At 37.9% G+C, this 144,179-nt stretch overlaps 4 protein-coding genes and 1 long non-coding RNA gene across 6 annotated transcripts in view; 3 read left to right on the forward strand and 2 right to left on the reverse strand.

Moving 5' to 3' along the window:
- Positions 1 to 5,540: 5,540 nt before the first annotated feature.
- On the reverse strand, positions 5,541 to 10,938 carry LOC132125800 (uncharacterized). The gene is made up of 3 exons (XR_009427189.1): positions 10,842 to 10,938; positions 10,514 to 10,592; positions 5,541 to 6,354 (listed from the first exon to the last, which is right to left on the reverse strand). It is a non-coding gene; the product is annotated as an uncharacterized LOC132125800 (long non-coding RNA).
- On the forward strand, positions 10,933 to 57,875 carry acsf3 (acyl-CoA synthetase family member 3). 2 transcript variants are annotated; one of them, XM_059537002.1, is made up of 11 exons: positions 10,933 to 10,993; positions 11,966 to 12,714; positions 15,339 to 15,494; positions 22,610 to 22,764; positions 23,075 to 23,220; positions 27,316 to 27,413; positions 28,271 to 28,397; positions 51,876 to 52,010; positions 52,089 to 52,200; positions 57,054 to 57,129; positions 57,649 to 57,875. In XM_059537002.1, the coding sequence occupies exons 2-11, from the start codon at positions 12,013 to 12,015 to the stop codon at positions 57,709 to 57,711; spliced, it is 1,770 nt and encodes a 589-aa protein (XP_059392985.1). In that variant the 5' UTR covers positions 10,933 to 10,993; positions 11,966 to 12,012; the 3' UTR covers positions 57,712 to 57,875. The 2 variants fall into 2 exon arrangements, with proteins under 2 accessions (XP_059392985.1, XP_059392986.1); XM_059537003.1 differs by lacking the exon at positions 57,649 to 57,875 and having other exon boundaries at positions 57,054 to 57,581.
- A 20,938-nt stretch (positions 57,876 to 78,813) lies between these two features.
- cdh15 (cadherin 15, type 1, M-cadherin (myotubule)) lies at positions 78,814 to 97,198 on the forward strand. The gene is made up of 14 exons (XM_059536985.1): positions 78,814 to 79,032; positions 86,649 to 86,813; positions 88,765 to 88,920; positions 89,288 to 89,432; positions 90,720 to 90,901; positions 91,001 to 91,129; positions 91,218 to 91,397; positions 92,170 to 92,408; positions 93,708 to 93,850; positions 93,930 to 94,163; positions 94,760 to 94,999; positions 95,080 to 95,225; positions 95,820 to 96,014; positions 96,371 to 97,198. The coding sequence occupies exons 1-14, from the start codon at positions 78,982 to 78,984 to the stop codon at positions 96,569 to 96,571; spliced, it is 2,406 nt and encodes an 801-aa protein (XP_059392968.1). The 5' UTR covers positions 78,814 to 78,981; the 3' UTR covers positions 96,572 to 97,198.
- Positions 97,199 to 97,801: 603 nt separating this feature from the next.
- Positions 97,802 to 107,515, reverse strand: spg7 (SPG7 matrix AAA peptidase subunit, paraplegin). Its single transcript, XM_059536994.1, has 17 exons — positions 106,998 to 107,515; positions 106,503 to 106,602; positions 106,263 to 106,346; positions 104,931 to 105,172; positions 104,706 to 104,845; positions 104,490 to 104,592; positions 104,276 to 104,401; positions 102,903 to 103,065; positions 102,643 to 102,816; positions 102,107 to 102,231; positions 101,215 to 101,317; positions 101,018 to 101,128; positions 100,784 to 100,899; positions 100,179 to 100,335; positions 99,643 to 99,806; positions 99,416 to 99,493; positions 97,802 to 98,569 (listed from the first exon to the last, which is right to left on the reverse strand). Exons 1-17 carry the CDS (start codon positions 107,169 to 107,171, stop codon positions 98,354 to 98,356), a joined length of 2,376 nt encoding a protein of 791 aa, XP_059392977.1. The 5' UTR covers positions 107,172 to 107,515; the 3' UTR covers positions 97,802 to 98,353.
- Positions 107,516 to 110,389: 2,874 nt separating this feature from the next.
- The window catches only part of ankrd11 (ankyrin repeat domain 11), a 151,232-nt gene continuing 117,442 nt past the window's right edge, over positions 110,390 to 144,179 (forward strand). The window contains exon 1 of the mRNA XM_059537014.1: positions 110,390 to 110,825. The gene's annotated coding sequence lies outside the window, so the exon portion shown is untranslated. The remainder of the gene's footprint in view (positions 110,826 to 144,179) is intronic.

The raw sequence follows: 144,179 nt of genomic DNA on the forward strand, positions 1-144,179 counted from the left end.
TTGTGGCCTCCTATAGCCATTAAGTTTGAATGGCCACAGCAATAATATCACATTAATGGATAAGCATGTGGATGAGAATACGAGGCCTGACAAGTGGACCCGATCAATAGATTTCAGGGTGAGTGGTGAGGTGCGGTCAACCTGAAAGTGAGTCTGAAAGCTCCAGAGCCGCTGGGCAGTAATCACACTGCTGGGGGCCCAACGCTCCAATGGACTCCACTGGAATGGGCTTCATAAAGAGAGGATGGGTAGGTGGAAGGAATCTGTTTAAGTGCACTTGGAGTTCCAGATGGAAGAGCTGTATAATGAAGAAAAGTAATCATTTACAACATGCTTTTTCTATCATTTTGAGTATGCATTCTCTGAGATGTATGTAATGAGATGTATGTATTCTGTGAAATGTAGGTATTACAACAATGTAGCATGCTGTTTAAAATGTTTGTTTCATATTGCATACTGTTTCAATACTCTATTTTAATTGTATATATTTACAGTATAGTGCTGTATGCAGCAAACAGTGTGCTAATATTTAATTCTGAACAAAGCTAGAGAAACAGAAGAAAGACAAGAAAATCCGAGGGATGCAGATCAAAAATTGTCGCATTAAGAAATAAAGAGAAGGTGCTTAAAACCTCCATCTCTATTGTTAGCTACTACTAGTAGTACATACTACTTCATGTTAGTTATTGCATTAACTATTGTTGACATACCTTGCTGTAAAGTGTTTGTAAAGATTCATGCTTCGTGAAAAAAACAGAATGGATTAAATGTGTATTAAATTGTGTTAAATTAATAAAATAACATACTTTTAAATCACATTATCATGACTAACATTCAGAGCTAGAAGATCAACAGATTGTTATTGTTGCTGTGTACAGTTTTTTGACTGTTGTTGAGTTACATGATACATTGACAATAAAAAAAAAAAAATCTGAGAGTTTCTAGTTCAAATTTAACACAAAGAACAACATTCCACCTGTACAATATCATTTATTATTTTTCTGCTTTTCGAATTAGATGGCTTCTAAAGCACTCCTGACCTCACAGGATAGCAAAGCCTCTGGCCCAGTTGGTTGTGTTAAGCATTTTGGACTTGCTTGATCAAAGCCAAAATGTTCATACTTATGCATATAAACAGCAAAACAATGAAACAAATGACACAGCAGGATGACATCTAGCATCAATGGACATGTTATGTTACAACATTGAAAACAAAGGATTCATATTGCTCAGATGGTTCAAATAATTCTTTATGCATATGCACACACATATGCCCTCATATAGAATAACACGTCTGCCCCTGGCCAGTCCTTTTGTCCTGCTATTTTATTGTCCTGGATCCCCCTTGAGTCTGGTTACCCCCGCAGCATCTGCCAAGGCTGAGCCCATTGTCCCCTACCGTGTCACACAAACAGAGCTCAATTAGGAAGCCGTACTCTCGACAGCAACACTACAGTTTAAGCCTGTAGCCTGTCATAGCACCTGCCACACACATGTCCATCACTTTGAAGGCTCTGCAACCAAACTCCTCTTCAATTACACTGCACTAAAAATAGCATATGTGGGTTTTACTGTGCCTGTAATGTTAGAAAGCTTGTGGCATTAATTGTTTAACAGTGTATTTGTGAATGTGCAGACCCCCTGAAGGCCGACGGCCACTTAAGACAGGGTTTTGATATTCAATATAGTGAATGAATGAGTCAGTAGTCATTGACGAAAAAGTGTGTGTGAGTTTGACTTACGGTGGAGCACCTAGACATTATCCGTATTAAGGCTGGAATACCAAACAATTTTATGATTATAAAATTCTGAACAAGTTAGTTTCTAGGAGACACACAACAAATGAAAACAAAATGTTCTAAAATTGGCTCAAAATATCACACGTTTAATTTCCTCCTACTGGAGATAAAACTGTTCCCATCAGTTTCTGTGATATCTGCCAGTTCCAATCTGCAGACTGGATCTGATGTTTAGCAATAAGCGTTGACTCCTCAAGACTATAAATTGGGGCAAAAATACGGGAAAAGCATGTGTGGTGTATTTCATCCTTTAGTGAATACTGCACCTCTGTTGATTTCACATGGAATGGTGGTTCCAAAAACTTCAAGGAAAATTTGAATGGAAATACTCAAACAAACACTATTATGTGGGCCCACTAATGTCCTCTATGAAATATTCTACTGACCCACAGGGAAGGAGGACCCATGCATGAAATATTTGTTGAGGTTATTTTAATGATGATTCTTGCTTGTTCCATCTAGACTAAACACTGTGACACAATAAATCTTTTCCATGTTAATCAAAGTTGTCATCCTAACCAGCCGCGACGGCAATATGCATCAGGAGATTCTATTTTAGAAACAGTTTCTATTCCTGCAAGAACATACAAATTATTAAAATGATAACTTTTGGGTTCCGATTATGTGATTTATTTAATGTTAAAAGTGTCTAAAGTGAGTTTGAACCTTTTGACTCACCATACTTGAAGCGTCAATGAATTATTTAACCTCTTTAGATCTTGAAAATAAAGAGACTAATGAAATGCAAAGGTTGAAACAGTGAACTCCATGTGAACAAACAATCATATTTCATGACAAAGATTGATTCATTTACTCAGTATTTGTAATAATGTTAAAATACAGGTGGTTTAATATTTATGAATGTTTATGAAGTAGATTAGAGCAGTGTGCTTACAGAGAGACTTCTGACTGGATGTGATATTTGAATGATTTTGTCATGTCTTGTAGCAGTGTCGTGTCTGATGTGGACAGATAAATTACTTGTCGCTGTAATCTTTCAGCATTGTGTCAGGTTAGGACACAGTTTTAGAGTAGATCTTATTGTGCTCACTATGTTGTTGATTTCCTGAAGAACCAGAAATCTAGAAACGACATGGAAAATTGGTTTGCATTGGGTATGATCAGACTACTAACAACTAAAAAGATCTGATACTGCAAAGCATTTCCAATTCAGATTTCTATTTGAAGTCTAAGATCTCAAACATGCATATTATTATTTATCAAAGAAAAATGTGGACACAAAATACGAACTGTGTCATAAACACAGAGTCATTCATACACAACATCTTTTATAAAGAAAGAGAAAAGGAGATGCATGCATTGCACTGCCATTCACTCCTCTTGTCATTAAAATCTTGTCAAGGTGCATTTACATGCAAGGCCAAATACTTGCAGTAAACCACAGTACATATAGGCCCTCGATGCTGACCTCTGACCTCCAGCTACTCTCATGTGTCAGGGTGTTTTGAATAGTGCAGTTAATGGGTAAACGGGGTCGCCCTGAGTTTCAATGAAACTACTGACCTCATTAACTGGCACCATCAAATATCTATTTAAGCTTGTTTCACTGGGCCTTTTCAAATGCAACATTAACAATGAGAGACAAGGACGTTAGCAAAAGATTTGCTCCAATATGTTAAGGCAATTTCAGTGGGTGAGTGAATGGAAAAATGAAAGTGACATCAAAAAGCTGCAAGCATCCACATCAAAGAGTAAGAGACTTTGAAGCATCAAGGGTTATGTCATATCTTTATAAAGCTATTAAACATTTCAGCTCATAATGTCCACATAAAAACACAATATTGAGTTGAATTGTCTTAAATTAATTAATCTAAAACGTGGATTTTGGAATACACCTTAAAATGTAGTTGTTGTATTTGTATTTGTGTTTATAATCACCAACACATGGAACAGCAAAACTCAATGTTATATTCAAAGTTTTGGATGCCAAAGTTTGTTAAATTAGCATTGAACAAATAGTGGCATAGATGCAGTTTTTTTTCTGCAGTTTTGCAGAAAGCAAATTTTCTAATTCTTTGTTCACTGCATGGACAATGATGAAGTGACTATTAGCTTGAAAAAAAATGTTAAGGTTACAATTATGCAGATAAGGAACTGAAATAATCTATAACTATAATCATTAATTTTCCAGAAAATGCTGCTGCCTCCAAAGTCAGCAGAAATTAGTATGGGGAGTGTGTCCCAAGTCTTCCCCACAAAAAATATAAATATACTGTTTTTGAGTTAATGGTGAACCTGTTCCTCCAGAATGATTAAGACACCCTTGCTGAGCACTATTCAAATGCTAACTAACTAACTAACTAAATGAATGCAACTTATAAAATGCAACATCAGATTGTGATTTTAACCAAGTCATAAGTATAGACACTTGTGAAATAGCAATTATCTTATCACTGACAGCGTTGCCTTTAATCTGCTCACAAAAATCTTGGCTTAAGTACTGCAGCTAATTAACCACACACACAAAAACAAGAATGCATTTAAATATTGATTATCGCACACACATACATTCTGCTCAACCACCAAGCTTGAGTATTATGTGTGTTTGCGAGTATTATTATGAATATTTTAAGAGCACATTTAACACGGTGAAGCCACACAGCCTCGGAGAGGGATTTGAGCCCACTCATCAGCTAATGACCCTGGGCGCTTCCAGCAAACCTCTTCATATTTTAAAGAAAGTCGATAACACAAGCAGCCCAGTCAGCAGCATTAAGATTCATACAGACGCCACGGGACCAGAAAAAAAAAATTAATAACACGCGTGCCTAACAATCCATCCTATGATTTAGAGCAGGACTGAACCCCTCTGCTCAAGATGCAAAGTGGTAATGAAAACACATCCAAGATGAATTCTGAACACGCATGCTTTTAGCGCTTTACCTTCACACATGGAGAAAAACAAACTCTGTAGTCTCTTTTCTCAACTATGCTAGTCAGTTGCAAATAGCTTTTGAATTTTTTTTTTTTTTATCTCTCTGTGATTTGTTTTAAGTTTAATAAATTACCTTTTTATAAAAACTATGTCTAGGGTTTAATGGCTTGCTCACCAATGTTTTTTTTTGTTTGTTTGTTTGTTTGTTTGTTTTTTTGTGAAAATACAAGATTTGTATGCTTGTCCTGATAAAAACAAGCTAACAAAAATCTGCATTAGTTGGAAGAGGTACTCAAGCTATATCTACCACTCGCATTTTATATTTATGAGGACATCACTAAATCCATTTAACAAATGAATAATAAACAGAACAACAGTCTGTTAAAGTCTGTTATCAAGCTAGTCACCAATGTGCAAGAAGTAAATGCTAAAGAAAGTGCAAACCCTGAGACAAAAACACAAAAACCCAAGGAAAATGAAAAAAAGATGGAGATTTCTTTCATTTTTTCTAGCTTATCTCCTATTCAAAGTTTGCCCTCAGCCACATGCAGTCACAGCATCATCTCTACGGCAAAGCTGGGCCGCCCTCCCAGAGAGGCTAGACAACATATGGTGCTGTCTCTCAACACAGTGGTGTGACAGTCTCACACAAAGAGAGACAGAGAGAACCAGAGGAAAGAAAAGACAGAAGTGGCTGCGAGAAGGTTAGAGAAGAGGAAATAAGAACCTGCTGTAGAAGTTAATGCAACATTCATCTCACAGAGTAAGACTTTTGACTATTGGCATAAAGTATGGTCCACGCTGCATATTATTCTGCCAAAAAAAAAAAAAAAAAGGTAACAATATTGATCATGATAACTATAAATCTTTAATAATTGAGAAGTCCAAAAACCATAAAGGGACAATATATCTGGAAGCACTTTCGGAATAAAACACCAAATCAACCATTTACAGTTTTCACTTTACCACAGTTCCACAGAGAGTCTAACTTGCACATGAAACTTTTTTTTTTACAAGTTCCTGATTTTGCTGTACACATTTTATGATATCATTGCATTGTATTCCAAAGAAAAGAAAAACGCGTTTGTAATCTTACATGTTTCCCCTTTGAAGTGGCTTTTTTCTTTTTTGGGTGACAATGCTTACAATCTTTCAACAACAAAAAATTGAAAAGTACTAAATTACTAAAAAGTCATATATTCATTTAATCCATAAAATTAGTCAAGAACTCTGGAAACTCACTGAGAATTATGTTTTAATCAGCCACCTTCTTTATCCACATGCTATTTGATTGGTTGTGAATAAAATCACCTCTGACTGATCAGTGACACATGGTAGCCATGAAAAGATGGTAGCCAAATCTACAGTCTAGTGACTGTGCATTGATTTTCATGCACAAGCTTGGCATGTGGGGCCGGGATCAGATTTCCCTGTGTTCTTCCATCTCTCTCCAAATTCAAATGAAGTATGAACATCTGATTACTACGTGAAGTGCAAAAACAGCCCCAAAACACTGTCCTTGAAACTTTTCCAAACAAACCTCCAGCAGCTTTTTTGGGGATGACCTGCAGAACTAGTTCAGGTCTAAAGAGGACATGCTGCCTGGAAGTTGGATTGGGAAAGCCCTGATTGTCTCTCCTGTGCAGTCATTTCCGTTGCCTTGAAAGAAAGCAAAGAGAAAACAGAGTGGATCAATAACTCATTAGAGGGAGACTATCAGTAAACTAGAGTGCCATGAGGACGGTAATGGCCAGCAGAGACTGACTGTGAAATACCACTGCAAGGCAGAGCAAACAGCCCAATCTGTATTTCAATCATCAGTCCATAGGAAAACAGACATTTGTGAAGACTGATGACTATGATTAGTGGCTCCGTATGAGGTTCCTTATACTTAGGTCAGATCCTTAAACTTTAGCACAAAATATAATTTTTCTCACACCATTTATCATACAGACATTACTCCTCAAGTTATGTGGTTTATTGAAAAAAAATATGATGTAATGTTTCTAAGCAGTTGGACCACCAGAGACTTTCAAACTAGAACTTTTGGTGTTGACCAGTAAAGTTTTTCAGATGTGCTCCAGTATCAAGTCCACCTAAGTCCAGCTGGTCTGGTACAGTTTATGTGAACTCTGTTACTTATTCCAGTCGATATAAACAAAATCTGTTCTAAATCACAGAAGTGAACCCCTTTTGATAACAAATAATTTGCATCTTTGCACACTCCTGACCATACTTTAATAATAGTGTTACTGTAACAGTTGCAAGTCTCCAAAACAAATTGCCTTTGCATTTCATCATGAGGCGTTAACTAGTGGCAGTGGTAAACAGCTGCTGGTAGAACATACAGTGGTATTAACATGGATGATATAAATGTGTTAGAACTCAAACCCAGATGTCCTCTGAGCAAAGAAACCAAGGGGACAGAGCAAGGAGGTTGGAATCAAACTTGTAATGGGACAAATTGTTAAAACAGCTACTTAAGCAAAGACTTGGAGCTTGGAACACAATATTTTAGGGGTTAGCAAAGAAAATAATTGCAACTGCATAGTAAGAATCACTCGGCAGCACCCTAGGATTGCAGCAGCAGCAGTTTTGCACAGGCAAGCACCACTCATATTTTGGTTAGTAAATGTGTTTCAAAGTACTGAAATTTCTTTTTTTTAAATATGTATTGAAATCAAGTGAGAAGTGAGAGCTGTTTCTGTAATGCTATCTTGCTGCATCAGCTGAACACCAGCATGGGGCCCCATATGTGCATCTCACACTCTGCTCCCAGTGGGCACAAGCTTTGGGCACCGATACTGTCCACACATCTGCTTGGCTGCCAACAGTGCCAGCTTCCACTTCCATTGCCATGGTTATTTGGGAAGCCCTGCTCCTTCCTCTCTGTATGGGCTAGCTAATGCAAATAATATTAGACGTCTGCTACAGGACCTGAGCCCATCAGGAATGAAAAACTGTTTTGTTTCAGTCAGTTTTCATGTATATCTTCAGGTTTTTGATTAATGAAATAAAAAAGAGATAGAAAAAAAAAGATAATTCTATATAATACTCAGATCACAGAGCCTTGTTTATGGTCTAGGTTTGGGCTTAATTTTAGCTTTAAATTACACTCCTGACAAAATAAGAGTAAACAAGATTGATATATAATATACATTATTATTTTCACACAGTGCCCCAACCAGACACAGTGAGACATGCTTCTAGTGCAATTAACATTTCATCTTTCCACACCAAAAATGAATCTGGATCGCAATGTGACTCAATTGCAGCCAATCAGAATATATTTCATGTTCACTGTACAGTTTTAAGGTGCAAGATTTTAGACTAATGCGATTTCATTGGGGGACTACCCCATAAAATGCTATTAAAAATGAATATTGCTGTTGATTTATTGTGTTATTTATGGTTAGTGTTACTCTGTCCCTCTCTCTCTTTCAAATTAACATGCACTTGTAATCTACAATAACACAATTGCCTCCAAAGCTCATACACCCAAAGAACCAAAATATCAAACCATGCCAGCACAGTTTCACTGTTTTCAAAGCAGAATAACTCCAGTGTATGAGTCCTGAAGGCCAGCCCTGTTCCTGACATATGCTCTGGGAAGAGAGTCAGGTCCAGTGTCATGTCTGCAGCATACTTTTCCCTGTCCCGTGTGGAGGATCGCTTATCCCCCTGCAACTGCACATATGCTCGGGACATGGAACAGTTGGACGTGGCCGTGGGCTAAACTGGGTCAGGCTGGCACAGATGGAGCCAAACTCCCAGTGGGTCACCAAAAGCTGAACAAAAAAGAAAACTGCTGTCTTTGAATCTTGACAGATATAATCTGTCTCCATTGAAAAATACCTAAAAACAAAACCTGTAAATAATATTTAATCCAATCTAGGTCACGTGGCTCTATGGATGTCAGGGCTTAGAACATAACGGATATCTACTTCACTTAAAAACAAAGCCTGACATGTTTTTTGTCAAAAGTGCTGCTTGATGTTGCCTTAGCTGCTCCACTCTGATGTAAGTACACCGCCCCTGTCCCTCTTAAATGGAGCAGAGTTTGTTGTTTTATTAAAAGGCTCCGATGTCTTAGATCCTCTGGAGGTTTTGCAACTTTTGCAAAATTTAAAGAACATGACAGTTAGCCCTGGAGATACCAAATGATGCTTTCCAAATAAGGAAAGCTTGTAGCTGCTTTAAACCGCTGATATGTGCTGAACCACAGTCATGGGGAAAATCCTACCAAATCAGACATGGGAAGACCTCATGTTACAGGTTTAAAGTATCAGTCCAGTGTAAACCACCCATTTTGGCACAGATGGAGAGCAGCATTAGTGAAGCTCGACACAATAAATTCTGTATTTCATACTAAATATAACAAATGTTACAGAATAAACATGGAACATAAGCGGGCCCAGCAGAGAACCTTGGGGTATGGAATAATCCAGTAAAGGGTCTTTCTTTCATATATTATTGTCAACAAATTCCTTGAAGCTTTTTAAGTAATACAAAAAAAGGTTTCTTCCCACTCTTTCATGGCATGTTGACAAAGATGTGCAAAAAACTGTTTCCTGAAGTTACCTATATAATAGAGTACAAAGGTTTCCATGTGATAATGTTGTGAACTTCCTCCCGAGACTAGATGTCAACATTGAACAATGTAAGCCCAGATGCAGACTTGTCCTCCTGTATACAAATTGTCCAAGTATGCAAAGTATTTGTTTGTGTGCCATGAGTCTAGCATGTGTTTACACAACTGTATCTCTTGGAAAGAAATCAAGTTTGCAGCTGCAGCACCAAATAATTCATCGCCCGCTCCGCGCCCAGGAGAAGCCACAGGTAGTTGATGATGTGGCAGTGCCAAACATCCCAACTGGCATAGACAAAGCACAGCTGCTGAGAGTCAGTGCAGCCAGATGCCGCCGTCAACGTGCCATGTGTTCTAAGAGGGGCAAGAGGGGGAGAGTGAGGAGCTTGCCAAGGCATTCTCATCTGGTGCCAACCTGACACATGTTTTTGGAACACCCCTTGATTTCTGTTCCCCACTAACTCTCCAAATCTTTAAAAAAAAATAGGGGGCGTCTCTCTTCTCCTACAGTTTTCAGCGAATCCTGGGCCAACCAAATGGGGAGCTGGCGCCCACTGCCGGACGTGTTACCTGCTAACACCGTGACTGAGAAGATACCGGGGTGGCGGACAGCCATTGTAGCTACGCGTCAAATATATGCTCACCAGGTTGCCTTCTGCTAGCCGGTCACCCCTTCGGTCTTCTTTCCAAACCAATCAGATTGATGATGAGCGAATATGTTTGAAGAGCAGCTGGAATTTCAAAATTCAAACCAAGAGCATGCTGGGATCCAAGCCTGATTCCGTTAAAAAGAAAATCATTGAATTCCTCACGAAAGAAGAAGGACGTCCGTCAAAACACCTACCTCACATGCAATACAAAGCGCCAATAATCAATGATCTGTTTAAGGCATTTAAAGCCTTAAGGACTGTGTTCTCGCTTCCAGCTCTTTCTGTGGTGGTGAATGGATCCTTCGTTGACGATACTACTTCTCAAACTGGAGGGGAGATTCTCAGACAAAGCTTTCAGTTTGCAGGAACATGCCATCCCTATTTACCACGGAGGGGTTTAGGGAAGTGAGAACTTTTTGAATGAGTGCCATGTCTGAACAATTCTTATTTGAGGCCCGCGACTGCCAGCTGGTGGCTAAGTGTGCCCGTGCTGTGAGCTGATGCCAAAACCAGTTGGCATGATGAAGCTTGGGTGAGAACAGTGTGATGGCAAAATACATGCTTAGATGTCAATACTCACCAACTTCAGTCCATCTGTCTGTCTGCCTCATCCTATTTTCATACTAGTTTTCCTATGTGTATCAAGTGGTTTACTTTTTCTGAAAAAAAAAAGAGACTGTATTTTTGTAATTGCATTGTATTGTTATCATTTCTAATATATCTAAATGTTGCATGAAAGCTAAGGCCAACATTTGTAACTGATGACATCCATATCACTAAAACAATATATAGCCTACTTCATGTCTATTTTGACCACGAAGATAATGTAGTTAAAGTATTTTCCCTTATTTATAATCACACCTAAGTAAAAAGGTAAAATAAGATCTAAAGATATTGTTGTGGCTTACAAAATGCAAAGCAATTTGATAACACGCAAGAAAAGGTTCCAAGCATAGACTGTATAAAAACAAGTCAAGAGCGTGGTAAATAAAGGTTCCGCTTTGCTTCGATTTTCACACGGATGCATTTTAACGGCGCACTGCATCCAGTATGACTTTCGGTAAGAAACATATTATTGTGCATTCCTGGTTGAGGAAGGTCTTATACTTCTGTTAAGATTTTATGCATAGCGAGCTCAGAAAACGTTATAAACACTAACCTTTCGAGCTGTCCACAACAGGGCGTCTTTAGAAGTTTAAGAAATTTAGGATATTGTATGGAGACTACTTGAATTGAACTGTTGTTTTAAGATTTCCTTTTATTATGTTCGGGTCTCAGAAAACAGCATTGTAAATTCAGTTGTTAAAAAATTACAAGAATTTCTCTAAGAAAGATTTTGTACTGCTAAAAAAAGGCTTGGAAAATAAATTTGCATCAGTCTCAATGAATTACAAAAAAAAAAATATTATTTTGTATTATGAGGCTTGGGATTTCTGACACCCCCATAAAAAAAAAAAAAAACCCTATAAATAGTGGTGGAATCTTTGCATTCTGTTAATAAGTACATGCATATACTGTGTGTGTTTTGTGCTGAAGTTTAAGGATTTGACCACCTAAGAAAGTGACAAGTGACATGACATTCAGCCAAGTATGGTGAGCTGCATTTAACCCATCCAAAGTGCACACACACAGCAGTGAACACACACACTGAAAAAGGGATATTTGAAAGTCTGCAGAATGAATTCTTGTAATTTGGAAGCATCAATCAGAACAGGATAAAAACAAACATAAATTCAGTAATGGTTCAGAAAAAATGCAACCTTTATTGTACTTGTTTTTACAAACTTTAATGAAGAAAACTAAGTTTAATAAAAAAAAAAATAATAATAATAAAGTAGCTATTGTATTCATGAAAAGTCAAGCGAAAATGCTGACGGGTAAAAAATCTTTAATGTTGAGACTTATGTCGTAAACAATGCATTTTAATTGTCTTCTTGAAAAACTGGGTATTTTTTATTTTTATTTTTATTTTATATACAGTCAGTGCATATCAATATTAATAATTACTTTTGTTTTATTTTATATTCCCAAGCTTAGACAGATGACAGACTGTGGGCAGCTCCTGTTCAATCCTACACTATGTTGTCCTTACACACCATGTCCATCTGGAGCTGCTCTTCAAGTTGGTCTCACTGTAAAGGAGGCAGAAGACTCCTGAAGTGGCTGCTGGGAAATGTTGAGCAGAGAACATTTGCATCATCCTATCTTAAAATCTCATCAGCTGTAGGAAGAGTTGCTCCTGTTTTCTCCAGAGCTTCTGCGTATGGAGACAGTGTGGCCATTACGGATCACAGCGGGAGCCACACCTACCGCTCCCTCTACAAAAACAGCAAAAGCCTGGCGGGGCTCATTACTAAAGCACTCACCTGTCAATCAGGAGACCTGCAGGGTAAGCGTATCTCATTCCTGTGTGCCAATGACGCATCCTACACTGTGGCGCAGTGGGCGGCCTGGATGTGTGGTGGCATAGCTGTGCCCCTCTACAGGAAGCATCCTCCAAGTGAACTGGAATATGTCATCTCAGACTCCCAGAGCTCGCTGCTGGTAGCCGGACAACCTTTCGTGGATACCCTTGAGCCCTTGGCCCAGAAACTAGGGCTGCCCTGCCTACAGCTTCCCACCACGTCTAGCCTAGATACTCTACAGTCTGAGGACGCACAGATGCTGCCAGAGGAGAACATCTCAGACTGGGCAGAGAGGCCAGCCATGCTCATCTACACCAGCGGCACCACGGGCAGACCAAAAGGAGTGCTTCACACTCACACCAGCCTGCAGGCCATGGTAAATGAGTTTGTGTGTGTATATATATATATATATGTATATACAGATACAAACACACACACACACACACACACACACACGTATTATCACAAATAGGACACATGAAAATTGTATCAACCTTAAAAATCTTAAAAAATCGTAAAAACCTTAAATGAAGATGACCATGTTCTGTTTTAGCAAAAACTTTATTATTAAATTATTTTTAGATGTAAAATCAGATTGGATGAGCCACTTTTGAAGCTGTTTGGAAATATATTTTGCTAACAATTTTCACTTGCTAAAAATAAATAAATAAATAAAAATCATATTAAATCTATAAAATAGCCATATCAAGGCCAAACTTTACTGTTACATGCCTGATTTGGCTCTGTTATTTACAAAAAAAAGATGAAAAGGAAGTTAAGCCTCTGTACAAATTCAATATAACATAATTATTTATTCATTAATTAATTAACTCATTCAGTCATTCATTCATTATTTACTTATTTATCCAGTGTTAAGGGTGTTTTAGACATCCTGCTTCACAGCATGCCTACAATAAAACATTAAAACCCCTTAAAGAGATTTGGGTGCACCCAAAAATGAAATTCTGTCATTATTTAGTCACCCTCATGTTGTTCCAAAACTTGTATTTCATATTTTATTGGCAAAACACTTAATGGAAGTCAATAGGAAGCCTCTGTCTTGTCTCTCTGTCTAATCTTTCTTTCTTTCTCTTGTAAAGATTTATTTTTGGCATTTTTGCCTTTTTGAAAGAAAGTTTCAGGTTTGGATTGACATGAAGCTGAGTGAATGATTACAAAAATGTACTCTTAAGGATTAATGTGTCTCAACATAAGTGTAATGCAAAGCCTATAATGGCTTTTTGAATTTCTTCCAATAATATAATCTACACCAAAATCATGCTGCACAACATTGGATATATTCATGATATATTCATGGCACAATGTAATCAAATGAGAAGATCAGGAGTTTCACCTACTCTGATTTCGGAAGAATTGTTACATTAGGATTATTTAGCCGACAACTCTTCTAGTTTGAGATGAATAACAGAAGCTGAATTTGGTTTGATGAGAACTGTAGCTGTGGAATGAGAACCCCTCCCTCCCCTGTTGTCTTTGCATTCTTTTACCTTTGTTCCACTTCGCCTCTCTAAATAATCATTTGGATTGTTTAATTTCATGGGCCACTCAAGGCAGTGGGATTTTTTACCGGCAAAAATTGACCTGCATTTCCAACAGGGTGGAAAATTAGCTCACTATCAATTAAGGGGTAGCCTCTTCGGACAAGCTCAAGTGCCTGTGTTTCACAAAGACTGGACAGAGCTTCCACTGGTCAACTTACATTTTACATTTACATTTATTTACATTTATTCATTTAGCTGACGCTTTTATCCAAAGCGACTTACAATTGCTATATATGTTAGAGGTCGCACGCCTCTGGAGCAACTAGGGGTTAAGTGTCTTGCTCAGAGACACATTGGTGTCTCACAGTGGATTTGAACCTGTCAACTGTTTATCATTCTCACTACTGCCCACTGTTAGGCACAGTGCTGAATAGTCTACTTTTTAAACTCTTTAAGATACTAATATAGTTTTGTTTTTTAATTTTGTTATATACAAATATATATAATTGATTAATGTGGTTTCAAAATCCTTCCCTGTTATAGAGTATGTGTACATCTCTAAATGTGTTTTTTGTAACATTTACAATTGTGGTGAACTGCATTGTTTTGTTTGTGTGCATATGAGGAATGACTGGAGTATGTTTACCAAATCAAAGATAATTTTTCATTTTAAAATAATAGTTGTATTAGTAATTAATGAAAAGAATGGTTAATTTGATAGAAAACAGTACTATCCATAGTAGGGGTGCACGATAAATATCGTACGATAATTAATGCGCATCTCGTCAGTAAAGCCGGTTCTCTAATCAGCGGTAAATTCCATCAGGTGTGTGATTTCACATAGAGCAGCTGTTACTACACAGAGCCATTGTTAACTGAGAAGATGCGCAAATCCACGTTCATTTTCAACGTTTATTTGCGGATCTTCTCAGTTAACAATGGCTGTGTGTAGTAACAGCTGCTCTATGTGAAATCACGCACCTGACGGAATCTACTGCTGATTAGAGAACCGGCTTTACTGACGAGATGCGCATTAATTATTAGACGATATTTATCGCACACCCCTAGTCCATAGATATCAGAGAAATTGGGAAAGAAAAGTAATCCAAGTGTTTTTTTTTTTTTTGGTGATCAATCTGTGACACAAAGATAACCTGATGAATAACACCCAAAGCAATAGGGCACTGGGCTCGAGTGTAAACGTTTCAACCTAATTCAGGACTGTGTGATTGTGTATGCATGCACCAGCCCAGCTGCACGTGGTAAATAATCATGTTCATGCCACAGCACAATGAGAACTGAAGTGTTGCTTGTGAGCATCATTCAGTCCATTTTAATTCAACGGTTAATACTAATTCACATTGTTGATTTAAAGGTTTTGAGCACAATGGCTTTGGCCTGTTTCTGTGTACCCAGTGTGATTGTCCCATGCTTCAAACACGTGGACAATAAGAACACATGTATCTGTAGGTCAAAATCTCTTTTTCTTGTCTTGTAGGTTCAGGGTTTGGTGTCAGAGTGGGCATGGACTAAAGATGATGTCATCTTGCACACGCTGCCCCTTCACCATGTGCATGGCATCGTGAATAAACTGATGTGCCCACTCTGGGTGGGTGCTACCTGCATCATGCTGCCAGAGTTCAGTGCTCAGAAGGTACAGTAACCGCACTAAACACATAATTACCACAGTTTCTTCATATAACATAACATAGTATAGATCCTAAATCTGCTGACTTAAAAGCCAGACTAAAAAGTGATTAAAAATCATTGAATGAGAAATCAAGGGGCACATCTTGTTTGATACAATATAATTTTACCTGTTGGTGCTATTTAATTGCATTTTAAATATATTTAATTAATATTTGTAGTTACACTGTTAACTTGACCTTCAACTACAACCCAAGCCTTATCCACAAAACCTAAGTTTAAGCCCTTTTGTCCAAAACCTAATCCTGTCTTTACTCATTAATATAACCATACATTAGCTCAAGAACAACATGCAGTTACACAGTGAATCGATAGACTTGTGGGCATTTAATGTTACTATAAAGTAGTTAAGGCCACTTAATATAAATTGTGACCAAACTTTTAAATTATACACCATTAATAATCTTCAAAATGAAGACAAAAAGTATTGTGACACTAGTTGTCAAACATTAGTGGAACTTTTAATGTGATGGACTACATCTGCTCAGTTAGTACACCAGTGTGAACTGACTGAACTTCATATGTCTGTTAAAAATTGGCTGGTTGGCTAAAAGTCACTTGGAAAAGTATCAGAAGAGTTTGTTCTGAGAAAGGTCATTATTTGTTTACAGATGCCATTTAGTTTGATATTTGGTTCTCTAATGCAATGACGCTCATACTTTTATTTGTATAAATTTTATATATACAAATACTTGTATATATTGTAGCTGCTGCATGCATAGCATCTTATTAATGTAATACAGTCTGAAATATTGCAGTTTTTACAGATGGTAACTATCATGACCAAAAATTATTACTAATGAATCCAGTAATGATAGAAAAAGTATAAATAAATATTCTTGGTCATTTACTACTTGATTTATATGAATCACATTTGTAACATACTTTTGATTTGCACTCATCACTTTGGACCCTTCTGGACACAGAATACACTATAATAGTTCATAGTAATACAGTACACTTAGGGGACTTTTAACTTGTTAACCAGACCCCCTCAGCTGACATACAGCTGAAAGTGCCCTACCTAGCTTAAAATTGTAACAGTTCCTTACTTCAGTGTGTTACAAACAAAATGTTGGTGTTTTTCGAAAAGAGTACCCTTTGAGCTTTGAAGTGCCTTGAAAAGAATTGTACCACACTGAATTTTTTTTTATTTGATATAAAAAATATATGAAATCAGTCCTGAGACAATCTAGAAAAGTAATGGTTGCTGGTTGAAAGTCACGTCTCATCACGAGTTTCTATTTCAAATCTGAAGAAGATATCATGAAAAATGAGATTCCTGCAACCATTTATCCCCCCCCCCCCAATATAAAAAATATTTACCAACTGTATTGAAGGGTTCTACAAACTATTTTAGTCATTAACCCTTCGCTTAACCCTGGGTTATCATTGTTCTAAACCCCAGGTAAAGCTGCTTTTTACACTTGTACTTTTACCTCGTGTTATACTGTAAAACCCAACAGTGTGAAACGATGGGGTGTCATAATGTTTGGGCTAGATGCTTAGCATCAGACCGCCAATCATGTTCCTCCTGTTCATGTGCTTTGGACAAACAGAGCCTTATATAAACTGTTGTTTCAATGTTTGAGAGGAAAAGTTTGAAATGCTGAGTCAATTAAGGAATGTGTAATATAATATAAAGATGTTTAATGCCAGAGTGTCATTAATAAGCTATGTTTCCATCCAAAGCTGCAAATTTTACTTTTGCGCAAACTTGGAATTTTGCATAAAACATTTGCAAATAAGGTGCCAAATATAACTAAGAAGAAGGTGATTTGCTGCAATAGGAGAAGCCACTGTGGGTCTTTTTTCGTATTAAATAAATTATTTGTGCCTCATAGCGAGCAAACAAAGCATGTGGTCATGTTATCTTGCTTTCGGAGGCAGGTGCCTGCTGTTTGGAAATGCAGTTGTAAAAGAAAGTTCTGGAGATAATTATACCGAACAACTTTGATGACTGACTTTGACTCAGGCATTTCAGAATTTTTTGTCATTAATCACTTACCCCCTTGTTCTTCCAAACCTGTACCAAGCTTTGTTCATCTTTAGAACACAGTTTAAAATACTTTGGATAAAAACCGGGAGGAAGGCTGTCACATTCACTGCCAAGTAAATTACACTGTCAAAATCCAGAAAAGTATGAGTATGCGACACAAGGATACACTGTTTTCTTTCAAATCAAAGCAGAAATGCAAGCAAAAAAAGATATCCTTGTAACGCGGCTGACACAGAAGAGCATACGCTGCCTCATATTCTTCAAAATGGCGCTAAGGTGATGTGGAGAGACATAGGAGATGAATTATTGAATAGGGTCATTGTTTTTGTTTTATTCGTGTACAAAAAGTATTCTCGTCACTTCATAATGTTACGGTTGAACCACTGATGGCAGTCTGTATTCTGACGACGTCTTTCATACAGTGTATTTTACTTGGCAGTGAATGTGACAGCCTCGCTCCTAGTTTTCATCCAAAATATCTTAAATTGTGTTCCGAAGGCGAACAAAGCTTTTACATGTTTGGAATAACATGGGGGTAAGTGATTAATGACAACATTATCCCTTTATTGACCAGCTTTACAGCTGTGCTTTAAACCATTCAGCTTTCTTGCTGGGTAGGCTTCAATTACTGTACATTACTATAAATGTGTTTTCCGTTTGTTTTTGCAAACTATGGAATGAGTCAAAAGTGTCTGTGGTGATTAACAGCATGACACGGATGCAATACGTAGATATTAAGTTGTAAATAATTCCACCGAGCGATTTTATTTGTTCTATTATGCACTCACAGCAGAACTTTCTTAAGGCAAGCATCAGTGCTGATCACCCTTATCGGGTACTTGTCTGAGGGATGCGCTAATTGTAGTCGTGTTGCTGTGTGCCAGCGCTGCAGGCACCAATACCAGGACTCAGGAACTGACAGGTTCTGGCTTAAACCTCTGTGTGTATGTGTGTGCGTAAAAGACAGCCTGAACTGTCACAGCAAGTGCAGAGTTTGCGTGATGGATTGCCCAGTGTAGCTTTGTATCTGGCCACGCCAACTCTCAGTAAAGGCTTTAGAAGCAGATCAATGGATGGTGTGACATTGAGGAATGATCCACGTTTTGTAAAGGGAGGGGGCTTACGGCAGTGAGCAAGCAAGCGGAAGGGCTTTAAGGTCCAGGAGAATTTAATGGGAGTCAAGGATCTGATTGACAAGAAAGGTCTGGAGAGGACACAACAGAGAAAAAGACATTTGGGACAAAAAGAAAGTTACATTCTCTGTTTTCCACAGATATGACCTTGGCTTGAACGCACATGTTAAAAAACAAACGCCTTCTTCGAGGGATCAAACGCTTTCTTCACCACAAGGGTTTTATTATTTACAACATGCGGTTCAGTAATTTTTAATGAAGCGGAAAAATCGATATTTGAGCCACCATTACTTTGGCTTGGAGTTATTTGAGTGATGAGCGCTCATCTCAGTTCGGGTGGGAGCAAAACGTGTGTGTAGATGAATTTATTGTGGTATGAATGCATTAGACAGCCTGCAGTCAAACTCTACTATTATTAATGATGGGATGTAAAAGGTTATCCATCATGAGATGGTGCAGGGCGGGTGTTTTCTACATGTATGTTGCTCATTATTGGATTTCAGTGTGTGATAGTGTGAGATTTGGCATGTACAGTTTTGCATATACACTTGCTTTGAAAGAAAAACCGCGTTAAAAACCCTATGATATTAAAATTGGAGTTTGGTAGCTTTCAGTGTTAGCTCCAAAACATCTTTATGCGAGTGTACTTTCAACATTAACACTGACAAAAACCTTTAAGCAGACACCTTTAGAAAAAGTGATCCAAAATTTTAGAAGAATAAAAAATCTTATAAGTATATATACTATATAGTATGTTTTTCCCCCCAAGATAATGCTCTCTTGAATGTCACTTTTCATTAATTTCACTTGCCATTGAGCAAGTCTGTGATCATAGGTTAATCTGTAAATTAAAGACTATTGTCTATAATAAAAGGACAAGTCCATTCATGTATGTCTTAACCCATCTTATTTCTGAATTTAAAAATTCATAAAAGCTGGAAAAACCTTGTGTTTGTTTATTCGTATTTTATCATTTGAACTTTTGCTGTATGTAGCGATCAACAAGGGAATTTGACTGTTTGACTGTCCAATGACAGGAATCAGTTGATTTTCCACATGATCGGCCAAGAACAAAGAACACACTACACAACTAAATGAATCGGCTGTTTGAATGAATCATTGAATGAATGACTAAATGACTTGCTCATTAAAAGTAATTTGCTGCCAACTACTGGTGGTTTGGTTTAATATTGATCTTATAACAGTATTTATGCATTTGCAATTCTCCGGTGTACATGTATATGGCACATTCAGATGAAACCTCTGTTTCCTCGGCAGTGGTAAGATGTTTGAAGTTTAAGAAGTGTAAGAAGTTTGTTGATACTGATTTCATTTTAATGGTAACAACTCTACTGTTTCTTATTATTCTGATCAAATTGAAACAGTGCAAAAATTTGATTACACATACATTTAATAAGGTTTGGGGGAAAAATGCCCATTTATAAATATAGTGGGCAATGACATCCGTTTTGTTATCTTTCCAATCACAGAGCAATTTATTTTGAGAGTTGCTGAAGTGAGAGAACATCTGTTACAGATTGGGGGAAATTGTAATGTTTAATAATTTTATTTTATTATGTAAATAATTTTTGTATTGAAAAATAAAAGTAGATTTTTGTTTGTATATGCTTTCAATTATAGTTCTAAAATCAATATCGGCAGGTCACACTTTCAGAAAAAAATTACATCAGAATCGGCTAAGAAAATTGCAATAGGAGCATCTGTAATTTGAAAGGAACGCTTATTGCACCTCCCAAAATGTGCTGTTACACAGTCTATGCAGTGTGCAATGAGCCTGACTTGACCTTCAGTCCCACAATGCAAAGTACTTGACTTGACCTTTTATTTTCAGTCTGATGAATGAACAGCTAAAAGTTGCACTCCTCCTCTTTATTTATTTATGTATTTATTTATTTATTGCTACTTGCAGCTGTATTTAATTCATTTGTTCAAGTTTCAGAAACTTTGGGTATTTTATTTTTTTTCTTCAGCTAAAAAAATTAATTGGCTGAAGACTGCAAAACAATTTGACAAGGTAAATTTATTTTGATCGCTTATTGTCAGGAATGTCTCCAGACAAATTGTGCCAGATTTTATGTGAATTTGATGAGCAGCCTGCACATGACAAATTTACACACATGCATAGTGTACTTTGAAATAAACAGTATGGAATTACAAACAAATTCATGCAATTCTGTGTTGGGGGGCTAATGAAATGAAAAACTAGAGCAACTTGGGTACCAGAGTGGAGAGGAGGAGGTGTGGTGATGAGAGATGGGTTTTTGATGATAAAAGAAGTGTCACTGTGTGTGTGTGTGTGTGTGTGTGTGTGTGTGTGTGTGTGTGTGTGTGTGTGTGTGTGTTGGGAGGGTGGGGGGGGGGGGGTTGATGGAGAGAGTGCGAGACAGCAGGAATGATAAGAGCATGGAGGTACTGAAGCAGGAAATAATGAAATGGAGAGAGAAAGAGAGGGCGGGGGGGAGATGTGTGCCTCCCAGGGGGGACAGAGCCAAGGAGAATCTGTCGTTCACCTTCAATTAATTCATGTGTTTCTCCCACTGTGTTCTAAAGGTGCAGCCGGCCGTGCCGCCCGACTGCGAGACTGTGTTTGTGCCTGTGCGAGATGAAAAAGACAGAATTATTATATTGTAACTTTAATGTGTGAATCGTACACGTTTATGTTTGATCATCTATTGTACAGCCTTTCATTCTCATGTGTTTGTATGTCGTACAATGAAAGTATGTGAATGAAATTAGAGAATTAGATGCTGTGTAATTGATTTGTGTGCCTGCATGAGAAGTGTGTTTATATCGGCAGTTATGCTGCTTGTCTGCTTGCATCTGTTTCCGTCTGACAGGCTGGGATGAGTGTGGGTGTGTGTGGCGGGGACTAGGTCTGCCGTCCTTCACTATGCTTCACACAACACATTCATCAAACGCAGAGAAACGCTGTAAAAGCCCAGTGTGTCCTGCACAGTGCACTCTTCACTCTGACCTCAATAGTAGCTCTACAGGGAATCTGAACTGTTTCTCTTCTGCTGTGAATCACACTGACCTTTACAAATCTATACTTGCTTTTTTCCTTTTTTAACAACATTCCTCCAGTCGACAACCTTTCCCGCCCAAGCTTGTACAGTCACCAAGACAAATAACACTACGGATTCACAATCAGTGACTTAATCAGTATCTGTAGTGGTTTTTGTTTCTGTAATTAACTGTAACGGTTTGATTAGGTCGATACTGGAAGCAAATAATATCAGGGTTGTTATTTATTTTTTTATTTATTAAATCCAATTCAAAATGTTTTGGTTATAGAAGTATATTTTTCTATTCTACATTTAAATGTTTTGATGTCTGATTTCACCTACTGTGAACTAAGGGGGTCCGTAAAAGCTGCAGAAAATATATTTTAGTATTCCCATTCATCTCATCTTTGTGATAATAATAATAATAATAATAATAATAATAATAAAAATAATTGTTGTAGCCTGAATTAACTATAGATAATTATTGTTACATAAATAATCCTAAACTTTTGTGCATATCAGCTATTTAAAATGGAATATTTATATCTGTATATGTTATAAAAGAAAAAGAAAATTGTGGTCAGTGTCTTTTAAGAGCCTTCCAATAGAGAGAAAGATTGTTTTTGCCACCGGACACTGAAGTCACATTATCACTGCTGATGCTACCAGGCCAACTTTATAATCGTAAAACATGCCATGCTAAGACAAAAATAATTGTTGGTTAATGAATTTGCCAACATTTGGATCAGTACACATCTACAGTATTAAAACACACTGTTTTAATTATTATTAGCAAATTTGGCTAATGCATTTCCTGTTATATTAAACTGTTCAGTTACACGTTTGGTTGATAATACTTGAATGCTGATTTGTTTTTTGTTTTTTTTGTTTTGCTGTGTTTCAGGTTTGGGAGCAGTTGATCAGTTCAAAGTCCCCCATGGTGAATGTATTTATGGCAGTTCCAACCATCTACTCTAAACTCACTGAATATTATGACCAATACTTTACTCAACCTCGAGTCCAAGACTTCATCAGAGCTGTGTGCAAAGAGAGAATACGGTACTATCCTCTCTCTTTCTCTTTTAAAACACCACAGTAATTTAGCTAGAATCCTGACTCGCAGCTTCTGTCTTCAGATGCAACCAGCCAGAGCATCTCCCTCAAAATTCTCTTTTATTCTTCAGTAAACCTACATCAAAGAGAAGCCTTCAAACCTTTATTTGGCTCAGACCCGTAAGCTTCTGTGTACTTTACCTCAGGGTCAAATGGTGAAAAAAAAGGACTTTTTGAAACAACCAATGCATAATTTCAAACGTAAAAAAAAAATGTGGAAAATGAAATAATGGATATTTCTTTCTCTTTCTCTCAGGTTGATGGTGTCTGGTTCTGCTGCTCTTCCACAGCCTGTCCTGGAGCGTTGGGCAGAAATCACAGGTCATGTGCTGCTGGAGCGCTACGGCATGACTGAGATTGGGATGGCACTGTCAAATCCACTTAAGGGCCCACGTGTACCTGGTACTGCATCACTTCATAAATGTGACTACCAACAACAATAAAAGCAAATATGTGTGCACTTAACACATGCACTTATTGCATGTGTGCACTTAACAAAAGTTAACAATTTAATACCAATTTCGTCACCAATACAGAGGTTCAGTTAAAGATTCTGAAAGCTTTTTTGAAGAAGATCCCATATTAATGTTTTATGGCTTTACATTTAGCAGTTTAAGAACTATGCAATATTATTGCAAATACTTTTGGCCACGATAGTGAAAATCAGATATTGAGACTGCTCTAGTTCTTGAAATAAAAAAAAGGTGTATATATGTATATATATGTGTGTGTGTGCAGTACTGTGCAAAAGTCTTAGGCCACTAGTATTTTCACCAACAAAAAATGGTTTTAAGTCAGTTATTTCTATCTTTTGCTGTAATGTGTCAGTAGTAAATATCAGTTTACATTTCCAAACATTAATTGTAATAATCAAGTGAGATTTTGGTTTGCACAAGGAGTCTGACAGCCGCCAGTGCTGCACAGAGACCTGATCTCACCATCATCAGTCTGTCTGGAATAACATGAAGAAACCGAACAAACTGAGACAGAGTAAATCCAGAAGAACTGGGGCAATGTCTCCAACACTTGAAACCTGCAAAGCTACAGAAGTGTGCAAAGTTTTAGGCACTTGTGTAAAAATGCTGTAAAGTGAGGATGCTGTCAAAAGTAATAAAGGAAAAATAATGCCATTAATAGGTTTTGTTTTTATTAACTTCTATTAACTTAACTAAATTAAATCAACATTAGGTGAGACCACACTATGCATTAAAAAAAGCAGTTGTCCTAAGTGCACTTGCGCATTGTTTTTCAGGTTTAGGTTTCTTGAAGTTTCTTTGAGACATTGCCCCAGTTCATCTGGATTGAGTCTGTCTCAGTTTGTTCTGTTTCTTCATGTTATTCCAGACAGACTGATGATGGTGAGATCAGATCTCTGTGTGGAGCACTGGCTGCTGTCAGACTCCTTGTGCAAAAAAAAAATCTCACTGGATTATTACAATTAATGGCAAAAATAATGTCTGGAAATGTAAACTGATATTTACTACTGACACACTACAGCAAAAGATAGAAGTAACTGACTTTAAAACCATTTTTTGTTGGTGAAAATACTAGTGGCCGAGACTTTTGCACAGTACTATATATATATATATATATATATATATATATATATATATATATATTCAAATTTATATTTAACTTTATTTTGTGTTTTGACTTTACTGGCCAGTAAATCATACTCAAAATATGAATGTAGGGAGGCAGAGAGAGAGTCTGTAAATCACGGTTCTCTTCAATACCAATATATCGACAGCCCGAGTAAGAACCATAGGATTTTGGTTGTTAACTATGCTCACCATGCATTCAAGTGAATTAAAATCTGACCAATCAGCTGCTATGTAGATGAAAGTGAATATGAACAACGGATAGCTTTTGTTTAGAAACTCTGAAATAGAGCTAGTTTAAATCTTTCTAATCATCTCGGCTTTGTTACTTTTTCTTCTACTGATGTTCAGACCTAATGCTTCATCTCTTTTTTTTTCTTCTTTGCTCGATGTTTTGCGACGGCAAGTTGTCACAGATCGACCTCCGCTCTGAAGTAGTTTGTTTGTCTTTCTTTCGTCTGCGTTTTGTTGTTTACGTGTGATTATCTTCTGAGAAGCTCTCCATGGGTCTTTCTGAGTGATGTAGCACTGATCAAACTGCTCCCGTCAACTTCCACGTCTTCTTTTAGTGTCAGTATTAAAGCTCTTTCAGTGCAATTTCTTGCATTGCTCTGGGTGTCTGAGGATTGTTTTGTTCGCCTTTCGACACATGTTTGTGAGTGAAGGTGCTAACGTGGCTGTCAGAGGCAGCTTGTGTGCTCTCTTGTATTATAATTGAAGAGTTCAGAGGAAAAATGGTCTGAAGTTAATGCTCGGAGGTGATGATTAAGAGGAATTTGCGACTGTTAACATTTCCTGCTCGGCCCCACGAGACGCCTGTGTGAGGCTGTCTTATTCAAAAGTAGGTTGAAGTCGATCAATATCAGTCACAGGGTTGACTGTGATCACCAGAGGAGATGCCTATGAATTATGATGAGTTTGATCTAATGTGTGTGGCAGTATGAACCAGTTGAATCTTTGTTGAACAGAATGCTGATGCTGTAAAGCTCCAGACTGAGATTAAAAAGTCTCTTGAAGAAATGGTTTGGGGGTTCTTTTCAGCCAGTTCAGGAAATAATGTGATTCTTAATTTTACCAGTTTTAAAAAAGTGCTCAAAAACTCATAGACTAGATGAGGCATTGTTCTAGTTGAATTAAATGGTAATATTTTAAGACCTATTGCAAATGTTAATTATAAAAATGGATAGTATCAGCTATGGTATAAAACATTGTGCATATCACCGTGTTGCACCCATAAGCCAGCTATTCAACTCAGTGAAGGTCTATATCTTCTAACAGATGAGTGACACATCTTAATTAAATGTACTGAATAATTAATTAAATTTCTTGTTAATATCTTTATGTACTGTAGTAATTGTATCATGAAGTCACAAAATAATGATATGGCAGGAACATAATTTTTCAGCTCTCATTAAAACACAAGCAAGAGTTCTTGTTTTTATAAATAGATGTTATTTCTAAACCTTTATATGGATTTTCACACATTTTTTAAACCTTCGTCTGTCTCTTACTCTTTCATTTGATCAATTTCTGTTGTAATTGCTCCACACCAAATTCTCCACCTTGATTTTTCTTACCATGACTCCCTTTCTGCACTCTCTTTCTGTCTGTTTTCAGTTTAATTTTGGTGTGCTTTATTGGCGTGACAGAAACTGCATTTGTATTACCAAAGCTTTCCATAGCTGAATACAGTGAGAAATGTTACAAAATTAAGTTAAATAAAGACGTGAAATTGTGCGACTGGAGTAAACAAGTCATTGAAATAAATGTGTATGGCAACATAAAATGAAATGCATAAATTGTCCAGAATAAATAAACTATTTAACAAGTGGTAATAAATAATGGAAGTTCAGCTACTACATTCTACTGTTATTTTTTCATACTTAGGATGTGATACAGGCCTGAAGAATACATCAGTGCACTAACAACCAACACTCAGAACCTTATAGCTTTGAATTTAGCACAGACGAACACCACTGACATTTTCAAGAAAATGTTGAAATCTAGTTAAACAAGCCATTCAGAAAAACAAATCTAATTGTGCCAATATTAGTAACGCGCATAAGTTATTTTTCTTTCCGTGTTGTACTAGCGAGTGCTGCCACTCCCTATGGTGGCTCAGTGTGGAATGCTGTGCGAAAAGCTTTGAATAAAACATGAGAGTGTGTGTGTGTGTGTGTGTGTGTGTGTGTGTGTGTGTTTTAATGAGGGCTTGTGATGGGCAGAGCCACTGGAGGCTTGTTAATGGCTTCTTTAAGCAGTCTGGGAGCTATTGTGTCCTTTTCTCATTTTGTGACAGGAATGCTGCTACAGGGACAACCACATTCCAGTGTATACTTGCACGCAATCATATCCCAGTGGACACCGTGCATAGACCTCAAATCAGCCCCCATCTCATCTGTATTCACACTCAAACCCCTAATGGTCAGATTTCACATAACGTGTGTATATAGGAGTAAGACATCTCTTCAGCTCTGTATATCTCTGCTACAGCTTTACAGTGCCGGCAGAATTTATTTTTTTTAGACAGATTGATCCAGTTTTACAGTAGGCTGACATTTTTCCTCCAAACACTACTGTGTTTGAGATGCTGCAACATTGAATTTTCATAATGAAGGTTTTGCTAGAAGAGTTTAAGGGTGTATTCAAACCTCTCGTGTTTGGTTCGATTGAATCAAACTCAATTTGAAGCTTCTCCAAACCTAATTAAAATCAACTAGAAATCAGTTCAGTAATTAAATAAAAGTTTAACATTACCTCTTTTAGGAATTGCTATATCATTTTTGCTTTACATCGCAATAAGAACATGGTAAACCAATAGTTTTACTGCATATAAGCCAAGAAAATAAAATCCATTTTATTTGTATTTAATAATTTTCTGTGTGTTTTTTTCCAGGTGCGGTTGGAGTGCCTCTGCCAGGAGTGGAAGTGCGTATCATGATGACAAACTCCACCAACGCTATCATCGCTGAGGGCAACAGCAAAGGAACCCAGGTACCTATAGGAGTGCTCCGTTTTTAACTGTAGAAAATAATTATTCCTATCCACCTTTTTCCTACACCCCATGACATGAATTATGGGTATAACTTTCATTAAACCGTAAACAATGAGAGACTGATATAAAAAAAAAAAGTTTTAAAAGTTACTATCACCAGAGAATTAATAACTCCAAAAGCTCAGATGGGTCTTTCAGCAGCAATATTGTGGATATGTTCAATATTACTGTATAGTATATGTCTATATTATGTAACCTATACTTATGTTGTGTGAATCAAAAATGTTCTGTCATGGAGTACTTGGATATTTATGCAAATGTCAAAGTGCTTTGCCTCATTTTATTCTTTCATTTATAAATGTATATTTCACCTTTTAAATATTTTAGTAAACCCTGCTGATAGGGATTAGAAGTGAAGACACTGTGGAAGGAAAAGAAATGGTAAAGAGTTGATTTGGAGAGAAAAACATGAGAGCAGACCACAACTGTGCAGTTTCTGGTGTCTTTTTTATAGTAATACAGCAGGTCCAAAAAAAAGGAAAGTAAATATTCAGGAAAGACATTTATTGCAGATATTGTTGCAATAGCAATGTCACATTAATTGTGTTACATTATTTAATGTAAAAATGTTACATTTCATGTCATGACAGTCATTCCTTAGATGTATGTGCATACCTTCTTGTGCATAAAACCTGTATAAATGTTCTCACAAAAAAAAAAAAACTTTTAAGTAGGCATTTAAAGTGATTAAAATATATAATCAAATTTGTATTTACTATATGTACACAGTTATTAATGAAGAAGCCCTACTGACATTGTACTCCTAGACATATGTGTGTTTTTTTTTTTTTTTCAGGTGAAGGCTGGTTTGGAGGGGAAGGAGGGCGAGCTGTTGGTTCGAGGTTCTTCTGTCTTTCAGAAGTACTGGAACAAACCTCAGGAGACAGCAGACACCTTCACTGAGGACGGATGGTTCAAAACTGGTACTGCTCTCACACTTATTTGATGCTTGCCTGTTATGGTACTACACATACAATAATAGGGGAGCATGTCTACACACTGTGCATAGATAAGACTGTGTGTTCTGTGGGACATGCTATATGACAAGCTAAATGAAGGTTTGACTGTCTGTCTGAATAAAGTGCAAGATAAATCAAAGAAACTAGTCAAAAATAATGAGAGATAAAAGGAGAAGACATAATGGTCCAGTTTGCTGCCATAAAAGCAGGACATAAAATTAAAAGAATTGTTCGCCCAAAAATGAAAATTCTATCATGATTTATTGTTGCCTTTTCTTTTATGCAACAGAAAATGAGATGAGATGCAAACTTGTCATGCTGCTCTTGTGCATAAACATGTGCATATATATATGACTCATGTGCCATATTCATAATGATCTGAAGCTATAAAACCGTTTTTTGTTTGCACCTGTGCACATTCAAACTAATGTCAAATCTAGTTCAGCGTGTGCCAAGTTTTGAGAGCTGTGACAAAAATAAAATGTAGCATGAAATAAGTTTACTGAAATAAAAGAAAAAAAACACATACAATTGTATTATTTCTAGTTTATAGGTAGTTGTCAGGGCACTTTATCATTTCCATTTATTTTAACTTGTACTAAAATATGAAAACTGTAAAAAAAAAAACTTTAAAATGAAAGAAACAACAGAAATTAAAAACTATGCTATTATTTCAGTGCAACTAAAATAATGCTGCTGCAGCATAGAAGTTTGTTGCTTACAGAGAGATATCTTATGGCTTCAGAAAATTATAGAATATTAATACCATGGACAACTTTATGACACTTTTGTATCTTTACATCCCATGCTTCGTGCATTCTTTCATTAGATAGGAAAGACTCTTTAAAATATCTTTGAGTTCTATGAAAGAATGTTGACCATATGCACCACCACGGCCATAAAGTAAAGGATGACAATTTTATAAATTACATAAATATTATTTTAATATAAATAGAATTTTAAAAAAAAAAGGGTCACACTTTATATTAGGTGGCCATAACTACTGTGTACAGTACTTCCATCAAAAAATAAGTGCAGTGTACTTATTTTGTACATATTGTGTTGCAAAGCACTTTTGCTGCTATTGAGGTGGGATATGGGTAAGGTTAGGGACAGGTTTGGTGGTATGGGTGGGTTTAAGGGTGGGTTAAGGTGTAAGGGGTGGGTCAACAGTAACATTTATAAATTTAATTACAGATGTAATTACATATAGGTATTTAAAAAAATATAAGTACAATGTAAAAACATGTATGTACTGTACACAAGAAGTGCATTGTATCAATTGATTAATTTAAATGTAAGGCCACCTAATATAAAGTGAGACCAAAAAAAATGTAAATGAAAATGTCAAGGAAAAGAGAGCAGTTTGATGAGAGAGAGACTGCAGGAGGCAGCAAGGACAGAGTCGCAGTGCTCCACGCTTCTGTCACACTCCATTACACAGCACCATCCCATAATAAGAGACAGAGAGCAATCAGCTCAAAACACACCAGTCTGCACCGTGTGTGTGTGTGTGTGTGTGTGTGTGTGTGTGTGTGTGTGTGTGTGTGTGTGTGTGTGTGGTTTCATTCATATGGACAAAACAATTTCTGAAACCGACTATTTGCTTCTTGTTTATTAATATTTAGACTCTCGCTAGTATTAATACCAATGCTAACAGTACTAATGGCATGATGTTAGCAAATTTTGTCTGTTGGCATAAAGAGCCCCTACTAAGGAATAGATTATTAAACGTGATAAAAAGATATAAAACGACAAATTATTTGTTTTGTTCATTAGATTTTTAGGGCAGGTGATACCAGTGATACCTGTGATACCACAACAATGAGCCGTCTAGGGTTTTGGAATATTATTTTTAATCCACTTACAGTAATTCACATTATAACGAATATTCTGTTATCAGTTACTCACCCTCATGTCATTCCAAATCTTCTTTTCATCTTCAAGACGCAAATTAAGATTTGTAATGACACCTGAGACCTTTTTATCCTCAATTGAAAGTCGATTCAACCAAAACTGTCAAGCTCCAAAAAGATCATAAAGGCATCATAAAAGTAATCCACATGACTCGGTTTATTCCATTTTCATGAATCGATGTCAATGTTTAGTGTGTGTGCAAAAAAAAAGTCACTTTTGCATGGATCTCTGACACACATTCACAAAATATCCATGTGCGTTCATTTTGCAGATGATCTACTGAAAATGAGCAAATTAAAGAACAGACACAGCCAGCTCATTTCCATAATGACCAACCCAATCTAGTATCTATCAAGAGCAGCACAATTTAGCAATTATCGCAGCCATGTCAAGCACAAAATGTGTTAAGACATGCTTATTTTTTGGCGTTAAATAATGGCACAAATACCAGTTAATTGAATACTGCTTTTCATCACTAATTTTTTGTAAATCATGACTTTTTTATTCATTGGCACAAACCATTAGTCAATCTTGCCCTAAATTTAAATTAAAGACTATCATTTTGGGCAGTCATTGAAGGTTGTCACTGAAACACTTTAGCATTGTATGTGTTTTACTATAGTGTAACAACCCCCCTCACTTCTCCAAAAAAAACTTTCGACCTCGCTAATCATCTAGTCAGCTGATGAACAATTAATTAACCATCCTGCCCATCCCTAAAAAGAAACATCCTTCTCATTTCCTTTTCACCTGCAACCTTAAAGACTGCTCTTCTTGTTCTTCCCGAGTTTGCTGGATGTTGCAGTCCATCTGCTCACCCTCACACCCTCACATTTCATCATCACACTCTCAGAGAGGGAGATGGAGCGGATCAATGTGGCCCGTGTCTGCCCGGCTGTGTCTCTAATAGTGTAAGTGTGGCTGCGGGCTGTGACTGGCACCTCTATAGATCATCTGTCACCCTTTCTACAGCGCTCACTTTCTGCCAGTCCTCATGCTTCGTTCTTCCCATTGATTTTCATGCGTGCCTTTATGTTCTCCCTCCTCCTCCTCTTCCATATCTCTTGTTCTTTTGTTGTTGCTATGAATCTCATGCTGTTGGATACTCCATCAGCAGTCCACACACACACACACAGATCCTCATTAACTCTGGTTGAAGGTCATTAGGATTTCGTAATAAATATCTAGGATCATTATCTGGCCCTGGCTTTTGCTTTACATTTTTTTTTGTAAGTGAAATATTAACTTGGTAGCCTGCTATTCATCTTTTTTTGTCAACTGGCTCACTAGTCTTGTTAGATGTTTTACTATCAGCTTAAAGTCTAACATAGAGGTTATTCTTCCTGAGAACTGTCAAGTTAGGCAGGAAGAGGTTGTCCGACCAACATAATAACATATAACAACATGTAAATGGATCTGTTTTAACCTTGTTATTTAAAAAATATACTTGTCATATTTGTGTGCGATATGTATCAGATGGTCTGTGAACTCTCTGTTGTCAACTGAAGTTCAGACTTGTCTGTCTCTGGTTATATGTTGTATAGTTTTTACCCATGATACTATAGTAACATCCCACATGCTGTAAACAACCAATTAATTTTTTTCTAACACACAAACAGTAGGAAAAGAAACCAGGGAAAAGGAAAAGAAATGAAGAAAGCAGGACAGGACACCTCTAGCAGGACAGCTCTTTCCTGGAATAAATTATGCTCTGGGAAACAATAAATAAAAATAAATAAATAAGACAAGGCTGCGCACAGAGAAGCATTAGCAATTTTCCAAATGCTGCGCACACATAGTTATGAATAATGGAGGCATGCTAAAAGTCGGGTGCGCTCGGGTAAGCACTGGTTAGGGAATGCACATTAGCCCAGCTGCTCGTAAATAACAGGAGCGAGGTGGTAACGGGGTTGACTCCTGAGCACCGGAGCGCTGGGCAGAATGTTAACTAGCTGTTTCACTCTCTTTCTCGCCACCATGGCTGTTCGGAGATCAAATTGTAGACATTTATTAATGATATATGGAAGAGTTTGCATGTTTTATTTTCTTTGTTCTGTGCTTCAGTGTTTTCAGTCTGCTGGGTGGCCAATTCATCACCCAGCTCTGTTTTCAAGCGAACCCAGCCATAGCTTGATCACATGAAGCATTCAGTAATCCCCCCCTCACCATCTATTTCTCCTAACCCTTCTTTTGCTCCTCCTTCTTTCTGAACCCAACCCTCAGGTCACACATCTCTCCTTCTCACTGGTCTAACACAGTTATCCAGTGGGAAGGTCACAAGTCCAATGATGGCTCTGAAATGCACTACTGGACAAAAGTTTGGAATAATCAAGAATACAGTGTGCGTGCCTATGTGTGTGTGTGTATACTTGTTTTCTTTGACAGCAAAGAATTTTTTAGCAACCATTACAACATCACTTATGCTTTACATGAGGACATTGCAAATTGTCTTTGCGTTCATGAGCCATGATTAGAAAAGTTTTGCATTAGTGATTCTGTTGCATTAGTGAGACTGGATAAAGTGTTCATTGGATGAGTGCTGAATTTCCTGTTATAGAGTGTGGAGAACATACGTTTTTAATTAATAAAAAATAATGTACATTGGAATAATGTGCATGGTTTTCAATATGTCTTTCTTAGAGATCCCTTAAACAAGATTTTTTAGACTTCTCAAAGACCCCCCCCCCCCCCCCCAAAGAAAATACGTTTTTGACCTCAATAAAATCAATACAGTAATGTGATGTAAAATGCGGCAATATTTGACCATACCCCCCCCCATCCCTCCCATAATCCTTTAACTTTCATATGTTTTATACAGTATATCTGAGATTTTTCAAATTCATCTAAAGTTGTTCTCATGAGCCATGAACTGTTAAGTAACCTGCTAAGATTTTTCTGTGAAGGTGACATACATTCGTCCTCTCTTGAAATGGGCCACATATTGAGTACAGGGACAATCACTCTTTCTTCTTTTTGAAGAGTAAAAGAATATCTGTCCCCAGTGCCATCATCCTGTTTTTGAGAGAGAGCACACTTGTTGACAGATTGAGGGTTGCTGATTGTACTTTGCTTGACATTATGTGTGAGGAGTGAAAGGCAGTGAGAGCGAGAAGTGACCTTACTGTTGCTGTCACAGATGCTAGACAGCCATGTGCTATTTGAGGACACTTTAGCAGGCTCCTTTTTATAAAGCTGCCCTGCAAATTCACTGTTTGTGTAAATGGGTTTGCCTTGCTGTAAAATAAAGTATTTTACTACAAAGATAAACATTTACCTTTTTCTTCAAAATAATGTGCACTGATCATTCATTTACAAAAATGCAACGCTAAAAGAAGTAACGATGTCTTAGAGCACAACGAAAATTGGTTGTCCTATTCCTGGCTGTGTGTACAGCTCTGCATGTCATTCCTAAAAAAACATACATACACACAGGCCTAAAAGCTACAGTCATTTCTGAGTTTTCCTTGTGCTTGAAGCAGTGGTCAGTTTGCAGTTTGCTCTTGGTAAAAATGTGATTCTTGAGCTTGAAATGTTGGCACTGATTCTCAACAGCTCTGAGGTCTTGCCTAAGACATGTCCGCCCAACTACCTACCCCGACCCACTGAGGGGCTGCCCTCAACAGCTGCTTGACCTAGTCTAATTTTTACACTTGTCCTGTCCTTCCGAGCTAGAGAGACCTGGGGTGCTTCTCAATATCCCTCCTCGTCTCCTCGCTCCTCCGTCCTCCATCCTATGACCCGGAAACCGATCGTGCACAGCCATCTTGAAGGACATCTCAATTCTCTAATTGCACCATGAGGAGGCGAATATCGAGGAGGAAGGAGGCTTCATGAGGAGCGATGAGCGAGGATACACAGGTGTATCCTATGCGGAAGTCTTTTATCGACTTAACGTGACGCACGTATAAATTCTCCTCCCCCTTCACATCTGTTGTAATAATTTTTATTTATATTTTACCTTTTCACTTCAAATAAACCATGCATGTCATATATTTCAAACAGGGCATCTTGCTTTATTAATATTTATTATGAATGTCTTAACTAACAAACTTTAACAACATAAGGGCAGATCCCTTTAATCACAGCTGATGATACTTTGAAGTAATGCTGAAGGGAGCGAGGATAAATCATTTCACTTGATTCAAGTCCTCCATCCTCACGTCTTTTCCTTGCGTCCTTCCCTCGCATCCTGAAGAGGTGGAGCTAAGACATGAGGAAAGGAAGCGAGGAAAGGAAACGAGGATGCACAAATAAGAATTGAGAAGCACACCTGCTTTCATTGATTTGATTCAGATAGCCGTGGTTTTGTTACACTTGGATTTACAGGAGGTGTGTGTGTGTGTGTGTGTGTGTGTGTGTGTGTGTGCGCATAGGCGGAAATCACGAGGGGGTCGGGGGGTCCGGACCCCCTCCTCTGAGGATTGTCCACCCTAAAATATAATTGAAATATGTGTATTGTGAATAATATAATGATATATAGTTAAACTAATTGTGTAAGTAGTAAAACAATACAAATGCAAACGGAGCAACAACAAAAAAAGTTTTAAACATCTCGAGTTCCCCCTGCCTTTCCTCACATTGCTTTGGTCCACTGCCTGCTCCCCTTTTACCTCACCACCACCGACACACACACACACACACACACACACACACACACACACAGAGTCCGGTGCGAGAAAACGTGTTTCAGTAGTTGTGGAACTCCATAAGTCAAGCTTACTTTATTCACATTAAACATCGGATGACGTGATTATTTTCTCTTCAATATAGATGATGCTGAGTCATTAATAAATCGTGAGTGGCAAATCGTGAAATTTACTTTTGTCACCGATGTAGTCTGCGCTGTTAGCGATTATAACATTTAACCTTGTTTTATACAGGCGTTTACCTAGCTTGTTTAATAAAGTCTTACACACACCCATAGGGTACGCATATACAAGTCTTGTACGTTAGATTAGACTAGTGCGGGTGCTCATTTAGATTTTCCCGCGTTCACTATGATTTACTCGGTTTCAGTGGCGGCTCGTCAGGTGAGGCAGGGGAGGAACAGTTTCCCCCAAATTTTGAGGTGAAAATGAGGAAGATTTAATGTTAATAAAATTCACTATTCATTTCAGTTCATGTCTCCAGAATGTGTATATTTTTGTTTGTAATTTCACAGTTGTAATACCATTACATGAAAGCTTCGCTTTTCTATCACGAATCTGCTGATGTAATTACACCGCTAAGTGAAAGAGAAGGGGAAGGGGAGGGGGAGGCCAAGGGAACCGATCAGCATCGAGTGTTCACTTTCAGCGCTGAGGAGTGCTGAGAAAAGTAACATCATAGAGGATGCTAGCCTCCCTTCTGGTATATCAACCAACCATCATAGATACGTAAATTATGTGCTATTAGTTTGAACCTGTTTTTATACAGTCTATGATTTGAACGTCTCCCGGAGCAGCTGGGCTGATAATTTACAAAGTATTTATAATGAGTATGGATATTGAATATATTTTCTTAACGGTTTCTGACTAAAAGCCACCAAAAAGGCATTTTAAAGTGGTTAAGCAAATAATAATAATAACAATCGGCAGGGATCCCCGGACCAATACAATTAGTTTGCCTCCTCTATTTTAAAATCCACGAGCCACCACTGGTCGGTTTATTTCATTTAATATAGTTAATCTAATATAACATCATACTAAGAGTGCTCTCCAGATATGAGCATAACAAATGTGATTTAAATTTTTATAAAAATTTAATAAACAAGAAGTTAATATTAAGTGCATTTTAGGCACCATATAGCCTGTTTTAGCTCTTTCACCAACGAAAGAAGTTGAAAACTAAGCTACAGCAGTAACAGCACTAATGGCGTCTTTGAGTAACACACTGAGGAGGTGTTTCCTAACTGAGTGAATCCACTTTTTGAACAAATCAGTCATTGACGTAACAATTATTTTTTGTTTTTTCCACTCACTATCACGTCTATACCGATCTCACTTTACAGTTGTGTGAGGGTGTATGTCTGAGTGTGTATGCCTTCAATTTAGCTAGGCATGGCAAATGTTTTTATATATATGCATGTTTTAATTATAACTGTGAAGCAACAACATTGCTATTAAATGTGCTATATAAATAAATAAAAAATGAAGTTAAGTTCAAATTCCATTGTATTTTGGTGGCTTGACTGTGTAAACAACTTCAAAAACATTGCAAAAAAAATGTTTTGCAGAATGTTTTGGTCAATTTAGTCAGCTTTTTCATTGAACCAAAAAGAAACTTTGAGAAGAAGGATAATGGAACGGTCTCCATGCAATAGTAAGTTCCTCTCTGTACGTACACATATCCTTAAGTACAATTTTGCCTGTTTTATTGGTGTCCCCTTCAAAACTTGCTCGTGAGAAATGTTATGTTTATTGTCCCCCCCAACATTTAGATGAGATTTACGCCCCTGTGTGTGTATGTATGTATATATATATATATATATATATATATATATATATATATATATATATATATATATATATATATATATATATATATATATATAATACCCATGCATTTTGTTGTACTAAAAGCAAGAAAAAAAACCTATTTGCCAGTGGGTTAACAAAAATAAACTCAATTCAAGACTGGAAGCTGGAATTCATAATTTAATTGTGTGTTTGAATGATAGAGCTTAATATATATTAGATTCCAAACCTCCATGATATCCTAAAGTTGGGCTTATCATATGCAAGCTGCACAATCATTGGTGTTAACAATTCCGCCCTCTCTGTCACAGTGTCTGGGTTGTGTTCCCTGGGTTTCCACTAGGTGTCCTCAGTTCCCACGGTGTTTATCATATTATCACTTCCTGTCTCCTTATTTGGTCACCTTCCTCCTTGTTTAGTTAATTGATTGTTCCCCACATGTCTCCTGTTTCCCCATTATCCTTTTGTGTATTTATACCTGGTCTGTCTGAGTCTTAGTCACGGAGTCCTTGTTTAATGTGATGTTAATTCATGTACGTCATCTAGTCGTGCCCTTGCCTTGTGTTCATGTTTCGTTTATGTTTTGGATTTGGATATTCTGGTTTTGACCCTGCCTGGACTGTTTACCCCTTCGGATTACCCTTTAATAAATATCATACCCACACTTGGATCTCTCCGTGTTTCTTGTATCACCACACGTGACAGAAGGACTCCTTCACACTGAGATCCAGCGGTATGTCTTTTTCCCGTTCCCCAGCCAAGATGGCGGAGCGGAGAGCTAAGTATCTCCGGCTGATCGCCCTCCGCCAAGAGGGCAATGAGGTGGGTGCCCTGGCACAGGTGTTCTGGTCCCTGGCCGAGGGTATGGGATACAACGATGCGGCCCTGAAGGATTATTTCAACAGCGGGCTGGATGATCCAGTTTCTCAGGAGGAGATGGGGCATTTAGAGACACTGGAATTCTGGGAATTCGTGTACTTCTTGCACAATAGGCTTCCGTGGGATGCCCCAGCCACTCCTGTCTCTTCCGCCAAGATGGCCGCTAACCAAGCGCCAATGCCCAAGTCAGTCACCGATCCAGATTCATGGCCCAAGATGGCCGCCAGCCCAGCGCCACAGCACAAGATGGCCGCCAGCTTAGAGCCACAGCACAAGATGGTCGCCAGCCCAGCACCACAGCACAAGATGGCCGACTCAACGCCTGAGTCTCCAGACAAGGTGCCACCGACTCGCCATCATAGAGGGCGGAGGAGGAGACAGGCGTCTACCGTTCCTCAAAGCCCGGAGAATGTTCCCGAACGGACCGCTGCCGTCCAGGAGGACATTCCCGAGGCGGTGCCCGAGACTGTTCCGGAGGCCGAGGCGGTGCCCGATGCTGTTCCTGAGGCCGAGGCAGTGCCCGATGCCGAGGCAGCGCTCGATGCTGTTCCGGAGGCCGAGGCGGTGCCCGATGCCGAGGCGGTGCCCGATGCTGTTCCGGAGGCCGAGGCGGTGCCCGATGCCGAGGCGGTGCCCGATGCTGTTCCGGAGGCCGATGCGGTGCCCGATGCCGAGGCGGTGCCCGATGCTGTTCCGGAGACCGAGGCGGTGCCCGATGCCGTTCCGGAGGCCGAGGCGGTGCCTGATGCTGTTCCGGAGGCCGAGGCGGTGCCCGATGCCGTTCCGGAGGCCGAGGCGGTGCCTGATGCCGAAGCGGTGCCCGATGCTGTTCCGGAGGCCGAGGCGGTGCCCGATGCCGAGGCGGTGCCCGATGCTGTTCCGGAGGCCGAGGCGGTGCCCGATGCCGAGGCAGTGCCCGATGCCGAGGCGGAGGCCGAGGCGGTGCCCGATGCCGAGGCGGAGCCCGATGCTGTTCCGGAGGCCGAGGCGGTGCCCGATGCTGTTCCGGAGGCCGAGGCGGTGCCCGAGACCGGTCTAGAGTCAGGGCTAGTTCCTGTTGACCTTCCAGAGTCAAGTCAGGTTCCAGTTGACCCTCCAGAGTCGAGTCAGATGTTTGTGGACCCTCCAGAGTCAGGGTTAGTTACCGTTTACCCTCTAGAGTTAGGGCTAGCTCCTGTTGATCATCCAGAATCGAGTCATGTTCCAGTTGTTCCTCTTGAATCAAGTCGTGTTCCTGTTGACCCTCCAAGGTCGAGTCAAGTTCCTGTTGACCTTCCAGAGTCGAGTCAGGTGACTGTTGAATTTTCAGAGTTGAGTGAGGTTCCGGTTGACCTTCCAGAGGCTAGTCAGGTGCTTGTGGACCCTCCAGATTCAGGGTTAGTCACCGATGACCTTCCAGAGTCAGGGCTAGTCACCGATGACCTCCCAGAGTCAGGACTAGTCACCGATGACCTCCCAGAGTCAGGGCTAGTCACCGATGACCTCCCAGAGTCAGGGCTAATCACCGATGACCATCCAGAGTCAGGGCCAGTCACTGATGACCTTCCAGAGCCAGGGCTAGGTACCATGGACTTTCCAGAGACAAGGCTAGTCATCGTGGACCTTTCAGAGTCAGGTCAAGTCACTGGGTGGCCTTCTGCTCCGCCCTGTTGGACTCCGGCATCGACCACAGGGGCGTGGTGGTCATCTGCTCCACCCTGGGGGGCTTCCGCTCTGACCACACGGACATGGTGGTCTTCTGCTCCGCCCTGGGGGGCGCTTGCCCTTACTACACGGTTGTGGTGGTCCTCTGCTCCGCCCTGGGGGGCTTCCGCTCTGACCACGCGGACGTGGTGGTCCTCTGCTCCGCCCTGGGGGGCTTCCGCTCTGACCACACGGACGTGGTGGTCTTCTGCTCCGCCCTGGGAAGCTTCCGCTCTGACCACACGGACATGGTGGTCTTCTGCTCCGCCCTGGGGGGCGCTTGCCCTGACTACACGGTTGTGGTGGTCTTCCGCTCTGCCCTGGAGGACTCTGGCCTTGACCACAAGGGTGTGGTGGTCTTCTGCTCCGCCCTGGGGGGCTTCATGTTGTTTTTTCCTTTTGTTTTTGTGTTAATGTCTGTCCCTGTTCCTTTCTGTTAGTCTGGCCATCCGTCCCTCTCCCTGAACCTCCTCCGGTCCTCCTCCCTCCTGGTCTTTCTGTGTTGTGTTTACATTCTGGTGCCTGTTCCCCATGTTTTTCTTTTCTGGCCCTCTGTCCCTCCCCCTGAGCCTCCACCTGTCCGCCTCCCTCCTGGTCTCTGTTTTGTGTCTGTCTTGGAGCGTCTGGGAGCCGCTCCGTAGAAGGGGGGTACTGTCACAGTGTCTGGGTTGTGTTCCCTGGGTTTCCACTAGGTGTCCTCAGTTCCCACAGTGTTTATCATATTATCACTTCCTGTCTCCTTATTTGGTCACCTTCCTCCTTGTTTAGTTAATTGATTGTTCCCCACCTGTCTCCTGTTTCCCCATTATCCTTTTGTGTATTTATACCTGGTCTGTCTGAGTCTTAGTCACGGAGTCCTTGTTTAATGTGATGTTAATTCATGTACGTCATCTAGTCGTGCCCTTGCCTTGTGTTCATGTTTTGTTTATGTTTTGGATTTGGATATTCTGGTTTTGACCCTGCCTGGACTGTTTACCCCTTCGGATTACCCTTTAATAAATATCATACCCGCACTTGGATCTCTCCATGTTTCTTGTATCACCACACGTGACACTCTCACTGAATCATATTAGACAAACAAAATCACTCACCCAAGTGCAAAGCACTCGCTCTGGTATTAATTACTAAAATAAGACTATGGCTGTGTCCCAGTTGGCATACATTCTTTTCAGAATAGTATCTAAGATTAGAATTTGTGCATTGTGAATTACAGCGTATTTAAAAAATAAAATGCTTGGACTATTTTCAGTGGGCTTTCAAAGTCCATCCTTATAATACCATTAATGTTAATGTTACTCACAGTCCAACAACTGATGAAGAGTTGTAATTATTCTGATTCGATTTTATTTGTTGTAAGCAAACAGGAATGATTTGCGGACACTTGAGTTGGTGCTTATTATGCCTGCATCATTAAATTAATTTTATTATTTCAAATAAGTTAATGTGTTAATTTTGAAAGCCCTAACTATACTCAAGTATGAATTTAAATTATGGTCATCATTATCAGTATTACATTACAATATTATCCAAGTTGACTGTGTTTTAATGAACAATGAATTAACTAAGGCCCTTGCCACAGTTGGATCAAAATGAGATCTGAATCCACTTTCAAAGCCGGTGTGAATGTAATTTTGGTTCACTTAAAGCGATATGAGTTTAATTCTTTAACGGGAAGAGTATAGTAGAGATATACATATTTGATTGCAACTGATGAGAAAAGAAAAAGCTTAAGGATGATAAATGTAATTTGTGTTTTGTCAGTGCTTGTCTTCTTATTCACCCTCATTAGCCTTTATGTGGAGCTGGAAGTGTTATAATGCTCTAAAATTCATGCATTAATATTCATGTTGTTGTGAGTGTTTACTGTATATGATTACTTAACAGAGATCCCTTTCCATCAGGCCCCACTTGATCTACAATTCTTTCGGAGTTCTGCTTTTATTGGAGGAAGATGGCACTTTATGTGCTGACTTTCAACATTATCCTTCGTTGATCTAGTCTTTGATTATGTTTTGTTCCTTCTTCATCTTAAAGAGCACTGCAGCACCTATTACAAGCAAATCTTTAATACACTAACACACTATTATGCTGAAACCCAAATTGTTGTTGTCATGTCTGATTGCATCTGTTGAAAGCAAATTAAATTCCAAATCTGGGAGGGAATATTAAATTTGGTGCCAATGATAAAAATAAAAATACAAAAATGTCTCTCAAAAAGCCTGTTGTATCATATTTGATACATATGCCTACATTTTAACATGATTTAAAGAGTAAATAAATGCTTTTTTTCACTCTTCACTTTAGAATTTTTATAAATATCCAACAGAAGCTCAGTTCAAGTTTTACAAACCCAGTCAGCCTATGTTCCTCACCTCAATTTTGCGTCCATGGCTGTCAGGGAATATATAGTCATTCACACATGTTCAGGAGGAGCAGTGGAGCTCACAGCTTGTCAGAGCGCTGTGTTTGTTCACTGATGTGTACGTGTGCTGGACGTGAAACATGGCCTCTTTCACACTGCCCTTTCCTGAGCTGTCAACCCCCTTCAGCCTCTCATGAAAGTATGTGTGTGTATGATGTGTGTGTGCTGCATTGGTTTTGTTTACACCATGAGCTTCCAGCAAAATAGCCTATTTATGTTTGTTTAAGTGTTGGCATGTGCCAGGAGCTTTTACAGATGTGTTTGATGGCATTTTCAGGTAATTTGTGGGTATGAAAAAACAACACTTTTTTTTTTTAACACTTTGTGTTAAATCAAAGAGTTAAAAATATAACCAAACATATTGGATTTCTTATGTTAAAGCATCACCAAACCTCAGCTCACCATCTGAAATGACACTATATGTGGAAATAATTTGATGATTGACTTTGTTTTAAACGCATGAATTGTCTCTGGGATGCTTTCTCCACATTGCATCATGTGTTCGTACTTGTTTAGCATGCAACATGGCTGTGTTCACTTAAACACCTCAGCCAGACATTGAGAAAAAATAACTAGTGCAATAAAGCTTCTTATCATTTTAATTAGGAAAGCCGCTGGGCCATAGCGCTTCTGCAGTGACTTCAGTAGACTGATGCCTTTGCTGCCATTGTGTTCATGGAGCGGTTCATATTAGCGTTCGCACAATTACTCATTTTTACTAGTCGGCCAGAAAGTTGTCATGTAGTTGACGGGTCATTGTTTACCTCATGTAAATGAGTCGCGACGTGCAGAATCAGAGGTCTTTGCTGTTAAATGTTGTGCTGATGTTAGGTGTGTGGTTAGAGAGAATGTCTATGTAACTGTCCTTATGTTCTCATAAACAATGTAAAATCAATCATTTGGTCTCATTTGCTTATAATGTTTGTTAGCCTCTGGGAGACACTTGATTAGTTTCAAGGCAGTTTACAGGAATTTTGGCTTGCGAGTCAATGGCGTGACAGCATTAATTTATTAATACCTTAAAAATGCATTTAACATATACTGTATAATGACTTGGAAACATTGTTGAACGAAGGAGGGGAGATATATAATCAAATAATAATGATTAATAGGCCTACTCTTTAAATTCTTCAGAAAATAAGTTTGATTAGGAAAACTGCAATATTATTGTAGAACTACATATAGGTAGCCAATGTCTATGGTAACATGTAACTGTAAAATGACTGTAAAAGCCACACCTTAAATAACTTTGCAGTTCAAATATTATTCGTTTTGACATAAACCGGTTTAAATCGTAAATTATATATTATTTATTTTTTATTTGATTACATCACATATTGTTAATCAATTTTAATGAAACTTCATTTGAATATGGCATAGAATTTATTCTCCAAATTTTTCTCTTAAAAATATTTTTCTACAATTTACACTCTACAATTGCAAAGCAACAAACTATTTGTCTTTCCTCAATGACCATGAAGATGCTAACATAATCACAGTCAATCAAAAATCATATTAATTTATTTAATTATATAATGTACCGTTATATGGCCTGCCCAGAACATTGCTGCAGGAATAGAAACCAAACTCAACAAATCAACAAAATATTACTTGTTGTTTTCCAGTTAGTTAGGACAACAATTCTTATCAATGAAGGTGGTAGCATTTAGTTGTTGTTGTTGTTGTTGTTTTTTGTTTGTTTTTTGTTTTTTTAGCTGGTTAGGACTCAGTGTTATTCCTATCCACATACTCATAAACCTTGTTTTGCTTGTGATCATAGAAGAAAACCCTGACGCGAGGGTTTAATACTTTCTGTGACCTTTGATCCCTCCCCAGGGGCATTATGAATTCTTAAAGAGGAAAAAAAACCTCTGTAAATTCTCTTCCCTCACTCACCAACAGCTTATCTGTCCCCATGTCAAACATGTTCCTGGTTCATTTCCATGAGAAGGAAGCTATGCCGCTGTGACCAAATTACACCTTGCATTTGCGGATAGGGTTATTTTAAAGAAGGACGAGGCGAGTGTAAATACACTCTTACTGCTGTTAACACCCAGCCACTTTTCCCCACCGCCCCCATCCCTTGCTCACGCTCTCCGTCTCCTTCCACCCACCCGCTTCTCCTTCACCTCACCCCAGCCTATCACTGTGGAGCAGTGGTCTGTGAAGAAATTCCCAATATCTAAATTTACACACTGTATCAATCTTGTTTAATAGACTGGAAAGCTTATTGCTCCGGTGCTGGGCGGCAAGAGAGGGCAGCGCTGATAAATTGCGCCGTCCCTGCGACAGCCGCCAGTGATGTATAATGAAATATTTATGATTTATCCCAGCTAATAAACTGAAATGAAGAGCCAGATGTATGGGAACAGATGGGCCCTCTATTGATGCAGTGCTCCTCGCTGGAGATGGAGAGAGAGAAAAAAGCTCTACGTTTTAGAGCTTTATTGAAAATGTATTGGGGGGAAAAGGCAGTTGTTTCTCTATGTACACTTTGTGTACAAAATCTGACAATTATGGCAAGCATATTGGACCTGCGCTACTCAAATTGGCCATGATTTTTTTTATTGCATTAACAAGTGTCCAATATCAGCCGTTTTTCTTAGTAAATTTTTTTTTTCATGTGATCTTAATATATCTGTCTCATGTCGCCTGTTTCTAGGCCAAAAATTTGCATTTTTAACACACCAAATGAAAACCGCTAAATAGCACATATGTTCGACCCCTGTGTGAAAGGCAATAACTCTCCAAACCAGTAGATGGCAGTAGTCTGTATATGTAATTCAAAAGGGGAAACCAGAAGAGCCAAGACTGCAGATTTACAAATTGTACACCACTCTCACTCGAGTTTCATTTGCTAGCTTCAGTCAGTACCGTTTTCCTCATCATGCATTGGTTCGCTAAGCTGAACGGATGGTCACAGTGATTTCTCTCACTAACGGACTCCACCACCGATTTAACATGCTCAATTGGCCAAAAAGCCATTGATGGGGGTACAAGTAGTGCCAACAGTACAGACCATGTGGACTGACATTGCCCGACAGCTGATCATTGTGACAGTTGACCATCTACATTTAACCCTTTCGCATGTGAGTTAACAATATTCTAGCTGAGACCCAGCGTGAGTTTTTTTTAAGACCGTTATTTTAGAATGTATCGCATTATTGTTTCCATGGCGACGTGTCATGCTTGTCATGTGATACAACATAGCCATAATAGATCTGTATGACACCTGGATCTCTTTTTTTTTTTCTGTTTTATTCAAAATGTTCCCATAACATGCTCACTATATAAGGAAATATGTGATATTCCGATTCTGAAATATGTGCAAGTAAATATATTTGGTAGTTTAAACACTTTTATATCGACAGTGTTAGTTGATCTATACCAGGTGATGGGCACCGCCATGTTAGTTCGCACTGAATCTGAGCTGTGGGATTTACAACACGCAAATTCATCCTCTCCTCCCGAAAACACATAAACGTAAGTCCGCGATAAACTGGGCAGACATCAAGGTATATTTTACAAACTGTAAATGTATGTTTTTGCTAGTTCTCCTGTGTATTTAAATGTCTCAAACTTTAAGCATTAAATGGTTGAAAATACTGAATATGACGAGCGCTCAGCATGTCCGATCTGGCTCTGCCCCAGTCAAAGCGCGAAAGCAGATTTAAATTCAGAAGTGCATTACGTGATGCTCTGAAAGTTCTAATCACACCGGTATGATCGTACGCGTGTAAAAGTGAGGTTTGAACTCTTACTGCCAGTATGGGCACCTCAGTTTAAAGAGTTAAAGGAAGTATGAATGGAACTAGACATTTTCTAAAACAAAACAAAAAAGTGTATTTGCCTGTACAAAACTCCCCACTATAATGCTAGGGTATTATTGGGGTTGCAACGGTGTTGCTTTGTAATTACAATTAAAGGGATAGGTCACAGATGAATCGCATGCGATTATGAACGCGATATTGCGTAGCTTGTCAGCGAACTACGGCTCTGTCTATTAAGTGCAGCTCCATCCAAGCTTTATAATGGCAGTGCTATGCCTACGTACTACGTCATCTGCTGGATCGCCACTCTCTCGTGAATGTGCATAAGACACTTACTGGAAGCTAGAGATTACAGTTTATATAATTTTAAATATGGATATTTTTCTTACACAAACGCATCCCTTCAATTCAAAAGGCCTTAAATTAACCCCCCTGAGTTGTGTGAAGAACTTTTTAAAATGGATGGCTGAATTTTGGGGTACTTCTTCAAAATCTTAAAAAATAATTCACTACCATTATAAACAGTGTTGGGGGTAATGCATTACAAGTAACGCGAGTTACGTAATCAGATTACTTTTTTCAAGTAACTAGTAAAGTAACGCATTACTTTTTAATTTACAAGAAAATATCTGAGTTACTTTTTCAAAAAAGTAACGCCAGTTACTTTGTATTCCCATTTTTTGACTGACAAGCCTACTGTTCCCATATTGGGAGAAATCGGAAGTATGGAGGCGTTGTGTGCGCTGTGTGAACATGATGTTACTGTAGTTCTAGACTAAATGTGAATGTGCATTAATTCATCCCACTCACAAAAAAACAAAAAACAAAACAGATTTAGTATTCATCAAAATTAATCAAAACAGTGAAATGCAAACTCAGAATATGACGCAAACCTGCAATAACTAAATATATTAAATAACACAAATGTATCTATTCCCATTTTATTAACAGTGTATTTGCTGCTGACCTTTAATGATCCAGTTCAACCATACTAATAATTAAAAAATGACTTTAGATAAACTAACAATTGTGCTTCATTGTTTTTTTTTATTGCTGAAGAGTGTTGAACCTTCTTCTCCTGTGTTCTACTGTACAGACGTGAATTTACTTTTCCTTCAGCCTGAGGTTTATTTATTACACTTTTTGGTGTGAAAGGGCTTTTACATTTGCTATAAATAGAACTTCTTATATTAAAAACAATCAAGCCAGGCTCATATTTAACAAGTAACGTGTAAGTAACGCAAAAGTAATGTAACACATTACGTTCCATAAAAAGTAACTAAGTAACGTATTTAGTTACTTTTTTAGGGAGTAACGCAATATTGTAAGACATTACTTTTAAAAGTAACTTTCCCCAACACTGATTATAAACCTTGAAAGAGCCAGGACATTTTTTTATCTAACTCCCATAGTATGTGTCTGAAAGAAGACAGTCATATACATATAGGATTATTTGAGGGTGAGTCAATCATGCATTTAATTTAGGGCTGTAGCTATCAGATATTTTAGTAATCGAGTATTCTACCAAAAATGTCATAGATTAATCGAGTAATCGGATAAAATGTGTTTTTGCTTAATTAAAGTGCAATATTAATTATGCAAGAGAAAATAAGACTCCTGGGTCTCTTAAAATGAACAACTAAGTTTCCTTTTTTAGAAAAAAAATATTTGTATTTTTTAAATGCATAGAATGCAATGCGTACATCAAAAATAAACATTTAATTATTACCCATTGTTTCTCTGTCTGTACTTGTACTGTGAACAATGACAATAAAGTTGACAGATGAATTAAGTGCATTTAAGTGCCATTCAGTTGGGGTTTTAAATAAAGCATTTTCTCAGATGCACATTAAACACATAAAACATAAAATATTAATTTAATTTATCTTTTAATTATTGAAAATTAAGCAAACTTAACTTTTTGATAAACAAAGGGGATTTACTATTAAAAATAAAACATGGAAGAAATGTTGTGTGATTAAACCTTAAAAAAGTAGTAGGCCTTTTTTTAATAGTAGGCTATGTACATTCTGCTGTACAATAGTAATACATATCTGGCAAATACTTGTTTTTAAACGGACTTTTATTTTGACGCGTTGACGTACCTTTACAGTTCTGTGTATTTGATGAGACTCAAATCAAATCAAATGGTTTTACTCAAATCAAATGGTCAAATGCTCATGAAGTGACTGTCAGAGCAGTTCTGGAGATGATGTTCATGTGTTCACGTCCTTATTTAGTGAGACAGCAGATGCTGAAATTACCGCGAGCGTCACACGCGCTTCAGTGTGTGTAAAGTCGCGCTTCTGCTCCATTCATTAACACAGACACACAGAACATGCAGGATTCATATTTAAATAGACTGTCCCAGCTTAATATTTACAGATATTAGTCAATATCGTAATTTGATGTAAGTGCAATGACTAGGGGTGTAACGATTCACTCGTTTTCTCGATGCATCGATTACAAACCCTGTCGATTCATATGCATCGATCTTGAAACATGATTTTTGTTCACCGATGAACAAATCACCGATCTTGGACAGTGATCGATTCAAAATGCTAAGAATTGAATGAATCGGGATTTCTATAGCAATTCAATGCTTTCAAAATGTATACACATTAAATTACTACACGCACGAATTAATGGAGACCTTGAAAAGTGTTCGTGAATCGTGCCTCTTATCTGTCCTTCACGCGCTCCACTGTTTACCGACTGAGACTATCACAGGATTGCGCTCACGCTCCGTTCGTCTCTGACGCAGCTGACGTGTGATCTATAGGACTCGTGGCCAGTAATGCTAACGTGAAGTAGTTTTACTTTTCTGTAGTTTGTCAATGGCTCTCTGCATCTTACCGACGGAGTTACCGGAGCCGTCGACAGCTGTATTTATTGCATGGACGGAGAAGAAATGTAAGTGTCTAAATCATACGCACAGCATTAACAACGATCTTGAAATAAGAGCGCGAGATTTATCTGATAATCAGATGCATGAAAGTAGTGTTTGTTTAATTAGCAAACAGACATCTGGCACATTTTCTCTCAGAATCATTCGCTGATGGAGAGGAAAAGTTAAATAGAGATGAAGACGTTTTCACACTGAAAGAGAAGCGATCTCGCGCTCATAGACCTGCCAGGCTATATCTGCAGCTAAACTGAATAAAAGCAGAATGAACTGATGAAACTAAAAAAAACCCTCAAAAAATTTATGAATGATGCAGTGCTAATTGACATTTATTACAGTACAGAAACTATAAAGTATATTTTCTACCTTATTCTGTTTTGAAAATGTAAATAATTGCTAATTAAATGTAGCCTAGTATATAAAACAATCATAAAATTGCCATTAGGAAAAAAATATCGATTACAAATGATTGATTATTGTCCAGCAGTGTATTTGATTTATTACAGCTAATTAAAAGTAATTAAAAAAGAACATAATTCCTTGTAAAAAAAATAAAATAATTATTATTATTATTATTATTATTATATAGGATACATACATAAAATGATTGTATTTGACATTTCTGTCACTTCTGAAATTATGGCTACGCCCCTGGTGTGACAAAATGTTAGCTTATACATAATAGTTTTTAAGCTCTTTTTTAAAAACTTGGCTTACATACATTTTTACGTATGCCATGTCGCATCATAAACTAGCATTTAACAGTGGACAAAAGTTTTTTTTTTTCTAACCTATGGTTCTCTAACCATAAATGCTACTGTAATTTGCCCCCTGACTAAGCATTTAAAGAATTTAGTAGAAGTATTTAAATAATCCCATGAATGCACTTAAAGTCGTTCAAAAATCGTTCTTGAATCGAATCGAAAACCTATGAATCGTAATCGAATCGAATCGCTGCCTTGCCAAAGATTCACAGCCCTAGCAATGACCTATTTTTGATTAATTCATTCAAAATTTGGCAAATTCCATTCCATTCCTCGTTAAACTGTAAAATCCGTTTTTTATGACTGGATTCCGCAATTCCCTCCGCGTTTTCTGCATCGCGGAAATCATAGGGCCCTAGTTGTGGTATGCCAGCTCTATCTTGCAATGGACACACGCCACAACATTCTCTTTACGTTTGCACGCGCCCTCAAATCAAAACACTGCTGACTCCTTGCAGTATGCGATTTCGGACTCAGCGCTTGTGTCTCCTTCCGCTTTGTGGGTGACATAAACGCGTTGTGTCACATTGACAAAATCATTGCAAAGAACCTGACCTGAGATTTAAAATCAATTAAAAGAGGCTTTGAGGCAGAGGAATTTGCCTCGATAATTTTTTGTAATCGAGTTACTCGAGGAATCGTTTCAGCCCTAATTGATTTTGATGTTTTTTTTTGGTGGTAACTTACTGGAACCTGGTCAAAAGAGTCCACCAAGTAATACTGATAGGGATGTTTCCTTTAGGAAGGCAATGGAAGCATTGTGGCAATAAAGGGTGGAAACTAATTAAAATTTGTGGCGATGAGTTGTTTGGTGCTGATGTATTGACTGATCATGGGTGGGGGGGTGATTCCCATCTCACTCATCAACTTCATCTCCAACCAGTCACAAGCCTATGTTTAGTTCCCCTTGCCCTGCCAACTTAACCACCCCATCCCACACACACTGATACACTATAACCTATGACATATCCTTAACCTTCACAAACCTCACACACATGCACTCTCGTTTCTCAACTCCCCTTCTCCACAGCTGGGGCTTAGCACTCAATAATGATCCATGCTGGACATCCAACACCTTTGCCCAATGTTCATTCCTCCTTTTCTTTCACACTCAGTCACTCACCTGCTATGACCTATTTCCTGTCGGATTCATGTTCCTGCCCCAGCTGAGCCCCAACACTCGATGAGTAGTCTGTTTGTCTCCGCTCTGCTAAAGAGATTGAAAGACTTTCTGGCTTGTGATGACTTGTACTTTTCAGACTCTTTGGCCTTTCATCAAGGTGTGTGTTAAAGTGGAGGCTAACACCTTGTCCTAACCAGGCACGTCATGATAAAGCAACAAGCTAAAGGTTCCATCTTTTTGCCGTCAATCTGATATTGACCTAAAAGGAAAGGAAAGGACGTGACAAGTGGCCAAGTATGGTATCCCATACTTAGAATTTGTGCTCTGCATTTAACCCATGCAAGTGCACACACACACACCGTAAACACACCCAGAGCAGTGGGCAGCCAATGCTGTGGTGGCCGAGGAGCAGTTGTGGGTTTGGTGCCCTGCTCAGGGGTCTCATCTCGCTCGTGGTATTGAGGGTGGAGAGAGCACTGGATATTCACTTCCCCCACCTACAATCCCTGCTGGAACTGAGACACGAACCCGCAAACCTTTGGGTTACATGTCAGACTCTTTATCTATTATGCCACAACTGCGACAAGCCATGCAAAATGATATGTCTACTTCCTTACTACATAATATGCAAAAAGTAGTATGACAGGTAAGTCCAAATAAGCATTATTCATAAAGAAAATTGCAACAAAAAAAAAATACCCAGATGACCTACTAGTTCTGCCAAGATTCTGAAGCGAGTATCCAGTGGAAACTTTGGACACTTATCTCATGGCTGTGGGCAAGGAATTGTAATTGTTAAATGGTGAGGAACAACATTCTCTGTACTACTACTTTTGGATGCAGCTTATGACAGTATCCATAGTTGCATAGGGTCTTGCAAAAGAGTGCATCATGGCCACAAAGAGGTTATTTGTAAGCACCTATTTGAAACATCAAATTACAAAAAGGGACTTCAGAGATGCATTCAAGGCAAGGCCACAGATCCACAAGTCCACATTAATTTTAGCATTTGAGCCGGATTATGTTTCAGATCAACATAGCTGTAAATCTAAGTTTTGATTAGCTCTGCATTTGTCACTTTGTAGCATTCCTTCAGTGAGGAAACGTGATGCCGGAAACCTGCACCTGGTTTGGATAGGGTGTACCACACTGCTCCTGCTGCTGATGGCTGCAGTGTGTTTGTCTGTTATGGGGTGGCAATTAAGCAGTCTCCAGCTGAGCAGCTCTGTGCAATTGGTTTTTAAGATTGCAAGCAGAAGATCTTGAGCCTGACTGCAGGCTATTATTAGAGATCAGCAGAGGACAACGTGCAGCACCCACACACACACAACCCTTATGTTCTTATTGCTGTCCCCTTCCACAGCTGTAGTAGGAGGTTGACTATACTGCCATTTGCCTCACAGTTTGAGCCCCATATGGACTCCTCAGCAATTAATAGAGGCGCAGACCCCTATTAAACCAGAGAGCGGTGTGGAGGCAGGTGTAACTCGAAGGGATCTCTGACCGCTCTGGATGCTCTTTCAGGTGACACTGCACTCTACAGAGATGGTGTGTACTGGATCATGGGCCGCACATCAGTGGACATCATCAAGAGCGGAGGATACAAGATCAGTGCGCTAGATGTGGAGAGACATCTGCTTGCCCACCCAGATATCACAGGTACACAAGCACTCACACACATACACATGTACATATGGACATGGGAATAAATATGCACAGTTTCCTCTTTTTTTTTAGATGTGGCTGTGATTGGTGCTCCAGACCCAACCTGGGGTCAGAAGGTCACGGCAGTTGTGCAGCTGAAAAAGGGGAAGACTTTGACTCTTTCACAGCTAAAGGCCTGGGCTAGGTAACTCATATCCTCACTGAACCAGACTTTAGTTTCAAATAAGTTTGGTCCACACTGCAGTTTATTCAGCTCACTAAGGGGCTGTTCACACAAAACAAATTCTTGGATTTATAAATGTCAAACATGCTGAGAAAAAGTAAAAAATTAGATGCATAAAACTTATCTTACCTTATATATATTAATACCATGACCATCTTGATCCTGACAAAACTAACTAGGGCTGGACGATACAACGATAACAATAATTATCACATAATATTTCTCCCTTAATAGAGCGATAACATATTCTATTAATGTTTGTTGTAATGTTTATGCACTAAAAGAGGAACGAAACAATGTTAAAGCAATAAAACAGCACAGACAATATATATTTCAATATTAATATTTCACCGGAAATACAATATGGAATTTTATTATATTATTAATGTAGAGTAATGGTTATTATTAAACTATAGAATTTGTGCATTGGTATTTATATTACATGTTTACATTTAGACATTACATTTAGAATTTACCTTATAAATATGAGGTTGTTCCAGTTTTTACAAGATGTTACTGTTTTTGTTAATGAACATACATTTACATTATGCCATCAGTAGTTTAAAACCTGTGAAACTGTCTGGTTCCAACTTTCACTTGGGAGAAAAAATCTGCCTTTAAACTTGAAAGAAAATCGTGATAACTGGATATCAACTGTTTTGGCCATACTCTCCAGTCCTAGTGCTAGCCATTGTGAAATTACCATTTATCACGAGTGCATTTGATGCTGTGGCACCAAATCATTTTTTTTTTTTTTTGTAATCTCACAGAACAGCTCACAAAAGCTCAGATTAGTTTACATTGTACATCATTCTCCTACAGCTCCCCTAGAGGTCTGAATGTAATATGACAGGACCAGAATTTTCTAGTGTCAATCAGCATCTAGCAAGACACACTTCAACTTACTGAAAAAAATAAAAGTAAATAAATAATCCGGCAGGTGATGAAATGTTGCTGAAATGCACCAGCAGTCTTGTTACAAGTAGTTTATTGTGGAGCACAGCGGTGTGTTTGGAGGTGTTTTTTGGGCTTGCGTCAGCGTACGTGTAGCATGTTGAGTCAGACGTCGAGTTGGAATCCCTCGGGACATGCGTTAGACTCGAGAGACCTCTGTATAAATAACAAAAGACACAAGTAGATACACTCATGGACAAGAACTCATTTAGGAGCATGCTGCAAGAACAGATGTGTTTTTGGTGGGAGAAGGGGCGGAGAAAGAAACTGATGATGGTGAGGAGAAAGAAACCGCGTCTAACATGCTCTGTTTAATCAGTGCCTGTTTATTTTATCCCTCATACTGTCTCACTTTCTTTAAATGTCACTTTTGTAGCCCAAATGTACCATTTTGCCTGAACGTCAGTTCTGTCAGAAGACACATGTCCCTTTACAGGAAGTAGCTCAGGGCTTTTTTTTTCTCTATGTGTGTGTGAGCTCCATATGGTGTGGGGGTGTTGGAAGCAGTGCTGTGCCCTGCTGGTACGATGCTGCGTGTGTTTTTTGCGGTGGCCCTTCTGACCTGTCCCAGCCCCTCTAGCACAGCCCAGCAAAGAGTAACATGCGCAGGGAAAGATGCTCACTCCCCAGCGCTGTAACTCCAGCTGTCATCCTGCATAATCGTCACTCTGTATATGTCATTAGGCATAGAAAGACAGGAGCTGATGAGCTGAAAGTTACACAAACAATGCACACAGACACACATGCAAAGAGAATGCGGCTACAGTGAAGAGTGGAATATTCTGGAGTGTGAAGTGCATTCAAAATCATAAACCACTGCAGGGAAGAGTAAAAAGAGAGGGAGTGAAAAGAGGAGACATTAACAGAGAGACACCTTGCTGGAAGGGACTTATATAGAAGAAAACAGAATAAAAAAAATATTTTCATACACACACACAAAAACGTAAGATGATAAAGACGGCTCCAGGCTTGCACTGTAGACAACCGCAAGAGTCAGGCAAGAACGCAAAACATTTAATTAGCTCAACACTCCAATCTGCCTTTAAGTATTTGTCTTTATTTCATGCTGATTTCATTGTTTGGGGAATTAATCGAATTCCATGTATCTGGCAGCGTTTTATACAACAAAAGTTCCAGCATAGATGATGACTGCTGTCTGTGTTAAAAATATGGAAGAGGTTTTTTGTCATTTATGTATTTACAGGTGCATCTCAATAAATTAGAATGTCATGGAAAAGTTCATTTATTTCAGTAATTTAAGTCAAATTGTGAAACTCGTGTATTAAATAAATTCAATGCACACAGACTGAAGTAGTTTAAGTCTTTGGTTCTTTTAATTGTAATGTTTTTGGCTCACATTTAACAAAAACCCACCAATTCACTATCTCAACAAATTAGAATACTTCATAAGACCAAGGGGCTCCTTTTGCTTTAATTACTGCCTCAATTCGTCTGAAAAAAGGACTTTGGACCAATGGCAACAGTCCAGTTCTTCTTCTCCTTAGCCCAGGTAAGACGCCACCAGAGTGGCTTAACAAGAGGAATACGACAACTGTAGACAAATTCCTTGACACGTCTGTGTGTGGTGGCTCTTGATGCCTTGACCCCAGCCTCAGTGCATTCCTTGTGAAGTTCACTCAAATTCTTGAATTTATTTTGCTTGACAATCCTCAAAAGGCAGCGGTTCTCTCAGTTGGTAGTGCATCTTTTTCTTCCACACATTTACAGTACAGACCAAAGGTTTGGACACACCTTCTCATTCAAAGAGTTTTCTTTATTTTCATGACTATGAAAATTGTAGAGTCACACTGAAGGCATCAAAACTATGAATTAACACATGTGGAATATACATAACGAAAAAGTGTGAAACAACTGAAAATGTCATATTCTAGGTTCTTCAAAGTAGCCACCTTTTGCTTTGATTACTGCTTTGCACACTCTTGGCATTCTCTTGATGAGTTTCAAGAGGTAGTCACCTGAAATGGTCTTCCAACAGTCTTGAAGGAGGTCCCCGAGAGATGCTTAGCACTTGTTGGCCCTTTTGCCTTCTGTCTGCGGTCCAGCTCACCCCTAAACCATCTCGATTGGGTTCAGGTCCGGTGACTGTGGAGGCCAGGTCATCTGGCGCAGCACCCCATCACTCTCCTTCTTGGTCGAATAGCCCTTGATGCCTTCAGTGTGAATCTACAATTTTCATAGTCATGAAAATAAAGAAAACTCTTTGAATGAGAAGGTGTGTCCAAACTTTTGGTCTGTACTGTACTTTCACTCAACTCTCTGTCTTCCCCATGATTGTGTAGCCTAGTGAACCAAACTGAAAGACCATTTTGAAGGCTCAGGACACCTTTGCAGGTGTTTTTAGTTGATTAGCTGTTTGGCATGTCACCATATTCTAATTTGTTGAGATAGTAAATTGGTGGGTTTTTGTTAAATGTGAGCCAAAATCATCACAATTAAAAGAACCAAAGACTTAAACTACTTCAGTCTGTGTGCATTGAATTTATTTAATACACAAGTTTCACAATTTGACTTGAATTACTGAAATAAATTATTTTTTTCCATGACATTCTAATTTATTGAGATGCACCTGTATGTGTGTATTTCACTTGACGTTTCACATCTTCACATTAATGTCTTTGCCTGAAGACATTTTCACCACATGTTCCATAAAAAACAACATGCAGCATTAAATTCTTAAAGATTTAATGCTGCATTTATTCATTTATTTATTTTTTATTTTTTTAAAGAATTTCTTTCTTTCCACTTCCAGAGTTGAATTTTATGAAGGTATTTTTTTTTTCTCCATTTTTTCTGCAACAAAATGTACAGAACCTAAGATTTCTTTCTTTGGTCCTGAAAAAAAGCTACATAAGTACATTTGTACAAATGCTTCTAGGTGCAAAAGCTTGATTTCATGTTTTGTTATTACACGATGCAAGTAAATGTTGGTTCTAGGCAAGTATTAGAGAAAATGCTTTGTTCATGATCAAGCTCATCGATCACCAATAAATTAATTAAAACATTACCTTTGTGATAAATCTTGGTTTCTGATGGAATTGAAAATCTTCTTGTGTTACTCCTATACAACACTCTACACTTTTGATTATTGTCTTAGCTAGCAGTCTTAATTTTGACAGCAAATTTGTAGTTTAAGTTAGTCTTTTTAGCATTTTTTGTCATGTTAATTGCTTTAGTTTTAGTTGACTGAAGTTTACGGTAGATTAATATGAATAAAATCTAATGGTTTTTCCGAATTTCTCCAGAATTTCTATTATATATATATAACTATATTCTTGGATAAATGGTAATATAAATGATTAAGGTTTGAATGTGCAATATAGATTTAGATTTAATTGTTATGACATATAACATTTTATCTTAAAATTCAATAAAACCACTTCTCATAATGAAACAAGCATATTATCTAGATTAATCCTTATTAAATCTGCTACAGTGATTCAGTCAAGTGAGCGATTCTCTTTTTTGATGTTTGATTAACGTTAAGGACACCGGCAGTAGCAGGTATATTAGGCTGCTGTAACTTTAAGACCGAATGCAAGGATCCACCATACTAATACACATTCAGTATTTTCCAACTGTTTATGTTCCCAGCCAACACCAAAACTGACATTTTGTCATAGTTTTGTCATTCAAAACTGGATTACATTTAGTTACGGTCTCATTTTCGATGATGAAAAAATGTTGCTGACAAAAAGCTATTATGAAAATGACGTGTCAGCTAAACTAACACTGTTAGGATGTATATGACCATCTGCCATGAGCTTATCCAGGATCTCATTGGGGAGCATCTAACAAATAACAATCTTAAGTTGATCTTCTCTTTTGGTTCCTTCTTTCAGAGAGCACATGGCTCCATACACTATTCCCACAGGGCTGATCCTGGTGGAAGTTATGCCCAGAAACCAGATGGGCAAGGTGAATAAGAAGGACCTTCTTCGCCAGTTTTTCCCTACTCGCGTCGATTGAACCATGTCTTATCAAAGATTAGTCTTCAGAGATGGGAGTTTTGCTGACTGGATCCCATCTTTGAAAGAAAGGAGATTGTGATGTCTTCTCACTGAGCAGTAGATGGCAGCCTGAGTGATGAGACGTGTCCACAATGCAAAGCACTGTATAGTTCTTAATATACTTGATTTTTGTGGTGCTTTGTTTAGCAGATAATAGATGGAATAAAAGAGGTGTGTTTTTAATGTAATCTAAAATTTAAAATAAGACAATGGTAATAATATGACTTGATTAAACTGAAGAAAATTCGACAATGTACACATTTTAAAACACTGAAGATGTTGAGGCAGCAGCATGTCTATTTAAAACTAATTACATATTTTTGTAATGTAATTTTGAAATAAATGTATTTTGATCAGTGATGTTCTCTAGTGTTTGTGTGCATGTGCGTGTGTGTGTGTGTGTGTGTGTGTGTGTGTGTGTGTGCAGCTGTGTGTACACAGGTGTGCGGTCAGGCCCAAAGGCAGTGTGGGCTTGTGGAGAAGGAAGTGATTACAGCACAGATGGGTCCTCTCTTCTGTCGTCCACTCTATTTCACTGATAGTGCATCTACAGATAAGGCCATTGTATCGGTCCGTGAGAGAACAAGTGTAGTTGTACGAATCTCTGTTAGAAATCCCTTACTCTCTTGTCCTAGGAATCTCAGGTAAGTCTATAGGTGTGCATTTCAGCGCTCTATACCATTGGTTGAACAAGCAGCTCAAATGCAATATTAAAATTTTACAGGGAAATCTACATAATAATGGCTTACGTGAAGTTACTTAAAATATTACCTTTGCTTTTCTCCAAAACTCGGTTTAATTTGTTCTATATCATCAGACGTGATGTTTTGGTGCCTTGGACATCCAATTGGAAATGGTTGCTCATCTGTTCTGATCTGTTCGGGTAACAAGAGTGAGAAACGATGCTGAATGAAAATAAAATCCAACTAAGCATATCGTCACAGATAATTAGGAAAAGCAAAATAAACGAGGGGTTTCAGCTTCCCATATTTTTTGTTGCTGACGTTAAAGGATGTGCGTTCAAACAAACTCTACAATATTTTGGTATTTATATACACTTTAGCGTACTTATTATGGGAATGCATGATGTTAATATTTATACATTTCAGGGGTTGATTAAGGGTGCTTTGGTTTACTTTAGTGCAATTTCTGCACTATTGAACCACTACCATGACTCACTGTGCAGCTTTCCCAGAGTGTGTCTCCTTCTAAGTGTTTGTGACTTTGGAAGTTATTGTGTATAAATTAACTTACAGTGCAGCAGTTGCCCTATAATAAATCACCACAATTACTCAGAGTGTCAGCAGCACTGAGCCAGAGAGCTGACAACGCGACTCGAGCCATCCAGAGAGAAAGACGGACAGAGGCACTGACGGACAGACTCTCACAGACTGGGCTCACCAGCACAGGGTGGGGATTTGAGAAGATACGGAGGTAAAATAGATGTTGAATGAACAGAGGAAACCAAGCGGGGAAAAAGAGAGAAGGAAAGAGCACCCGCTCCATCCCTCCTCCGCCTGCAGCCACCAGGGAGCTGATTAAGAGAGCAGCTCATATCGATCTCTGGCCTGGCTGAGAAGGATGGATGTGCTGGGTGGGTTGCAGTGGCACCGGTGGATGGGCTGTGAGACATGCTGACAGGAGACTATAAAGGTGGCACAGCAAAGAGAAGAAAAGACGAACAATTGGATGTGGTGTCAACACTGATGAGAGCAGGGCTGTGAAGATTGTTTTTTGTTTTGTTTTTTGCGTGGGGGGGTTGATCCCCAAGGCTCTAGAATGATAAAATGTCTGCAGCTCCAGTCAGACATACTAGAATGCACAAACACGCGCGCGCACACACACACACTTGCAAACACCCCGACTTGCATGGATGTCCACTCAAGCGTGTTGTAGTGGGCTGTCTGCAGATGGATGCTTATTGGGCCCCTGGGCCTTGTGGGGGCCACAAGAGACAAGTCAAGAGAAACATTCGACTGGACTCTGCTTTGTTACTACTGCGGTTATTTTATCACCAGCTTTCACACACAACGAGCAAAGAAATAAACAGTCAAGTACCACAACCATGAGGCAAATAACCGAGATTTACTTTGAAATTCAGAAAATGCTTGTAAATTTCACTAATAATTACAAAGTAACTGCAAGTCACACATTGAATTAATCATGAAATTTAGAAGAAAGACTAAAATAGCCTTGATTCATTTACTATTTCAATTTGTACAGTGTATATATACTAAACAGTTTTAATACTGCAAAAGGAAACATTTTTCTAGAAAGCTTTCTAACAATAGCAGCAAACGTTATTTTACAGATCGGTATAGATGCACGTAAACAGAAGTCACGTAAAAGCTGAGGAGGAAACCATAAAATGGTAGATCTCTCAAGGGCTTCTTGTTTGTATCAGAATCGAATGAAAAAAGCATATTTACTGTCATTATTTATCATTCCTATGGATTTATATATAATTGGTTTTGCTTTCAACTTGGATAGAATGGCAAAACACTATTTATATCAAGACAGGTGAGACTAAGCTCAACATATTGTGCCTCAAAAATTATTTGTAGAAGTTCCTTTAAAACCATTAACTATTAAATGTCCAATTAACTTTTCTGGACAAAGAGCTGTGGTATGCTGTTGATGTACTCCGTACACTGAACAAGTCTTGATGAACCAAAACCTGACCAGTGTTGGATCATTTTTAATTTTATTTTATTACACAGTTATTGTAATTACTACAATAAATAGTATGTACATGCTGAACAAGATTTGGTAAAATGTTATTTGGTTACACTTTCTTATAAGGTGTTCTTGCTACAGTGTAATTATACATTTAAGTACTGAGTAATATGAATTAACTACATGTACTTACTGTTCTTAGGATTAGGATCAGGATTTGGCTTATACATTATTTATTGTTATTATAATAGTAAGTACATGAAACGTGTAACAAGGACACCAGAAAATATCCAGGATTTTAAAATACTGTAACTACCACATTATGAGATCAAAACAAATTAAATAAAACAAGCACAATTACCTATTTATACGGAGCCCCGCACATGACATGCAAAAAAATAAAAATGAACTGTGCACGATTTACTAATTCGTTCCCTCAATGTACTAAAACGTGCACACTATTACTATTGCATTCCCTCGATTTACTATTGCGTTGCCTCGATTTGCTAAATCATGCGCACAATTTAGCAAATCGAGGGAACAAATTAGTAAATCGTGCGCACAATTTATAAATCAAGTGAACGAAATAGTAAATCAAGGAAACGCAATAGTAATTGTGTGCGCGTTTTAGTACATCGAGGGAATGAATTAGTAAATCGTGAACACGATTTAGCCTAGGCTACTATTTTTTTCCTGCATGTCCTGTGCAGGGCTCCGTATATTTACAATAAGATCTATAATATGCATTTTAAAAAAAAGATATACAGAGAATTTTAAAGAAACTAGATTGACATAACTCTGTCCGAAGCATTTAAGCAATTGTTAATTTGGTTTTATTAATGATCTGACACTCCAGCTCAACATTTTTGAATACCGCAAGATGAACCCTGAATTATCATGTCCCAGCACTCATAATTTGGTGTGCTCAACAATAGATATGGACAAGGTCATGAGAGAATAAGTAACAGGCAGGCTGGCTAAAGATCTATCATCCTGGACAACTATGGGCACCGTGGAGCGTGCCAGCTGACAGGATCATTAATAAAAACCACTGGGATTGTGATCGATCGCTTTGATGGATGATCAGACTCACAGATACTATGAAACACCTGGCCGTCACTCAAGGCAAGCTGCCAATCCAATGTCTCTTACTAAGAAACAATCAGAGATACTGTATTAACAAAGAGCTGTAAATACAGACAAGAAAAGAAAAACACGTGTACGATAAGCATGTTAATCTCTGTTAAAGAAAAACTGATCCAATCTGTAACCCTATCCCTAACTAGATGATGGTTAACCCAAATCCTAAACCTAAACTCTATTCCACGACCAACAAGCAAGTTAATCACAGACTGTGACTTACTTGCCAAAATCACCAACGATGGTCTTGCATCAGTTTCGATGTTAATTTTAAGGATGTTGTAGACACTATAACTCATGGCTTAAAAGTTTGAAATTGCTGGTTCAAGCCTTTAGCTGTCATTGACCCCTTGAACAAGGTAACTCCAGGATACTTTGAAATGCTTTGTATATATCTGCACTTTGCATTAAATGTTAGTGAAGACTGTTGACTGTTATGTGTGTGCCTGTAAGATTATCAGATGCGCAGGAGATCTGGAGGTAGATGCTGGTGTCAGCAGAAGTCTCTTATTCCCGCTCTGTAATGGGACACATTCATTATCGACCAGTTGCCCTGCTCAACAACCTGTGCTGGTAATATTTATCTCCTTCATCTCTCTTACACACTTTCTGTCCTCCCTTACTCAGCATTTTACACCAGTTCTTCCTCTTTTGTGTCCATAAGTAGTAAGTGGTAAAGGGGAGTCCCTGTCAGATGATGTGTTGTATTGATATCAGTACATCGACCTCTGTTCTTTTCTGTCTAGATATGAATTGATTTTGTGAGGGGCTCTCTGACCTGAGGATCTGAATTCTCTTGGGTCTTACAGGAAAGGCCGGAGTCAGATACCATTTCAAACAATGGGTCTGTTCCAAAAAACTTGTGAAAAGTTAAGTGTTTCGTCCATGTCTGAACCAAACTAAACTCTACTAAAAGCGTTTGTCCTCATTAAAGGCAGGGTAAGCAATTTCTGGTTGCCAGTGTTGGCATTTTAAATCACCAAAACAAACACGCCCCCTGCCCCAAAAGGTTCTCACCTCTGTTTTGATAGCTCCGCCCCACACATAAGCAACCCAGGCAACGATTAGTTCTGTGAAACAAAGCAAAACCAATGTTACACCATGTCTACAACGGACTATAAAACTCATTATAATCAATGATGCTGACTACAGTATACCATATATATATATATATATATATATATATATATATATATATATACATACATATCTATGGTCTACACTGGATGCGGCGCTGTATGACCCTTTCTGCTGATTGGCTACACGTTTTTGTTATTCGACCCATTTCAGTTTTCCAAAGCGTTTTTGACAAATCGCTTAACCTTCCTTTAAAAGTGAAATGTTATCTGACAAACAAACAAGAACAAATCACCAACAATGTGGGGTGAGATTTTGGACCAATAGGGACATCATACCAGTCCAGAACAAAATGTCTGGTTCACATGCTAATTTATTATTCAGTCCCAGAATAACCTCACAGAGTAAAACATTAATGCAATGTTTCAAAACACTATGCCAAGCTAACAAATGATGGAAGTGGGATAATGCTCACTTTTTCTTAAACTTAAGGTGTGCTCACTGACACCAATTAAAGGGATGGAACCTAATAGGAACTGCAGGATCCAACTTTCACTGGCTATATTTACATGAAACCAAATACCTAGTTTAGAATCAGACTGGTGGCTTATTCGGTCTGAAAAGTCCAGTGTTAGGGAAAGTTATTTTTTAAAAGTAATGCATTACAATATTGCATTACCCCCTAAAAAGTAACTAATTATACTTTTTATGGAAAGTAATGTGTTACGTTCTTTTTTAATTTGGACAGGGCTTGCTTGTTTGTTCTTAATATGAATTTTTTTTTTTTTTTACAAATGTAAAAGCCTGTTCACAACAAAAGTGAAATGAATAATCCTCAAACTGAAGGAAATGTTAATCCATGTCTATTGCATGAAGAATATGATGCAGGAGTAGAAAGTTCAACACTACTGCAATACAGCAATAATGAAAATGGAACATAAATGTGTCATTTTTGCTTAGTATGGTTAGACTAGATCATCGAAGGTCAGCATCAAAGACATTGGTTAATAAAATGGGATTAAATAAATGACGTGTGAGAAGGTGGGATCAACAGAGAATGGCCAAAGTACTGCAAATACATGTGCATAGACTGTATGAGGACTGAGAACAACAATAGGAAACCTAAACTGCAAAAGGAAGCATTTTTCTAGAAAGCTTTCTAATAATAGCAGCAAACATTATTTTACAGAACGTATAGATGCACGTAAACAGAAGTCACGTAAAAGCTGAGGAGGAAACCATAAAATGGTAGATCTCTCAAGGGATTCTTGTTTGTATCAGAATCAAATGGGGGGAAAACATATTTACTGTCATTATATCTTATGTAATTTAGAAATCCCAATCAGGACGTATCTGGGAAATCAAGAATGTAAGGTCATTTTAGTCATGTAACTAAATTCGTGACAGCTAATACTGTTGATTTTTTGTACAGAACAGAATAGACAATTGCAAATGCGAATTGCATACTGCATACTGTAGTTCATGATATATAACTTTCAGAATCTGTAATCAGATTGGATTCATTTGTATTGATTCATTTTAACATATTTTCTGCATTCATTGCACCACATTTTGTCATTGCACATTTACATAATGTTGAGCTCAACTGATCAATGTTGATCTGGCCTGACACCGCCTGGCTCAGACACTGCTATCAAGTTAAAATCAAAAAAGAGAAAGGGGTGGGCCGGGGAGGAAAAATTGATAAGAAGAAGCCAGCATTCTAATGCCTCGTTAATGGGCCGGAGTATTAATTATTCAGCTGAGGCCATTTTATCTGCTCGTTAAAGTGGCAGCTGGGAGGAGAAATATGCAGCATTGTACAACATGTCTAGGGTCATTACCAAACCTCTCTTCTCCTGTCTCTCTCTTTCTCACATACGCACACACACATTGTGCACCAAGATGGCCTTATCTACTGAACCTCTTTACCGAGAGAACGTGCGAGTGAGAGTGTGAGGCGAATAAAAAATACCAATGCTATCCAGATGCAGATCAGGCTATCACTGCACCTCTCCCATCCAATCCATCAAGCTCCAGTCTGTCTTGAAAGCACGCAGGGGGAATTCAGATTCCTCCAGCTGGCCCACCGTGGCTCTGCATCGGCGGCATGAGCTCGGTGGAGGTGCGTGACACGATTCCTAATGACACTGCAGCAGGACTCTAGATCTCATTTGATTTATTTCTCCATCCATTACCACCACAACAACACACACACATCATCTTCCACCATCACTGTCATTATGACATCACAAAGTCAAATGTGCATGCAGTGGGCTTTGCTCTTGTAGGATGGCGGTGTCAGGGAACATCTGTCAGACGCTGCCTTTGCCACATGGTATTAAAGTCAGGCTGGCCGACCCGTAGGCCCGTGCCTGCAGGGTACAATGGTATCTGTAGGTCCGCCTTCTTCTTTCTCTGGTTGGGCTGATGTGAAATTGGCTTGGAGCTCTGGGGACGGATGGGGGAGTTTTGGAGGCAAAGGCTTCAAAGGGCTTGACAGAGTGTACCGGTCTGGATTCTGTCAGCTCTAGAGACCCATAACACCAGTTCTGTTTGACCTGTTTAATCTCGCACATTTAGACTGTTTAAACTGTTTCAGTTCAGTTGAGATGCTGTCTATCTTACCATACAGGACAGATATCAATCAGGATGCTTTTGTCAGTTCAGTCACAGATAGCCTCTTCTCTGTGTGTGAGTGTGTGTGCACCTGGTATACCAAATGTCCCCACAAGGATAGGATTTTGGCCCACATGAGGAAAGCATTTTATAAACCATATAGGATTAAGTTTTTTGAAAGTTTTTTTTGTGAGGGGTTGGTTTAGGGTTGGGGTTAGGTGATAGAAATTACAGTTTGTAAAGTAAAAAAAAAAACACTGACAGACTATGGACTGTCCCCATAAAACATAAAAACGTGTGTGTGTGTGAGTGTGTGTGTTTCCTTGTATAAATGGTTTATGAGGACCCACGTGTTTATGATGACATGGGTCTTACGAAGTGAACATGATTTATACATATACAAAACCGGTAGCATAAGTACCTAACATTTTTTTAAATGTGTATCTTGACACCAGTAACTTGTAACTTGTGCAGCACTGAATGGCTTTTGATGGGACTGTGGTGCAGTAGTTCAGGGTCGTCAAGGTCCATTGAGCTGTGGTTCTCATGTGGATGACACAAGTCCCAGTTCCAGTGATTTTGCTGTTGAGCTCCATAATAACTGTCCAGTAAAATTAAATGAAGTAACATGCTTAAGGTTGATATTTGTTTCAAGTTGCATGCACAGTGTTGAATGCATTTTTTCTCTACTTCTAACCTGTCCTTCCACATATCTCCTACTCTCTCTATATGTACCCTCTGTTCTCTGTTCCCTCCCTCTCCTTATTTGCCCTTGTCTTCCTCACAGGCTGAGGTATTTATCATCTTTATTCGAGGAGTTTGAGAGTTGCGGGTCGGCTGCGGTGTTGGGCTGATGAATGGGGCAGTCAGTGATGTGCAGCCACCTCAGGGGGCCAAACGAGACAGCTATTTAGTGACTGAACAAGACACATCGCTTTTCTTTTATTGTTTTCAAACTGCACAGAGGGAGATAAAACTCAGTCTGGGCAATAGGAACAGAAAAAAGGGAATATCTTGCAGGCAGACCCAGACATAGAAAATAGCATCTGGATCCTCACTGTGAATACATACATACAGAGAGGCTGGAATATCTTGATTCAGCTGTCCATTCTGTGAAAGAGTGCACTAGCTAAAAATTCAGTCGCCAGCAGTGTCCATTCATATGCAGGACATTTTTCCTCAAAATCATACACTGTACATCTTTTAAAAAATAATAATAATCAAAAAAAAAAAGTCAGATTCTTTTTACAATATGCATTTCTTTAAGCAGAGCGTGCAGTGATGTGTATTGTGATGGGATATTAGCATGTCCATTTCTAAGTGCTTTACCCAGCAGGAGTCAGTCACACTGTAGTTCATGTGCCAAAGGGCTGTGGACATGTGGAATGGAATATCCATGTTCCGCTTGCTGCATACTACAGTATGTACTGTATGAAAAATAGTATGTGAAGAAATGTGAAACTAGACTGCTAAACTTGGTCAGATCACATTCATGCTACAATATTACAATAATTGCATCAGTGCAATCAATGGCAAGAATGTTAATACACTCTCAGACAATAAATAAATAAAAATAAAAGTATGAAAGCTGTCTTTGTACTTAAAATCTTTGTACTTAAAAGGTCCATACTGGTACCATAAAGGTACACAATAGTACTTAAAGAGCACTTTTTTTGTTGTTGTTTTTTTTCTGAGGATACAGGAGCCATGGACTGTCACATAACTAAGTATTTTAAGATAATAAAAAAATACACACATCACCTTAAATTTACATTTAATCATTTAGCAGATGCTTTTATCCAAAGCGGCTTACAAATGAGGACAATGGAAGCAAACAAAATCAACAAAAGAGTAATTTATTGTCTTTTTTTTTTTTTTTGCCTTTTGGTTAATTGTATAATAAATACAAAGAAAACAGAGAATAGAGAAGATAGTGTTAGTTGGTTTATATATATATATATAAAGAAATCATGCAGTAAATGAATAGAATGCAATACATGTAATTAAATTATATTCAATTTTAAAATGCCCAGAATTGTAAATAGTCATTCAGCGATTTATTTAGCCATGTATTCCTGTGTCTTTGGAAGGCTTTTGTCTTTAAACACATTAAAATGCACAAGTTGACACCATTTCGTATTTACATGTAAATGAATGCAGGGATTCCCAAACTTTTGTGATTCTTTATTTTCTTTGATGTTATTGTAATTTATTAGAAGTACCCCCTGAGATGTGAAGGAGTTAATAATTAAGTCAATAAATGTAACTCATTTGCATGTTCACAGTTCTCTGATGTTGATTAATAGTCACATGACATGCAGGTAAACAAATAAAATCATATTTTTTTCTTGCAAGTGTTTTTATGTTTATTTTATTTTCAAGGTTTAATTAATTATTAGCTTTTCTTTAACTTACAAAATCCTGACAAAATTCTGAATCCTGGGAAATCCTGACAAAATGTAGTTTAATGCATTTCATGTTGTTGATTACAAAGAATGGGACATCTTTTCTTTCTCTTCATATTAATTTGATACGAGATATCTCAAATTAATAAATTGATAAATTCAAATAAATCAATAAAATCATAATAGATTGTTACTAACTACAATTTTCATCATGTAATTTGTACTCGGTAACAGACTTCTAGTTGTAAGTAAAAGCCAGCCAGCATAGTGTCAGTTTATGGCAAACATATTCAAATATTGCATCATTGCATTTATTCATAGTAATAATATTAGCTATTACTGCTTATTTCCAAAGCAGTATTTATCTTATCTATAGCAAACGTCCAGCAGAGGTAGTCAGAACAAACGTGGGCAGAAGAATGTTCTTAGAGAAGAGGAGAATGAGTAAAATTGAGAAGCACAGATTTTCCAGAAAATAGAAAGGCTTTGAAAAATGGGCTGAAACATGTTTTGATGTAGTTGTGGTGGTAGAGAAAGAGAAAAGGAGGGAGACAGAGATGAGGTTAGAGAGGGGAGGGTAAGGGCACCGAGAGACGAGTGTAGGGGACGACAGGAAAAAGACGGAGGCTGCCCATGTCCTCGCCTCTCCTTCCATACAGACGAGCATATGTGGGCTGACAAGCTGACATTGCCAGCGGAGTGTGTGGCACCAGGCAGGCATTAGTGTATGTGTGTGTGTGTGTGTGCTGACATCCAGCAAACAGACAGCTGATAGCACAGATTAGCTTCAACCTTACTGGTAACTGTCAACCACCACCATTCCAGCACCACTTACACACACATCTCACCACTCTGACCCCTGACACACACACACACACACACACACACACACATACATACACACTGCTGCAACACCTCACATAAAGTAGGAGTAAGACCCTATGAATATGTATGAAAAATGTCTGGTATATTTTGTGGATGTGGCTGCACTATGGTGCAGTCAATAAAAATAAAGAAGTAGAGAATAATCTTTTGTTAATGAGAAGGCTCTGAGGTTGAGTCATTTTTGGTGTATTATAGATAAAAAAGAGTGTACATTTGTTAAAAGTGAACATTAGACAACTGATTAAGATATTAAAGATTAACCATTTTTAAATCATTTTCAACATACATTCAGAAACATTTCAACTTCCAAAATGGAGTGTTTGGGAAATGTTTCGTTGGGAAACAAAAATGTTAAGAAGAGATCCACTGAACTGGTTCCTTTCCCTCAGTTAAATTCATCAGCGTCACGCGAGCACGTGAGTTGATTCAGTCCAGTATCTGAAACATTAAAAACGATTTTTAATATTATTCTTACATTTACTTTATAAATATATTCAGATTTTAATGCAAAAACATATGTCTTGTAGAGTATATATAGCCTCAACTTGTCCCATACCATACCTGCCTGGAAGATTCTAGTAACCCTGAAGACCTTGACCAGCTGCTTCAGATGAGTTTAATTGGAGCTCAAATTTGAAAGACACTGGCCCTTTTAGAGCAGAACTGGACATCCCTGCTTTAAATTATTTTATATAATTGTACTGCGCTTGCTAAGGCCAGAGTACCATGGATACCTTCTCATAGAATGAACGTCGTCGTGATATAGACTTCATACAGTATTGTAATTTGATATTTATGTGTTAATGTTCAGTCGTTTTATTTTTATGTGTGTAAACACCAGCTGACATTTTCTGCTCTGACAGCGGCAGTAGGAGGCATTCTGAGGAGAAAGGAAGACGGGGTGTCATCGATTGAGCTACAGACCGAGCCCTATTATCCCGGTCCGGTCCGCGGTTCACCGGCGCAGTCGAGCAAGACGCTCCGCGTGTCATCCACGCGCGCGCTTTAATTGGCAAAGCGTGCCAGCGCGGCTACCGTCTCCTCTAATTCAACCCATGTCCTTTCTTTCACCCTCAAGCACTCTGTCTGTGCACATTTGGGTTGGTTTATTTGAAATCAGTGTATTTTTTGGCAGGGTACGCGGACGGCTGGGTAATCTGACCTTCCTGTCCAGAGCAGCACAGGAGAGGCAGTATCACGACTGTGCTCGGGGAGCTCATTAAACAGGAAAAGGCGGCAAATCTGTCAAGTAATTCTTTTGTAAAATTCCTAAATTCACTAAATGGAAAAGGAGAAGATGCTATGTGCTCTTGTGTGTGTGTGTGTGTGTGTGTGTGTGTGTGTGTGTGTGTGTCGCTCTGAATGTGTGATGAGTCATGTTGTTTTGTAGTTAACACCCAAAGCCCCACAGCCAAAACGAGCGTTTGCACACACATCACTGCACTGCTACAGAGAAAATATGAAAGAGAGAAAGACGTGGGCAAAAGGGAATAGAGAGTTGCTAGAAAGGTCTTGTGAATAGCTAATAAATCACACGCAGCAGATACGTCTGATGAATGATTGACACTTCAGGGAGCGCGCGATACGGTCCTTATTTTGTCAGATTCAAATGAATTCTTAAAATAAATCTCCAGCTCTGTAGGTTTGTGAGGAATAGTTTGTTTCATAAACACAAAAACAGAGAGAGAAATGTGGAACTATTGAGTCAAGTAGAATATTGCTGCTAGGCCTATTTGTGCAGCCGCTTATGACCTCATGATGACCATCCTGGTGTGATTTTTATTTAATTATTTGCATCAGTAAAAAGCTGTTTTCAGTTTAGACAACAAGACTTATTTAGCTCAAGCAGCTCACTCAGTGCCTAATTTTATAGGCTAAAATATATTAAATGAATAATAATTGCACACACAAAAATATATATATAAATATAAATATATATTTATGTTATGTTGGGACATTGTGCTAAGGTCAACTGATGATCTTAAACTTTTAATGAATACCCTCCTGAGTACCGGCTATGGAGCGATTAAAGCATGTTTATTAGGAATTTGGGGAAATAAGATTTAAATATTGCTATGAAATATTACATATTATTTTTAAAATCTTGCATCATTAATATGCAAAATAGATTCAGTTTATAGATTAATTGTTTATAATGGGAAATCCCATTTATGGCCATTTTACACACATTTTGGCTAAAGACAAATGGTATATCAAATCATTTTGTTATCTTTCATAACATAGTTGAGAATCATATTTATATACATTTTGCTATAAAGAAAAAATAAAAATAGCTGTTTTTGCTTTTTCATGTATATTTGTGTTTTTATAAAAAAAAAAAAAAAAAAAAACAGGACTTTTTAAAGAATGTTTCATTACATATGAATTATATATATATATATATATATATATATATATATATATATATATACTCTGAACAATGTAATGACGTGCATAATAAGAAAAGAAAAAAACTAAATTCACAAAACTTTTTTTTTCCTGGTAGTTATTCTAAGCAATATTTATTGAGATTTAATTCCTGAAATGTATAATATTCCTGGGTTAGATAATCGGTAAGAAAGGTTTCTGTAAACAAAAATATTTTATTTAAAAATAAATATTTATAAAACATTTAAGATTGCATGTGATGGAAGAAGACTGAACACGGCGTTATAATCAAACTTTGATTTGTGAGGAGTGCTTTATAAACTGGTTGATGTTTGCTTGGGGATATTTTGTAGCTATTAGAAAATTGTAGAATATTTAACAAATGCATTTCATAAAGTTTAAAAGTGTCATTATAAATCTTGAAACATGCTTTAGAATTTCATTAAACTCAATTAAACAGTTTATATAGCTCATCCGTAAGGTTTGAATGGAATATATTGAGTGCACTAATGGTAATGGAGAACAGAGACAGGGAGGAACAGAGCTGCCAGTGAGTCAGACAGTACAACACTGCCACCTGCTGGCCACGGAATATAGCCATTTATTATATATCGACAGTATATATAAAGTATATGTCTCTATCTATCTGTACACACATAAACCTATGTAGCTCAGGTTAAAATAATTATTAGAACTGTTACTTTAGAGCTAAAATGAAATAATTTAATTATTAAATATCTCAGTAAATAATATAGTGTTAGTTAAGGTAAAGTGGGCCACTTTTTATTAAACTTGTGATTTGGTTTTCTTTTCTTTTCCTTTCTTTTCTTTTACATATGTTTATATATATGTATGTTTAGCTAGTGAGACATGTATGATTTATAAAAAAAGAAAAAGAAAATACTTATTTATTTTTTAACAAACCCAAAAACATATAGCCAAGGCTATGAAAAAGTGTATGTGTATATATATATATATATATATATATATATACATTTATATATTTATAAATCATAAAAATACAAAAAGCATACTCTGCTTCTGTTTTGCTCCTTTCATCCTTTTTATCCCCGGATTTAACTCCATGCCTTGCCTTCCTTTCTGCTCTTTCTTTTATTCATTTTTTTATTTTTTATTTTTTTGCCATCTCTACACCTGAAGAGGGCGCCATTACAAGCAGTATGAGAAGGAAACTGCTTTTAGATGCTTTACAGATAATGAAGTGTAAACTGTAGGCATATGCAAACAATTTAATAACTATTTCACAGAAAAGGGATTTCGATCTTATATGTGCCTAAGATGTTGGCTTTCATAAATTAAGAACGTCACTGACGTTTTGACACATTTCTAAATATATTCAGCATTACAAATTCATTAGCATCTGCGGGCAGTCCATAGAGAGGAAAAAATGATTTATAAGAAAAGCTGCCGTGTCCAAGAAATGTGTGGAACCAATCTTTAGAAGAGACAAAAAGAGTGTGGGAACCAGTCTTTAGATACAGATGAGTCAGCAATGGGCAGCAGAGACGTCTCTCTCTCTCTCTCTCTCTCTCTGAAGTGAAGGGTGTGTTTGTGTGGATGAAGGAACAGAGCGGCTCCTGCCAGCTGCTGCCCAGTGTGACAGAGACAGGTGCTGTACAGTCATCCCTCAACACACACACACACACACACACCTACACACACAATTTTGCTCACGTAGTTGACAAACCCCCCATTTCTAGCATACTACAACCTTTATCAGTTTTCTTTCAGTTGTCTTATTCCTTATATGCAGTAACCAAATGTTGCTATTAACTCATTTTTATTTACCTGCTTAATATGACTTCTTGGACTTAATCTGACATAACCCTCACATGGATGCTCTATTCACAGCTTTTATTAGGGTATTTTTTTTTTTACAGGAGTCTTCATCGCATATAAGTGTTAAAATGATAAAAATACACCGGTGCAGGATTTGCTTTAAAACAATTGCTGGTAAATTTTGAAGATAATTACAAATAAATGCCAATTAGCACACTGTGCTACAAAAATACAGTTTATTTGACTTCTTAAAATTGCTGATTGTACTTTTACCTGCCCTGTTTATAATTCTGCATACGTCATTTGTATTTCTCTAAATAAACTCATACATACATATCTGCTATACACTCTGACCACTAGGACACTAACCATGCATTCATGAAGAACTTGGAAAAAGTCACACTCACCCCCATATTTCAATTTCAAGCAAACAGCGAGCCAAGAAAAACAGAGAGGGGCCAGAGGTCTAGAGCCTGAGTGTCCAATCAAAACAGGAACAGATTTACCCCATCTTACAGCATCAGAGACCTCTTAGCACCAGTGACACGCATGTAAGATGAGCAGGACAACCATCTAACTACAATCTACAATTCCTATTCAATTACACTTTTCCCATTCCTGTTTTACCAGTGCCGTGCTTTAATATACATAATGATCCAGCCACTGACAATACCATATCATGCAATTATCAGTCTTGCCTGGGCAATTATATAAATAGTATTAACATAACAATCAATTTAAAGGGACAGAAGAACAAATAAATCCCTGAAGTCTTTGTTCTTTGTTTCAAAGGAGTTTCTTCTTTCTGTTGACCACAAAATAAGATATTTTGAAGGAAGTTGTAAACTAAACAGTTGATGGTGCCACTGACTGCCCCAAAAAAAAAAAAAAAAAAAGAAAGAAAAAAGTATGGGAGTCAGTGGCTAACTGTTTGGTTGCCAAAATTATTTAAAATATTTTATTTTGTGTTCAACAGAAGAAATGAAACTCATACAGGTTTAGAACAGCTTGAGTAAATGCTTTCACTTGTGTAAAAAAAAATAATAATAATAAAATAAAAAAATATTGGCAAACTAATTACTAAATAATGACTACATTAATTCTTTAAAAGGATAGTTCACCCAAAAATGAAAATTCTGTAATTAATGTCTCACCCTAATGGCATTCCAAACCCATAAGACCTTTGTTCACCCTCGAAACACAAATTAAGATATTTTTGATGTAATCCAAGAGCTTTCTGACCCGCATAGACAGCAATGAAACTGTTCAAGGTTTAGAAATTACTATTTTTTTTTAAAATATGTATATATAAAATAGTCCATGTAACATCAGAAAACAAAAATAATGACTTTATTCTGGGATTTTGTCTCTTCCACGTCAGTCTCCCCCACCAGAATACCATGACGCAAGTGCACAAAAAGTATAAAACGTTTCAGTTGCTTTGGTGTCAGAAAGCTCTCGGATTTCATCAAAGAAATCTTAATTTGTGTTCCAAAGTGGAATGAAGGTATTATGGGTTTGGAACAACATTTTGGAACGTAATTTGAAAAAAAAATTCGGTGAACTATCCCTTTAACATTTATTGATTGCTGTTTACAGAGATTTACACAATTACTTGAACTACTTACAGTGTTGCAGCTTTTTTCATTATAACAGGAGTGATCTATTTTTACTGTGATGAATTTTAGGTATTGCTCTAAATTACAGTTTAGTTTGTCAGAGTTGCCTCATTTCAGTTGCACTTAGTCTCAACTGCTTCAAGGTGAATTCTTATGGCACAAAACACTGGAGTTGTTACCTCCAGTAACATGACATGGCATGCCAGCATCCTCCGAGCTCGTATGGAAGATGTATTTGAGCATATGTGTTTGTATGACACTTGAGTCATATGGATCTTAGTGAGACATGAGAGAAGGGGCCTAGCAAACTTCTTCATCTGCAAGAGGAACATAACCTGTACGTGGACATGCATGTGGAATGCAAGCTGAAGATCTTTATGGTATCACATGACCAGTCGCTGAGTTTGATGTTAGCATGTCCAGTGGTCACGGATGTTTGAGTGGAGCAGTTTGCATATGTGCAGACTGGCACCTAGAACCAATGAGGGGTCACGCCAGTACTGGATATCTATAATACCCACTAAAAGACTTGGTGTGTAAATATACACTTTTGATTTCACCAGTGTGTCTTATACTCCCTTGTGAAAAATAAGAACACTTTAGCATACTTTCAAAAAAAGAGTTCTTATACAGAAATAATATACTTGAAAATTATATACTTCAGTTTGAATTTAATGTAATGTTTTCAGACACTTAAAGAGATAGTTCACCCAAAAATTGTAATGCTGTCATCATTTTCTCAACCTCTGCTTGAAAATAATGAAGATTTTATTTTTATTATTATTATTATTATTTGTATTATCTCAAATATTAATGAACAGTTTGATTGACAGCATTAGTCCTACGGGCAAAGTTGTTCAGAATGAGTAGATCTATCATATGATATGAAAATCTAGTGTTTGTGTGACTATATGGACATGTTCTACTATTTGAGGTCATTTTCTATAGAAATATTGTGTTTTTGATGCCTTTTTATCTATTACAGCACCTTTGGTCAGATCTCCATGAAACTTTGCCTGCTTGTTAAGAGTGATCTGACAAATGTTTTCAATAAGTTTTATAAAGTTTTGAGCTTTCATTTAGGTTTTATAGGCTTTTGGTTATACTTAGCCACGCCCATTTTCTAAATGATCCCATTATAAGTAACCAAAAGACATTTATTTATTTACTTATTTATTTATTTTGATAATTATTGATCTAGAGAGTCCAGAGAATTGTGCCGCAGTAGTTTAATCGAAATTGAGTAAAAAACCTAGGACTAGTTTGCAAAAGTAGGTTTTAACATAATTGTGAATATTTAATGAATGATTTCATTTGGTTGACAACAAATGTTCTTGAGGCAAAGATGCAATAATGTGAAATATACTAGGTGGTTGAATGACTTTATGTGATGAAAGTCGAGTCGAAGTCGACTAGTTGCTGATGACGTCATTAATGAACAAATAAGTCTGGAGCTGTGACAAACCCCTTGTGCCAACTATGGAATACACAGCGCTGCCCACATGGCTGTTGCTCCTATAACAGCTCATTTTTATCTGCTCTTTGCCTTTGGGTTGTTTTATTTCTCACAGATTTCTTCTCGTTCTAAATCAGATATAGCTAAAGTAGCACAGTAAAGATTACATTTAAATTAATGCATTAGTGAGAGCGACAGTGTGTGAATTAATTCTACAAGGAAGGGTCTCTCTAGTAGTAGTGACACTGTGGGATTTAGTTATTAAGAAATATATGCTTGAACTTTTCAGTTTCTAATCTATTTTATTAAGAAATCACAGAAGAGTGTTGACAATACATTTCCGCGCTGAATGATTCTGCTCTCTGTAGCCTATCTGTGTGCATTACAGTGTGGCAATGCATTACAACCCGAATTCCGGAAAAGTTGGGACGTTTTTTAAATTTTAATAAAATGAAAACTAAAGGAATTTCAAATCACATGAGCCAATATTTTATTCACAATAGAACATAGATAACGTAGCAAATGTTTAAACTGAGAAATTTTACACTTTTATCCACTTAATTAGCTCATTTAAAATTTAATGCCTGCTACAGGTCTCAAAAAAGTTGGCACGGGGGCAACAAATGGCTAAAAAAGCAAGCAGTTTTGAAAAGATTCAGCTGGGAGAACATCTAGTGATTAATTAAGTTAATTAATATCAGGTCTGTAACATGATTAGCTATAAAAGCTTTGTCTTAGAGAAGCAGAGTCTCTCAGAAGTAAAGATGGGCAGAGGCTCTCCAATCTGTGAAAGACTGCGTAAAAAAATTGTGGAAAACTTTAAAAACAATGTTCCTCAACGTCGAATTGCAAAGGCTTTGCAAATCTCATCATCTACAGTGCATAACATCATCAAAAGATTCAGAGAAACTGGAGAAATCTCTGTGCGTAAGGGACAAGGCCGGAGACCTTTATTGGATGCCCGTGGTCTTCGGGCTCTCAGACGACACTGCATCACTCATCGGCATGATTGTGTCAATGACATTACTAAATGGGCCCAGGAATACTTTCAGAAACCACTGTCGGTAAACACAATCCGCCGTGCCATCAGCAGATGCCAACTAAAGCTCTATCATGCAAAAAGGAAGCCATATGTGAACATGGTCCAGAAGCGCCGTCGTGTCCTGTGGGCCAAGGCTCATTTAAAATGGACTATTTCATAGTGGAATAGTGTTTTATGGTCAGACGAGTCCAAATTTGACATTCTTGTTGGAAATCACGGACGCCGTGTCCTCCGGGCTAAAGAGGAGGGAGACCTTCCAGCATGTTATCAGCGTTCAGTTCAAAAGCCAGCATCTCTGATGGTATGGGGGTGCATAAGTGCATACGGTATGGGCAGCTTGCATGTTTTGGAAGGCTCTGTGAATGCTGAAAGGTATATAAAGGTTTTAGAGCAACATATGCTTCCCTCCAAACAACGCCTATTTCAGGGAAGGCCTTGTTTATTTCAGCAGGACAATGCAAAACCACATACTGCAGCTATAACAACAGCATGGCTTCGTCGTAGAAGAGTCCGGGTGCTAACCTGGCCTGCCTGCAGTCCAGATCTTTCACCTATAGAGAACATTTGGCGCATCATTAAACGAAAAATATGTCAAAGACGACCACGAACTCTTCAGCAGCTGGAAATCTATATAAGGCAAGAATGGGACCAAATTCCAACAGCAAAACTCCAGCAACTCATAGCCTCAATGCCCAGACGTCTTCAAACTGTTTTGAGAAGAAAAGGAGATGCTACACCATGGTAAACATGCCCCGTCCCAACTATTTTGAGACCTGTAGCAGAAATCAAAATTGAAATGAGGTCATTTTGTGCATAAAATTGTAAACTTTCTCAGTTTAAACATTTGCTATGTTATCTATGTTCTATTGTGAATAAAATATTGGCTCATGTGATTTGAAAGTCTTTTAGTTTTCATTTTATTAAAATTTAAAAAACGTCCCAACTTTTCCGGAATTCGGGTTGTAGATTAGAACAGCGATTAATTTGCCTGTACAATAAGTTTAGAATGTGCATTCTCCAGTTCAATTTCGAGCATCCCATAATATAATCACACATGTCTTGTGGAGCTTTCGGAATATACATTTATTTGTCATTTTAACTGTTAAGAAACGGAGCGTAAATGTGGAAGTCCTTCAAATATTTATTATTCTGTTACATTATCTTTAGGACAAATGACTAGTCGATGTCAAGCTTAAAGTGTCATGGCAGAGCAATGAAGTCAACTAGTCGATTAGTCTATGCAACCGCTACAATATACTATCATTTGTAATCTTGAAAAATGTGATATCGCCTCCCAGTGGCTGGTTTCTTTCAAAATTCTTTCAGACCTTTAGGGTCATTGGTCAAACATGCCCACTGAGTTTTGTTTCAAACGACCTCCATTAACCTTGTCTAATAGGTGCTTAAACCTTGCTTGGCCAATGGCGGTCATGTTTTTTGAGATACACAAATTTCTTCATAGACACTTGTGCCACATTGGACAAAAACACTGCATACCAATTTGTAAGTCAATCACACCAATGGGTGCATAATTATAGTTGTTTTTATGTTTTTTATTTATGTGAACCTATGTGACAGTTCTTTGCTTTGGTTCCGATTAGATGAAAGACCTATGACCAGTTCACAAAAGTAGGTTTTGGACAAAATTAAAAATGGCAGAAAGATTTTCTAGACAGAAATAAAATCAGTGATAACCATTTTGTTTGAATTAAGCCAAGGATTCCAATGATATAAGACACTAGTGTCTACAACAGTCTAAGAAGAGATGAGCAATTTCGTGTTTTTGTTCGCTGTAGCACCCCCTACTGGCTGACGTAAGTCTGGCATAAGACTGGTGTAAGTCTTGGTCAGGTACTCCCCAAATTGTGCTCTACCATCTGGCCAAGTTTCAAGTGGTTTCAAGTTTCAAGTTACGGTTTGGTCTGCACAATCAATTTTACAGCGGAACAAGTATAATAAAAATCCTTACAATTACAATATGGTTTCAGCACTACGTGATTGATCCCCTAATAATAATAACTCTGGAGTGAGTAAAGCCAGCCAATATGTGTTTTGCACACTCTAGTGTCAAGCGAAAAATACTATTTTAACAAAATTGTTTATTTTAAACAATTTTTCTTTTTATTTTTGCTTTTTTTTTGCTTTTTACTCAAACCGAAGGAAGTTTTAAAGTGGAAAGTTACTTTTAAGAGTATAGGCCAATACAGACTGCCTTGACAGAGATGCACATAAAAAAAAAAAGTCATAGAAAAATGTATATAATTTTAAGCACTAATTCTCAAACTGTTTACTGTTTAGGATGGGTATTATGTGTCCTCCTTCAGTGTTCTGTTCTCTATGTTCTCTTCATTGGAGGTATGTAATGGTCACTGAATGGGTCAGGGATTTTCAAACCTAGAAGTTGTGGGGTGTGTCCATGCCATGGGAGGGTGTTGTGGGGGCTGGGTTCAGGAGACCCTGCGCACATGTGCTGTCACTCAGCTACCCTGCACGGACAACCCAGACTGAGAGACGAGGAACAAGAGCTTCTAGCAGCCTGGAGACGCCCGTGTCCCTGCCTCATTGCAAATTTTGCTTGGACACTGCTGTCCAAGTCTCCAGTGTTGTATCACTTGGCAGTGGTTCATTGTGAACAGTAAGGATCAAAACCCAGATGATGAAGGCTGTAGCGGTCCTGGGTGCACTGATGGCTGTTGTGTGTCAGGTGAGTTGAGCTTTACATATTAAGTGTATTCTGTGGATTTAAACTTCAGACTCAGTAAACTGTAAGTTTCACTGTAAAATATCTCAGTGTTAATATAATATTAAAATACATGATAGAATCAAGCAATAAGCCCTGTGAGGTTACCATTCAAGAAAAAGTTTTGAAAAAGAAACAAATAAAACAAGCATAATTGGCCATGTAAATACTATTTCAGTTTTTCTACTTCAAAATGTCACATTTAGTTCAATTTGAAATTGTTTGCATGTAATGCATGGCAACACTTATACGAATATGACATTTAATATGCAAATATAATATTAATTCAATAATACATAATTATTAATTATGTTTATCTGCATTTTACAGTAACGTTTACATTTTATACTTTTACTTTTATTGCTGTCGTCGTATCTTCACATCCTAAAACTCCACTTTTATGAACATCACATGGTATTTTTTTCCTCAAATGTTTGTTGTAGATTGTCAGCATGGTCTTTGATAATTATAGCATGACTTGTTCAACACAATCAAATGCTAGAAACCTCAACAAAGGTGAAGCTACTGTAATTAGTTCTTCATGGTTTGCAGTGGAAAGCAGTTGTATTGTGCTTTAAGTGTTAGTTTATCTTGTTGGCTAAAGATTCAGTGTTTAAGAAGTGGTTACAGTTTTGACCTTGGGGCACATCTGCTAAAATCATCTTTAGCTGTATAGTGTTTGGTAATTGATTGTTAACTTTTTCTCCAACTGGCTGAACTTACTAGCCGTCAGATGTATTATATTGTTGGTGGAAATAAATGGTCTAAATGCGTCATTTCTGATAAATTGAACGATGACAGATAATGAATAATAAACCTCGTTTGACGTTAGGTTTCAAGGCCCCCTTTGGTCTGTCACTAGTGTAATCATGAAGACAACAAATGAGAATGCAAACAAAGTCACACTGCCGTAAATATTCGCCACAATCACTGATCAGAACTGTTTAGATTTGCAATGGGACACAGATTCTAAAATGAGAGATTTGTCCTGTAGTTGCCCTCATGGACAAGCTTTCATCATGCTATACATAAACAGGAGAAAAGTTGCTAGTGGCCGCCATGTTATTAATGAGCAATTCAGGAATAATTGCTTCAAAGTTACTAAGGCTTCATGTTTAAAGGTACTTTGGCCTTTTGATTTAATCCAACCCCTTTTCCAAAGTATTAGCAATTAGCATTAGAAAAATAACTCATTCGTAACTCGTTCTGTTTTCAGATGTGTTTAACTTAAGGCTTTACTTTGTCTCAAGCTTTTTGCCTTAAGTTCTTTAGGAGAAATATAAATAGACGGACAATACATAAAGTATTGAGCTATAAAAATGAATGTGGGAATCTCAGGTAATTTAGTCTTTCTATCATATTCAAATCTCTTTTGAAGTCTTGCCACACCGTAAAACATTAAGACTTCTTCTGAAATGTTACTAGGATATTACACTAAGGAGAAAAATGAATTCAGATTCAAAATCTACCATATTTACATCTGTGTTTCCTTTCCCCAACTTATGTAACAATACAGAGAATGTGCAATACATTACGTACAGTATCATGGGGCAAGAAAATATCAGCGCATGCAATGCCAATGCATGCTAATGTTGGAGCTGAAAGTTTCTATATCATTGTCTCAGCTTGCTGATAACTTAATTTTGTTCATCAGTGCTGGTGATACATAACTTTGGTAACACTTTATGTTAGGGTGTCTTTGCTACATGTTACATATACGTACTATTACAATAACAATAAATTATGCATAATTACATGCAAGTGACCCTAAACCAAACCCTAATCCCAACCTTAACCATGTAGTACATGTAGTTAATTAATATTACTCAGTATTCAAATGTATAATTGCACTGTAACAAGGACACCTTAAAATAAAGTGTAACCGTTACATTTTATGGCTCTGGACCCATTTGAAATAGTTAATATATTCCATGTGAGATCACTTAATTTGTTAAAATTCTCTGGTGATCAGACAGGGAGTGCTAGGAATTCCCAAAGCTCATGTCCCACAAGAGGCTTATGTCTCACTGAGAGAATAGTGGGGTTCATTGAGATTCACACATGCCTCTGGTGTCGTGGTCTTGACATGACGGTGTGCAGCTGTTACCAGATGCAGACTTAACCCCATTTGTCTTACATGGTAATCTTGGCTGCGGAAATAGGAGGCCAACACTCCCAGGCTGTGCAATGAGAGAAAAATGTGTTAAAGAAGCCAGTGTTGAGTTCATGCACCAGTCCAGCTGGTGATAGTCAGTCTAACTGGCAACTTTGGGTTTCTCTTAGTGGCAGACATTCTGATCCCAGTTACTGTTAAATATCTATGTCTATCTATTGTGTGCCTTCCTTGTTAATCATAATTCTAGATTAAGAAAGAGTAGTACTTGCAGATAATATAATATTAATGAAATAAAAGAAGATTTAACACACTTAAGTACAGTTTTAAGTAGTGCAATTTTTATAATACCAAATTAAAAGTTTTACTTTTGAGTACATTTAAAATAATTAGGTTTTAATAATCCTTTATCATGCTTTAAAGTGCACTTATTTTGGTGTGTTGACTTAAGTACTAAAAAACATGCAGAGTACTTAATATTTATTTTATGTTTTTTTTTACATTACATTTAAAATAAATATATTTCAAGTGTATTAAATTGCAACATCATCATTAGTTGTGTAAGTACACATTATTTAAATACATGTCAGGTTTCCATAGAAATGACATTAAAGTATATTTTAGTTTAGAAAGAAAGAAAGGGGTGACCTTGGACACAAGGCACTTACTGGACTTGAGGATGACATGACAGAACATGACCTCTTGTGTGACCCCTCCAACCTCTCATCCAGCCCAGCATTCTGGCATGCCATATACTGTCTCTGAGACACACACGGGATCACACATCCCCACACCACCCAGACAAGATAAACAAAATGCATGTATGTATGCATTCATTTATTCATCTAACAAAATTGCATAATGCATTGTACTTAACTGTTTAGACATTCATGAATATAAAACTAGTTCAAAACTCTGTTGGACACATGCTTAGGCCTAATGTGTTCCACACTCACACTTAGTTTGTTCTCCTCCTCAGAAATGTAGCATATCTCATTCTGTTAGTCACGCCTGCACCATCAGTGCCATGGTTTGGACCAGCTGACCCTGCCATATGTCAGAAGAGCTTTAGGAATGCCTTACTCTGGTAAAAACAGAGCTAAACTGGGATAAATGTGACCCAGAGAGCAACAACTGTGGACCCCTCCAACCCCCACCTCCCAGAGTACTAAAAGGCCCAAAATGATTACACTTTCTCGGACCTTCATAAAACTATCATGAAATAAGTCTAGGATATGTTTTGGTGGATAACTGAATGAGAGGTTGGGGGTTGCCACAGAGTCTCTGGCTGGCACCTGCCGTCTCTGGGGGTATTAGTATTTGGTTCAGACAGTAGGGTATTTTCAGCCCTGTGATAGATTAGTGCTTCCCTTGAGCAAATGTTTTCACATACAGCTCACATTGCTCAGGAGACATAATGTCTCACTTATGTCTCGTTTAAGTATTTCTCCCATAGTTGCATTTTTTAAAATCACTTAAATGAAGTAAAAATGGATGAATTTGACTTAATATTAAAGTAAGTCAGATTTTGGTATTAGGGCAAATCTGAACTGTTTTTTTTTTTAAACATTGTTGAGATTTTAAGGAGAGAGATGTAGGATTACTGAGACCTACTCTCTGTTTAATTTCATCTCATTGCTTTTCTGAAACAAATGATTAATCTTTCCAAGTGGACAGTCTAGGAAGTTCAGATAAGAATGCAGACTAACAGCACTCGTGTATGTCATAAATGAGCTGAGTAAGTGCATAAGCAGACCTTGGGTAAATGATAAGAGAGGTAACCAAATGTGCAGCTCTGTTAAAGACATCAAGAGACCTCCTGTAAATGCCACCCAGAATACTGACTTCCCACCAACACACACTTTGATCTTGGAGACTACTACTACAGCTACAACTCAACTAAAGTCAGCTGAAACTCAAACATCCAACTCGCCAGGTATCCAGAATTCTGCTGGTTGATGTTATGTTAATATGTACAGTAGTAATTGACCTATCGGTAAGCCCCTCCCCTCAAATGCAGATGAGCCAATGGCAGTCGAGTATCTGTTGCACAGGAGAAAAAATGGAAAAACGAGTGTGTGTGGACGTGGTACTTATAACAGTGATTCCAGGTATCCTGAGAGGATAGGCAATGGAATTTATTTTATTTTATTTCCTAAATCCAAGCAAAACGGACTAAAAGCATTCACCCACAATCCCAATGAAGACAAAAACTTTGTTTTCTGGTTGTCATGTTGTCATTCAGTAACAATTTTAATCTCATCAAGCAGAATGTTAATGCTATCTTGTGCTTTAGCAAGGTATCTCCGGCTAAAACCTACTAACGATAAAGTTCATACAAACCTAACTAGAACTAGGTCTACATTTCACTCTTCATATTAAACTGGTTAAAAGTAAATGAATTTAATCGTACATTGCAATACATGAACAGTGTTGATCGGGGATGTTGTTATCTATGATCGTGACAAACGTAACATGAGGCTTTTCTGCTTGCACTGTGATCTGTAAACCCTTTTTTCCAAATTAATACCCTCAATATTTATTTTGAAATCCTTTATATATCCCTCCACTGCATATTTAAAGTCCCACTTGAATGGTGGTCCATGTCCAAAAATTATTAAAAAAGATATAGGGACAAGGTTTACACTGACAGCTGTCAATTGTAAGACAGATAGTTTGTCCGAGTTTACAAAAGTAACTAAGGGGGGTCACTTACCGACAGGTCGATTATGAATACAGTATACACAATAATGCTTAAAATAAATGGAAATTAAAATATTTTACAATATCTAAACAAAATTCACAAACAAATAATTTGAAAACAAACAACAACAACAAAAAGTAGAAAGGTATTGACCATGATTTTTGGAAGGGACACTAGTTAAATATTTGTTACCAGATTGAATGATACAGGTCTATCACTAATTTGAACTGAAGCTGTCTTTCCATTTGCATGTCTGTTTGTGTGTTCAGTTTAAAAATGTTGAAATAGTCAAAAAATGGGACTGTTGTTTGGGAACTGAGTCCTGTAATACAAGAGTAAACATCTCAGACTGAGAGTAATGCAGTACTACACTAGCAGAAGGGAGAATTCAGGCGGCTCTAAGATTAGTGCACTCTAGCAGGGTTTGTGCATGCCTGTGATGCCCAGCATTCTGCATGGGCTGCTCAGAGGCATGCCTTCAGGAAACAGGAAACGCCCATGAGGAAATCAAAGGACTATGACAGCCATCGCTGCTATTTTAGATTTGATTTGAATTAGTCATTTGTTCCTCAAATGTGTCACACAGGGTCTAAAATTAACACTTACAGAGCGCCAAATGCACAAAAAAGAATTGCCTTTTGTGAGTACTGACCAGTTTATTAATAACTCTTTTTAGGAATTGCAACATATTGCAGCAGAATGTCCAAAACGATACTTTGAACCTTGTTCAACTTTTTATTTTATTAAAAAAATACTTAAGTAAATGAATACATAAAAATCACACTTTTTATTTCATATTTGGGGGGAAATCAGTCAATGATCATTTGAAATAAAATACCCTTGTGAAAAGGAAGTACACTTCAGCATACTTTTAAAAAGAGTACTTATTATGTAAATAATATACTTCAAAAGAATATACTTCAAATATAGTACAAATTGAAGTAGAGCAAAATAGAAATGTGTGTCTGAAGTATATTGGTATAAGTAATGTCATAATTACCCCTAGTGTCTTTGAAATATTATAAACTTACGAGCATTTATGGTAAATAAATATATATTTTAATGTCATTTCTACTGAAACCTGGATATCATTTAAATGTATTTGTAATTACAGAACTATAATGATAAATTAGCCATTTAGTACATTTAAAATATAATAATTTAAAATCTATTGCTGAAAACACACTATAGTTCAAATCATAATCAAGTAATTCATGTCCTTTGCACATCGGTGTCATCAACACCGAAATAAGTGTATTTCTTCACAATAAATTTTGTAAAAACATGATTTATAATGTACTTTGCATTAAAACTTTTAATTTGACATTTGTACAAAGTGCTCTTTGTAAAAGTGTGTTAAACTGTTAAAAAGTGTGTGAAACTGAGTCATTATATTATGTGAAAGTAAACTTTTTCAAATATATACTTGAATGATTTGAAGTACACTACAACTGAGCATTTAAGCACTCTTCTTTTTCATAAGAGTATCCTAAATATAATAAAACAAAGCAGAGCAAAATGTATTTTCATGGATGTAGTATTAATAGAGGTATTTATGGCTGGTAAATTTTAATTACATACTCACCAGTGACGTGTGGCAAACAGTTGATTTTAGATCCTGATGGTGCTGCTTATTTACTCAAAGCCATTTATAAATATGTTACTTTTCCTTGCATTTATCTTTGGCAAATGAATGCAGTTACATAGTTCTTGTAGTTTCATAAATCAGACTTGGTCCATAGTGAGAATTTTTCACTGTTTGACACACATTGTGTCAGTGTATGTGAGGATTCTGTCACCGTGTGTGGAATTTTGTCACTAAAGCACGTTTAGCAGCTGACCTCTGACCCCAGTCAGGTGCAGGCAAAAGAGAGTGTGTTTCAGAGTGACAGGCCTTGGGTGGTGAAAACTGAGCCTGTTTTCCTGCTAAACAGCTGCATGTGTGTGTGTGTGTGTGAAATCAGTTCCACACACTTTGTGAAAGCACTTTGAAGTTGGGAAAAGAGTCTGAACTGCAGTTGTAGAATAAAATGGCAATACTAATGTATGCAATCAAGGATTTTAAAGTAATTCAAGTGAATGTGGTGGTCAGGATTTCCTGCAATAGACCCCCAGAGGTTTGTGTTAGAAATGCAGACTGTGAAAGTACTAACCCTTGTAACGCTTTACCATACTTTTTCTTAAAAGTATGCAAATAATATCCTTTGAAAGAACTTACTGAATATAATGCTTTAAGACACTTGACTGCATGTTATTTATAATGACCTGAAAATTTATTATTTATATTAAATGCAATAAGTTGAACTTAAAAGTGCTTTTTTTTGACCCACTCAAGAACGACTTAAGTACATCTGCAAATCTAATTTTATAATTACTTCTATTGTCTTTAAAAATATGGTGAAAGTGTACTGCAGAATGTACTGACAAGCATTTGTGGTCAATTAAAATATATTTCAGTATCATTTCTATCGAGACTTGGTATGCCATGGTTTAACTTTAAATGTAATATCAGTAAAACACTACTGTCAAAATAAATGTAGGCCTGTATCAAAATAAGTGTAGGCCTACTTCTTAAGTGCAAGTGCCTTTTATTTTATTAATATTATATTATTTGCATTGCTTTTCTTGACATCAGCCAGCAGGGCCATTATTTTAGCAATTTACTGACATTAGCGGCACAGAATTTATTCAGATGAAGAAAGACTGTGGTGGGTTGTGTTCATGTCAGATTGTAAATAAGTGCTCCATGTGTTTTTTTTGCAGGTCAGCAGCAGCAGTCAGGTAACACAGAGCGATCTGAAGCCAGCTGCGCTGTACCCCTGGAGACACAGGAGTGCAGGTCCACAGGTCAGGGTCAAGAGAGACTGGATCATTCCACCAATCAGAGTGTCAGAAAACAGCAGGCAGGTCCCTGAAGATCTGGTCCAGGTAAACACACAGCCCACCATAGTTCCTCAACATAGATCTGAAAAAGATACTACAACCCGAATTCCGGAAAAGTTGGGACGTTTTTTAAATTTTAATAAAATGAAAACTAAAAGACTTTCAAATCACATGAGCCAATATTTTATTCACAATAGAACATAGATAACATAGCAAATGTTTAAACTGAGAAAGTTTAAAATTTTATGCACAAAATGAGCTCATTTCAATTTTGATTTCTGCTACCGGTCTCAAAATAGTTGGGACGGGGCATGTTTACCATGGTGTAGCATCTCCTTTTCTTTTCAAAACAGTTTGAAGACGTCTGGGCATTGAGGCTATGAGTTGCAGGAGTTTTGCTGTTGGAATTTGGTCCCATTCTTGCCTTATATAGATTTCCAGCTGCTGAAGAGTTCGTGGTCGTCTTTGACGTATTTTTCGTTTAATGATGCGCCAAATGTTCTCTATAGGTGAAAGATCTGGACTGCAGGCAGGCCAGGTTAGCACCCGGACTCTTCTACGACGAAGCCATGCTGTTGTTATAGCTGCAGTATGTGGTTTTGCATTGTCCTGCTGAAATAAACAAGGCCTTCCCTGAAATAGACGTTGTTTGGAGGGAAGCATATGTTGCTCTAAAACCTTTATATACCTTTCAGCATTCACAGAGCCTTCCAAAACATGCAAGCTGCCCATACCGTATGCACTTATGCACCCCCATACCATCAGAGATGCTGGCTTTTGAACTGAACGCTGATAACATGCTGGAAGGTCTCCCTCCTCTTTAGCCCGGAGGACACGGCGTCCGTGATTTCCAACAAGAATGTCAAATTTGGACTCGTCTGACCATAAAACACTATTCCACTTTGAAATAGTCCATTTTAAATGAGCCTTGGCCCACAGGACACGACGGCGCTTCTGGACCATGTTCACATATGGCTTCCTTTTTGCATGATAGAGCTTTAGTTGGCATCTGCTGATGGCACGGCGGATTGTGTTTACCGACAGTGGTTTCTGAAAGTATTCCTGGGCCCATTTAGTAATGTCATTGACACAATCATGCCGATGAGTGATGCAGTGTCGTCTGAGAGCCCGAAGACCACGGGCATCCAATAAAGGTCTCCGGCCTTGTCCCTTATGCACAGAGATTTCTCCAGTTTCTCTGAATCTTTTGATGATGTTATGCACTGTAGATGATGAGATTTGCAAAGCCTTTGCAATTTGACGTTGAGGAACATTGTTTTTAAAGTTTTCCACAATTTTTTTACGCAGTCTTTCACAGATTGGAGAGCCTCTGCCCATCTTTACTTCTGAGAGACTCTGCTTCTCTAAGACAAAGCTTTTATAGCTAATCATGTTACAGACCTGATATCAATTAACTTAATTAATCACTAGATGTTCTCCCAGCTGAATCTTTTCAAAACTGCTTGCTTTTTTAGCCATTTGTTGCCCCCGTGCCAACTTTTTTGAGACCTGTAGCAGGCATTAAATTTTAAATGAGCTAATTAAGTGGATAAAAGTGTAAAATTTCTCAGTTTAAACATTTGCTACGTTATCTATGTTCTATTGTGTATAAAATATTGGCTCATGTGATTTGAAATTCCTTTAGTTTTCATTTTATTAAAATTTAAAAAACGTCCCAACTTTTCCGGAATTCGGGTTGTAAAAAAATAATAATAATCAGAGTTCACTAGTGTTTACTAATTTAAAGAGGTATTGTGTTTTTATGAATATAACTATCCAAAAACAAAATTAGTACTTTATTTGTCATATTATTCTGGTTTAAAACAACTACAAAAATATCACAAAGAGCTCAATTTTAATAATATATTTAATACAGCAAAAGAAAAGAATGAGTAAATATCTGGTAAAACATGAAACATATCCTCACACTCTATGAGTAGATATAAGCTGTTTACCATACGGCTGTAACACCTTCCATGTCCACTCTCTCTCACAGATCAAATCAGACAAGGTTTTCACCGGGGAGGTGATATACATGCTGGAGGGACCCGGGGTTGACCAGGACCCCAAAGGCCTCTTTGAAATTGATGAAAAAACAGGATGGATCAAGAGCAAAATGCCACTAGACAGGGAAAAACACAAGAGCTTTAAGGTAAATGTGCTTGTTGGAATTGTGTTTTTATAATGAAGTCACGTACAGAGGGAAACAAAAGTCTGAGACCGCTGGTGAAAATGGGAAGCTTCTATTGAATTTTTATCAGATTGAATAACTGTGACCAAGAAATGGCGCAGAACAATATCCATTATTTGATAGATATATATATATATATATATATATATATATATATATATATTACCCATTTTATCTCATGAGGTTTTTTTCACAATTTTAATACTGTTTTTCCATATTTACAGTATGGTCCCAAACTTGTGTACCCCACTAGAGCTCACAGATTCTAAGCTGAAGCTTGATGAATTATGTGATATTTTTGTATAACTTATGTGTGTAATGTCCTCAGCTCAAAGCTTTTGCACTTTCCCCAAGTGGAGAGAGACTGGAAAGTCCCACCACGATTGAAATCTACGTTTTAGATCAGAATGACCACAGGCCTGAATTTACCCAGAAGGAGTTTGTTGGCACTATCCCAGAATTCTCTGTTCCTGGTAAGATATGCATGTACAATTGCATTTCAAGAATGATTTTAAGAAATAAAATAAATATTTTATAAAAGAGAAGAAAACACTGTAACATCAATGCAATGGTTAGTTATATCATCACCTTAATTTCCAGTGAACCATGTATGTTTTTCTTTCTTCTTCTCAAATTTTGTTATTTGGCAAAATTGCTAGGCTGTTCTATTCCATGTTCCACATCGCATGTTCAAAATACATGCAAGAATCAATTAAATTTATGCAGCATGTCATCCTCGTCTTATTTGGTGTTGAGTGCACTGTATTTTTGTTTGTAAGCAAACAAAAATATACTTGCGTATCATAAATGTATCATGACCTCATAAGGAGGACATGGCTGTTTTTGCATCACCATAAATTATGCAAAAAATGTGTGAATCGGTGGGTGGGGCCAAACATTCAGTGGTAATGGTTTCTCCAACGGAAGGCTGAATCCTCTGGAGGTTGCATTTGTAGGCAGCATACATCATAAAGAAGATCTTATTTTAGAATATTAACAGTCATAAATCTGACCATTTTTCTTAGTTAAGCGTAAGTTGTTGTAATATGCTTTTGCACAGTGCAGGCAGTGATGTTGATTTTGTGGACGGGGCTAAACAGGCAATGCAGTAGAATTGGTGGGCGTTGCCAAACAGGCAGCAATGTGAAATCGGTGGGCGGGGCTAAACAGGCAGAGACATTGAATCTGTGGATGGGGCTAAACAGGCAGTGAGATAGATTCGGTGGGCGGAGCTAAACATGTAGTGATGTCGAATCTTTGGACAGGGCTAAACAGGAAGTGAGGTAGCATCAGTGAGCATTGCCAAACAGACACAAATGTAAAATCAGTGGGCGGGTGCTAAACATGTAGTGATGTAGAATTTGTGGGCGGAGCTAAACATGTAGGGATGTAGAATCGGTGGGTGAGGCTAAACAGACAGTGATGTTGAATCTGTGGATGGGGCTAAACGAGGTAGAATCGGTGGGCGGTGCCAAACAGGCAGCAATGTAAAACTTAGATTTTGTTTTATTCCTCACACAAATATATCATATTTGTTAAGTCATACAGATCACTTTTATAGTACCTTCTAGTACTCCTTTGCCCATTTTGGAACCTCAGCAGTCAGGGTCACAATCCACTATCACTGGATGGCAATCATGTTAAATATCTTCTTTCATATTCTAAAGAAATTTAGATTTTTGAGTGAATTATGCCATCACGTCAGGCAGTCAGACTACACATGAATATCATAACCGTGTTGTGTGGTTCTCTGTCATCAGGAACTTCAGTAATGCAGGTTACAGCGATAGATTCTGATGATCCAATGACAGAAAACGCAGCTCTGAGCTACTCCATCATTGGACAAGAGAGTATCCCTCCTCATGGCATCAACAAGACCATGTTTGGCATTAACAACAAAACTGGAGTCATCTACACTCGGGATGTGGGACTAGACAGAGATGTGGGTTATATTGTGTCTCAGATATAAACAGCACAGACAAAAATACTGATTTCAAAGTCTGAATAAAGAAAGCAGTAACATGCCCTGATGTGTTGTTAGGTGGTGCAGTCCTTCAGGCTAACTCTGCAGGTGGCTGACATGTCTGGAATGGGCCTAACCTCCACCGGTCGTGCCATCATTCACATCTCTGACATTAACAACCATGCTCCAAAATTCCATCCTACCATGGTATGTAACAACAACAACAACAAAAAAAGTCTGTGATTTTTCCTTGATTGTTGTTTTCTGAGCTCTTGGTCCAATTCTGTGACTGCAGTACAACATGAATGCAATGGAGAACAAGTACATCATGGAGCTGGGCAGGGTCAATGCGACAGATAAGGACCAGAAAGGTGGAGATAACTGGAAGATTAAGTACACCATTGTAAATCCTTCAGGGCACTTTGCCATCCGCACAGACCCAGTTTCCAACCAAGGCATAATTTCTGTGGCTAAGGTGAGATTACTTCAACAAATGTGGTAAATTTAAGACCGCAGCCATAGGGCTATCAATATTTGTTACTGGACAATTTTGACCTGTAAACCAAGTTTGTCCCATTTTTAAAATAGGTTTAATGTGAAACCTTAAGGTTAACATGTTCATATTAGAGCCAGAAAACTTCAGTTTTGATTTTATGGGAACTTTAGGGCCAAGTATTCATCATTCATACATTAAATCCATTAAATCAACCAAAAATACCACAAAAGTATTTCTCAGCTCTGATTTGACAGTGTTAAACATAATGTACAGCTGCCAAATTATGATTACATCATATAATAATTGCTGTTAATAGTGTTCATCATCTGGTTGACTACGTCTTGTTTTAATTTTTCTGAAATTTCTGCCATATGCACATAAACTGACAGTCATCACTTATAAGCTACTACTAAACATTGTAGCAACTTAGTTTTCTGTTAAGTTGCTTTGCAATGACGTAAATAGCGCTATACAAATAAAAACCTGAATTAATAAAAAATAAATGATTTTACATTAAAAAAAGCTACATTCTTAAAAACATTTAACGACAAATTTTAAAATGCAATCTAAATGTGAGCCTAAATCAATATTTACATTTAACCATTTATAGGACAATAGTTTAATTTACATAAAATGTAATAGTTCAAGGTTCAATCCCTTTTCTCATCAACCCATACCTCAGGAAACTGTGATTGTGTTTCTTATTATTTGTATACTACATTTCAAATGCAATGTCTCTACTCTCTTGCAGCCACTAGACTATGAATCCCAGGCAGAGTACCAGCTCATTGTCAAAGCAGAGAATGAAGTCAGGCTTAAAGCCCCATACGAACAAATACACAGTGCTACAGTCACCGTCAGAGTGATGAATGAGAACGAGGCTCCAGTCTTCCATAAAAACCCCATTAAAGTGACTGTTGCGGAGTCCATTGTTCCCGGTACCGTCCTGGTCTCAGATATTGCTCACGATCCAGATAATGCCAAGCTAAGGTGAGGCTCACTTATCTGTACCATCATTCCACACACACTTTTATTTTGCACAGCACAATGAAGCCATGCAGGAGATGTTCTTGGATTGACATCCTTTGTTAGTCTTTGAACAGCATTCTTATCAAGCAACCATGTGCAAACCCTTGGGCTTATGCTACTCATAAAAAAAGGATTGATTTATTGATTGATTGAAAAATGTTATTAACTCAAAACCTCATTTGATTGGTAGATTCGTATCGAGGATATTGATTCAGGAACATGAATCTGTATCCTTAAGTGTACTTAAGTGTAAAAAGTGCACTTTTTAATAATGTCAAATTTTAGGTTTAAAGTATATTTTAAATTCCATTGTCCTAATTTTTAAGTCACTTTGGATAAAAGAGTCTGCGTAAAGACTAAATGTAAATCACAATCTTTTGTTATGCGTATGCTTAAGAAGTACATTTATTTGTATGTGTTAACTAACAAACTAATGTAAAATACTTTTATAAATAATTTTAACTGTCGTGTGATATTTGATGTTACGTTTAATGTTAATATATTTTAAATGCCACATTTGTAATCACAAATACTTAAAAACTTCATTAGAAATGACATTTAAGTTAAATTTTAGTGTACATTAAAATATATTTATAAAATATAAAAGGTGAAGAAAACATTTTCTTTCAGAAATTGCTCGTAAATTTCTCTATTAATTAGAAGGAAATAGCAAGTAACACGCTAAATCAATCACGAAATTAGAAAGTAGAAATGTAAAAAGACTGCAACTTTAAAATGTACCCCAAAAATCTTTATTTACAATTTTGAAAAATAATTTTGTAAATATTCAACAGTACTTTAACCACATTTCAAAGACAATAGCAGTAAATGAAAATATGTACTTAAAGTACTACTTTTCATGGGTTAAAAGCACTCTCAAGTTTAACAAACTCCATTTAATATCAATTGAAAATATAAATAGTAAATACATTTTAGCTTAGCCGTAGATAGACTCTTAAAAATAAAGTTGCTTAAAAGGTTATTCACAGCGATGCCATTGAGGAACCATTTTTGGTTCTTTATGGAACCATTTGTACAAAAAGGTTCTTCTTTGGCACTGTGTAGCACCTTTATTTTTAAGAGTGAAACATGCAGTTTATGGTCCCAAAAACAGTTCACACTTATAAACTTATTACAGTACGTATTAATTCTGTAATAAGTGCTCTTTCACAAGGGATAGATTACATACATTCAACCTTATGCACTGTAGTATGTTCTACATTTTATGTCCATTCCTTAGGATTGTGAATTTTTGTTCAGGTTTGAAATCATCCAGGATCCTGAGAGTTGGCTTGCTATTAATCATGAAACTGGACAAATCACAGCCAGGAGATCCTTCAATATCCGGTCTCCCCACGTCAGAAACAACATTTACTCTGCTATTGTGAAAGTCATAGATCAGGGTGAGCACATCAGACCTGAAGACCAAACAGCAGAATAAAATATATGATAATGTCATTCATATGATAACTCTCTTTACAGACACTGATGGCATCTCTGCAACAGCTACATTGGAGGTCAATCTGTGGGAGACCAATGATTACCCACCAGTGCTGATACCCTTGAGTGGGACAGTGTGCAGTGATCAGGACAGAGATAAGCTGGGCCTTCTGCTTAGTGCTGTGGATGAGGACATGTCCCCTCAAGCTGACCCCTTCACTTTTTACATTGGTGATCAAAACGTGGCTGCCAACTGGACCATCATAACTCTTAATGGTAAAACATGAGATATACATTTATTTTTTATATCTTTGTACCCTGCTGAAAAACAGCTTAGATTAGTATGAAAGTCCACGCTGGTCCTGGTTGATCTGGATGCTGGTTTGGTGCAAGTACACCTGGTTCACCAGCATAGCCATAGTGAGATGATTAAGCAGGTGGAACTGGTCAGTCAAGTAAGTCTTGGATAATTAATCAAACACACATTAGAAAGGCAGTTGAGTCTGATCCAGCTTTCCTGTAAAACTCTGCAGGAAAGTGGACCTCAAGTGTATTTGAATAGGGTTGGAGTAAAACTCTGAAAAAACTGGATATTGCGGGCCAGAGTTGAGAATTACTAGTTTAAAATAAGGGTAGCCAACATGGCTCCTTGAAGGCTACCATCTTCCAACCATAATCAAAAATATTTGAAGCTAATAAAAGTGCTCAGGATTACTTAAAAATAACAGGCAGGTTTGTTGAAGAAAGACTGGAAGTTAAGTCTGCAGGAGGACAGGTAGACCAATAGGAGCTTTAGAAACAGATTTCCCGGTGTACTTTGATTTCTAAGACCCCTTGTTTCTGGTTCTGTCTCTTTACATGTCTGCTACCAGAGACCCATGCGGTTCTCCAGCCACTGATAGACATAGAGAAAGGGGAATTCTCTATTCCTGTGGTCGTATCAGACTCTGGCTCTCCTTCCCTTTCCTCTAATGCTCTGGTCAACGTGACTGTGTGTCCCTGTGACAGTTTCGGTGACTGCAGGAGCTACACCGCAGCCGTCTTTAGAACCAAAATGGGAATAAGCTTCATTGCCCTTATGATTATTATGGGATGCATTGCTCTTCTGTTGTGTAAGTAAATGCAATATTTATGTGAACATGAACATATAGAAGATATACTTGAAATTTGTTCTAATAAAGCTTTTTTTCAGTTCTGATTGTTCTTGCTGTGGCAGTGAAGGGCTGCACAAGGCAGAACATTAGAAAAGGAGAAGGTCTGCTGGTCGGAGTGTCTGATGATGACATCCGAGACAATGTCTTTCACTACGATGAGCAGGGAGGAGGGGAAGAGGATGAAGTATGAGCAATGACACAAAATATAATACATTTTACATGTAGATACAGTGTATTCTGAACTAGAAAGTATAAAATATATTATCCAAAGATCATGCAACATAGGAGATAGAAGCAGATGTGGAGAGTAACTTACAGGAAGAACACACTATGATTCCTACCTTGCCAATTCTGTATATACTGTACTGCAGAACACTCATATGTCCTACTATATTTCAAAATGAATAGTAAACAGAGCACACCAAAGACATTTTTTTCACACAGGATTAAAAAAAAAAATATCCCCTAAAATAAATAGATACTACTTGCTAAAGGATATGCCTACATGGTGTGGTGAGCTCATACAGTATGCAGTAAACAGTGGTATTCCATTCATCATAGGATGAGCACTGAACATAGCTCCTGTCCGAGTCAAAGACTTTGATTTATCCTGGGGATTTTACCCATCTGACACATGGATTCTAGAGTGATAGAGTGGACAGATGTATAGGGCCTCCTGACCCACATCAAGTGCATGCAAAATCCTTGTTTTTTCAATCTTTTAGTTGAGCAAATTATAATAAAGTTGAATGGTTTGTTGGAAATTTCTTTCCTATAGGATGCATTTAATATTGATTTTCTGAGGAACCCAAGTGACATGGTCCCTGCCCCAGCTTCATTTTCCCCACAAGACTGCAGCCTGCCCAGGAGAAAACAGCCTCTAAGGAAAGACGCACCCCATAACCTGCCTTCTCCTACATATCCACGCAAACCCCCCCGAGACCCATCAGACATAGAAGATTTCATCAATGTTGTAAGTGAGGTTTCTTCATAAGAATTAAGATTCATTCTGTAACATTAGTGGGTAATATAAGGGACATTTCCTTACCATTTACTTTGAAAAGGTTAGTAAAAAGTATTATTAATATTCGTTATTTATCATTACTATTCTTCATGGTGCTAAGTGCTATTTTTACTCTAAGTTTGGAAATGACAAATTTAATAGCTAAATCAAGAAAACAAAATAATAATAAAAACAAAAAATGTAATCAAAGGCATATATAAAACTTTATATGACCCTTAAAATGTAATTAATGTGATTGTAGACGCATTCTCTAACCAATGAAAATCAAATGCACTTTTGTAACTTTTTCTGCTTTATTTCAACAGGGGCTTGACGCTGCTGACAATGACCCTAACGTCCCGCCATACGATACAGCACTGATCTATGACTATGAGGGCGATGGGTCGGTAGCAGGCAGCCTTAGCTCTATCGCTTCCATGGGCTCAGACAGTGACCAGGACTATGACTACCTCAATGACTGGGGACCACGGTTTAAAAAACTGGCTAACATGTACGACCCACGTTAGGCACCAGACTGATTCTTTTGTTCAAAATGTTCGAATACTCTCATACATGCATGTCCTTCAAAACTCTATGCGAATCAAATGTCCCATCTTCAGTATGAGAGTGCTCATGATGTAAGGAAGAGGGGCGGGTTACATTATTGATATTGTAGATAAATGGAGGTCTCCATCAACTCCCCAGTGATCAGTGAAAAGGTCATCATTGTCAAAAAGAGACTGCACAGTTTTTTTCCATTCCTTCATGGATCAGTGAACCATTTCAACATGCTGATGTGACAAGTGCTTACTGTGGGCCAGAGTGTAAATGGCTCACATTATGAAAGCAACAACTGGAGGGAAGAACCGTGTGTTAGTGCATACTGATTAGACATGGTGCAAAAAGAGATGCTTTGTTCATAAACCATGAGTCATGTTCTTGAGAGATTATTTTAGCTGATGACCAATACAGAGGTTTTCTGTACAAAAGAATAATAATTCACCCCCAAAAAAAATTGGTATTCATAAATTGTCATTTACTTATAACCATCGTTCTAAACCTATATGACTTTCTTTCATCTATCGAACACAGAAGGATGTTTTATATGTTGGTAAAACTTCAGAGCTGCTCTTTTCTGTATATAAAAGATATTGTAATATCCCTCGTGTTTTCCGCCCATGGAAACCTTTAGTTGTACGGAAAACAGCAGCTCCCGAATTATATATTCTTAGGTATACATTAATTGTTCAATATCTATTTTTGAGACAGATTTACTGATAAAATGTTTTTTTTTTTTTTTAATCTTTAGATCAATTGTTATTATTCTTTTTATACATCATTAGTATCTTGTGTTATAATTGTGCTTGTAATACTAATTTTAACTTTAGCAAGTAAAACAGACATTTAAAGAGTATTTTCATATGCAGCATATTAACAGTTTGCCAAATGAATGATGCCTTAAATGTATTTTTTTTTTCCCTCAAGAGGAAGTTTTTCCTTATTACATAATGCCTATTGTAATAATTTTGGTAGTTTCTGTGTTTCCCAATTTGAAACTAAATAGTTTTGTTTTTAATATTTATTTCATAATAAAACGTGAAATGTTATCTTTTCTTTTAGTTATGAATATGTCTGTATTTTCAGTAAAGAGTATTTTTCATCAAAACAAAAAACACATCTGCCAAAAACATTTACGATCAATGGTAAAATAAAATAGCTAATAATATTAACTAAAATCTAATTGGTAAAATAAAAACTCTTTGAAATTCAACTTTTTTTCATAATTTATTGCATATGGTGCAGAATATCCACTGACATCACAAGATGACTTCAGACATAGCACTGGCAATGCTTATCTGGTCTAATGAACCGGTTTCTTAGGCAATTAAGAGCTGATCTGTAAGGTTCGGAAAGAGGCTCAAAAAGCATTCATGAACTTCTCAAAGGAGGCATCTACTACTCTTTAAGAGAGAGCTACCTTATTAAAAAAAAAAAAAACACTTTATATTTTACCCTTGAATGCTTGATTGATGCTTGTAAGTTGTTGTTGTTTGTCATAAAGACATTTCAAATATAGTTACTGGTCAATGATCAGCCTAAACCACGCACATATGTTGCCATTATTTTTCAGTCAATCAGAGCAGAACAGAGCTGCAACATCAAGGGCAAGAACAGCATTTTTTCGCCTTAAAAGCACAATTTTGAAAATCAGACTGATCCTCGAGGGCAGTCGATTCGCTCTTGAACTTCCATGCGTTCCCATTAAAGGCTGTTTAGACATTTGAATATGACTGCGCATGTTGTGGAGCTCACGCTGGACTCAGGTTGATGTCATCATCTTTGTCTTTGCGGAGGGGTCTCTGGGGTCTCCGTGGCTCATCTTCACCAGTGTCCTGCTTGTCTCTTTCAGCCTCCACCCAGCTTTGAGGGGCAATCATCTTTTTGGGTCCAAACGGAGGAGGTCCCAGCAAAGCCTCAATGTCATCGTAGTTGACCACTTCCCTCTCCAGAAGGGTATTAGCCAGCTGAAGACACAGCAAACAAAAACAAGTCCTCATGCGAGCCGAAAAAAGTAATAAAAAAGGCATGCTATGAGGATTTTCTGCCTAGCTTGCCGAAAGCCTACTGAAATAAAAACAACAGAAAAAATTTTATTTGACCATTTTAAGCCTCTCTTAAATATTTCTTAATTTCTACTTTGGCTCCCCAATACGACAAAAAGGAAATGCTCATTTTGGCATTTTTTCATCGATGTAACTTTACATGCAAGAACAGAAACTTCTAAATTCAAATCAAACTGAATATGATCTTATATTCTGTAATACATATTTACTGAGAGGTCCAAAATAGCTTTGTATGCTTAAGATCTTATATGTACATGAGTATGTAACAAAAAAGTGAGTGTATTAGGAGTATAAAATAAGAGACAATGAGAAATTACTTAATCTGCCAAGATGATTTAGAGCCAAATTTAGAAATCTTTCTTAAGAAAAAAATAATATTTTTCTCATTTTTGTTAAACATTTCCATTTAAAAATACAGAGCGAAAAAAAAAAAAAAGCTAAATAAATTCTGAACTCTCTTCATGCATGCTTATGATTATCTGCGTGACAAAAAGATGGGCTTTAAAGTGTTTTTCATCGAGTTGATCAGCAAGTCTTCAGTAAAATCCACTATACAAACAGGTAACCCAAAGCCTGCCGTTTTATTCTTAAGAAAATATTTGAGAACTTCCTGAGACTGAGACTCTCTTCAAGAACTACAATTAGGAACATTTTTATGAATGTCTTAGAATTGATCTTTAGAAATTTCTTAACTTTTTTCTTTTCATGATTTCCTTTCATGATTCTTTTCAAGATTTTAGATCTTACCAAAATAAGTTTGTCTCTGTTGTCCAAAAGCAATTTCTCTGTGTGCCTGTAGGCTTTTGCTATTAGCATCTTAGCTTCCTGAACATGAGAGAAAAGAAAACAAATGAATAACCACACACACATATTCAAAACAACTGATATTTAGCACCCATACAAGCCTCTGTAACATCACATCATCACACCACACCAGTAGAACAATAAACGGGTGAGTATGTTCTTTCACCCACATGATCCATCTGCTGTTGGAGTCCTTGGCTGAATGGTCTGCGTCCAATACCTCCCTGATCGTTGGAGTCAGGGAAGGACACCTGGCCCACACTGGCAACCATGCCATACTGCTTCACCATGGAGTAAGCCACGCGGGTCACCTTCCTCAGGTCATCCTGAGCACCTACAACAAGTTTCGAAGTTAGCTGGTGTCTAATACTACCTATAAGTATTTCTGAGGTCAGGTCTGCAGCTGTACTACTGGGTACACAATTGCTCCTTGCAAATAACCATTTCCTACTAGTCAATGTGCATTGGTCCTCCAGGGGGCGCCTGAAAGCTACATTTAAATATTTTTCTCTCACTCATGTCATCTCCATACAGAACATAATAATAGAAAAATATTTAAATAAGCACTCTATTCTATTATCACACTGTTTCATGCCAATTACTGTTATTTCTGCTAGTTTTGTTTTTCTAATATGTATTCATAACTCTCCTCTTAAAGGTGTGTGTGTTATCATATTAGATGTGTATCAGTGTGTATATGTCATACCTGTGGTGACCTTATTGAAGGTGATGGCTTCAGAGGCTCGTCCACCCAAAGCCATACACATCCTCTCAAACAGCTGCTCTTTAGTAAATAAATACTGATCCTTTGGCAGGATCTGAGCAAAGCCCAAAGCAGCATTTGTTCTGGGAGCAATTGAAACCTGGAGAACAAGTCCACAGTTAAAAAACAAACACGACATCTCAATGAATTCGCATATATTAATACATTGTTAATATTATTCACAAAGTGATAGGGCTTACTTTGAAACATGTTTCGGTCAGAAATTGTTAGTAAACAGCAAGCACCACACTGAATTAAACGTGAAATTTTGGAAGCAGACAGACTATAATAGTATTTTCTTGTAAAACCTATTCCAGTCATCTTAACTCAATTCAAATCTGTGATCTGGCATTATAAAGTTCACAATTGCTGGATTCTTTTATCACTCTACCTGAACAGGCCTAGAGGTAGTTCACATTAAAATGTAAATGCCAATATTTTCAAAAACCAAAAGTTAGATCTGCCCCTCCATGTTTTTTTTTTTTTAAGACTTAAGAAAATAGCACAAAATTCACATAGCTCAAGAACTATAAAAGTGGTGTGTTTACCTTCATGACTGCTTCGGTGTGTTCTAGCAGCCATCCCACTAAAACATGACCAGACTCATGAAAAGCCACCACCCTCTGCTCTTCTTTAGATAAGATTTTACTCTTCTTCACACTCCCTTAAAAAAAAGAAAAGAAAAAAAAACCCACACACATAAGGAGCCAATTGTGTAGAAATCTGTAATGCAATATCAGAGTACTCTATTTTTAGCTTAACTGAATCTAGGAGCTGAATACCTGCGATGACTCTCTCCACAGCATATTCAAAGTTAAAGGTGTCAATAGACTTGTAGCCCTCTCTGGCAGCATGAAGGGCGGCTTCATTGCAGATGTTGGCGATGTCAGCCCCTGGAAATATGAACAATGCACAAAGGGCAATTGTGGCAGGACGTGGTGTTAGGAGATAACACAGTCACAGTCAAAACAACCCTCACCACTGAAGCCTGGTGTCAACTCTGCCAGACGCAGAGAGTAGAAGTCTGCTGGCTGAGTAAGCTTCAGGATCTTCAGGTGCTGCTCATAGATTTCCTTTCTCTCCTAGAACACAATCACACCATCCTTCAGGAATCGTTCTAATATGCTGATTTGGAGCTCATTTATAAATAAAAGTTCTTCTTATTACTAATGTTGAGAACAGTTGTACCTAATATTTCTGTAATGCATTTTTTTTTCAAGATTCTTTGATGATTAGAAAGTTAAGGGAACAGTATTTATTTGAAATTTTTGTAACATAATACATGTCTTTGTTTTCACGTTTTAACAATTGAATGCCTCCTTGCTGAATTGTTTTATTTTTAATAAATATTATTTACACCAAAATATTAATTGGTAATTTATTATGGTTCCCACAAATATATTAAGCATCAAGAAATTTCAGCATTGATAATATAAAATGTTCTTGAGCACAATATCAGCATACTAGACACGGAAGACTGGTATAATGGTGGCTTAAAATTCAACTTTGCCATCACAGGAACAAATTACATTTTAAAATCTATTCAAAAAGAAAACCGTTAAAATCATTTAACTGTAGTTTAAACTGTGAGAACATTTAACATGCAAATAAATTAAGCCTTGGTGAGTAACATGACAAATTTTCCAAATGTAGTGTGTGTTTATCTCAGGACAATTATTAGAATTTGCTTAGAAAAACTGCCCAATTCACCATTACTAGACTGAAAGTCTCCAGGAAGAATGCAGAGATGTGATTATGCAAATGATATTTACACTGGAACATCTGAAATCAAAATCAAGAACTTAACAACAGAATAAGGTGGCCTATAGCTGCTATATGTCCCTAAAAAAAGCATTTTGAACATTCATTACCTGAAGAGTTGGCAGGTCTATAAATATGTGCCTATCAAGTCTGCCTGGTCTCATAAGTGCATTGTCCAGAATGTCTGCCCGGTTAGTGGAGGCCAGGACAATCACATGATCTGTGGTACCCATTCCTTGAAAAGAGAGAAGGAAAATCTCAGAAGGCCACATGCTGATCATGTTAGCCAATACAGACACTGACTAAAATCAACTGAATAAATATGCAGTGCAGCACCAACTCAATAGTCTATTACATAAAAAAATCAAATAAAAGTTAGGTCAGCAGAGTCAAGGTTTTGCTGTTATCCTGTTACCATAGCAAACACTGCATCCGGGAGATATAAATGAACTCATGCAAGAATGATTTAGTTTTATTTTGAATGAATGTACGTTATAAAATGTAACTAACATGACTTTAATTAAACACAGTATTTAGCTTACATTTAAAGCAAAACATATGTGAATAAATAAATACTTTAATGTAGCATTTCCCATGTAAAGGGCTTTGATTTAGTTGACTACTCTCGCATTTCTCTAATTATTACCATCCATCTCCACAAGCAGCTGGTTAAGGGTCTGCTCTTCCTCGGTGTTTGAGAAACCAGACATGTTTGTGGACCGTTTCTTCCCCACAGCATCAATCTCATCGATGTAGACGATGCATGGCGCTCGAGCACGAGCCTCTTTGAAAAGACTTCGCACTCTTGCGGCACCAAGGCCTGGGTGAGGAAAGATCATTCAGATGTAAATATGAAGATGTTGCAATAGGATGATTAAATACACAGAGTTTAATGCACTGAATTACCTCCGATCACCTCCACAAACTCTGAACCTGCCATAGCAAGGAAGGGCACCTGAGCTTCTGTTGCCACTGCCTTAGCCAGCAGAGTCTTCCCACAGCCAGGGGGCCCCAGGAGCAGAGAGCCCTTAGGTACCTTGGCCCCAAGCTGAAGGTATCTATCTGGATTCTTCAAAAAGAAAACAGATCATATGCAAAGAACTCTCTGTAACGTGCATTCCTGCATTACTGTGGCAGTAGAAACTCAAGTACTCAAGGGGGCGCTAGAGTCATCTACAAATGTATATACAAAAACTAGATGTGTTATTACTGAGGTAGCTAGATACAAGCATGTTGACATTTCTGCCATGACTGCAGCTGACCTGAAAGAGAAAACTGACCTGAAAGAAGGTTAACACTTATTAAAGATTACTGTGATTATTATACTACAATAATAATAATTATTGTGCTTCCAACAAGAACTATATAATTTTTAGCAACTCATAATCTCATAGCATTATTTATGGAATTGCAGTATATATATATAATTTAAAGATTTAGGTGCAGATTCTGTGCCACTTCTGTTGGTAACAGTCTATCCACCTTACTATTCAATGCGGAAGTAAGCCATTTTCTCTGAATGTGCTAGACTTCCGGTTCATTAGCCGCTGTAGGGAAATATTGAAGAAAATAAAGTGCGGTAAACGGTAAAATTGTTTGCACTAAAAACAATTAGAAAAAAAGCATACATAATTAGGATAATACATTAATAATAGTGTAAGACACACGTGTTTTAAATATCAGGCAGCAAAACAAGCTGTTTTGTACAGTTAAAATTAGCTGGAAGCAGATGACACCGGAAGCCAGACACATTAAATTTACTAACGACTGTTCCTGCTCTTACGGCAAAAATAAAGTGGATAGTTTTGCACTATTCTATTCAAACTAACAAGTTATTGATTAAAATGGAAGAATTTGACCTGATGCATACATCTAACAAGAATAGGAAAGACATTTCCCTTATAAAAGGTAAAAGTGCCTCTGGATATCAGTTTAAGGGGACATGAAAAGTTTCTAAGCACCACGCAAAATATGAAAGCTTTGGGAGTCAGCTGTTCACAACAGGCCTAAACCAGTTAAATCACCAGCATAAAAACACAAAACAATGCCTAATTATCGTTATTCCCAAAATCCCAAAAACTATCAAGATCCCACAACTGTAGTTTATGCTAATGTCTGTTATAGGGTCCCCTTTTGCTGAGAATGCAACCTTCTCACATAGCATTATGAATTGCTCTCAGTAATGCAGCACCAAGTAAAACTGAACATGAATAACTAGAAGATTTCACTGCAAAATAAATGGAAATAAAGTTTTGGGTCTAACTTTCAGATGCCCTTACCTTTAGATAGTCCACAAACTCTTTGACTTCCATCTTGGCCTCGTGCATTCCCGCGACATCTTTAAAGCTCACACCTTTCCCAGATTTCCCATCAACAATAGTGAATTTAGCCATTTTTAACTGATTCTGGTGGAGCAGGCAGATTATATGACATCAGAAAATGTTTGAATTGTACAATTCTACAATGAATGTAAATGACAGAATCTTGACTTACAAAAGCACTAAAGCCGCCATCTCTCCCACCCATTCCTGCCAGTCGGAAGATGTACCAGAGAATTGCAACCCCAACGGCGGCCATACCGAGTGCATAAAGAGCACTGTGAAGGACAAGAAATTGATCTAGAGATACTTTGTTATGCCAACAGTCGATTTGAATCTTTGTTTCAGGTTGCCAGGATTGCATGCTCTGTGGAAGGTCCAAATTACTCACTTCCCGAAGAAGCCTGTGCGCTTGTAGGTCACTGGTATTCTGTCTCTGGTATCTATATTCAGCTCTTCCTCTGCTGCTCTAAGCTTCTCCTCAAACTTGTCGATATTGGCCACCTGCATTCGGTACATCAGGGCAAGTCTCTACAACAGGAAATTAGTCAAACTGGAATTAATAGCAACAATTATTTTAAAATCAAATATGGCACTTGTGCGTGAAATGACGTACAGGTCTGCCGAAGATGACTGCACCAGGGTGAAGGTAGATCTCCACAATGTCACTCTCTGGAACCACCTGTACTCGTGACACCTCCCCTTTGGCCAACATTTCATTTACGAAATCGTTCCAGGATATGTTCCCCCCACTGGTGTTGATGGAGTTGAGCAAGCTCATGATGACAGCGATAATAAAGAGCGTGCGCAGTCTTTCCCTATACATCTGGTCCTCCTGCTCTCGTCTCTTTTTCTCTTCTAGGGAGTAAACAATGAAATAAACTAAGTGTGAATAATCTGCCATGAAAGTATATCTTTGAATTACTTCTGTCTGACGGGTCAACAAATTGCATTTATTGACAGTTGTCCCATTCAGCTTGATGTCCTACATAGATGTGCCAATTCCATGTCTATCATTTTACTTCATGGTCTCAAAAATTTTTTTTTTTAACTCAAATCACCTGTAGTCATGTAATAAGCAGGACAGTGTAGGAACGTGATATACATGGTCTACAATAAAACTGTAATCGTCAATAACATTAACAAACATGTAGCTCACTTTGCATTTATTTTTATTTTTTTACAAAAATACACCATTGCACTGTTATCCTTTCATTATAACCTACTGAAGAATTTGTAACAATTAAAAAAAAACGACACACTGGTGTTTTGTTACTGCATTTTGTTGATTGAATTGACAGAGAATGATTCAATGATGCATTCATAAAGATGGACATTTGCTTCATTTCTGAATGAATCAGCTGTTTGAAACAAATCTTTTAAATAATAAATGATTCAATAACTCATTAAGAAAGGGACTTACTGACAGTTGTAGTTTTATATTTAAAAAAACATTTTTATTTAAACAAATTACATTATGTTCCAATATTTAAAACATTATCTTAAAACAATTCAGTCCCTTATTATTCTAGTTTTATTAATTAATTAAATGCAAGAATTCAACAACAACTTTTTTTTTTTTTTTTTTACATTTTTAAAAGAAAATGCCCCTTTAAAGACAAAAAATCATGAGGAAACTGAAGTAGCTACAGATGTTTTGCTCTGTATTGTGAGGCACATTCCAGTGTAACAAATAATTGAAAAAGACAAAAAACTTGTTTACAACTTGGTTCTACCAGTTGTTGAGTGGATTTAGAGATTTGGATGCCGCACTCAAATACAGAGGCAGATGGAAACAAGCTTGTCAGAGTGGGTTTAAGCAGGCTAAATGATCGGAGAAGTCCTGAATATGATATTTTAAAATAAAAAATATACAAATAAACCATTAACAATAAGATGCATTTAGAAAGTAGATTGTAAACTACGGTTTCAAAAATTCTGAAAATACCTTCATCCTCTTCTGGGGTCTTCCCTTTTCCACCTTCTTTCTTTTCATGTCTTCTGTTGGATGTACTGAAATAGTGAGTAGTGCCTGACAGAGTGAAAACATTTACATTACGCCATGCAACATAATTCAGAAAAAGCATTAGGATTCAAAAATCAGAAGTTCTGCATCAAAGCTCTGTCCAACCATCCAAAAATAAATAAATAAAATTAACCTTCATTACTTAATAGATGCAATACTTACCTAATAGTTTCCAAAGTTTCACAGGATTTGTGACCAATTTGTAGCGACAATGGAATTCAAGCCCAATAAGCCTCGGGATTAAAGGCTTTGTCAAAATGTTCTGTGAAACAATGGCAACTTGGTTAATCACCCAAGTAACATCATGGTCATGATCATGCATAACCATAAAGATTACATGCTATTATTATGATCCATCTGTTCGGTTTTCACAAGAAAAAAATAAATATAAATAAATAAATATACCAACATACTTGACTTTTCAAAGGTAATGCACTAATTTTATTACATATAAAAAAAATATCTGTTCTACATTACATTAAAACTATATGTTCTTTATGAACCGTGTAACTTATATCAGCAATGGACATATTGTGCAAGCTGTCCCACATATACTTAACGTCACTGTTCATAGGATCGCATAAATTCGTAGCATAAATAGACACATTAGCATTGTTAGCATTTACAGAACACTTGATCGACGTTTAAATAACTCACCTGAATGTGTCCTGGTTTTAGGCCTCGTTTGTTTGGAATCACTAAAGGCAAGTATGAAGTCACATTGCTCTCCGGGAGTTTTATGCAGGTTTGAAAACAGCTGAAACGAGACGATAGCGACCAAAGCCGTTTGTCGTAACATTTGCCTCCGCGTTGCAAAAGAAGCGCTGCCATGCTAAATGATGGTTTATCGCGTCGTTTGGATAAAAAACATACTAAACCAACACATATGGCAGTCTTTAATGTGACCTCCCTGAGAGGCGCTTTCACGCATCTGTCATTGTGATTCTGCAGGTCTTATCCAACACAGCCAAATATAGCTGCTGTAAAACGACTGGTCGAATGTATCACACATATACAGAACAAATAAAATGCTTAATACAAAACGGTCTTACATTATACAACTACAAGGCCATTATAAAGCTGTACTGACTACTAAAGCCGTGAACTTTAATGACGTTTACCGTGCGGGCTTGAAAAACAAACATGTCTGTTCAACTTTCACCTTCGGAATCAGCCAATCAGAACGGAAACAGGCCGAGTACGGGCTGACGGGAAATGTAGTTCTACTTGCACGTTTATGAAACAAAAAAAAACTACAAACAGTTCTAGTTGGGCATGTGCAAAGACAACGACTGTAATCTGATATTTAAAATGAAGTTATAGTGGAAAAATAAATACAATCTAGTTATGGTGCAGAAATATAGGCAAAATAAATCAGTCATTATTAAGATAAATAATTGATAGTCATGTCGGACTAGTTAGCTTTTTGTCGAAGTAAGATTATACACGTCTGGCTTTCTTATTTGCACTTGCAGGCAGGGGCGCTGCCAGGAATTTTGGGCCCCATGACAAAAAATCGAATTGGGCCCCCTCTGCACAGCTGTTGTCACCACATCTCTATAGGACCTAACTGTGCCATCAAAAGCTTTACATAACTCTAATCAAAGGCTTGCAACTGTCTTGCTTCTTGTAGTTCAATAACAGTATTAGCACAATATTTACTGCTGGTGATTTGTAAATGCAAGTCTGCATACAGTATGCAGTTCACTATTTGATGCAAGATTAAAAGCCACCATAAAAATGTCCTTAAAGCAACACTATGTAACATTTTTTACCTTAAAATAATGTTTCCAAAATCGTTTCAGTGGTTCATCAGGTTGTAACAGGGTGAAAGCCACTTATGCCTCCCTGGAATGATGCTTAGTCATTAACACAGTGGTAGCTAATTTATATGTAGTTTTCAAATTAAAATAATAATTAATTATTCTCTCTTTTGACCACATCAATGAGAAATTTGAATCAAGGAATACATTTGGAAAATATTGAATAAATTATGACAATTTAGATTTTTTTGGTGAACTATAACTACAACTTATAAAAAATATGATATATATATATATATATATATATATATATATATATATATATATATATATATATATATTTCAGATCGCTAGTTCACATTTTGGTATTCTATCCATCCTCTGCAGCTGTTATACAGACTAGATATCCAAACGGCCCTTATCCGATCGCAATCCAATGACAGGGACGCACATTTTGAAAGACAATAGCCTATAGGATGCATTTTGAATGTCCAATAGTCCTCAAATAACATTATAGTCCAATCTGGTCTAGTTAACGAAAACACGGCATACATTTCGTCATCAGATATTAATTTTAGTCTACAACTAACGAAACACCGCCACTGATGAGTGCGCTAAGGTAGGGCCAAACCATTTCATGCAGATACAGGGGGGGGGGGGGGGTCGGTCAATATGGACGTTTTATTTTTTGGTCAGTGGTGATATTTAACTTTTATTGCCAAAATAAGTAAAATCAAAGACAGTATTATTATTTGAAATATACTCAATGATGATGTTTTATACAGTGTATAATATAACAAAAATTTACAATTAATTTTTACCTATTTGTTGGGCCCCCTGTCAGTCAGTCAATTCCCCCTTGGAATTGTCCTAACTTTTCCCCCCATGCTTGCAGGTATGGGCTTGTGTGTCTTTTATGTTCGGATCTGTTTTCATACAGTCTATGGTTCGGATACGAAGTGAGGGCAGAACACTTGAGTATAATAATAACAATACGGTCGAGAATAGAGGAGGATGTATCCCAGACAGCTAGTTTAGGCTATTTTCAATAGAGGGGGCCATTGCGTTATTCTGATCGCAAGACATTTTTTTTTTTTTTTAAGAATTACAGTTACAGTCAGGGGGGTACAACGAGTAAAGCAGATAAACAAACATAAAAAACATACATAAACAGTGACAAATTTACAAGTTAACTAAAAATTTTAAAGTGTTTACAAATTGAGACACACTTTGTAGCTTTCTTATTTTTCAAACCCAATATTGTGTCTAGGTATTGTAAAATTTCTGCTCTTAAAATAAAAAATAAAGGCTTGTTTCCTCCAAATTTACTCTTATGAATACTAAATTTCGCTAACAGAAGCAGCAGATTAATTAAGTAATATTCCTTATGAAAGGATTTGTCATAAGCGAAAAAAAAACAAATAAAACATTTTTAAAACACAGTTGAAAGCTGGGCATGACATGAGCCTTAATAAAAGAACAGAAATCTGACCAAAAACACATTGTATGAGGACAACTCCAAAATAAATGATAAAATGTTTCATCGTGTAGATCACAAAATGTACACACTGTATCAATATCACAATTAAATCTGTTCACAAGATAATAATTACATGGGTAATATTTATAAATGAGTTTAAGTGAAATTTTTTTGATTTTGTTTGTGATTAAGTATTTGTGAGGAAGTTTCCAGATATTATTCCATAACAGATTATCAGCATAACCATTCCAAAATGATATAATAGCAGGTCTGGAGACAATATCCCTTTGGAGCAAAGCCCTTATCGCAAGACATCGGCGTCACAGCCCTGAGGCTTGTGACGTCAAATCGAAATTAAAACAAAAACCAACACGTCTAATATACATTTACCAGACAACAGTCAAAGAAACCAAATCGTGCTGTGGCTGATGATCTAGCAATCCGTCACCGACAAACCGTTTATACTACTTATAAAGTATGCTGTAGATAACAATAAACGGCTGTTTCAGATCAGTCTCAATTAAAACCGGATAAGGACAAATAATTCCGGCAGCACTGTTCACTCGTTACTTAAAAAACAAACAAAAAAGCAAACAACTTTACTACATATACCCAAGCAAGCTCTCAATTTTCCTCTGACCCAAATGGAGCTCGCAAAAACACGTCACTGTCTCCGCCATTACGGCTCGAGTTCCGTCAAAGAAAACAACGTGGAAGCGTCTCTAACAAGAGCCACAATGGCGCCAGTTTCACCGTTGCAACGGGCCGGGGAACAAACAGTGACCGCCCATACGCTTCAGCCTATCACAGTCCGCGTATCAAACGCCTCGCGTCCGCTCTTCGTCAGAGCGAGTCAAAGGCCGATCGAGACTGTTCGGAAGGAGTCGGACGCAGAGGATTAACGTAAAGCGGAATTTTATTTTACACCTCAAATCAAGCAAAATCAGCGAACTTAACGTTACTGAGACCCGTGGACTTTTAAAGGGGCGGATGGAGAGTTTATAACCCCTTCTCTTACCAGTTTATCGGAGCCCTGAGAGATTTTAATCATCGCATTTTTGGAGGAGGTATTCAGTGATTAGCTTAGCACGCTGGCGCGAGCGCGGACTGAGATGAGCGTCGCGCGCCTCGGATGTTCCCGCATCGGAGCTCGCTGAAGCAGAAGGCCTCAAATGGGAAAAACAAGCATCGGGAGGGAATACCAAGTATAATTTTGTAGATGTAGCTCACGTTTTGAATAAGGTAAGCAATTTGGATTGTCCCTTTACTCTTTTAAAAGCCATTTTGTTTCGGGAAAACGTCTGTACGTTTTCTCATGCGTCGACTTTCATGGTTAGCCCACTTACGGCTTTAGCCCCGTTGCTAAGGGGGGCTTGTTTCCCTCCCCCACCCCGAAATCGAGGAAATGTTGGCGTATTGCTCAAAATATATGCATTTTGTCAGATTTTGCACCTTTATTCATTCCTACGGGTTGTATAGATATATAATAATGAAGGTCTGCAGTAACTGAAGCTGAGCGTGTGAAGTTGGAGAAATGAAAATAATCCTCATCATGTTGTCGTTCTCTCTCTCTGGGAATCGGATATGATCAGACGGGCTCAGATACCCTGCAGAAATCAGCCAAACTGGGATGCATGTTAATATATGCGTGTTTCAAGGGCACATATGGGAGGAAATATTGTTGTTTCCACATTGGTTTTATGTGCTGAAGAAGCTGCAGAGTATATAGAAATACAGAATAAGATCTATAATAATAATTTGCGTTGGGGTAGAAGCGCACCATTCAGACAACAAATACTAGATCACTGCAACACTCTCAGTTCTCAGTGTTTTTATGAGATTGGTCATGTTTTGATGACGACATGAAATCAGTTTTGGTTTTAATGTCTAATGATTAACAGGGGGGTTTGTTTCTGGTGAGAAAGAAACACTGTTTCATAGTATAATAGCCTAAAGATTTTACTCTAGTTCCATTGAGGCTGATCCAGTGCTACAATCATTCTATTTAACCAATTGAAGTGTTTCTCAATGCAAATCTGTATTCTTAATGTGGCTAACCATTCTGTGTGTATTTAATGTTTTTTGCTTTTGATTTTGAACAACAGAAAGTCCCGAACTTCACTGTTTCTCATGTGGCGTGAGCAGCGGCTCTGAAAACACATTTTGTGGAGGCTGCATGTGGATGTGACCTGTCTACGTGCTTGTTTAGACATGATGCGGTGTGATTGTTTGCTTCATCAAGGAGCTGCATTGAAGCAAGTCCTTGCAATACTTGTTTAAAGGGTGAAGGATAGAGACAGGATCTATGAAAGTTTGTGATGAAGTAAACGGAGCTGGTGTTGGTGCAGTGGAAGAACACTGCGGCGGTGTTGGGGCGTTAGCACTCTCTCTCTCTCTCTCTCTCTCTCTCTCTCTCTCTCTCTCCCTACATCCCTCCCTTCCTCACTTTTGTTTATTTCTTCTGAGCACAACTTTTACACAGCAGCGTTGCAAAATACTCTTTCCTGTTTTACTCCGTAAGAAAACTAAGTTGACTTATGGCACTTGTAGACTGTTTACCAGAAGGTGGTTTAAGAGCACTAATCAGGATTTAGCTAAAGTATGATCCTTAGGTGTTAGTCTCAGGTTGTCAGGCCTGTTTGTCTACTTAATTCTTGTATTTATTTTCGAGAGTCCTGCTCATTGTTTGGTTGAGAGGGGAAATGGACTTTTGGTTGGGGCGTGGGGTCAAGAATGCTGTTACTGGGAGCTTCAGAAAGCATTTCCTTTCTTTGATAATGGCGGTCATACTCTTAATTATTGGCATTGTCTCACTCAGTGTAGCCTTTTGAGAGCTAATTCTGTCCAGCTGAACTCGTAGTGTCTTAAAGATCCTGTGGTTGGGGATTAAATTTTATTTAAGGTATGACATTGTTGTTATAAATGTCAGCATAAATGTTGTAAAAGCATTTTTGTGGGTTGACACAAAACCATGCTTTGCTCGGTCACCATGAGAATTATGACATATTTAGGTCTGCGGGGACAAGCCTTTTTTTCGACCCAGCGTTCCTCATTGCCGGGCTTTTTTTCACTCTCACTTTTTGCAAACATAATCAGTTCTTTGATTACAGTTTGTTAACAAAAGTCTTTTGTAAACGTATAGCATATGCTTCCAGGCCAGCTGGTTTGTGGGTGTCTAATAGTTTGGAGGCAGCTGAGACAGTGACTCCATGATGTTCTGCTAATACTTGGAGGTTTTAGGGTTTCCAAGCCAGGGACTATTGTGGAATGGCTATTCTCAGAGCCATTTCCAGGCTTGGGGAAAAAAAATAAGCCACATTCCTGTTATTTATTTTGTATAGTATTTTAGTTATTTGTTAGGACATTTCTCAATATCTTATTTAGGACTGGGTATCAATAACCAAGTTGCAATACATATTATAATAATGAGGTGGCAATACGTATTGTGGTATCCATCATTACTGACCTAATATTTTCCTTAGCAGGTTATTGTATAGCTAACTCACAGAGTTCAGATATGGAGGTTCTCAATAACCGTACATGTAGGTGTAGGTTTCTTCTGAAGATTGGGAACTCTGCCACTTGGTACAATATTCTAATCCCAGAAATTGTGGTGTACTTACTGAAGTAAATTCTAAAAATGAATCTCTAAATTTTTGAAAGTGAAAAGCTTCTCTCAAAACCTGAAAAATCTTGAGAAAACTACAATTTCAACAATCCCAGCTTATGTTTTCCCATTAAAACTGGAAAAAGATATACTATCAGAAGCCAAAGCATTTTTTATGCGGACCAGAGGCTGCAATGCATTTATTCAAGAGCAAAATCTTAGACAGTTGTAGATGTTTGGATTTATATTAGTTCATCAGTGAGATGGCAGATTTAGTAGCAGCAAAAAGCACACGAAGCCTCGCGAATGGATACAGAATTGCTGCAGTATGCTTTTCTTTGAGCAGAATGTTGCACTGGAGATTTCTAAACTTCAACATGCTTGTGGTAAGCATCAGTGTTTTTGCCCTCAGTGGAGAGAGCATTTTGTGCATGGTTGCCACGTTGGGAAAGTACATTATAATACTGGGCAGAACTACGTCTATGGCAGCTTCAGTTATATGTGCTTTTGGGTGGGGCTGGGCGATATACAAAAAAAAATGATATCTCGATATTGTCAAATTTTTTACGATATTCGATATATATCTCGATATGTTTGCATTTAAATAATAAAAAATAAAACATGATTTTCTTTTGCCCATAAAAAAAAAAACAAACATTTAGATTAAACAGCTAATTTAAGCAGTTAAAAAATCTAGACCAAGAGATCACTTACTGCTTTTTATTAATGAATACATGTAGGCCTATATGTAACTGAAGCAGTGCAAATTAAGTAACAGTTACAGAAAGTGCATTCTGTCAACTTTTTAGTGCATGCAATTCACAATTTAAACTGTGCAACTGGGATAAGTATTTTATTTTAATTTTTTAACAAGTTTTTAAGCTAAGAACACAAGTCTGTCAACTGTCTGTGGTTTTAAGAGAAGCTCTGTGGCATGAAACTATGTTCTTACTGACACAAAAAACCCTCTTAGATGGGAAGCTAGTTGCTGAAGCACATAGCTATTTCTTATATATAAATATATATAAATGAATACCAAAGATTTTTGCATTCTCTCTGTTTATATTATGGAAACTGTTTTCAGATTATCGTCGGCGGCTCTTCCGCAACGAGGAGTGAGCACGTGCGCATGGTTGCCAGATTGCTTAAAAATAAGCAAACACCGAGCAGAAAATGTATCCTTGTAACAGTGGAGCTCTGATTGGGAGATTTTAACTTTTGTTATCTGGCAACCGCTATCATTACAGCTCTCGTAGTAGAGGGGCGTAGAGCAGTCAGCAGTTACAGGTTCCTTTTTTGGACATTCGGCGCGTTCTTTTGGGAAAGTATGCTTGAATTTGAAATATTCGATATTCCCGATATATTCAAATTGTACATCGTCGTCAAAATTTTTCCGATAGTATCGCTAATATTCGATATATCGCCCAGCCCTTATTTTTGGGTCATAGTAAACCTTGTTGTAGCCAACATGTTGTGTTCTGTTCATTAATTTTGAAAACTTTGCACTTTTCTACTTTTTTTTTATTTTAATGCAGTTTTTGTATTGATACATAAGCAATATCTATTCTCGTATGTTGTCACATCAATTTATAGAACACAGCCCTAGTCTTATTGAAGATATTAATACATTAGGGTGTATAATTGTTTAAAAAGGGATTGGCACCTGGCACAAATGGAAATTTGTTTGACCTAAAAGAGTTATAATATATAATCCAGAAATAGGGCTGCATGATATCGTTTCAGCATCAATATTGCGATGTGCACAGTTTAGTGTACTGATAATTATATTTATATTGAAAATTTTCTCTGCTCACACACAAACATCACGTCTACACTGGACGTGAGAGCCGCCCCGCTCCACAACAGCTAGAAGCTGTCTATACTGGACGAGGCCATGGCAAATCATTTGTGACCCTAGACCATATAACCAGTCATAAGTAGGGTTGGGTATCATTTACTTTTATCGATTCCAATTCTGCTTATCGATTCTGATTCTTAGTTTCAATTCCTATAAGATAAAAAAAAATCCAAAATAAAAAAATTAAGTCAAACATTTAGATTCATCTTTTTAGAATATTTATTCAGTGTCTTTTTACAAAGCATTCTGTTGCAGCTGAATAACACGAGCAAACATCAGCAGCCTACAGAACACTGCAAGAGGAATTTTGCCTATGCTTTAAAAACAAAATTCCACAGCAAAAACAACTAGATTAATATAAATTGTAAAATATTAAAGTGTTCAAGGCAAGTAAACAGTCAGTAATAAAATAGGAATGAACAAATCAATTAAAAGCATAAATACATTTGAACCAAAATTCAGGTACAGAAACTGTAATTAACATTTTAAAAACATTGCCTTGTTTTCTTTTCATAAATAAAATTAGATTAAAGCTATTAAATATATTCATTCAAGATCACTGAATGATTTTTTTTGTTCTTTGATTAACATTTAATGACAGGCAGCACATTTATAGGCTCCTGTCTCTTTTATAGAAATGCACAATAAATATCGGACTATATTTAATGCGCATCTCGTTTGTAAAGCCGGTTCTGTAATTAACAGTAGATCTCTACACATGTGCTTTCAAAGTGGAGCAGTCCCATAGACTCCCCATGTTAAAATACCCAACTTTACAGCAGAAAAAAAAAAGTTTAGCCTACAGCCTGGTTCAAAAAGTGGTTTTGGTCTATATAGCAAATTTTGCCCTTCATGACAACTCTGAGGGGGGTGAATTATTTTATAATTCATCCATTTAAATTATAATATAACTATAAAGTTCTGCAAAATTAAGGGAATGGGCACTTGAGTGAAAGTGGATTGCCGCTGCTGTCACCACCGTAGAGCTAGGTGGGCGTGGTTTCAGCGACCAGTTCCCGCCTCTTTGCCCATTTTCAATTATCCGGGAGTGATGTTGCCAAGATGGTGACTGTTGGTTCCACCTACTTTAGGCTTAAAAAATGCTTTTCGGAAACCCTCGAGTGACAACATGGAAACTACGTCCATGTTTTTATGCAGTCTATGCTTTAACCCTGTATGTATTCAGATGATGTTGCCGGAACTCTTGCCTGAAATGTTGGTGTATTTCACCAATAGGTCAACAATGGTTAATTGATAATGAAAGTAAATTCCATTACAAATCTAATCAGGTTGTGCATGGAAAAGCTCCTACAGTCACATCATTTTACGGCTGTGAATAAAATATTTTTATGAAAAAAGCTTAGCAGAAAAAGAGTGAAGGTCACAGAGTGAGCTTTTGTGGGAAAAGTGCATAATTCAAGTGGTCCAAAACATGACAATGCTGCTTAAAACTCATGTGGCTTGCCCTGTTGCTTAATGGATTTGAGACATGCTTCCCCAGCACATAACTTAGATTGGACCGTTATTTCTTGTCTGTAATTGGAAGAATTACACACATTTTCATTCTGGAGGAAGGCTCATAAGCAAGCAAGTCTTTGCTAAAGGGGTCATCGAATACAATTTGACTTTTTAACATTTTGTTATTGTGTAATAGGGCTGGACGATTATGGACTAAAATCAAAACCTCGATTAATTGAACATTTTACCTCGATTATGATTAATAAATTATTTTTTCAATGAATTTTGTTTCTGTTTTGTTTTTCTGCCCTCATAGTTCACTGACAAGGTTTGTGCTGTAAATATGATTGACTATTAAAGGTGAGCTATTTTTTTCCTATTGAAAGAGCGATCTGACATAAAAGCTCACTATCAGCAGTTATTTTATCTATGTTCGTAACATTTCTTACTGATTATTGCTCGGTGTAAGAGATAAATAAAGATTAGATAAAGATAAATTAGCACAGTACCAGTACGAGTGATTGCGTGTGTGATTTAGTAATACCGTCTCTATTGTGAAGCTGTGGGTTGTAAATAGCCTAGTTCCTTTAAAAGTAGAAAAATATGCTATAATAAGTTTTGAGGTTCTAAGCTACTTTAGTGATAAATCACAGGAAAGCGATGACGACTAGTTTCTGCATTCCTCTGTGCGCGCGATCTTCACATCTACTGTTTATATGAGTGTTCGTGCCACAATGCAGCTGCGCGAACATGGTAGCTCGATATAATAATACACATCCGATCATCTAATCGCTTGAATGTCCAAACCATCAAACAAATACAACTGACAAAGTTTAGTGAAGACGCAAGGCTCATCACTAAAATTTACATAAACCTGGCCCCTGGGAACACAACAAAAGAAGAGAAAGAGTTGTAGTATAGAATAAAGTATGCACGCTAAATATGGTTCTGTGTTTGATTTAGCCACTGTATTAAAGCCATGGCTAATCTTCACAATGGGCTCATAGTTCTGATGACAGGTATTTGAACACGCTTGTTCTACTAAGATAAAACTAATGGGGCTTTACAGTAGCCCCTTTCACACTGCACATCGGACCCGGCATATTGCCGGAACATTGCCGGGTCGCCTTCTGTGTGAAAGCAACCACGTCCCGGGATTTATTCTGGCATTGAACCCGGGTCGGGGACCTAGTAACATTGCCGGGTTCACCCCGGGACGAGCGCTGTGTGAACAAAAGCCAGATCTAATGCCGTGTCGAAGTGATGACGCACGTTATCGCGCGACTCTTTTACCGGCTGTTTTGAAGGAAGATCAAGGTTCGCGACGAAAAAATATGTGCAAACTGTAATGAAGCAGAATCAGTTTGTTCCTCACTTTCCGCGCTGACGCTGAGATCGTTCGCCAGCTTCAGTGAAAGTATAACGTGCCTAACGTTTTCGACTCGTACATTACACGTCACACCCTGATGTCATGTGTCGTTTCGGGATCTTTACGGGTTTTGTGTGAAAGCACGCACATATCCCGGGTAATCACTGGCAGTGTGAAAGTGCAAAATCTAGCGACCCGGGAACAATTGCTGGAACACTTTACCCGTGTATTTGCCGGAATGGCAGTGTGAAAGGGGCTAGTCAGTATTAGCGGTCACTGTAGATCTGCAGTCTGTAATCAAAAAATCCCTTCAAGGACAGTAGGTAACTTTAGTACCAAAGCTTTAGTAAGGCTAAAACTTAACATCAAAATATAACATAAACAGCAGTAGAATTTACAAATACCAGAATATCTATAAAAATTAGAAAGGACATACAATTCTAAAACTTCCTGTAAGAGTTGTGCTTGCATATGTTCTACTTGATCCTCTTCAATAATAATTTCTGACTTGTGCTCAAATTGATAAGATAACATGGACACCATTGTTTACAATACACTTGGAGTGCATTGCAACTACCTGTTATGGGAAGAGGCGTGACATGTCCGGTCAACGTGCACTGGGCCAGCTCACCAGCCCATTGTAAATTATTGAGGGAGGGACCAGGAAGTCAACAGACCATTTTACAAGAATAGAAAAGCGGTGCATTATAAAGGTAAAATATGTGAAAAATGTTTTTGTTGTTGTTTTTTATAAAACGAAGCATGAAAACGTCACAGTGCACCCTATACACATAATCAAGCCTTCGAAAAAGGTCGGTAGACCACCCCTTTAAACTTCACATACACTGAGTGAGCACCGACACCTGCATGTGCATCAAACAGTCAGAAGTGGAAACCAAAAAGAAGCGCATGTTTGTTTTTTGAGCCCTACTCTGTGAATATTGATGTAATCTTATTTTCCCACAGTTGGAAATGCTATTGGTGTACTATAATAGTGTGAGCCAGTACTCACATGACATTATTGTGTGCTGGTTTCCTTTGGCCTTCCCCTTCCTCATTGCATAGCGTTAGTCTCTGTAAACAGGAACGCTCACTCTCCTCTCTCATGTTTCACTTCTCTCCTGTGGTGTAAATGTTTTATAGGCCCCTCCATACTCCTTGGACATCCAGATGCCATATAAACCCCTTTGAAACACTCTTTCCCTATGGCAACACATAAATGCAAAAATGCAGACAATGCTGAATGGCATCCACCCACTAACACCTGGGAGGGGGCACTTGATTTTAGGGTTTGAAGGTTTTCTCACTGATGCTGCTTCACTTCCATTGCAGTGCGTTTGATAACATTTCTCCCCAACTCTCATACATCAAAGGAGACCCTTCTTTCTCCCCTGCTCTCTTCTTTGCCGCATTTCTTCTCTCTGTATACCATCACTCAGTGGTTTCGTTTGATCTTTCAGTATCAGCTCTTACGAACTGAGGCTTATCTGTTAAACCTGTGTATATGGTCGAAGTACGGTACTGTTATATCATATATTGGCTGCATAATACAGCAACATATTTCCTTTCCTGTACATGTAATATATGGTCAAATATATTTATAGTAAATATATGGTTGCAAATGACATCATAAGATATTTGTTTAGCAAAATCTACCTTTTACTCAAATGACAGTATAAAATTTTCAGCTAAAGCTTTTATCACAGTGTTTCATTTAAGGTTAGGTTAATTGATTTTCAGTCGGATTTGTATTGTATTGTTTTTCTGTGTTACCTGTGCCAAGATATCCCCAATATTTTGTGAAAACTACATATCAAACAGAGTAAACGGGGAGCAGAGCGAGGAGTGGAGAGGCGTGATTTTGCCTTGAGCTAGAAGTAGATTTTTTTTAAATTGTAGATTTGAGGTTTTCACTCGTTTCGAGAACGCTCTCCTTCCACTCCACAAATTATGCCAACTCACACATTAAACATAATTAGTTAGCTTGACAGATGTGTGAATTCCATACGAAGGTTAAAATGGCAATGGACTGGTGCGGGAGGTTAAAGAATGTTAAAGTTTGTAAATCTCCGCTCTAAACTAATGTGCTGCTGCACGCGTACAGAGCACCAAAGCTCTCACAGAGGGAAACGATGCACAGATAAGTAAGCTAAGTGAGTTAAGCAGTCATTTAAAGGTGCTCTAAGTGATGTCATATGTTTTTTAGGCCAAAACATTTTTTGTCACATCCAGCAAACATCTCCTCACTATCCGCTAGCTGCCTTTCCCCTGAACACACTGTAAAAAACGGTCTCTCTAGACACCACAGGCTCCACAAACAACAAGAAAAACTAACTGGGCTCACCCGCACCACGAAACATAACAAACTGTTACAGCCAATAACCGACAAGAAAGATTTGGGGGTGGGGTTTGGGGGGTTAGTGCGCGGATGAGGAGGAGGGAGGGTCTAGCTAGCCTTTGTTTTGTTTGACAACAATTCGAACGTCAACAAGAAGTTACGACTCCCGGCATCGCTTAGAGCACCTTTAATATGGACTTGGGTTAATTGTAGTGTTCCAATAAACCATGTTAAAACTGGTCTTCTAGTATTATGCATTTATTTATTTACAACCATAGTGAAAAATTTATCCGTGGAGCTGTGTTTCTGATCAGTGGAGCGAGGAACAGGAAATGGTGAACCCGGATCATAGCTGGAGCGGAGTGATTATTAAATGCTTAAAGCGTGGAGGGGAAATTGTTGCAGCTCCACTCACATACTCTGATATCAAACTTCTGCCTCATTCATGGGATGCTTGGGCTGGGGTGAATAAAGCCCTCCTGTAGGGAATCGATGTGTTTTTGTAAAAAAAAAAACAAATAAATTTGTAAACCGATATAAATACCTTTTTCTCACTTCCCCTAACTGTCGTAGGCGATGGAGGGGGGGAAAAAACTTTGTATAAATCTAGATATCTAGAATTATTAACTTTATTTTAAAATGCCTACATTAACAATACAGTGCATGTTCAATATGATCTTATATCATGTTACAGAATAGTGGTACTTCTACCCACCTTCAAAATCATAAGATTATGGTGTTACAATTTATGTCCTTTACACTTAAAGGATTAGTTCACTTCTAAATTAAAATTTCCTCATAACTCACCCCCAGGCCATCCAGGATGTTCATGCCTTTCTTCAGTCGAAAAGATATTAAGGTTTTTGAGGAAAACAGCCCAGGGTTTTTCTCTATATAGTGGACTTCAGTGGGGTTCAGTGGGTGGAAGGTCCAAATAGCAGCTTCAGTGCTGCTTCAAAGTGTTCTACAGGATCCTAGACGAGGAATAAGGGTCTTATCTAGCGGAACGATCTGTCATTTTCTTTAAAAAAAAAGCTCGTCTTGTGTAGCTCTGTGATTGTAATAAATAAATTCCAGTTCTTTATCAGACATGTACCACTGTTTCATCCTTGTTTTTGATTTGTCGTGTGTTTTTCTGGGCTTTTTCAGAGAGCAAATGTGTTATTTTATGTTTGTATTTATGCATGCATGACAGACTTTACTTTCACTTTGTGTACATTCATAATTCCAAAGAAATATGTTAAATAGTAGTTCAAAAGACCAAAAGCTATGTTTATTGGTTGAATATGGGGCAGTTTGAACCAATCTGGGCATGGGGGTGGGAATAATCATTTCTGTTTGTCTCAGAGGAACGAAGTGCATTGGTTTCTTCTGACTAATCAATGTTGTTAAAATGTGATGACATAATCACGTACACTACGGAGCCTCTGAATATACAAATGAGATGAATAGGATATAGGATCTCCGAAACGCGGAGAATCTCAGCTTTACGTCACTTTTTAAAGCATTCAGATAGGATTAGAGGTTCAAAATTTCACCATCACCTGCTTTCAGATGGAGTGGCATTCACTACACCAGAGCCGTAGTTCACTGACAAACTAGGCCATATCACATTTGAAATCGAATGCGATCTATCTGTGATTATGAACGCGATGTTGCCTGATTGTCACTACAATTGTCATTGTCACTGTGTGGTGAAAGCAGTTGATGATTAGCACAGCCCTAGGTGTGGAACTTGTTTGGTTACTGATGATTTCGGTTTTTACCTTGTTGATCAAGTGAAATTCAGCTCTAAATGAGCTGTAAATGTATGCTGATAGCAGGGGAAGCAGTAGATTCACTTGTGTGGGCAGATGTGAGTGAGGTCGGGGAGGGCGTTGGGCAGCAGGACACAGCAGTTGTTTTGATTGGATGTACTGAGGGCTGACTAATACATTATCTGTATGAGCGGCACAGGCTGTTGTCGGCTTACTGTTTACCAGTAGTCTTCAGTTGCAGAGATGTTGTATCAGACCTATGCTTTTTTGTTTCTGCTGTTTTTTTGATATTGAGAGTGAGGAGTTGTCGTCATAGCCCAGAGCCCCTCCCCTCGATAGCTCCCTCTCCGCCATGTTGGCAGGACACCAGCGGCGAAAGATGATTGTTTACGTGTGTTGTTAACTCGGTAGCAGAGGAGGTTCTCGCAATTCTGCACTGTTTTACCATGCCTGGAAGTTACTGCTGCGTTAAAAACTGCTCCAGTACCTCACACGATACATATGGAACACATAGGACCAATGGAATATAGTTTTTTTAGGTTACACCAATCGCAAAACAGCGGTATTTGGAGAAGCAAAATCCAAAATATCGACCCATACGAGCTCCCTGCAGCGGAATGGCACAGAGACCTGGACCATTTACTTCCATGCACATATATGGACATTGTGAATTATCTAGTTTTTGGTGTAAGTTACTACACAATACAGGAGTTTAAAAGCCACAAGTCTTTGGAAAGTTACGAGGCTTTATGCTGTGGCTGAGTGCAGAATTTGGTCATCTACAAGCCTCCAGTTGGTGAAAACAGCGTTGTACCGGCCAAAGTAAGTTTATTCACATGCGTTTTAGCGTGTTGTAGTTACATTGCATTTAGCAGACACTTCTTGACAAAAATGACAAAGTAACTTAAATAACTGCGACTGTTTCATAAACACTAGGTTGTAACGAGATGTTCAATGTACACAAACGTTTCCAACATGTTTTGATGTAGGGTAAAGCTGTGTATGTTTAGTTATAATTTGATTTTAGCCCAATGACACATACTGTACCAGGTTTTTGTGTTGGGGGCTGCACAGTGGCCAAACCAGTTCAGGGTTGGTTAGGGTAGTTAAATGTGTGATTGCAAGATGTAAATGTCCTGGTTAGATTAAAGTCATTAACGGCGTGAATGCAAGGTGACTTACATCGTAAACAATATAATTCACAATGTCCATATGTGTGCACTGAGGTAAATGGTCCAGGTCTCTGTGCCGCTGCAGGGAGCTCGTATGGGTCGATATTTTGGAAGCCTGAGAGCTTCTCCAAACACCGGCTGTTTTGCGCTTGGTGTGAGCATGTTCCTGTAAGGTCCCCTTTCTTTCGCCTTATCTTTTTGCATTGCTTTGCTTTACTTCATTTCTTTCTCGTATTCGTAGATCCGTCTCTGTTCCGCCGACACAATAAATGTGCAACAATTAAAGAGCTCTGAAATGTTTAGTCGCGCCTCTGTGAAGTTCTGAAGGCGTTGCCCCTGGCAACCGATAGCGTGTCCTACCATCATGGCCGATCGTCTCAGACCCCTCCCAGATCAACCCAAATCGGCACGTGACTCCTTACTCTCAATAGAAATGGTTTTCTCAATCTCATTTTGTAGGGATGCACCGAATATTCAGCAACCAAAATTAGAATAAGCGAAACAGCAGAACAATGTGTACCGAACGATGACTAAGGTGATCAAAAAGAGGCACGCACTAATGCAGCAAACATGTCGGCAGTGTGAAAGTATTTAAAACTATCAGAGAAAGGCACAGAAATCATTACAAACAGGGTTCTAAATTAACTTTTTTGATCACCAGCCAACTTTCTAAAGTTACCAGCCAATCAGAATATCCACTAGCCAAATTTTTCCGGTGAAATTATGAGTGCCACTGAATGCATTTGATTATTTTATTAGCATTGTTGGCATGAAAAACAAAGTACAATACATACAACAAAATATACATAGAAAGTGCAAACATTTAATTTTAAGATTGGGATCTCTATCTATCATTTGAATCGCATGTCTTCAGAGCTCCACTTCTTCTTCAGAGGTGCCATCAGAATCTGAGCCACCCTCTGTTCCTTTTGTTCCATGTTTGCGCACAAAGTCAGGCCTGTGTCAGCGCAAACTGTCAGCATGCCAGATGTCAATGGCATTGGTTGGATCAAAGTCTTTGATGTCAGGAGAGCACAACTGGGTTTTAAGGAGGTCAGAGAGGGTCTCACCTTTTAGGCGTGAGCGCCAGTCACTCTTTACCTGCTTCATAGCACTGAAACCTCTTTCACAGTCAGCTGTAGTTGCAGGGATGGTGAGGAGAGCATCAAAAAGATCAAGAACATCAGGACACCGATGGCGCAGCATTCTGTTCACAGTAGGCCAGGTCTTCTCAAAGTTTCCTGTAGCAGGGTGAGACAGAAAATATGCATTATGCATTTGCCATCAATTATACATTTTCAAATGCAACTTTAGTTATTAAAAGATGGCATTCAAATTTGGATTCTGCCTTTAACAAATTATATTTACTCTGATTCCTGATAAACAAAATAAAACTGTCTTACAATATTAGACATTTCTATAGAGCTTGGGAACTTTAAGCACTTGTTTAGAAATGCTACCGATAAGGTACATTAGTATGATTTTTTTTTCCCTCAAACATCATTCTCCAAGTACCTTGGCTGAATCCTGCTGTGTATAGTTCAGTCTTGAGAACTGTCCATTGAGCAGGGATCAACTCCACATCAACTCCAGCAGACAGTAAAAGAGGTCGGAAGTGACTGATGAATTTGTTTACCTCTTCATCACCAAAATCTGAGAACAAAAGGGAAAACATTAATATAAAGTTAAGCAGTTGTCTCAAAACATAAAATGAGTAAAGATTTGTTCATTACATTTGAATTGCTAACCTGAACTCGTGTCTGCCTCTGGCCAGCACTGGAAACTGGTCATCCGCATAGCATGCAGGACACCACTGTTCACATCACTAAATCTAGCAGTGATGCACTGGGACAGAGAATCGATGAGCTCATTCTTTGCCTTGTCATGCTGGTCGCCATCAGTGGGCTTCAGGAGAACTCCCTCATAGGTGTCTGTGTCCAGCACTGCTCTCAGCTTAGGCCCAGGTCTACAGTTGTGCAGAGATGGAGGGATGAGTATCTTTTTAATTATTTTTTATTTATACTGAGATGAAAACACACCAACACAACCTAAAATCAAATCATAAATTGTAGGATATATAATACATACCTTGACTTGTACTTTTCTATGACAGCCTGAGTGGAGGAAAGGCAGTTCTGAGCTTCAGCCAGGGTTGACACTGACCTCTGCAGTGACTTGGAAGAGGTTGCTCAGTTGATAGATGGTGTCATGGAGAAGGCAGCAAAACCTGAGCACTCCACCGTTGTTGCCTAAGTTGAGGAACCCCTTGGCTTTGGCCCTCAGAACAGCATTGATGTTCGTGGCCTCCTGGGACTACAAACAAAACAACTGCATTATATCAGACAGCATTTAAAACTGATGAAGAGAAAAAGATAGCAAACATTAAATAATCCATCTACACTGCTGGTTTTAGTAGGCTATGCATTAACATACCTTCTCCTCTAAGTGGTGTACAACCGCATATCCCCTGAGAAAATGGTCAAGTGCTTTAAAGAGATGTGGGAGCTACCGGGTTCCACCTACTCTGGTTGGCATCAAAGCCTTCATGTGGAGCTCCCTGAAGTGTTGCTTTAGGCTGGCCCTGTTCACTCCACTCTTATGATATAAGGTGTAGAGTCCACTTAACAGGTCCTCAACTTTCCTGGCCATCACATTTTTCCTTATTCCATCTGAAAAGGCAAGCTCTAGCTCATGGGCCATGCAGTGGATCCCCAGCACATTTGGTCTGTCTGCACGCAGTTTTGTAACTACACCATTTTTTACCCCTGTCATTACAGATGCTCCATCTGTGGTGATTGTAAAGAGCTTGTTCTTCCAAACAGTGCTGACTCCATTTTCCATTATACTGCACACTGCTTCAGCTATATTTGTAGCATCTGGCTTTGAGACAGCTTTTATGTCTCTCCTATCTTCAAGCCTTTCTTCCTGTCCACCCTGAAATTAATTTTCGTGTAAAACCACTGTTAACGCCTACAATACAGCACATTTCAGTGAGATTGTTTTTTCTTTTTGAAACCCCCAAACGTAAAGTTTCATCTGTGTCTATGGAAGCACTTTGAATCGTATTGAATGCACTGTTTCTGAAACATGTAACGTTAAATAGTAATGTAAATTCACTTACTCGCACATCCGTGCGAAGTCGGTGAAAGGTCTGCCCTTCTTTCCGATGGCGTGAGCATTTCGAAAAAGTAGCTGCATCTTCTCCAACTCAGACGTCTTCAATAAAGCGAGGCTTCTTCCAGCAAGGCTCTCTTCAATACGACCTGTCTTGGCAGTTTTAATCCTTAGGCTCTCCTGATGACTTCGAGAACTCTCATGGTCCTTTACTGCCTCTACTATAAAAATTTTAGATCCTACTACGAAATAGTTTTTGTTTTTTTCTTTTGCGTACATGCGGCAATCCTGACAATACATGACGACATTATTGTGATCAAACACTAGCCATTCACGACCCGTCAGCCATTTGGCATTAAATTTTCTTTTCTTCGTTTCTTTGTCGATACCCTCCTCATCCCCTGCCTCGTTCCTCTTCTCGCCACCAGAAGTCTGTCCTAACCACCGCCGCATTTCTTTTAATATTAATCACTTTACTAGCCAACTCCGTTCGTCTTATATCTTGTGTTTTCTGTGTCCGTTCGTTTCCATGGTTTCTCGCGCTGTTTTCACTGCAGCCAATGGGCGTATGAAACGTCATCACGTAGCATTACGGCACAGTGTTCATGGGAAATGTAGGAAGTACTGCCAGGGAGATAAATGACCGAGAGCGTGTATCGTGCATGTAATGCCCGCCAAACTGGCTAGTAAGTTTTTATTAACACCCGCCAAAATGAATTTTAACCCGCATTTGGCGGGTGTTCATATAAAACCCTGATTACAAACATGAACAGCGAGAGACTGTTTAGTGCTGCATCACATGTCTCTGATGAGAAGAGGTGGCTGATGCTGGTAGTTTTGCAATTGCATGTCTTCTGACAATCCTGCACAAGCTCGCGGCGTCAGGGTTCAGAGTCCAAACCACGAGGAAAACTGTGCTGAATTTGTTACTCGTTAGTTGCTTAGTAACATTTTTGTGAATTCTTTTAAAAGGCATGTGAAAATGTGATACGAGCGACAAAAAGAAAAACTGAGATCTTCCTGCAGGTTTCTGCCAAAATAAAAGCTGAGAAAAAGCAACAACTCCATCGACATTCATAAATAATAGTATTGCAATTTTACTGTCATTCTGTAAAATAAAAATGAGACCATAATAATGATAATAATAATTACCCTACACCATCTCTGTTAATACGTTTATTACAACATTCACACATAGTGATGAAATTGGTATCTGTAATCTATTCTATTGTTTTAAAAGTCTATTCTGCTCAGCAAGACTGCCTTTATGTGTACAGTAAAAATACATGCCTGATTCAAGTCTCAAAAATGGGCAAAAATATTATTTTACTAACTTGTTAATTTTAAGTTAAATTGTGCTTTGTTGGTATAATGTCTGCTAGAATGTCAAGAAAAATGTTCAGAGTTGAGTAAATATTTTTAAATGGCTGTTTTTTTTTGTAATAGATTTTTTTTTATTTGAAAAGCAGGACAAAACAGTAAAAAGCACATTTTGGCAATTTAATTAATGCAACGGTGAAAAAAAGAAAGAAAAAAGCCTATATAGGGGGACATTTGAAAAATCGTGTTTGGTATTTAGTGTTCGGCCCAGTGTTAATTTTTTTTTTTTTTTTTGCTTCGGCCAAGAATTTTCGTTTCGGTGCATCCCTGTCATTTTGAGTTCTCTAGAATCAGCCACTACCTTTGTGTCCTGTTGCACCATCTCTCAAACATCATAGGACCATGAATTTCATTCACTATCACTGCTTTCAGTATCACTGTTTTCATGGGGCCATTTTCTAAATTGTAGAGCACTTCCTGCAGGCTGCCGTTCGGCTCTTGTAATGTGTGGGGGAGCGTGGCTCAGCTGAATCTCAATGACTGGGCCCTTTAGCAGCACTGTCCTTTTGATGGGGCAGCTGCAGCCATTCAATCGGCCTATTTACATTGAAATGCAGGGACAGGAAGGGGGGAGGGCCAAAGCCTGTGCGTGACTGAAAAGCATACCTAACCAAAGACCAAAGAGGGGAGTGCCTCTGCGGGGCTCTGACACCTCTTTGTTTTTGGCAGACCTGGTGCCTAGTGCATCGCACAAAGGCTTTAAGCACACTACTTTGACCACTGTGCTCATTTCCACTACTCAGCTTTTTACATTTCTTTCACACAGACTGTCTGTAGTCTGTCTGTCGGCACCTTTGAAATGGTCACTGAAAGAGACATTGAAGTACACGTCTGCAAAGAAAAAATTGGCTAAAATTCGATTGAATTTTTTTTCATCTTTTATTTACACGTGTTTCCTTTCAAACCTGTATGCTGGTGTTGTTTTTAGTAGGGGTGCACCAATCAAGATCGGCCGATCTTGTGCATCTCGTCAGTAAAGCCGGTTCTCTAATCAGCGGTAAATTCCATCAGGTGCGTGATTTCACATAGAGCAGCTGTTACTACACAGAGCCATTGTTAACTGTCTAGCTGCGCAAATAAACGCTGGTAATGAACGTGGATTTCCGTGGATCATGGTCATTTTTTTTTCATATGAATAGTTAGCGATCATTATCATGATAAATGTGAAATCTTTCAAGTTTAAAGCCAGATTTTTGCTCCAAAGTGAAAGCTGTAGAAACCAGACCATTAATTTTCTAAATAGAAAAATGCATTTCTTATTTTCGGCTTCAATGAGTGATATTGTTTCAAATCAAGTAACAGGTTTTGGTTGCCTGAAAATAATAATAATTAGGGCTGAAACGATTCCTCGAGTAACTCGATTACAAAAAATGATCGAGTCAAATTCCTCTGCCTCGAAGCCTCTTTTAGTTTATTTTAAATCTCATGTCAGGTTCTTTCGCAATGATTCTTTTAATGTGACACAACGCGTTTACATCACCCACAAAGTGGAAGGAGACACAAGCGCTACTTGTGTCCATTGCAAGATGTAGCTGGCATACCACAACTAGGGCCCTATGATTTCCGCGATGCAGAAAACGCGGAGGGAATCGCGGAATCCAGTCATAAAAATGGAATTTACAGTGAAACGCGGAATGGCACAGAATTTGCCAAATTTTGAATGAATTAATCAAAAATAGGTCATTGCACTTACAGTACAGACCAAAAGTTTGGACACACTTTTGGACACAACCACTATGGCTGATAAGTTCGCTCTGCCGCCTTGTTATTATTTTGTCTTTATTTGTAATGCCAAGAAAGAGTTAATCTCTCATGAATGAAAAGAGCGCGTTGCCGTGTACCAGCCATTAAATGTGTGGGACCACCAACTCCTCATTTTCTATCTCTTTCATTTCATGGATTTAACGAGTTATCCGAGTCAAAGCGTTACAATTTCAGCGACTTCAGGCTCTAATCCTCCTGCGCTCGCGCGCGCAGTGTGTGTGTGTGTGTGTGAAATGCGGTGCTGAAGTGAAATAGCTGGGCAGTTTGATAGCCGAATTATAAGCAGCCTAATAAAAATAATAGCTATTATTATAATAATCTAATACATTAATAGGAAAATGAGCCTAATATCGTCTTGATTATCGACAGAGAAATCTGCTTATGTCGATATCTCTGACTATCTTCGATACACGATACTATCGTTTCTCCTGTTTGGCTTTAAACTAGTTTAAATCAGAGTTATTTATGTTCATTTCTGAATTCAAGCTGTTCATACTGTATCTCACAGCACTGCCTGACAGAGTAAACGCATCTGCTCCATTGAGCATGCTCCGTGAGGAAGTTTGAACTTTGATCCGAGCAGATAAAGGATCCATGTGGCGTGTTTTACATGAGTTGCACTGTTTCATTCCACTTTTGGCACATAAACATTATATAGAATATTTATCAAACTCTTAATATCGGTTTATCGAGGAAAAGTATGTTGTGATAATTATCATTATCGAATTGTCGCCCAGCTCTACTACTACAACTGATGATATAGCCTAAGAGGCTGCTGGAGACTTTTCTATCCACAAGTTATTTTTAATCAAAAAGTACACAGTGATAGGTGAGTGTTAGCGAATAGTATTGCCATATCTGCATTACTTTGGTCTGCATTTTAATATATAATATTAAAATTTACAACGGCTCTTTCCACGCTCTCATTGAGTTCATGCTCTCATTTCTGTTAGACATGCAGTCAGAGTGTTCTAGTGTGTAGGCACAGTCATGGCACACAGCACGCAGTGAAAATATATATAGACTCCTCCTTGGTCTCTACATCAATCACTGTTGAGTGGAATCTAAAAATGTATTAGCCAGATTAGGTCATTGCTATTTAGCATGTGTATGGAACAATTCTTTAAAAAAAATTCTACATGTTTTAATTTAATAAAGGGGTGAGTGATTTTCCACTGCTCCTTGTTGGGACAGGTTTGGTAAGGTTGTCATCCTAAACCCTGAGGGCCTTTCTCTCATTTTTGCTGCTGGGTTGCACAGATTGTTTTGAACCCAAATACTTGTGACTTCCTGGTGCAACAGCACACAAAACCAGTTTGTGGTTACATGGGAGTGTTTTTCAATAGCAGCATGCTGCTGTGCCCATCTGCCGTCTTAACAGCTTTTGGGTAAGCTTCATTTTACATTTAAAGGAATAGTTCACCCCCAAATTTTCCTATTCCCGTGGAACACAAAACAGTGATCAAGTTAGTAGATTGCCCATGCTGCTGTTTTTAAGCCATGTAATTGAGTAGTAACTCAATTAAGCTCCAAAAATGCCTTGAAAGCAGCTCAAGACACAGCATGCCAGGTTTTATGTCACTGACGATGAACAGCATTTGTCACACTTTTTTTGCCTTGGCTATTGCTTGCAGTTTCCAATGAGATTAAAGCATTTTCAGCGAGTAAGTTTTTGGACTTTCTCTAACACAAAGCTGTCATATAGCTTCAAAATATTTAATGAATATTTAATATTTAATAGGAAAGTAGATATTAGTTGTGTTGTTTCTTATTAATCACTGCTAAAATTTTCTGAAAGAGGATTTAATGAGTTGGTAACAGGAAGAATTAGAATTAGCTTTTAACATCTACTGTGTATTTTGTGGTTTTTGTCAGCAGGCCCTATAGAGTGTTTGTGTACTGCTGCCACTGTCGAATGCACTGCCCATAATAGAATCCACGTGTTCTTCCAGTGCCAAACTCCCACATCGCTCTGTAGCTTTTAATAGAAGCACACTTGTCTTCTGTGTGTGAAGCAGAGATTTTTTTCACTATGCATGGGCCTTCATTTTAGTTCAGCTGCTTTTGTGGTTTACAGTGGTAGATACAAAGTATTTGCAAAAGATCTTTTAATGTAGAAATCAGTTGTTTGTGCTGACAATTACAAAAATGCAATGTATGGTGCACCACATGACTTAACCCAGTTTGCAAGGTTCACTGATATAAAGACAGAATAGTTATAATTTGGGAGCTTCCCCTGTACTTTCTGTCCAAGTATCTTGTGTGGTTTAATTTCTTTAATTTCACTTTTAGTGCACTTTTACCTGTTTGAGTTGCTCGACTATATTCAAAAGCTATTTAAAGCAACAACCGTTGCTTCATGATGAATATTTTACATAATGAATAATTCAGTGCATTGGGGAATATTTTTGTTGGGGAGAGTGGTTTCTCTACAGGGGCTGCCCAGAACTGCTCATGTTCATGTGCTTTCTTTTTCCCCAGCACAGCAGGGTTTAGCTCTGTCGTGAAATCTTCCAGCATTTGCACATTAATATAATTTTACATATGTCACAGGGTTAGCACTAGGGCTGAAATTATTCCTCGAGTAACTCGAATACAAAAAATCATTGAGGCAAATTATTTTCCTCTAGATTCTGTTAAGTCCATTTACTGTAACTACACACAGAACATTTTGTTTCCCCACTGACCATTATTACTGACGCACTGAATTTGACATTTTTTTCTGAATTTTACATGCAACTTAGATAAGGTCATAGAAAGTAACAGCTACACGCAATTTTGTAATCCTAAAATTTAGGGATGCATGATCATGGTTTTTCATGGCCGATTCCGATACCGATTTTTTTACAAGTAAACTGGCCAATTCCAATACCGATTTCCGTGTTTGTTTTTTTTTTTTTTTTTTTTAAGCAGCAAATAAGAAAGAAGGAATTTATACATAAACAATGATGTTTATTTGGTATTTAATAGGCCAAACTGGCTTTTGGCTATTGAAAACAATAACCATAACCATCTGAAATTAACAGCAGTAACTGCACAGTAAGTAGCCTACATTCAATACAAACATAGATGGTACAGACATCAGCATTTAGCTTTTGTTTTTGAATTGGGTTGAAACTACATAGAACTGGCCTGTATCAGTTTAGTCTGTATCGTTTCTCATCCAACACATGAGATGTTGAGCTGAACATCTCTTCACTGTCTCCACTTGTGTAGGGACAGGTACAGTACGCTCGCGCGGGAAGGGACTCTTATTTGTGCGCCATTACACCAGCTGCTGTTAGATTCCTGCTATCTGTGCCTCAGACATGTAGCTCTGCACTTCCAGTGCTGAACGGTTGCCCATGTCATGCGTAGGGATGGGACGATAAGTTTTATCAATAACCGTGATAAAATGTGCTGAAGGTTAGTAATATCGTTTAAAAATGAATTATCATTAAAACCGTGTTTGATTATCGCGGTTTTAATAACTCGCTATTAAATCATGTCCAGCCAGCAACAGTCTGACGCAAGCGCAGCGCACAATGTTTTTTTGTTTTTTTCGAGAAGGAATGGCGAAAGTCAGTGACTTTTCTATGCTTTTCTATGCTTCTACACTTTTCATTGTAAGGAAGGAAATGCCACAGAATTTAATCTTTCTTTAAATTAAGTGCATAGAGTTGCTTGTTTTATTAGTTGTTTGTTGATTATTAAATATAAAACTTGCTGAAATGTTTTCAGTGTGAGCATCAACTATTTTTGAACACTTTCATCTCGTTTCAACAAAACCGTGATAATATTGATAATCGTGATAATTTTAGTCACTATAATCGTGATATTAAATTTTCATACCGTCCCATCCTTAGTCATGCGCACATATTTCGAAATAATTCTACACAAATGACATGATAGCGAATGATTACAATGTAGTCTGTGCACGCGGGCGCACTTCTGGAAAAAACGGCCGATCGCGTATTTTAAGCAAAAACAGTCCGATTCCGAATTATGGGCGGTCAACCGGTGCATCCTTACTAAAATTCATGTCATACTTGCAAACTCTGTGTACGCATTATGGTTAATGCATGCTCGCCTAGTTGATTGTTTCCGACAGCGCCAACAAGTGGTTGAAGTAGTCGATCACTGGACTACTCGACTAGTCTATGCAAGTTCTAATCATATTAGACCTTTAGGTGGAACTTATACATAACATTGACTTCAGCACCCCTAAATGGGAACTGTCTTTTTACATATTTTCTTAGTGAGGATGCGGTCTTTAAATGTATCTTTACCATCGTATTTCATACACCTCTAAAGTTAGACATCAAAGTTTTTTTTTTGTCTGGTTTTTGTTTTATCAAGCATAAATGTTTTTCAGTTATGTTGGCTAGGGATGAAATGATTATTCGACTTTATCAACTACGTCAACAATAAATTGTCAAAAAAGTTTTGCTGTCAAATAGTAATTTGATCCCTAATCTTAGGACTTGCAGTAATGTGGTTCGTTTGACCAGTATGGCGCTGTAGCACAAAATTGTAAATCAGCCTTCCTGACTGCATTCCAATAAAGGTCGCCAATATAGTTGGTCATATGTGTAAAGGCCCTGATGCTCACGATACACTCATATACTCACTTTTTCATTCTTTGCTTGTGTAAAAAGTTCTATATTTTCAATATTTGCAAGCAGCGACACTGCTGAGAGCAGTTTTTAAATGAGCATTTCTCAAAATGAACATGCAACAAAATTGACAGCGGTGAGAAATCATCTGTTAAGAAAGCATTTGATCAGAGATGTGGACGTTTACACAGGCTATGCGATGAGCACTCTAGTTACTAAGTTCACATCACTTTTATAAAAAGAATGCTTTAAAGCAAGCAGCTTTAAGAATCAGCTCTAGAATAGAATCTAACTCATTATTTTAACTCATTGCTAAAGCTGAGTAATTGATCACAGCCTGCCAGTAAATTGCCAATTTAATCAACGATTAGTCGATTATCAAAATTGTTTGTTGCATCCCTAATGTTGACTGTTTTTTTTGGAAATATTAGCCAGCTTCATTTCAGAATGCATATCCAGTTAATCTGTTATATGGAGAAGAAAATTCCAACAACATTTTCTCATGCTTCCACCATGTTTCTTCTTTAAAGCCCTCTGTAGAATAGAGCCTGTCCTCATTTGAATTTTAGTGGCTGTATGAAGAGTTTACGTGCCCCAGGGTCATATTGATGATTACATATGCATGAATTCAGAAAAAATTACCCTTTCCTCTGCAGGGTGGAATTGTCAGCCGGCGTGATGGCTGCTCTGAGAAGTGTACTACTTTATATTTAATTTGGATTTTTCTGTCGAGGACATTTTTAGTCTGTCAGAATGCTTTACAGTACTACAGTCTTGCTGATAATGTTTGTTTGTCAGAGAAACAGTGTGAATAATTGAACTTGCTGTAATGATTTGGACCAGTGAAATACTCATTTACATTTCATGATGGCATGTCCTTTTGACCTCCATTTTTGTCTTGGGTCTCTGGTCCATACAAAAGTATATCTCAATGCTGTTTTTGTGTTGCTTGTAGTAGGGCTGTGCAAATAATCAAATGCAATTATCATGCACTTATCATCAGTAAATCCGATCTCTATATCGCAATCATTATCACTGACGTATAATGATCCTTCGATAATGAACCCGATATTGCATAGCTTGTTAGTGAACTATGACTGTGTAGTAAATGGCGCTCCGTTTGAAAGCACGTGATGGAGATTAGATACTTATCACAAAACCAGATTTACTGATGCACATAATAATTGCATTTGATTATTTGCACAACCCTAGCCTGTATAAATTTTCTCTAAAATTATGAGTCCGTATGCATTGACAGCCCATTCAAAAGAACAGCTTTGGATTGCAAGGCTATATGCTTCTCTACTTAGGAGCGCTTGTGCTCCTAATTAAAAAAATTCAGGAGCACGTTCAACAATTTTGGAGCACCTTCTAATCAATAATCAAAAATTCGGATAAAAAAATGTACCTTGCCATTACGAGGTGATATTTGAATTTTTAAAATGATTTACAGGAAATTTTGTTTTTTTACCTTTGTAATTGCATTTTTCTAACTTTATTAAAAGTATATGGTCCTCATTTGTCAATTCAAAAAAATATTTACAAACTTTTTAACATTACTAGTCAAAACAATAGAATAAAAACAAGTAGAATAAGAATAGAACAAGTTATTAAGCAAATGAAATCAGTATTTAAGAACTACATTTGTACTACAAAGATTGCACAGAAGAACACAAGTGACTTGTATGTCTATTTTCAGACATTTAATGAGGCTCAGAGGTCGCATGAGTGCAATTAAATTCATAAATTCATTTTGAGGTTAATGTTTTAAATATAAAATTTTGAACATAAGATTAAATGACTTAACAGAAAAGATACTTTAAAAATGAAACTAAAACTGCCAGCAGGTGGAAGCAAGTTTCTGATTTTATCACAGAAGAATTCATTTAATTGATTTGTTCGAACAGCTGATTCATTCAGGAACGAAGTACGTGACTGTCTTTATGAATGGGTAGTTAATTCATCGACTCACTAGATTCGTTTAAAAATGCATTTCATTCATAAACGAATCGCTGTGTTTGAATGGAGATGCGCAGCGGCACATCTGTTCTTTTTTTTAACTATTTTCGTTGATGAAATAGAGCAAAATAAGGCAATAGTGTTGTAGTCAGACAAAATAAGTCACTTAATATTAACTTGTTTAATGAAGTTTTATATTAAATCAATATCACATTTACAATCTCCCTTAAGAATCATTAAAAGCTGTCACTCATCTTAGTTATTGCGATCTCACAAACCTCTATTATAATGAACGAAGCTCCTTACACTGCACAATGGATCTCTTATTTACACTGTCTACACTTTGTTTGTTTTATTTATATATATATAAAAAGAGGATAGCCTGCCTCTCTCTACCTGTGATAGAGAGAAGTCGTCATTCCTTTCAGGTAGACTTTGGTTCAAAGCACATAAAACACGCACACACTTTCACAACCTCCTTTCCACTGCCAGACTCGTTTTCCCCTGCATTAACTTGGCTGTAATTCTGCCCAGCCTTAATTCATGCATATCCACCTCTTTTGGAGAGACAGGTTTCCGATGAAGAATAAATGAGAAACTGAGGGGGAAAGTGGAGTTTGGTGGTGGGTAGTGTGGTGCATGTCTGATGGGAGGGGATTGGATGTGACATAAGGGCCATGCAGAAGACAGTGGTCCTCTGAAATGTGACTGCCGGCCCACACGCTTCTGACACCTTTCGTTTGCCCCGCTCATCAACTCCCATTACCTTGAGGCCCTGACCTGAGTTCTGTGTCACTATCTGCAATAGGACCAGAAGCCCCTCTCTGACCCAATTACTGTGAGCCTTCACTCGGCCCAGTTGATCGAGGAGAGCTGACGTGAGAAGATTATGTCTGCAGAAGCTTCTATACCTTTCTCCTGTTTTTACCAGCTGTGAATAGTAGCAAGGTTAAATGTGGAATAGTTCTCTGGGCTTCTACTTTGAGTGCCTAATGTACCACTCTCTGGCTATGCTGACACTCTTACTACCTCTCTTTTTTTGTCACTGGTCTGCATGCTGTGCCCGTGTTGTTGCACCACTCAATGCCTCTGCAGTTCCATTCATCCCTGAATCTTAAGTGCATTTAGACCGGAGCTTCAGAGTCTGGGGAATTTCACAAACCCCAGCCCACTCTCTGCTGTTTAACATAATATGTGCTCATGCTTCAGATCTCCATCTCTGCATATTTTGAAGCAGTAAGTTTTCTGGGATTACTTTAGCTCTTTCTGTTATTGTTCCGAATGAGCATCCTTGCATCTGTTGCTTATGTAATGTGCATGGATTGAGTGCTTTACAGAGGCAGCATTGTTAACTCCAAGTGAGCACAATGTAATTTTGGCTTGTAATTTAAAATCATCTTCCTTTTGGAATAGAGAAATTGTAATATAATGTATTGGCATTGGATATCTGCTTTACTTTGTTTGGTTGAAGCAGTGTGGCATGAGAGGCTGTGATAATGGGAATATTGTCATGACTAAAGGATGATGCTACACTGTGTCCTTACTGTGAAGGCGTTAGAACATTACTTCATAATTCACATACTTTCAATGCAATATTTTTTTATGCCTTTTATTGCGTCAAGGAAACCCTTATAATACATTATTTTATATGTTGTTTTTATAGATTTTTGGAATGGAGCTGATGATTGCCTGTGTACATGACCACAATGTTTTGTATACAAAAAAAAAAAAGATCCTTGATGGCATTCCCACTTCATTGTGTAAGAGGGTGTTATTAGATGCATAACTTGGAGATTAGCCTTGCTTGGTTCATTACATTACTGGTTCATTACTTTCTATCATAGAGTGCTAAACCTTGCAGAAACATTGATTTAACATTCAGACCTTGAATTGACTTTGCACAGGAAGAATGTACAGTCATTGTGTACTATTTCCATGGTGTCAGTAAATCAGAACGTGAACTAGGAACACTTGTCAGGATATATGTTGTTGGATTCATGCACTTGTTTCTCATAAATGCTTAACTGTTAAATCAAGGTTGCACAATTAGCCATTAATAGAAATCCATTGTTATACTTTTATAGGCATCGCAGATAAATCACAAGATTAGGACGTATATTTAAATTTCTAGGAATGTGGGAGTTTTTTGTTCCTCTGGTCCAGAGAAACAGTTGCCTTGACAACACGAGCGCGTTTGAGCCAAGCTCGGCGGTGCTGTAGAAACAGCGCTGGAAACTGTGTCAGGAATGGTGCAGATTCTCAATTCACTTCTGCAGTTTTGTCATTTCACACATTTCATATTTAATCCATACACTCTTAATGGTTCCTTATCGCTGATTCTTTGCCTCTTCAGTGGCTCTTGTTTTGTAATTTCTTTTCTCATAGTTTGGCTCGTTTGCAGCAGTGTAGGCTGGAGCAGAGCTGAGCTGTATGTGTGTGCCAGATGGACTAATCTGCTCGTGTTCGGGCGTCCCCATCCCCCCTCTCCCTGAGCTTTCGCCACACAGTGACTTGTGTTTGTGTGCTATTATTTGTGTTAGTTTGGCTGGGAGATTAGAGTTGCATAATAACAAAAAATTCTGGGCTACACTTAATTTAAAGTTGTCCTTGTTACGGTCTAGTTCTACAATTAAGTATGTTATATTAATTAACAAAAGGGTGCTGCACACTATGGTTAGGGTTTGGATTGGGTTAGTTGCATGTAATTGTCTAATTTACTCTTAATTATTATAAGTTATTTAACAGAAAACAAGGGCAAAATATTTTATTACGAATGTCTGTTGTAGATACCAGTGAAATTTCATGAAATATATTCCAATTTTTTTAATAGCGCAAAAAAAAAAAAAAAGTTCATTATTATAAAGAGCTGTGCAATTAATCACATTCGACTGTCATGCGCATCTTGTCATTAAAGCCATTCCCGTGATTTAGTAGGGCTGGACCAGAATACTTGATGATTTGAATATTTGTTCGGTGGGTTGGCATTCGATTTTCAATTTTGAGATTCAAATATTCTTTTCTTTTTTTCGAACCCCTGGCATCCCCCGCAAAACGGTTCTCATTCACTTGAATATGAATCGCCTGTGAGTGAATGTCATATACGTCATGATTCATTTCATCTAGAAGAGAAGACAAACATGCTGAAGACCTCAGCTGTGTGGAGCACTTTAAATTGAGTCAGGACAAGAAAGTCAGTGTGCCAAATATGCAGTTGCCTATAGTATATTGTTGGTATAAAAAAAACAAGCTGCTTTTATCCGCCATGTTAATCAGTAATTTTACACATGGAAAAAAAACGTGCAGTTAATTTGCTTGGAAAATATCGCTTTCATAGTAGGGCTGGGCGAAATATCGCTTGCGATTTTAATGTGCATCTCGTCAGTAAATCCGGTTTTGTGATTAGCTGTAAATCTCCATCACTTGCTTTCACATCGAGCGGCATTCACTACACAGAGCCATTGTTCACTGACAAGCTATGCAAGATCACGTTCATTATCGAAGGCGATTCATCTGCGATTTCGAAGCTATTATTTTATAAACTGTATAAGGTATATTTAGCTGCAGTAATGCAGTGTTTCCCACTGCCTTAAACTGTATTTGTGGTGGCATATATATGCAGATTCCTTCTCCACCAGCAGGAGGCGCTAAGAGTTGGAAAAACAGAGGTTTCCCTTGTAACCCTGTACACACAGCTTCGCTCAGCTCGCAAACGCTGCTTTATCAGACATTACATGCACGATAAAATGAAAAGTTTTTGAAGACAGTCAGTTTCCTTCAGAAATACAGTGATAACGAAGTTCTGATATTGTGGCAGGCCACCAAAAATAACTCCGTGTATGGGAAACACTGTAATGTATGCTCTACTGTTCGCCAAAAATAGAATCATGTTTGTGATCAGAGGGATTTTCAGGTCATTTATTGTCCATTTGAAATTGCAAGCGTAAGTCACACCAAAACATTAGTTTTGCTGTTGGCATGCTTTGTTTTTGGCCAGAAATAGTCTTTCATACAGTGTGGATTTTATTGTGCTTGAACATTTAGACTGTCAAGCCTTAAAAACACTTGGTAAACTTTTGTGAACTGTCCTGTTTTTCATGCTTGTTGTGCCCTGCATTCACTTTAGACAAGCTGACTGTTGTCAGGTTCCTCTGAAGGTACATGGGACAGATAGGATGGCTGAATTTAATTTACCTTGCTAAGATATTACAATACACTGCTTTTGCTGATATTTGATGTAGGGCTGTGCGATAAATCGAAATAAAATCGCTATTTGAGTGTGCGCGATTTCTAAATCGTTTATAGCATGATTTTCCGCAGCCCCGACCTCCCGCAGTATGTTATTTGAATCAGGATGCAGCGTGCCTAAAGCCTGGTTCACACGGCAGGATAATTAGGCTGATTTTAGCCCCAATTCACCCCTTCCGACAATCTTAAGGTTGCTCCGATTATCGTAAAATAATCTGATCAGATATTCCTGCCGTGTGTGGTGTGTTAAGACTGCTCTCCTCTGCTTGGAAGGACGTCGGGACCGCTCCGATCTCAAATCGGGGATATCCAACATGTTGGATTTATTTGGCCCGATTTCTTCTCGTGTGTGGTGTCCCCCGAGGACAAACGATCACGCAGCCTGTGGACTGTGGCGTGTAGCCAATCAGAAAGCGAGGTGACGAGGCGGCGAGGAAGTACCGGGTAACGAAATCAAAACAGCCGAAAGTCGATGGGCATAACTACATCCACAACTGCAGTCCACCAGAGTACATGGAAACGAATATATGAACGTTTATTTCAACGGTAATTAATCAGTGTAGTACGTAATGACATTTCTATGAGATAAAACAACAACTCACCTCCATATCATGATGTAGCAAGTATACGTTAGTCCATGCTCGCGTTTTCTTGTGGGTTTTTTTTTGGTTAAAAACAAAGCACAAACTATGGCCACTGCATCCTCTTCGTCCGCCATGATTGTTTACTCTTAAGTCACGTTTGATCTCGAGGGATTTTGCGAGATTTCCCGTCTGACCTGGGAATGCTCGGGAGACAAATCGGTTCGTGTGTGATGTGTTGATTTTGACGTGTGGCTGCACACCACACACTGTATGAGCAAAACTGTTAGACCCGTGATTTTTTATCGCCATGTGTGGGGTCTCTCAGGTTTGGAAAATCGGCCGACAATTTTAAAATCGTCCCGTGTGAACCAGGCTTAAGTGAAGCGCGAGAACAGAGCAGACTGGGCATATGTCTAACTCCAGGTTCACACACACTGTCTGTGATGCGTAGCCTTTTTTTTTTCGAGCCCATGTTAATGGAACAGAACGTTCACACTGCACGCAGTAAAAAGATGAGAACAGAAAAGGTTATAAATAGAAAGGTGCGAAAAGATTTAATATCTTGCGCGTGAGCACAGAGAGAGTTGTGAGTGCACAGGACACAGGTTGAGTGAGAGGAGACCCGTTGTAAGGCAGCATATATCTGAGCCTTTATACAGTACAGTCTATGATCTGAGCATGCGCATCTGGTTTTGTAAACAGAGCATAGGAAATCTGCGTGCGAGTCAGTGATGCGCGGGTTGATCCAAAATGAGCGGTTGCCCGCAGTTACGAGTCATCCAAAAATATTTTTAATGATATTCGGGTCGCGGTAGGTTGGTCTGGTCCTTTGAAATATAAATGCCAATTAAACCTTTTCATTTATATAGTACTAAACACATTTTTGAAATACAAAGGCCTACACTTTATTGGCTGAATAACTGACATGAAGATGACGCACGAGCTCAGTCTGCACGTAGAGATGGAGGCGGCAAAGAAGACTGCATGGGGAGCAACGTTGCTGTTTTTGGTAAAACATGATCTTGATGACTTCATCAAGTTTTGTTTTACAGAAAACTATTTTTAAGAGAGTTTTGTTTTGTATAAATTATCTTAATTTTGATCAATGTTTTATCAATCAGTTGCCTGTATTTAATAAATAAGAAGCAAATATATAGCCTAGCAGACAATGTAATAAGGCGCCGGCAGGATCACTTGCATTGCATGTGAACTAAACTCAGCCTGTGCTTCACAGATTTGAGAAATATAGGATATATATTACAGAAAGCTTGAAATGTCTTTTAAACGAAAATATTCAAACCAAAAAAAAGGGGCTACTCTCTGATTATGTATTTCTCTCTGGCGTTCATGGTGAGTCAGCATTGTCAACTTCATCTTTCCAGCGACACAGAAAACACCAGTTTATTACTAAACAATAAAATTACTCCTTGCATATTTTCGAACCAGCAGGCCATTCTGGGTTGAGCGAGACCCCACGGAATGAGCGAGCGGATCGGGATATTCAGAAATGTGCTCTCCGCTCACGAGCTCTGATCGGAACAAACCCGAGCCTCAATGTCTGCTGACCTTGCAGAAACATACAAATAGACAAAGCCAGACTAGACTATTTTAGTACAAATTATGAGCTTACTGACGATTTTTTTATAATTCTTGACAAAATTATAATATATATATATATATATATATTTTTTTTGCCTAGTTAGTTTTGCCTACGTTCCCATTTTCCCACGTCCCCCAAAAAGCATTTACTGCTTTTCAAAAATGCGGGTCGGGTACAATATATATATATTTTTTTTTCGGTCCGAGTTGCGGGCGGGTTAGTTGAAAACGTCGGTCGGGTGCGGGTTCTTAATACATTGACCCGCGCATCAATGGTGCGAGTGGATAGATTCGCGCTCGCACATTATTTTAATGTGCTTTCGCGTTACAATAATGCGCTCTCGTTGCTGCTTCTGAACCACATACACATAACTTACTGTATAAGCACTGCAGATGGAGTACGTGTCACCCTTGGGCAATAAATATATTGGGTAAAACATATAACACCTGAGGCACCGCTACAGTGAGCTCTATGACCAATGCATGGCAAAGAAAAAAAAAAAACATCCCTGAACACGGTTTTATTTTATTTTTATTTTTTCCCATATGTCTAGACATTTTGTTTGACATCTTTACTTTGTGATTATTTTTACTTATGTCAGACATTTGATAAAGCTCTCATTGGTTTTCTTTTGGAAATATGTTATGTTTGTATGACTGTAAAGCATGCCTGTGTGTGTCAAAATCGTGATTAAAATCGAAATCGCAAAATTGATCAAAAAATCGTGATAGGTTTTTTTTTGGTCCATATCGCACAGCCCTAATTTGATGCCAGACTCTGCTTTGCGTCTCTTCAAACCATTGTTATGAATGTCTGGTTTCAGACACTGATGAGAGACACTAGAGAAGCCTCATGCACCCCTTCAGCTCACAGTTTCCCTGAAGTGCTGTGCAAAGCATGCTTGTCTATTTGTTTTTATTTTTTATTTTTTCATATCTTGTGTGTGTCCACTACTGTCCGCAGGTCCCCAGCGATTATGTGCATTCTGCTTTGTCTTCAGTATTCAGACAGGGCATCATGGCCGCAGTCAGACATGTAGTGTGATAAGAGAGGCAGTGTTATCTGACAAGAGAGGCACTTTTTGGCATAGGGCGGGGGGAGGGTTGCTCCCGCATAATGATTTCCCACATAAATGGAGCTGACTGAATTGTGGAAATGGTGGCGCTTCCTGTAATCCTATGCCCTGGGGAACAGCACAGAGAGTACGGGCTGCAAACAGAAGAGAGGTGGGATAAAGGATGGCTGTGCCCCCAGGCTTGCATTAAAGCACCCGTCGCCTCCTTAATCCCACAATGCCCATTGCTCCATAAAGGTCTATGGTAGGGCTGGGCGACATGGAGCAAAAAATATATCTCGATATATTTTGCTAGATCTCGATATACAATATATATCTCTATCTTTACAGGAAAAATAACCCTGCAAAAACAAATGTAATGTTTAGGGGCCTAAGAAACGTTTTATTTTTTTCTTCACCATATGTTTTATTGTTACCTAATTCTGTGTTTTGGCATGTGTAATTATTTAAATGCATAAAAACAACTTAATTAGTTAAAAAAAATCTTAAAATAGCCTTATGTGAAATGTTTTTTTTTCCCTTCAGAAATTCTGTGTATTTACATTTTTCTGGTTATCAAATGAAGCCATAAAACATTCATTTAATTTGTCTATTAATTATTTAAAATTAAGCAAACTTTATTTTTTGGTAAACAAAGGGGATTTACTATTAACCTGTTAACCTGCACCCCCCATTTTGGGATTTACGGCTGAAAATTACAATCCAGCAATCCAGAAAAGTA

This window comes from Carassius carassius, chromosome 3, assembly GCF_963082965.1.
Source record: "Carassius carassius chromosome 3, fCarCar2.1, whole genome shotgun sequence".
Taxonomy (NCBI): domain Eukaryota; kingdom Metazoa; phylum Chordata; class Actinopteri; order Cypriniformes; family Cyprinidae; genus Carassius; species Carassius carassius.

Coding starts and splice junctions, on each gene's coding strand:
- spg7 (XM_059536994.1), bottom strand. CDS start 107,171: ATGGCAGCGCTTCTTTTGCAACGCGGAGGCAAATGTTACGACAAACGG. Junction 104,846..104,930: donor CAGTCATCTTCGGCAGACCT/GTACGTCATTTC, acceptor TTCCTGTTGTAG/AGACTTGCCCTGATGTACCG. Junction 104,593..104,705: donor CGCACAGGCTTCTTCGGGAA/GTGAGTAATTTG, acceptor TGTCCTTCACAG/TGCTCTTTATGCACTCGGTA.
- cdh15 (XM_059536985.1), top strand. CDS start 78,982: ATGATGAAGGCTGTAGCGGTCCTGGGTGCACTGATGGCTGTTGTGTGT. Junction 93,851..93,929: donor TGTGAAAGTCATAGATCAGG/GTGAGCACATCA, acceptor CTCTCTTTACAG/ACACTGATGGCATCTCTGCA. Junction 94,164..94,759: donor GACCATCATAACTCTTAATG/GTAAAACATGAG, acceptor GTCTGCTACCAG/AGACCCATGCGGTTCTCCAG.
- acsf3 (XM_059537002.1), top strand. CDS start 12,013: ATGTTGTCCTTACACACCATGTCCATCTGGAGCTGCTCTTCAAGTTGG. Junction 52,011..52,088: donor TGCCCACCCAGATATCACAG/GTACACAAGCAC, acceptor CTTTTTTTTTAG/ATGTGGCTGTGATTGGTGCT. Junction 57,130..57,648: donor CCAGAAACCAGATGGGCAAG/GTGAATAAGAAG, acceptor GTGTGTGTGCAG/CTGTGTGTACACAGGTGTGC.